General features: G+C 42.9%; 2 protein-coding genes across 10 annotated transcripts; both read left to right on the top strand.

Moving 5' to 3' along the window:
* Window positions 1-16,878: 16,878 nt before the first annotated feature.
* On the top strand, window positions 16,879-59,878 carry LOC115144838 (sodium- and chloride-dependent GABA transporter 2-like). The gene is made up of 15 exons (XM_029685934.2): window positions 16,879-16,993; window positions 23,973-24,173; window positions 25,546-25,680; window positions 26,365-26,505; window positions 26,970-27,054; window positions 27,379-27,511; window positions 28,378-28,512; window positions 45,460-45,563; window positions 53,318-53,442; window positions 54,883-54,995; window positions 55,673-55,810; window positions 56,345-56,447; window positions 56,747-56,847; window positions 57,114-57,284; window positions 57,451-59,878. Exons 1-15 carry the CDS (start codon window positions 16,987-16,989, stop codon window positions 57,613-57,615), a joined length of 1,857 nt encoding a protein of 618 aa, XP_029541794.1. The 5' UTR covers window positions 16,879-16,986; the 3' UTR covers window positions 57,616-59,878.
* Window positions 59,879-62,411: 2,533 nt separating this feature from the next.
* LOC115144835 (protein MON2 homolog) lies at window positions 62,412-120,318 on the top strand. 9 transcript variants are annotated; one of them, XM_065003039.1, is made up of 36 exons: window positions 62,415-62,886; window positions 76,533-76,596; window positions 76,825-76,952; window positions 81,739-81,870; window positions 82,155-82,284; window positions 82,837-82,934; window positions 83,618-83,743; window positions 83,980-84,174; window positions 84,420-84,544; window positions 84,866-85,005; window positions 85,231-85,390; window positions 87,941-88,131; window positions 88,444-88,525; window positions 92,510-92,688; window positions 93,103-93,189; window positions 93,913-94,025; window positions 96,044-96,148; window positions 96,578-96,658; window positions 96,858-97,022; window positions 97,166-97,267; window positions 100,066-100,176; window positions 100,624-100,799; window positions 101,263-101,425; window positions 102,035-102,328; window positions 102,589-102,787; window positions 103,006-103,655; window positions 104,202-104,345; window positions 105,486-105,503; window positions 106,296-106,424; window positions 107,301-107,491; window positions 107,716-107,776; window positions 107,880-108,003; window positions 108,421-108,628; window positions 110,094-110,129; window positions 111,989-112,071; window positions 112,962-119,564. In XM_065003039.1, the coding sequence occupies exons 1-36, from the start codon at window positions 62,779-62,781 to the stop codon at window positions 112,976-112,978; spliced, it is 5,115 nt and encodes a 1,704-aa protein (XP_064859111.1). In that variant the 5' UTR covers window positions 62,415-62,778; the 3' UTR covers window positions 112,979-119,564. The 9 variants fall into 9 exon arrangements, 8 of the variants coding, with proteins under 8 accessions (XP_064859111.1, XP_029541785.1, XP_064859110.1 ...); XM_029685925.2 differs by lacking the exon at window positions 112,962-119,564 and adding an exon at window positions 119,571-120,318 and having other exon boundaries at window positions 62,416-62,886; XM_065003038.1 differs by lacking the exons at window positions 93,103-93,189; window positions 112,962-119,564 and adding an exon at window positions 119,571-120,318 and having other exon boundaries at window positions 62,416-62,886.
* Window positions 120,319-125,580: the final 5,262 nt, after the last annotated feature.

The following is a 125,580-nucleotide window of genomic DNA, read 5'->3' as shown; positions in this document are numbered from 1 at the left end:
TGTGAGGCTAGCTAGAGTGTCTTCATATGTGTCACTCAGCACAGATCATATGAATATATATATATATATATATATATATATATATATATATATATATATATATTTTACAAACAAAATTCCACTATGACATTGTGGGGTATTGTGTGTTGATCAGTGAAACAAAACCTAAATGTAATCGATTTTTAATTCAGGCTGTAACATAACAAAATGTGTAAAAAGTAAAGGGGTGTGAATACTTTCTGAAGGCACCGTACATCAGCCAACATAGTCAAACTGCAGAGGTGCAGATGTGTATATGATCTGTGCTAGCACCAGCAGCACAAGCCTCCTTCTATGCGTCAACAAAACTAAGGAGATGATTGTGGACTTCAGGAAACAGCAGAGGGAACACCCCCCTATCCACATCGATGGAACAGTAGTGGAGAGGGTAGCAAGTTTTAAGTTCCTCGGCATACACATCACAGACAAACTGAATTGGTCCACTCACACAGACAGCATCGTGAAGAAGGCGCAGCAGCGCCTCTTCAACCTCAGGAGGCTGAAGAAATTCGGCTTGTCACCAAAAGCACTCACAAACTTCTACAGATGCACAATCGAGAGCATCCTGGCGGGCTGTATCACCGCCTGGTACGGCAACTGCTCCGCCCTCAACCGTAAGGCTCTCCAGAGGGTAGTGAGGTCTGCACAACGCATCACCGGGGGCAAACTACCTGCCCTCCAGGACACCTACACCACCCGATGTTACAGGAAGGCCATAAAGATCATCAAGGACATCAACCACCCGAGCCACTGCCTGTTCATCCCGCTATCATCCAGAAGGCGAGGTCAGTACAGGTGCATCAAAGCTGGGACCGAGAGACTGAAAAACAGCTTCTATCTCAAGGCCATCAGACTGTTAAACAGCCACCACTAACATTGAGTGGCTGCTGCCAACACACTGACACTGACACTGACTCAACTCCAGCCACCATAATGGGAATTGATGGGTAATGATGTAAATATATCACTAGCCACTTTAAACAATGCTACCTTATATAATGTTACTTACCCTACATTATTCATCGCATATGCATACGTATATACTGTACTCTATATCATCGACTGCATCCTTATGTAATACATGTATCACTAGCCACTTTAACTATGCCACTTTGTTTACATACTCATCTCATATGTATATACTGTACTCAATACCATCTACTGTATCTTGCCTATGCTGCTCTGTACCATCACTCATTCATATATCCTTATGTGCATATTCTTTATCCCCTTACACTGTGTATAAGACAGTAGTTTTGGAATTGTTAGTTAGATTACTTGTTGGTTATTACTGCATTGTCGGAACTAGAAGCACAAGCATTTCGCTACACTCGCATTAACATCTGCTAACCATGTGTATGTGACAAATACAATTTGATTTGATTTGATGCTTATGTACAAATTATGTGAGTTTGGAAAAGCTGACAGCATGCATCTTAGAAATAGTTTTCACGTACAATCTTTATATGTCTGAATTTAGAATCAAATAGGCTTCCCAAAAATAACATAATCGCTGTGGTGGAATGGTTATTTTGATTGGCGATTTTGTGCATTTATCAAATTCCCATCAGGTAACCTCATTTCAGATGTGTCATGTAAACAAGAGTATTAGGTAAATTGTTCTTCTTGCAAAGCATGAGCAGTGGTGTTGAACTCATTTTGCCCCGGCGGGTCCATTTGGTCTTCAACAAGGTCCATGGGGCCGCACTGAAAATTTGTTATACCTGTATTTCCTCAACATCAATTTTTTTTTTTTTTACTCAAACCACCCGCAGGCCTGATTGGACCATATGTTTGACATGCCAACTATTATATTAATCTGACTATTCACAATAATCATATTGTTCCTATTGGTCAGTCAACGGGATCGGCTCATAACACCAGCCACGTTACACGATAAAGGCTCCAAATGTCTGACACTACCAGAACTTTATCAGAGCCTTCAGAGCATGTAGTGGTACTTTATCGGCAGACCTAGACCCTGTCACACTGAATGAACCAAGACATCCGACAATCGTTTCCGACAATGTGGCCATTTTTCCTGAAACTGCAAAATCGTGGCATAAGGCGGCTAAAATCGTACAGTATGTGCAGGCCTTTAGTTGAATAACCAAAAGTGTACTATGTCATCATTCACCCTACTTTGTGGGTTTTCTAGTCCGTTTTGCTCAGAGAGCAGAGCACTGAGTGACACAGAGAGCAGAGCACTAGGCGGGTCATTTTGCTCTGAGTGACACAGAGGGCAGAGCACTAGGCAGGTTCTTTTGCACTGAGTGACGCAGAGCACTAGGCGGGTCATTTTGCTCTGAGTGACACAGAGAGCAGAGCACTAAGCGGGTCCTTTTGCTTTGAGTGACACAGAGGGCAGAGCACTAGGCAAGTCCTTTTGCACTGAGTGACACAGAGAGCAGAGCACTAGGCGGGTCATTTTGCTCTGAGTGACACAGAGAGCAGAGTACTAGACGGGTCCTTTTGCACTGAGTGACACATAGGGCAGAGCACTAGGCGGGTCATTTTGCTCTGAGTGACACAGAGAGCAGAGTACTAGACGGGTCCTTTTGCTCTGAGTGACACAGAGAGCAGAGCACTAGGCGGGTCATTTTGCTCTGAGTGACACAGAGAGCAGAGTACTAGGCGGGCCCTTTTGCACTGAGTGACACATAGGGCAGAGCACTAGGCAGGTCCTTTTGCACTGAGTGACATAGAGAGCAGAGCACTAGGCGGGTCATTTTGCTCTGAGTGACACAGAGAGCAGAGTACTAGACGGGTCCTTTTGCACTGAGTGACACAGAGAGCAGAGCACTAGGCGGGTCATTTTGCTCTGAGTGACAGAGAGCAGAGCACTAGGCGGGTCATTTTGCTCTGAGTGACAGAGAGCAGAGCACTAGGCGGGTCATTTTGCACTGAGTGACACTTAGAGCAGAGCACTAGGCGGGTCATTTTGCTCTGAATGACACAAGAGAGCAGAGCACTAGGCGGGTCATTTTGCACTGAGTGACACAGAGAGCAGAGCACTAGGCGGGTCATTTTGCTCTGAGTGACACAGAGGGCAGAGCACTAGGCAGGTTCTTTTGCACTGAGTGACGCAGAGCACTAGGCGGGTCATTTTGCTCTGAGTGACACAGAGAGCAGAGCACTAAGCGGGTCCTTTTGCTTTGAGTGACACAGAGGGCAGAGCACTAGGCAAGTCCTTTTGCACTGAGTGACACAGAGAGCAGAGCACTAGGCGGGTCATTTTGCTCTGAGTGACACAGAGAGCAGAGTACTAGACGGGTCCTTTTGCACTGAGTGACACATAGGGCAGAGCACTAGGCGGGTCATTTTGCTCTGAGTGACACAGAGAGCAGAGTACTAGACGGGTCCTTTTGCTCTGAGTGACACAGAGAGCAGAGCACTAGGCGGGTCATTTTGCTCTGAGTGACACAGAGAGCAGAGTACTAGGCGGGCCCTTTTGCACTGAGTGACACATAGGGCAGAGCACTAGGCAGGTCCTTTTGCACTGAGTGACATAGAGAGCAGACCACTAGGCGGGTCATTTTGCTCTGAGTGACACAGAGAGCAGAGTACTAGACGGGTCCTTTTGCACTGAGTGACACAGAGAGCAGAGCACTAGGCGGGTCATTTTGCTCTGAGTGACAGAGAGCAGAGCACTAGGCGGGTCATTTTGCTCTGAGTGACAGAGAGCAGAGCACTAGGCGGGTCATTTTGCACTGAGTGACACTTAGAGCAGAGCACTAGGCGGGTCATTTTGCTCTGAATGACACAAGAGAGCAGAGCACTAGGCGGGTCATTTTGCACTGAGTGACAGAGAGCAGAGCACTAGGCGGGTCATTTTGCTCTGAGTGACACAGAGAGCAGAGTACTAGACGGGTCCTTTTGCACTGAGTGACACATAGGGCAGAGCACTAGGCGGGTCATTTTGCTCTGAGTGACACAGAGAGCAGAGTACTAGACGGGTCCTTTTGCTCTGAGTGACACAGAGAGCAGAGCACTAGGCGGGTCATTTTGCTCTGAGTGACACAGAGAGCAGAGTACTAGGCGGGCCCTTTTGCACTGAGTGACACATAGGGCAGAGCACTAGGCAGGTCCTTTTGCACTGAGTGACACAGAGAGCAGAGCACTAGGCGGGTCATTTTGCTCTGAGTGACACAGAGAGCAGAGTACTAGACGGGTCCTTTTGCACTGAGTGACACAGAGAGCAGAGCACTAGGCGGGTCATTTTGCACTGAGTGACACTTAGAGCAGAGCACTAGGCGGGTCATTTTGCTCTGAATGACACAAGAGAGCAGAGCACTAGGCGGGTCATTTTGCTCTGAGTGACACAGAGAGCAGAGCACTAGGCAGGTCCTTTTGCTCTGAGTGACACAGAGAGCAGAGCACTAGGCGGGTCATTTTGCTCTGAGTGACAGAGAGCAGAGCACTAGGCGGGTCATTTTGCTCTGAGTGACAGAGAGCAGAGCACTAGGCGGGTCATTTTGCACTGAGTGACAGAGAGCAGAGCACTAGGCGGGTCATTTTGCACTGAGTGACACTTAGAGCGGAGCACTAGGCGGGTCATTTTGCTCTGAGTGACACAAGAGAGCAGAGCACTAGGCGGGTAATTTTGCTCTGAGTGATACAGAGAGCAGAGCACTAGGCGGGTCGTTTTGCTCTGAGTGACAGAGAGCAGAGCACTAGGCGGGTCATTTTGCACTGAGTGACACTTAGAGCAGAGCACTAGGCGGGTCATTTTGCTCTGAGTGACACAGAGAGCAGAGCACTAGGCAAGTCCTTTTGCACTGAGTGACACAGACAGCAGAGAACTAGGCAGGTCATTTTGCATTCTGGATTAAAGGTAATCTCAGTAGATAATACATCAGCCATTACGTTTCCTAGATAGGTAAGCCCCAGCCTCACCTCTCCCATAGTCCAGAGACCAGGGATGGGCAACTTTGATAGGGGTGGGGGTGTAAAGGGACATTTGAATGGTATGTGTCCACATAACTGAGTAAGTAAGTGACTAACCTTGTGAAACTGTCCTATTATAATCTCCTGTTCTTGGGAGTATCATCATGTGTTGCAAACCTTTTATAGATAAAAGGAGAACTGAGAGTCCCACCCAAGAAATACAACTCATCATGAGTGGCCGCAGTAGCTTGCAGGTCTGCGTACCCACATCCATACCTACACATGCAGTCAGAGCCAGCCCTAGCCTTTTGGTGGGGCCTTTTGGTGCCCCCCACCCCCACACACACACACATTTTAGCAGCCCCTAAGTTTTATAGATAATTTCCTGCAATTCTACACATTTTGCCATAGGGTGGAGATAAATATTTGCAGTTTTTAATACGATATCTGAGTGAAGGTGACACATTTATTCTATTACAAACACTTTAATGCATACTTTTAAATTATATTATGTGAGCTAAACATAAAAATATATGAAATATTTATTTTTTATTACTAAAGTTTACTGTCCCCACTACAACAACAAAAATAATGCAATACATGTACAGTCGTGGCCAAAAGTTTTGAGAATGACGCAAATATTAATTTACACAAAGTTTGCTGATTTGGTGTCTTTAGATATTTTTGTCAGATGTTACTATGGAATACTGAAGTATAATTACAAGCATTTCATAAGCGTCAAATGCTTTTATTGACAATTACATGAAGTTGATGCAAAGAGTCCATTTTTGCTGCGTTGACCCTTCTTTTTCAAGACCTCTGCAATCCGCCCTGGCATGCTGTCAATCAACTTCTGGGCCACATCCTGACTGATGGCAGCCCATTCTTGCATAATCAATGCTTGGAGTTTGTCAGAATTTGTGGGTTTTTGGTTGTCCAACTGCCTCTTGAGGATTGACCACAAGTTCTCAATGGGATTAAGGTCTGGGGAGTTCCCTGGCCATGGACCTAAAATATCGATGTGTTGTTCCCATAGCCACTTAGTTATCACTTTTGCCTTATGGCAAGATGCTCCATCATGCTGGAAAAGGCATTGTTCGTCACCAAACTGGTCCTTGATGGTTGGGAGAAGTTACTCTCGGAGGATGTGTTGGTACCATTCTTTATTCATGGCTGTGTTCTTAGGCAAAATTGTGAGTGAGCCCACTCTCTTGGCTGAGAAGCAACCCCACACATGAATGGTCTCAGGATGCTTTACTGTTGCCATGACACAGGACTGATGGTAGCGCTCACCTGGTCTTCTCCGGACAAGCTTTTTTCCGGATGCCCCAAACAATCGGAAAGGGGATTCATCAGAGAAAATGTCTTTACCCCAGTCCTCAGCAGTCCAATCCCTGTACCTTTTGCAGAAAATCAGTCTGTCCCTGATGTTTTTCCTGGAGAGAAGTGGCTTCTTTGCTGCCCTTCTTCCAAAAGTCTTCACCTCACTGTGCGTGTGCCCTGAAGCCTTCTTCACAACAATTGAACCGCTCTCCTTGAAGTTCTTGATGATCCGATAAATGGTTGATTTAGGTGCAATATTACTGGCAGCAATATCCTTGCCTGCAAAGCTCTTTTTGTGCAAAGCAATGATGACGGCACGTGTTTCCTTGCAGGTAACCATGTTTGACAGAGGAAGAACAATGATTCCAAGCACCACCCTTCTTTTGAAGCTTCCAGTCTGTTATTCAAACTCAATCAGCATGACAGAGTGATCTCCAGCCTTGTCCTCGTCAACACTCACACCTGTGTTAACGAGGGAATCACTGACATGATGTCAGCTGGTCCTTTTGTGGCAGGGCTGAAATGCAGTGGAAATGTTTTTGGGGGATTCAGTTCATTTGCATGGCAAAGAGGGACTTTGCAATTATTTGCAATTCATCTGATCACTCTTCATAACATCTTGGAGTATATGCAAATTGCCATCATACAAACTGAGGCAGCAGACTTTGTGTAAATTAATATTTGTGTCATTCTCAAAACTTTTGGCCACGACTGTAATTTATGTCTTGAAATATTTGATTGAAATACTGTAGAATTCCATTCATTCCTTTGGCGGTCTGCTGTGTGCCAATATGGCCGACCGGTGGCTTCAAAGCCTTTCATTGGCCAAAACATAGCATCAGCAATCCATCATTGGTCCAGACAGACAGACACAGAGATGAACCTAATGCTGTGATTTTTTCTCAGTGATGGGAACCAGATTCCCCTCTTGCGGCTAGGGACTTATGGAGATCCACGGACGGTAAGAGAAACCTATTTTTTTTAAAGAGCACCAAGAGCATGATTTGATTTGACTTACTTTATTATTATAGTGTCTTGCATGTTTAGGATGCGCATGCTCACTGTGCATGGGAGAAAACTATTTGACAAAGAGAAACTCCAGCATGAATACTTTGCACATCATTAATGATGAACTATTACTAGTTATAAACAGAGAAGGCCCTAGATAATGTCCCTGGATTCAACATATAAATCAACTTGATCATTGTTTTTTCCTTGTAAATTCAGTATGTTAACTATGTTTTTTGACAGTCGCCCAGAGGCACAGAGTTAAACTGTGTGAAGGATACAATAGATATGGGATACAGGCACTGATGAGGCTTTGATGTATTTCAACGAGCACAAAGTAGGTCAAGCCATGAGAGAAATTTGCAGATGGAACCATCAAAAGAGAAGACATATTTGTCTATGTAAAGGTGACGTTCTTTTAACGCTGGTTGATTTAAACACTTCAATGTCACTTAAAACGTTCTATTGCAGAACAATAGTATACTTTAAGGATCCATTTCCCTGGCACAGATACCTAGTCCTTGACTAAGAATTAGAAGCATGTTCAATGGCGATTCATAATTGAAAGTCCTTTTTAGTCCAGGAATAAGTGTATTCTTTGTCCGGTAAACTTGTCCTAAATGTATTTCAAATATATCAGATGATATTCCTTTGTATTTGTCTGTATTTTGGGGACCTTTCTATTGGTTCTATTGCAGCAGGTAAGCTCAATCAAGCACAGCTAAAGTATTTGAAATATTTAAAAATAGTATTTGAACCTAGGTCTGGTTGGTCATATTGAACTACTACCTACAGAGCATTCGGAAAGTATTCAGACCCCTTCCCTTTTTCCACATTTTGTTATGTTACAGCCCTATTCTAAAATACAATAAAATCCTCATCAATCTACACACATTACCCCATAACAACAAAGTGAAAACAGGTTTTTTAGAAATTGAAAAACTGAAATACCTTATTTACAAAACTATTCAGACCCTTTGCTATGAGACTCGAAATTGAGTTTCCATTGATCATCCTTGAGATGTTTCTACAACTTCTACATTCAATTGATTTGAAATGATTTGGAAAGGCACACACCTGTCTATATAAGGTCCCACAGTTGACAGTGCATGTCAGAGCAAAAACCAAGCTGAGGTCGAAGGAATTGTCCGTAGAGCTCAGAGACAGGATTGTGTCGAGGCACAGATCTGGGGATTTTATTTGCAGCATTGATGGTCCCCAAGAACACAGTGCCCGACATCCTTCTTAAATGGAAGAAGTTTGGAACCACCACGACTCTTATTAGAGCTGGCCGCCATGCCAAACTGTGTCATGTCTAGAGGAATCCTGGCACCATCCCTACGGTGAAGCAGGATGGTGGCAACGTCATGTTGTTGGGATGTTTTGCAGCGGCAGGAACAGCGAGACTAGTCAAGATCTAGGGAAAGATGAACGGAGCAAAATAAAGTGAAATCCTTGATGAAAACTGGGGCAAAGGTTCACCTTCCAACAGGACCACAACCCTAAGCACACAGCCAAGACAACCCAGGAGTGGCTTCGGGACAAGTCTCTGAATGTCCTTGAGTGGCCCTGCCAGAGCCCGGACTTGACCCTGTTCTAACATCTCTGGAGAGACCTGAAAATAGCTGTGCAGCGATGCTCCCAATCCAACCTGACAGAGCTTGAGAGGATCTGCAGAGAAGAATGGGAGAAACTCCCTAAATACAGGTGTACCAAGCTTGTAGCGTCATACCCAAACCTCGAGGCTGAATACCTATGCAAATGTAATATTTTATAATTTTTTTAAATATACATTTGCTAACATTTCTAAAAACCTGTTTTTGCTTTGTCATTATGGGTTATTGGGTGTAGATTGATGAGGGGAAAAAACTCTTAAGCCAAAACAGTAGGTGTGTTGTTGTTTTTTCCCACAGGTGGAGTGACCATCCTGAATACCCATTTCACAATGAATATTTAGCCTGCCAATAGAATTCCATGTATTCCTTTACTCCTATTATATTTTTCATATGATTTTGTATTTATTACATTTATTTGTCAGGGACAATGTACAACAAAACATACATTTCAGAGTCTGGGAAGTGATGCGTTGCACCAGAATTAGATGACAGCCAAGTTATATCTGCTGTCCCTGAACACTGAACATTGTTTTTGTGGAACCATACTTTAGTAGTCTATATTTCTTTGAGTTAAAGTGGCAATCTGTGCAAAAGTAATTTATTATTTTTTATATTTTGTTCAAATTTCTATTTAATATTATCTATAATTGAAATTAGATTCTGATTCCATCTCTTTAGTTTGTGTTGGAAAGGGAAAATTTAACCATAGAAATAAGAATGAACGCTATCATAATGGGTGGACTGGCGGACATTGCGAGTGTACCCATAGGAAGTAAAAGCAGGAAGTAAAAGTAGGCAGAGTACCCATCAATCTGTGCTGTGATTTGTTGAAACAACTCAAATAACATTGCAAAAAAATACATTCCATTGCATAAGCCACATCAGTTGGCATCATTTGAATGTACATTCTACATTACCATGGAAATTATGCATAACAATACTAGAAAGCCATTGTGAGTGTACCCATGAGTTTACCAGTCAAATTGCCAGGGTTAGAGGTTCCAAGCCTGTTCTATTCATTCTTATTTCTATGGGTTAACTCTGAATAGAAAAAAAAGATCCAATCAGGATTTTTCTTTGGTGGTCTATGGGGGAAAAAAATCTAGCTAGCTAAGTCAGTAATTGGCTAGGCCCTCATAATTTAGACAGAAGGCATCTGACATTCAACTGTATTAGTGCAGAATTTTGGAGTGATAGGGAAATCAACCAATCACATTTTGACTTGGGGTGATGGGTGAGACTGTTTTTTGAATATTTTTGCAGCTCTCTTGCTGTTAGCTATCTCTTTGAAGAAAATATTTGTGAAACATTGTTGCATTTAAACTTTAGATCACCAGTTCCTTTGTGTGCTGAAAGTGATAAAATATGTTTGCAATTGGAAGTAATAGTTGAAAGGACAGCGACTGTAATTGGCATATTGTTAAAAGCAACCCATTCATAAGCCAGTTGGCACCAATCATTACAAAAACACAACCATTAAGCATTTCCAATTGGAATTAAGGTAGCAGGTTAGGAGACAGTTGGGAAAAGGGTTATGGTTAACGACAATGCTCTCCTAACCTGCTACAAAATTCACTTTGTATCGAAGTGGCGTGAAAAGAGGGTGTCCCAGTTGTTTAGGCGGTTATTGTTGCTTGTTGCATTATTCCGTGACTGGTACGTGAGTGACAGACAGCCCGATGACTGCCTCAGGCATTCATTCTTATTTCTATGGGCGTTTGCCTAAGGCCTGTTTTGATTCATTCATGATGTCGTCAAAAAGCATTGCTACTTCTGCATTAGTGCTAGATATTATTTTGTGCGCATTAAGTGATGATGCTTCTGTTATTTTTCTTGATTTTAGATTTTGAAGTTTGACATTTTGTAAGATTTTTTCATCATCATGGATGGTCAGCTCTTGCATACATAGCACTGCATATGAATTTGAGAGGGGTTACATTTCTCTGGCCCCTTCACTCAGCTGTTTACCAAAAACAGTGGAGGGGTGTCTGCTTTGTTATTGTTTGAACTGCAGATTTGGGCTTTAATAGAGTCATTTTGACAGTAACAAAAGGCCACCAGGGGGCTCTATTTGACAATGAATGAAAACCTATGACTAGAAATGCTGATTATCCCATCACTCTGTACTTTGCCACTAAAAACTGGGCCTTAGTTGTATTTAACACATTTAGCAAATAATTACAATAATCAGAGACTGCAGAAGTATCCCTAGTTTTAGTTATAAGAATAGTCTTAGGTATAATACTAGTCTTAGGTATAATACTAGTTTTAGGTATAATACTAGTCTTAGGTATAATACTAGTTTTAGGTATAATACTAGTCTTAGGTATAATACTAGTCTTAGGTATAATACTAGTCTTAGGTATAACACTAGTCTTAGGTATAATACTAGTCTTAGGTATAATACTAGTCTTAGGTATAACACTAGTCTTAGGTATAATACTAGTTTTAGGTATAATACTAGTCTTAGGTATAATACTAGTCTTAGGTATAATACTAGTCTTAGGTATAATACTAGTCTTAGGTATAACACTAGTCTTAGGTATAATACTAGTTTTAGGTATAATACTAGTCTTAGGTATAATACTAGTCTTAGGTATAACACTAGTCTTAGGTATAATACTAGTTTTAGGTATAATACTAGTCTTAGGTATAATACTAATCTTAGGTATAATACTAGTCTTAGGTATAATACTAGTCTTAGGTATAACACTAGTCTTAGGTATAATACTAGTCTTAGGTATAACACTAGTCTTAGGTATAATACTAGTTTTAGTTATAAGAATAGTCTTAGGTATAACACTAGTCTTAGGTATAATACTAGTTTTAGGTATAATACTAGTCTTAGGTATAATACTAGTCTTAGGTATAATACTAGTTTTAGGTATAATACTAGTTTTAGGTATAATACTAGTCTTAGGTATAATACTAGTCTTAGGTATAATACTAGTCTTAGGTATAATACTAGTCTTAGGTATAATACTAGTTTTAGGTATAATACTAGTCTTAGGTATAATACTAGTCTTGGGTATAATACTAGTCTTAGGTATAATACTAGTCTTAGGTATAATACTAGTCTTAGGTATAATACTAGTTTTAGGTATAATACTAGTCTTAGGTATAATACTAGTCTTAGGTATAATACTAGTCTTAGGTATAATACTAGTTTTAGGTATAATACTAGTCTTAGGTATAACACTAGTCTTAGGTATAATACTAGTCTTAGGTATAACACTAGTCTTAGGTATAATACTAGTCTTAGGTATAACACTAGTCTTAGTTATAACACTATTCTTAAGTATAACACTAGTCTCATGTCTAGTTTGAGAAACAGACGCCTCACAAGTCCTCAACTGGCAGCTTCATTAAATAGTACCCGCAAGACACCAGTCTCAACGTCAACAGTGAAGCGGTCGACTCTGGGATGCTGACCTTCTAGGCAGAGTTCCTCTGTCCAGTGTCTGTGCTCTTTTACCCATCTTCATTTTTAATTTTTACTGGCCACTCTGAACTATAGCTTTTTCTTTGCAACTCTGCCTAGAAGGCCAGCATCCTGGAGTCGCCTTTTCACTGTGGATGTTGAGACTGGTGTTTTGCGGGTACTATTTCATGAAGCTGCCAGTTTAGGACTTGAGAGGCGTCTGTTACTCAAACTGGACACTCTAATGTACTTGTTCTCTTGCTCAGTTGTGCACCGGGGCCTCCCACTCCTATTCTGGTTAGAGCCAGTTTGCGTTGTACAAGATCCTCAGTTTCTTGGCAATTTCTCGCATGGAATAACCTTAATTTCGCAGAACAAGAATAGACTGACGAGTTTCAGAAGAAAGGTCTTTGTTTCTGGCCATTTTGAGCCTGTAATCGAACCCACAAATGCTGTTGCTCCAAATACTCAACTGGTCTAAAGAAGTTTTATTGTTTCTTTAATCAGCACAACAGTTTTCAGCTGTGCTAACATAATTGCAAAAGGGTTTTCTAATGATCAATTAGCCTTTTAAAATGATAAACTTGGATTAGCTAACACAACGTGCCATTGGAACACAGGAGTGATGGTTGCTGATATTGGGCCTCTGTACGCCTATGTACGCACATATTCCTTTAAAAATCTGCTGGTTTTTAATGTTATTTTAATGGATAAAAAATGTGCTTTTCTTTCCAAAACAAGGACATTTCTAAGTGACTCCAAACTTTTGAACAGCAGTGTATGTCTGTATTGATAGTTCTTCTGTTATGTCTATTGTTATAATAGTCTGTTATGTCTATTGTTATGATAGTCTGCTATGTCTATTGTCATAATAGTCTGTTATGTCTATTGTCATAATAGTCTGTTATGTCTATTGTTATAATAGTCTGTTATGTCTATTGTTATACTAGTCTGTTATGTCTATTGTTATAATAGTCTGTTATGTCTGTTGTTATAATAGTCTGTTATGTCTGTTGTTATGATAGTCTGTTATGTCTATTGTTATAATAGTCTGTTATGTCTATTGTTATGATAGTCTGTTATGTCTATTGTTATGATAGTCTGCTATGTCTATTGTCATAATAGTCTGTTATGTCTGTTGTTATAATAGTCTGTTATGTCTATTGTTATACTAGTCTGTTATGTCTATTGTTATGATAGTCTGTTCTGTCTGTTGTTATAATAGTCTGTTATGTCTATTGTTATGATAGTCTGTTATGTCTATTGTTATGATAGTCTGTTCTGTCTGTTGTTATAATAGTCTGTTATGTCTATTGTTATGATAGTCTGTTATGTCTGTTGTTATGATAGTCTGTTAAGTCTGATTTTTGTTGTAGGTGAGATGAGGTGAATGTCAGGTCTTTCTCACTTGATTGGTCAAAGGGATTTGGGCCGGATCCAATCAAATCTACCATAGCAATGTTTACGCAGTGTCTTTGTGTACAAAACAGCTGCCACCCACACCACGCACACTTTATTCTAAACACTGGAAGTACCTGTGAGAGGACTACTGCCTAGCCTCGCAAGCCGCCTGATCTCCCGAGCTTATACAACCCAAAACCACTTGGTTTCACAACAGAAAAATACATGTTTAATGACCATAACCACTCGTCTGAGTGCTGGTCTGCTTCTGCTCTCTTGCCAACTTCTTATGGAATTGTCATGCTAAACATGTAACAATGAGTGACAAGGAGTTGGCAAGAAAGCAGAAAGAGACTGGCACTCAGGGCAGGCTACATAACCACTAGCTTAACTGTTACCAATCAATGTGTAACTGACACTCTGACTAAGCTATAGATCCCTCAAACTCAACTCTTGACCTCAAAGCCAGTTCCTCTGCATTCTTTCATTGTTCCCCTCTAATTAGGGACTGATTTAGACTGGGTGCAATTAACTATCACGTAGAACAGAGAACCAGCAGGCTGCAGACCTTGCCGGGCAGGGTTTCCCAAACTAGGGATGTGGGGTCGCCTGGTTTGAAAATGGGGTTGTGAGAGAAAATGTGCGCTTCGTTCATAGAACTGGGGTTAGGTCAGTAACCTCCGGTAGCCGCTAGACATGGTTGTTATAAACAGAGCGCAGTTTCTGTTTTCTTCCTTCAAATGTGGATATTTTCAATGGTTAAAGCTAAAAAATATTATGACCCGATCACTGAAAGATAAGACTCTCAGGAACACGTGTATACGTACTGTTTCCCTCTACTATGCCAACAAACCGTTGGAACCTATTGGGCAAGACCAGGCACTAAATCAGACTGGGGGGAAAAGATTAGCAAAGATTCACTATATATGCATAATCATGACCTCTTGGTGCAACAAACTAGTTAAATTAAGATAAAGCAGGGCTCTATGGGAATCTTTCTGAGCAAACCTTCCAACTGTGTCTCACAGTCAGACTACAGATCAGGCCTAAACTGCCTTCCTTCACGACAGGAGACCTGGAGCCGCATGCTTAAACCTCCTAATGAACAGCATGGTTGTTATGAACAGGACAGGCTGATTGTAACAAGGAAAGACAGGGCAGCGTCTTCAGCCTGGCGGACAGACACAGAGTCCCAAATAGCACCCTATTCCCTATATAGTGCCAAATAGCACCCTATTCCCTAGTACCAAATAGCACCCTATTCTCTATGTAGTGCACTACTTTTGACCGGAGCCCTGTGGGCCCTCGTCAAAAGTAGTGCACTGCATAGGGAATACGGTGTAATTTTGAGACTCTGATCAGCAACCTGTGGCAGTACAGTGAAGAACAGCAGGAAACTAACTAAAATGGGGGAGGATGAAGGGAAATACAATTCATTGTTGTTGGACCGTTTTTTACTCTTTATGTTGTTTTAGACCGGTGGAAATCATCAAGTGTGGAAATTATTTTGGACAAGGTCTTGGGCCATTTTTTAAAGAATGGAATGTGTGGGCAATTAATGAAGCTTTCCTCGTAAACAGGACTGAACTATAATGACCTGAAGCAGTTGTTTTTCCTTTGATTTTGCAAATCTAGGCCTGCCACTGTCTTGAGTCCCTTTATCATGTGTAAGTCGACCTTCAAAACATATTATACGACCTGATCATGTGCACTTGAGGAAGTGGATGGATTATGTTGATATCATGGTCATTCTATATTTGATAGATCTGGGCATACCTATGGTTTGAAGGCGGGTAAGCGTAGGACATGAAACCACCTTGTCCAACCGACAATGCTCTCAATTGTACCTGTAGATGTATCCTGTTTCGATTATTAGGTCCTTGTCATGGTGACACAGCATACCGTTTAATGATAAGAGGAACGATCCAATGTCAAGCTACTACAAGGAGCATGTTTCAGGATAACTCTGCCAAAGGTTACAATTACTGATGAAACGCCATCTCATCCGGCAGAAAAATGTGGTGTTTGGGTAACACAATTTCATTGACAACAGTATCGGTTATGTTAGTTAAAGGTCAATGCTGTCTTCTGTAAAGCTCTATAGGGCTGTCTACTGGTCATTATCTCCACTGAGGATCTGTTGCAAATCATTTACAATGCACAGGACCTCTATGCCTACAGTATGAACTAGATGCAGTTTGGTGGTGGAAGGGTTGAGCTACCCCCCCCCCCATACAATGTAAAGCACTGGGAGTAGATTATAAATGTAGTCAAATCTATTATGCAGATAGGTCATTGGTTGATTTCACATGGGGTTAATTCCTGGAAAGCTAGATAGTTATCTGGCAAAGCCAAGCTGTATCTCTAATTTACGGTCGCTCCAAGACCCTGAATACAACTGCAGGTTGAGGGAAAGCAAACTTCTGTCCTTGACTAGAATACTAATGCAATTTGAAAAAGAAAATGGAGGGAGGGAGAAACAAAATGCCCTCACCCCAAAAGAACCTGCAAGGCAGAAAATGCCAGAACACGTCAACCCCAGAAAAGGCCTCTGGATTGTTAAGGCCCACAACCTTCAAACAAATGCCCTGAACTGGGCCACTCTAGCCCCATGCGGTGGGAAAATGTTGTGAATGGGGTGCTGGGCCTGTGAGGAAGGGATCCGGTCTATTTTCCGGGGGATGAATCGGGGATGTGTTTGGGAGCAGGGGCTTCACTAAGCAGGAGTGATGTTTTAATTATAATCAGTCAGTGCAGACAGCTTAGAAATCTCACTTGACTGGAGGAATATATGATGGGGTTGGATGGGGCTCTTTGGGGTGCGACGGTGTGTGTGTGTGTGTGCCTGCATGCATGCCTGTGTGTGTCAGTCTGTAATGTACTTAGGGAGATCTATAAGGCTGAACACAATATTGAACCCAGTCCCACCTCCCCCTCCCACTATAGACCGAGAGAGAGACCCTGGGAGAATGTGTGTTTCCAAGGTTATGCAATCGACCCACCATACAGAGAAGGCACAGACCTCTAGTGTGCTGCATTGAGTGTGTGTGTGTGTGTGTGTGTGGGGTGGAAGAGGGGGGGATGTGTGTGGGGGTTTCTGAATGGAACTAGAGGAAGGGGGGCTAGAAGAGGGTGCAGAGAAAAGTTGAGGAGAAGCTCATTGAAGGCTGAACTAAAGTTTGGAGTTACAGAGATCCCCGCCCCTCCATGCACATTATATAGTGCAACCTGGACACCAACAGGCCAATATCTGGCTAACCATTCAAACCATAAGGCTGTCTTTACATCACTATGAAAGGTGAGTACGCACTGGGTGAAAGAAATATGCTTACTTTTCCATACATCTGTACTGGTGAAATCATCATACACAATTACAGTGGCATATGTCCTGCTTCATTTTAGGTTGGCATGAGTTTGCACTCTTCTAAAAATAACTTTTTGTTGAATGGTTACGTTTGATGAATATTCAGTGAGTATTGTTGAATCCTAGATGTTGGCTCTGCGCCATGCTTGGTTTGTCTTTATGAAGATATCCCATCTGGCCTGATGATGCTTCCTTATTGAGACATTTGGGGACCCATTATTTGGCACTTTTTTGATTGTGTAATAATGAAAACGGTCACTGAGGTTAGGAATAGTCTAGATGTTGATCTATTGAGAGGAGCTAATGTCCATGGATCTTATCCAGTCTTTATGACATGCAAGTCATGGATATACTTTAAGAAGGTTGACAAGTCATGGATATACTTTAAGAAGGTAAGGTTGACAAGTCGTCTGTTGTTGACAACCTTTGGTGATGAGGTCCATAATCACTCTGTTGACAGGTTGCTTAACAAACGTGTGCAGATTCAGTTGGATCGATACAAATGCATTGAACATCTAAACCAATTTAAATGCAATGTGTTACTGTATCATTAGAAACAATACCAACTGCCCTGGTTAACCTTGGCTAATGAATAACATAAGAATCATGCATGACTTGCCTTGCCCTTTTGTCTTTAGAGTTAAATGTATAGTGGGTTGGGTTATGTTCCATTTGTTTATGCACCCTACATAAGGAGCTGTTATGTCACCCTACATAAGGAGCTGTTATGTCACCCTACATAAGGAGATATTATGTCACCCTACATAAGGATCTGTTATGATACCCTCTATAAGGAGCTGTTATGTCACCGTACATAAGGAGCTGCTATAGCACCCTACATAAGGAGCTGTTATGTTACCCTTTATACACCCTTTATATAGTATGACACCAGCTTTTAGATGATTTGTTATGGATCCATGCCATGCTTGTGTAGGCGTTTGTGCTATATAAAACATTTATAAGTTATAGTTAGTTTGAAGTGGGACCATCCCCTCAACTCCATTATGCAATTACAAAATAATTACTAAACTACTGTAGTATGTAAGTCCATGTTAATGCAATATTGTTGCTAGAGTTACTGAATCAATTCTAAACATGAATACAGTGAGATCATCCATATGTAATGTGTTACCATGATAGATGCAGCCAGAGCCACAGGAGAAGTCCTTCCTACTTCATGTTGGCTATACTTAGCTGATGCAGGTGTCTGGATAATGGGACCGGTCTACAATATGATTGTTTTTTCTGTCAGACGGACAAAGTGAGGGGCATACAAATAGATTGAGTACAGTAATACTTTTTAATATACATTTCTTAAAACATTCAGCTTTTTTTGTTCTGTTAAACGTGGCCCTACAGTAGCAACCCAGAAGATCTGATCCTGTGGTGGAAATCAATGTCATTGTTTACATTTTCACTGGGAGTTTTCACTCAGTTGTGTCCTTAACTCATCCAGGACCTTGTGCCTTGTACATTCTGACCACAATCAGTATGATGGGTTTTCACTCAGTTGTGTCCTTAACTCATCCAGGACCTTGTGCCTTGTACATTCTGACCACAATCAGTATGATGGGTTTTCACCCAGTTGTGTCCTTAACTCATCCAGGACCTTGTGCCTTGTACATTCTGACCACAATCAGTATGATGGGTTTTCACCCAGTGTCCTTAACTCATCCAGGACCTTGTGCCTTGTACATTCTGACCACAATCAGTATGATGGGTTTTCACCCAGTTGTGTCCTTAACTCATCCAGGACCTTGTGCCTTGTACATTCTGACCACAATCAGTATGATGGGTTTTCACCCAGATCCACGTGTTGACTTGACTTATCTCAGACAAACAAAGAGACTCAGATGTTGGAGAATGTAAACATGCACGTACAGTATCACACTCAGTCTTAAAATGTAAACATCATTTCAGACAGATGTGTTGAATCATTTGATCAGAGATGTTCATTTATCAAACATTTTTATCATTTCGTAACGTGTTTGGTAATGGGTTGCATAATTCAAATCCAATACACCTGCCAGGCAATCTGAAAGTGCTTCATTCTTCTAGTATGTTGCAATATGTCAGGTAACTGTGATCATGCTTTGCATTTTCCACTGTACTGACGTTGACAGTTAACGTATGCATTAACCTGATGTTTGGAGACCTTACAGTGTCATCTGTCAGCGTGTCTAGAACTGATTGACTGAGTATGATTATGTTAGGACATCTCTTAATGAAGATGCACAGAGGCAATGCTATGACTGCATTAAAAACACTGTGTGTACAACACATTGGGAACAGTCCGTGTAGATGAAGGGGAGGTGGCAGATCAAAGAAGGATTTTTAAGCCTTGAGAATATTGAGACATGGATTGTGTATGTGTGCCATTCAGAGGGTGAATGGGCAAGACAAAAGATTTAAGTAGTCAATCAGTTCTAGACACGCTGACAGATGACACTGTAAGGTCTCCAAGACAGCGTAGGTGAAAAAGATCTGAGGGCCACCATCAATCCACACCTGCAGTAGGAACAGCACATGATTGAACAGACATGAACACACACGCATTCAAACCCACACATAGATTCTCACACATAGGAACACAACATGAACACAAACATATACGTGCACAGTCAAATAATAACCCCTGGGTTTTCTGGGAAAAGAGTAGAAATATCCCCTGACTATCCGTACATTTTTAAAACAAGAAAATTCTGCCATCTGGTTTGCTTAATATAAGGAATTTGAAAGTATTTATACTTTTACTTTTGATGCTTAAGTATACTTTATCAATTGAATTTACTTTTGACACTGAAATTGGTTTAAAACCAAATACTTTGAAACTTTTGCTCAAGTAGTATTTTACTGGGGGACATTCACTTTTACTTGAGTCATTTTCTATTAAGATATCTTTACTTTTACTCAAGTATGACAACTGGGTACTTTTTCCACCACTGGTAGTCAGAAATAGTGATATCCAGTATTCAGACAGAAAGAGTGATATCCAGTAGTCAGACAGAAAGAGTGATATCCATTAGGCTGACAGAAAGAGTGATATCTAGTAGGCTGACAGAAAGAGTGATATCCAGTAGGCTGACAGAAAGAGTGATATCCAGTGGGCTGACAGAGAGATTAATATCCAGAAGGCTGACAGAAAGAGTGATATCCAGTAGGCTGACAGAAAGAGTGATACCCAGTAGGCTGACAGAGTGATATACAGTAGGCTGACAGAGAGAGTGATATCCAGTAGGCTGACAGAGAGAGTGATACCCAATAGGCTGACAGAAAGAGTGATATCCAGTAGGCTGACAGAAAGAGTGATATCCAGTAGGCTGACAGAGAGAGTGATACCCAGTAGGCTGACAGAAAGAGTGATATCCAGTAAGCTGACAGAAAGAGTGATATCCAGTAGGCTGACAGAAAGTGTGATATCCAGTAGGCTGACAGAGAGAGTGATACCCAGTAGGCTGACAGAAAGAGTGATATCCAGTAGGCTGACAGAAAGAGTGATATCCAGTAGAATGACAGAGAGAGTGAAATCCAGTAGGCTGACAGAAAGAGTGATATCCAGTAGGCTGACAGAAAGAGTGATACCCATAGGCTGACAGAAAGAGTGATATCCAGTAGGCTGACAGAAAGAGTGATACCCATAGGCTGACAGAAAGAGTGATATCCAGTAGGCTGACAGAAAGAGTGATACCCAGTAGGCTGACAGAAAGAGTGATATCCAGTAGGCCGACAGAAAGAGTGATACCCAGTAGGCTGACAGAAAGAGTGATATCCAGTAGGCTGACAGAAAGAGTGATATCCAGTGGGCTGACAGAGAGATTAATATCCAGAAGGCTGACAGAAAGAGTGATATCCAGTAGGCTGACAGAAAGAGTGATATCCAGTGGGCTGACAGAGAGATTAATATCCAGAAGGCTGACAGAAAGAGTGATATCCAGTAGGCTGACAGAGTGATATACAGTAGGCTGACAGAGAGATTAATATCCAGAAGGCTGACAGAAAGAGTGATATCCAGTAGGCTGACAGAGAGAGTGATACCCAGTAGGCTGACAGAAAGAGTGATATCCAGTAGGCTGACAAAAAGAGTGATATCCAGTAGGCTGACAGAAAGAGTGATATCCAGTAGGCTGACAGAAAGAGTGATATCCAGTAGAATGACAGAGAGAGTGAAATCCAGTAGGCTGACAGAAAGAGTGATATCCAGTAGGCTGACAGAAAGAGTGATACCCATAGGCTGACAGAAAGAGTGATATCCAGTAGGCTGACAGAAAGAGTGATATCCAGTAGGCCGACAGAAAGAGTGATACCCAGTAGGCTGACAGAAAGAGTGATATCCAGTAGGCTGACAGAAAGAGTGATATCCAGTGGGCTGACAGAGAGATTGATATCCAGAAGGCTGACAGAAAGAGTGATATCCAGTAGGCTGACAGAAAGAGTGATATCCAGTAGAATGACAGAGAGAGTGAAATCCAGTAGGCTGACAGAAAGAGTGATATCCAGTAGGCTGACAGAAAGAGTGATACCCATAGGCTGACAGAAAGAGTGCAGTAGGCTGACAGAAAGAGTGATATCCAGTAGGGCAGAAAGAGTGACCCAGTAGGCTGACAGAAAGAGTGATATCCAGTAGGCTGACAGAAAGAGTGATATCCAGTGGGCTGACAGAGAGATTGATATCCAGAAGGCTGACAGAAAGAGTGATATCCAGTAGGCTGACAGAAAGAGTGATATCCAGTAGAATGACAGAGAGAGTGAAATCCAGTAGGCTGACAGAAAGAGTGATATCCAGTAGGCTACCCACTGTAGTCAGTCAGTGAGTCTGTTGAAGTGCAGTCTTTTATGAGAGAGGTGAATGCTGGCCCAGTGACTTGGCTTGAGACTTTATGAGAGAGGTGAATGCTGGCCCAGTGGCTTTGCGTGAGGCTTTATGAGAGAGGGGAATGCTTGGCTTGAGGCTTGGCGTGCTCAGTTCTCCTCAGTCTTGACCTTCATTTCAGACAGCCCCCTAGCTTCTGTATAAACACCTATCTGCAAAGCAGCTGTCCTGTTACTAGAAATGAGGCAAATATTTATTCTCAGCTAGTAAAAAAAATAATTGGGGCCTGCGCCCCTGGACTGGAGTCTGGAGAGGTCTCAGTGTGGAGGAATTTGGCTTGTGGGTCACGCTGCTCCCGTGGCCCATACTGAGCCTGTGAAAAACCAAGGTAAAGTGTGATCAGGCTCCCTGGCAGCCTGGAGATCTCCTCTCTATGCTATCCCAGCAGCACAAAGAAGCCCCTTGCCAATAAGAGGCTCCAGTCCTTTATGATGCCAAGCCTTCATTCCCACCAAATACCTTCTGAAAACAAGGGGCTCTATTTTTACCGCTGGCCACAATTTGGCCCAGGCTCAGAAGATGTTGGCTCATCTCTCCCCTCCATCCCATCCACCCTGCCCTGCTCTGCCAGTGATAGGCTGAGCTAAGAGCACATTCCCAAAGCTTATGGCACAGCTGGGTTGCCATCTCTCCTATTGTTGCAGACCTAAATTCAACTCTCTCTGCCGAGAAAACAGCCATCTTATTAGACCCAGGAGAGCCAGGTCAGAATGGCCCTGGTGTTTTGGGTTAAGGGGGGGAGGACTCTTGGAACAGTCCTCTCCTGCAGGCCGAACATTAATTTGTTTTGTTTGATCTGTGACGGGAGGGGCTACTGGACTAACCAAGTTGAGAGAGGGAGACAGGGGGGTCAGAGAGAGATAGAATGAGGGAGAGAGAGAGCGAGAGGGAAGAAGAGAGAAAGGGAGAGAGGGAGTGAAAGAGAAAGAAACAGAGAGGGAGAGGGAGGGGAGGGTGATGAGAGGCCTTGTTAATGAGATATGACAGCAGTGAGCACGGTCAGTGAGCTGTCTGTTTCCTCTTTCAGCATCACTGGACCTAAACACCGTCCGGCCATGAGTTGTGAAGCTCAAAGAAGCCGTCACGTAAGACCCAATTTTCAGTGACTGGACCCCTTCTAGACAGGGAGGGACAGAGTGTACAAAACATTAAGAACACCTTCCTAATATTGAGTTGCACAGGGATGCTGGCCCATGTTGACTCCAATGCTTCCCACAGTTGTGTCAAGTTGGCTGCATGTTCTTTGGATGTTGGACCATTCTTGATACAAACAAGAAACTGTTGAGTGTGAAAAACCCAACAGCGTTGCAGTTCTTGACACACTCAAACCATTGCACCTTGCACCTACTTCCATATCCCGTTCAGACACCTACATCTTTTGTCTTGCCCATTAACCCTCTGAATGGCACACATACACAATCCATGTCTCAATATTCTGTCTCAAGGCTTAAAAATGATTCTTTAACCTGTCTCCTCCCCTTCATCTACACTGATTGAAGTGGATTTAACAAGTGACATCAATAAGGGATCATAGCTTTCACCTGGATTCACCTGGTCAGTCAATGTCATTGAAAGAGCAGGTGTTATTAATGTTTTGTCAATGTTTGACTCTTTCTTGCTTGCGGTAAATTGTGTGTGAGAACTACAGAATGTCTTGAAATTCTTCCTTCTCTCACACCTCTTGCTGCTTGACCTTTGTTCCAAACACTCAAAGGGGATGTATGCACAACTGAAGGGCCCCTATAACCCCCATCTCCTTGAGGCTTGCACTCCTCCCATTGTTCATTTCCAGGAGATAGTCCCTAGGGAGACTTAAGGACTGTAAAGCTGTGTTTGCTTTAAGATGAGCCAGTTGATCTGGGAGTGGTGTGATAAAGGTATACAGATACTACAGGAGAAACCCCTTCCCTGCTCTATACCACTACACAGTAAATACAAGACTGTAGGCTGTGGGGTTAGCCTATATAATTATGTAAGGTAGTGTTACTCTCCCTCCTAGTGTCTCACCTCTCCTCCACTCACTCTAATGTGTTGCTTCTTCAGGCGACATGGAGAGCCTGCCCAAGATGGACCCCTCCAACGACCACAGTCGGCCCCTGGACATTGTGCCACAGAGCGATGAGAAGATGAAGGAAAGGGGTCAGTGGGGAAACAAGGTGGAGTTTGTCCTGTCTGTCGCCGGGGAGATCATAGGACTGGGAAATGTGTGGCGTTTCCCTTACCTGTGCTACAAGAACGGAGGCGGTAGGTGTTAACCTTTTACTGCATTGGGCTAAATCTAGGTCACTCAAGAGGGTTTCTTGGTAGTCTTAAACACATATATTTTGAAACAAAAGTATATACACCTCACACACATGGCTATGGGCTAAAAGAAAAGAAGACACCTGTACCATGTCAGATATAGAGTTGAAATGTATTCGATGTTGAGTTTGCATCCCAATATTACACTTTATATACATCACAGAAGACTGAAATATAACAAAACCGTTTCACATAGTAAGACCAGATTTTTGGCCTTTTTTTTAAATATATATTTTTTAATAATGTAATTATGAAAAATATTAATATCATTCCACCCATGAGGCCACTAGGTCATTTGAGTGCAGGGAAGGGATACCATCACAGTGCTCAATGACAGCATGTCACATCCTTTTGTTCATATCGGTTCATAATTGTCCTTCAGTACTATTGATCAGGACAGCTGTGACTGATGTCACATCCATATCATTAAAGAAATGTAAGTTTACCCACTATATTACCTTTAACTGACCCAAAGCCTGTTGTTATGAACTTAAATGGCACTGGAGCCTTTGAGTAGATTGTGTTTTAATGCTAGAAACAGTTATGAAGGGCTTCTGTGCCGCCTGCCAAGCCCAGACACATAAAACATATCAATCATGCAGTACAGTAGCAAACAACACACTCCTGTTTGGAATGTATTATATCCCACAATATTATGCAGGTACCAATTAAAACCAGCTTTTCAGAATGACAGGGCTGATGTCTTTTAAAGGTAGTTCTGGGTTTCTTAAACTTCATTGTTTTTATATCTGTAGAACTTTAGGGTGAAGATGATGTATCATAAAATGTAAAATGTATCATTTTATCAGAAAACAATAATTTATGTATTATGTCTAACCCCCATTTCTCATATCTTGGTAAAATGTTATCGTAATAGCATTGTAACAGCAAGCTCGCCATTGTCCAAATGATTTACATTATTATACAAATGACAGTAGTTTGATCAACATTGCCAAATCATTTGGAAAATAAATAAACTTAATACACACAGTTCACAAAGTTTACTCCTCATTCTTCTGGAGAAGGTTCTCCAAATGGGGGCCTTCCGTTCACCATTAATTGTAACGGAAGTTGTGCTGCAAGATCTGTGGATATCCTACCTGGCAAAGGAAACGTGGGAAGCTGACTTTAAAACTGGCCAAATCAAGGCATAGCATTTTAGAGTACCTTTAGGACATCCAACCTTCAAATGTTGCCTCAAAAAGCATCATCCTTGTTGATTGCATATGTCATCTGACCTCATATCAAAATGGTGTTCTAGTGCTCGAGTCGACACCTTGATAACTTCTCTCCTCTCCCCTTCTCCTCCCAACAGGTGCTTTCTTCATCCCCTACCTGATCTTCCTCTTCACGTGTGGGATCCCAGTATTCTTCCTGGAGACAGCTCTAGGACAGTACACCAGCGAAGGAGGTGTCACCTGTTGGAGGAAGATCACTCCACTGTTTGAAGGTGATCCTCCACTAATGTCTACGGTCTATGAAGCAATGCCTTTCTTCACGGATTTGCTCATTTGGATGTTCCTGCGAAACTACTGGCTTTTTGGCTATATTACAGTTACAAAACATTTTGTCAGAACTATATTTAGTTTAATGTGCACTGCATTTGAATGTGTTTCAAGGACAGGATTAAAGGGAAAAATCCGCTCAAAAAAAATCACGTTGCTTCTTGAAAGGGCAAAACATTTTGGGACTATATCAACAGTGGACTAATTATAGAAAATACAAAATATAGTTTTTGGGTGGATTTTACCTCTATCTACAGCCATGTCTACTACTTGTCGGCATAACGGAATTGAATAAGAGAGACATTTTGAGAACTTTTTGTTTAGTGCGTGTGTGTTTGTGCATGCTTGTCTGCCAGTATGTAGTAGGAGGGGGTTGATGTAACGGTTGGCATGCCTCTGACACTGGCACACTTCCAAGTATCCAACGCTTTCATCATTCAATTGGCCCCTAATAAGGACAATATAACTGTAGACATTCACACAGGAGCGAGAGAGGCTACCGGATGGGAAATGGTGGAGTCGGCAATGTGAATGAAGACATGGTTTTCATGCGTGTTGTTGTATTCAACATTGAAAGGCATTGTCATTGCCAACCACAATACTCCACTTGTCCTTGGTCCCCGCTGCAGGAGTGGGCTATGCCACACAAGTCATCGTGGCTCTGTTGAACTTCTATTACATCATCGTCCTGGCCTGGGCCATCTTCTACCTGTCCTACTCCTTCACCTGGGACCTGCCCTGGGCCTCCTGCAACAACACATGGAACACAGGTCAGAGATCCACCATAGGCTCAGTGGACATTTTCCTTATTCAATCTTGTCCAAGCTCTTCCTCAAGGGCAGAAGGAATATGATTGGTTGGAGGAAATGGCTCCATGGAAATGTTGCTGGTTCAAATGTTACCCAACCCCTAACCCTAACCAATTGAGATTACTTTAACTGAACCAATCGTATTTATTGCCTAAACATTCACATTGTTTCTGCCCTCGAGACACGATCGAATGAGGAAAACTCCAGTATGCCACCATATACAGAGAGAGGTTGAGCAGAAACATACAGGACTACACTCAATTATGAATCAAATGTATTTATAAAGGCCTTTTTACATCAGCAGTTGGTGGTGTCCTGTGTAAGTCTTACCTAACGTTAGAATATGGTTGGGTTCCCAAGAGAAACCATATAGCTGGTGTCCTCACTGAGCTTGTGCAAACTTGTTGTGCATTTCTGTTCTCAAGATTCTTGCATGGAGTTCCAGAGGAGGAATGACTCGTTCAACCAGCCACGTCTGAACGCCACGTCTCCTGTCATTGAGTTCTGGGAGTAAGTACTAAGAGTCTATTGTTTCTCCATCTCCTTAAGGAGCCTGGGTGGCCTACTGTTTATTCCTCAGCCAACTGGCCGTTGTCTTGCCAACTGGTGTTGCGCTGCTGAATACAAAAACACGATGGCTTGAAGATAGTCTTCTTTATGGGTGATTTTAAGGGCTGTGGTGTCCTTACAGATACCTCCATAATGTACATGTTTGCTCTGTAATTTCAGAGCTTACTAATCATGTTTGGTCTGTAAATAGCAATCACATACAGTATGTATGCACTTATAGTTATCTCACGTTATCTGTTCCCTTGTGTGTTTGGGATTTTGTAGGCGAAGGGTTCTGCGTATCTCCTCTGGCATAGACAATATAGGATCTCTCAACTGGGACCTGGTTCTGTGTCTGGCCATAGCCTGGATACTGGTTTACTTCTGTATCTGGAAGGGAGTCAAGTCCACTGGCAAGGTACTCTACATTCTGTCTCTGTGAGCCTCCCTAATACAGTTCCTGACCAGGAAGAACCTCTGAGCCCTATCCTGATTGATTGAGTGATTTTATTTGGCAGTTTAAGAAATACAATGATTTATTTCTATTGTGGTCCCTTAAAGTGCATGGTGCAATAAATTATATAGAAACAGACATGAAAATGGTTCTACCGTTCAGTCATCAGAAAGCTTTTGACAGACGTTTAAAAATAGGTTTTGGTCGGTATAGCTTTAAGTTGTTGTGGTAGTTTATTCCACTTAACAGCACCGGTATATAGAAAGGTACCGGAAAGGCTCTTACATTTGAAAAAGTCAATAGCATAGTCTCTGGCAATGAATAGGACCAAGAGTTGCTCCTGGTCTGATCACTTGTTCAGGACATATTCTAAGTATTTATACGCATTTCTCAACGTTGCTTAACACCTTTGGACAGCCAAGTACTCTAGGTATGTGGTCCTGTTGAAGTCTGGCAGATAACGTGATACAGAGCTGAGATGACTACACTCTTAGAAAAAAGGGTTCCAAAATAGTTATTTGGCTGTCCCCATAGGAGAACCCTTTTTGGTTCCAGGTAGAACCCTTTCTACAGAGGGTTCTACCTGGAACCAAAAAGGGTTCTCCCTATGTTGACAGCAGAAAAACCCTTTTACGTTCTAGATAGCTCTTTTTTTTAGAGTGTGTGGTAGAGACCCTTCAATGACTCTTTTGCTTCTTATTATGAATAGACAGCTGCTTAACCCACTGTGTTGTACATTGCTATCTGTGATTCTTGGTGCTGTACTGTTTTGCACTGTGCATACCGTAGCCGTGTGTATGTACAGTACAACCCTAACCCTGTTCCCTCAGGTGGTGTATTTTACAGCTACCTTCCCCTACATCATGCTGTGTATCCTGCTCATCAGAGGGGTCACCCTACCGGGAGCCTTCATAGGAATCCAATTCTACCTCTACCCAGACCTGAGCCGCCTGTCCGACCCACAGGTACGCACACACAAACACACACACACACACATCCCGACCATCACATCTGTGGGAAGTGGAAAAGCCCCACAGTGTGTGTGGACAGTGGTTGACACGATGACCCTATAGACTGACTGACCCAGCACTCCTCTGACCTCTGCCTGTCAGAAATAGAACACCTCACAGTCACACCTCTTGTGTATTCCCCAAGGTTACTATAGTTACTGTAGAACTGTGTTACATATAACTTGGACGATAAATGATTCACTTCGTTAGTTGAGCGAGTAATACTAATATGAAAGTGATTATTATACTTTGATTAGGAGGAGTGGTGCTTTGGGAGTGATGTAGGATTGTCCTCCAACCCCTTGGGAGCTAGCGCAATATTACCAAGAATGTTATAGAGCTGGATCATTAACAAATAAAACCTTGTCTGGTCAAGAGAGCAGAACATGGCATGGGAAAAACCAGGAGGATGTTGTCTTTCAAACTAATGCCGTGCCAGAGAATGACCGAATCTGTAAAGTTGCCAGTCCCTAGAAATATTTGACGAGTGAGAGGATCTGGAGAGAAGAATACAGGTGTGCCAAGCTTGTAGTGCCATACCCAAGGAGAATTGAGGCCATAATCGATGCCAAAGGTGCTTCAACAAAGTACTGAGTAAAGAGTCTGAATACTTAAAAATAAATAAATAGGCAAAACATTCTAAAAACCGGTTTTTGCCTTGTCATTATGGGGTATTGTGTGTAGAATGATGAGGGGGAAAAACGATTTCATCCATTTTAGAATAAGGCTGTAACATAACAAAATGTGAAAAAAGTCAAGGGGTCTGAATACTTTACAAATGCACTGTATACACTACCGGTCAAATGTTTTAGAACACCTACTCATTCAAGGGTTTCTTGATTTTTGCTATTTTCTACATTGTCAAATAATAGTGAAGACATCAAAACTATGAAATAACACATATGGAATCATGTAGTAACCTATCAAGGCACAAGCCGAGACCCAGCTGCATACACAGGAGGCAGATGGTTGGAGTCCTACACGGAACCCAAACCGGCTGCGCGTGTGCGCCATCGTGCATACATTTATTTTGCCCCCGCACACCAAACGCGATCAGACATGCAGATCACGACACGCCAAGAGTGTGCAAAGCTGTCATCAAGGCAAAGGGTGGCTATTTGAAGAATCTCAAATATAAAATATCTTTTGATTTGTTTAACACTTTTTTGGTTTCTACATGATTACATGAGTTATTTCATAGTTTTGATTTCTTCACTATTACTCTGCAATGTAAAATATTAAAAAATGTAAATATCAAAACAAACTCTGAACCAATGACATTAATTTGGGGACAGGTCGAAAAGCATTAAACATGTATGGCAATTTAGCTAGTTAGCTTGCATTTGCTAGCTTACGTTAATTTGTCCTATTTAGCTAGCTTGCTGTTGCCCACATCAAACTACACAAAACACCCTTAATGACAAACCAAAAACTTGTTTTTAGAAATGTTTGCTAATATATTAAAGATTAAAAATAGAAATATCACAATTACATGTAGTACCAGTCAAAGGTTTGGATACATCTACTCATTCCAGGTTTTTTCTTTATTTTTTACTATTTTCTACATTGTAGAATAATAGTGAATACATCAAAACTATGAAATAACACATATGGAATCATGAGGTAACCAAAAAAGTGTTAAAGAAATCAAAATATATTTTATATTTGAAATTCTTAAAAAATATATATATATTTTATTTTATTTAACCTTCATGTAACTAGGCAAGTCAGTTAAGAACAAATTATTATTCACAGTGACAGCCTACCAAAAGGTAAAAGGCCTCCTGCGGGGACGGGGGCCTGAGACTAAAAAAAATTAATGAATACAATGTAAATATAAATATAGGACAAAACACATCACAATAAGAGAGACAACACAACACTACATAAAGAGAGACCTAAGACAACAACATAGCAAGGCAGCAACACATGACAACATAGCAAGGGAGCAACACATGACAACACAGCATGGTCAAGAAGGTAGAGACAACAATACATCACAAAAAGTAGTCTTGATGACAGCTTTGCACACTTGGCATTCTCTCAAATCAAATCAAATGTTATTTGTCACATACACATGGTTAGCAGATGTTAATGCGAGTGTAGCGAAATGCTTGTGCTTCTAGTTCCAACAATGCAGTAATATCCAACGAGGAATCTAACCTAACAATTCCACAACAACTACCTTATACACACAAGTGTAAAGGAATTAATAAGAATATGTACATTAAAAAAATATATGAATGGTATAGACGGCATAGGCAAGATGTATAGAGTACCGTATATACATATGAGATGAGTAATGTAGGGTATGCAAACATATAAAAGATGCATTGTTTAAAGTGGCTAGTGATACATTACATCAAGATGGCAAGATGCAGTAGATGGTATAGAGTACAGTATATCCATATGAGATGAGTAATGTAGGGTATGTAAACATTATATGAAGTGGCATTGTTTAAAGTGGCTAGTGATACATTTATTACATAAATGTATCCATTATTAAAGTGGCTGGAGTTGAGTCAGTATGATTTCAGCAGCCACTCAATGTTAGTGATGGCTGTTTAACAGTCTGATGGCCTTGAGATAGAAGCTGTTTTTCAGTCTCTCGGTCCCTGCTTTGATGCACCTGTACTGACCTCGCCTTCTGGATGATAGCAGGGTGAACAGGCAGTGGTTCGGGTGGTTGTTGTCCTTGATGATCTTTTTGGCCTTCCTGTGACATCAGGTGTTGTAGGTGTCCTGGAGGTCAGGTAATTTGCCCGCGGTGATGTATTGTGCAGACCCCACTGCCCTCTGGAGAGCCTTATGGTTATGGGCGGAGCAGTTGCCATACCAGGCGGTGATACAGCCCGGCCGGATGCTCTCGATTGTGCATCTGTAAAAGTTATTGAGTGTTTTTGGTGACAAGCCGAATTTCTTCAGCCTCCTGAGGTTGAAGAGGCTCTGCTGCGCCTTCTTCACCACGCTGTCTGTGTGGTTGGACCATTTCAGTTTGTCCATGATGTGTACGCCAAGGAACTTAACTTTCTACCCTCTCCACTACTGTCCCATCGATGTGGATAGGGGGAGGGGGGGTGCTCCCTCTGCTCTTTCCCGAAGTCCACGATCATCTCCTTTGTTTTGTTGACGTTGAGTGTGAGGTTATTTTCCTGACACCTCCTCCCTGTAGGCCGTCTCGTTGTTGTTGGTAATCAAGCCTACCACTGTAGTGTCGTCTGCAAACTTGATGATTGTGTTGGAGGCGTGCATGGCCATGCAGTCGTGGGCGAACAGGGAGTACAGGAGAGGGCTGAGAACGCACCCTTGTGGGGCCTCAGTGTTGAGGATCAGCGGGGTGGAGATGTTGTTACCTACCCTCACCACCTGGGGGTGGCCCGTCAGGAAGTCCAGGACTCAGTTGTACAGGGCGGGGTCGAGACCCAGGGTCTCGAGCTTGATGACGAGTTTGGAGGGTACTATGGTGTTAAATGCTGAGCTGTAGTCGATGAACAGCATTCTCATAGGTATTCCTCTTGTCCAGATGGATTAGAGCAGTGTGCATTGTCTGTGGACCTATTGGGGCAGTAAGCAAATTGGAGTGGGTCTAGGTTGTCAGGTAGGGTGGAGGTGATATGGTCCTTGACTAGTCTCTCAAAGCACTTCATGATGATGGAAGTGAGTGCTAGTCATTTAGCTCAGTTACCTTGTGAAGCATGTGGGGACATCAGAGTGGGATAAGGATTGATTGAACATGTCCGTAAACACACCAGCCAGATGGTCTGCGCATGCTCTGAGGACGCGGCTGGGGATGCCGTCTGGGCCTGGAACCTTGTGAGGGTTGACACGTTTAAATGTTTTGCTCACGTCGGCTGCAGTGAAGGAAAGCCTGCAGGTTATGGTAGCGGGCCATGTCAATGGCACTGTATTGTCCTCAAAGCGAGCAAATAAGTTGTTTAGTCTGTCTGGGGGCAAGACATCTTGGTCCGCGATGGGGCTGGTTTTCCTTTTGTAGTCCGTGATGGACTGTAGACCCTGCCACATACATCTCGTGTCTGAGCCGTTGAATTTCCATTCTACTTTGTCTCTATACTGACGTTTGATTGCCTTGCGGAGGGAATATCTACACTGTTTGTATTCGGTCATGTTTCTGGTCACCTTGCCCTGATTAAAAGCAGTGGTTCGCGCTTTCAGTTTTGCGCAAACGCTGCCATCAATCCAAGGTTTCTGGTTTGAGAATGTTTTAATAGATGCTGTGGGGCCGACATCGCCGATGCACTTTCTAATAAACTCGCTCACCGACTCAGCGTATTCGTCAATGTTGTTGTTAGACGCAATGCGGAACATATCCCAATCCACGTGATCGAAGCAATCTTGAAGAGTGGAATCTGATTGGTTGGGCCAGCGTTGAACAGACCTGAGCGCAATCATCTTGGTAGCTCAACCATCTTCATGAGGTAGTCACCTGGAATGCATTTCATTTAACAGGAGTGCCTTGTTAAAAGTTCATTTGTAGAATTCCTTTCCTTCTTAATGCATTTGAGCCAATAAGTTGTGTTGTGACAAGGTAGGGGTGGTATACAGAAGATGGCCCTATTTGGTAAAAGACCAAGTTCATATTATGGTAAGAACAGCTCAAATAAGCAAAGAGAAACGACAGTCCATCATTACTTTAAGACATGAAGGTCAGTCAATGCGGAACATTTCAAGAACTTTGAAAGTTTCTTCAAGTGTAGTTGCAAAAACCATCAAAAACCTCTCTTGAGGCCCGCCACAGGAAAGGAAGACCCAGAGTTACCTCTGGTGCAGAGGATAAGATAATTAGACCAACCAGACTCAGACATTTTTGCCCAAATAAATTTAATCACAGAGTTCAAGTAACAGACACATCTCAACATCAACTGTTCAGAGGAGACTGTGTGAATCATGCTTTCATGGTGGAATTGCTGCAAAGAAACCACTACTAAAGGACACCAATAAGAAGAGACTTGCTTGGGCCAAAAAACAGGAGCAATGGACATTAGACTGGTGGAAATCTGTCCTTTGGTTTGATGAGTCCAAATTTGAGATTATTGGTTCCGTCGTGGTTCCGTCGTGTCTTTGTGAGACGCAGAGTAGATGAACGGATGATCTCCGCATGTGTGGTTCCCACCGTGAATTATGGAGGAGGAGGTGTGATGGTGACATTATCTGTGATTTATTTAGAATTCAAGGCAAACTTAACCAGCATGGCTACCACAGCATTCTGCAGCGATACTCCATCCCATCTGGTTTGCGCTTAGTGTGACTATAATTTGTTTTTCAACAGGACAATGACCCAACGCACATCCAGGCTGTGTAAGGGCTGTTTGACCTAGAAGGAGAATGATGGAGTGCTGTATCAGATGACCTGGCCTCCACAATCACCCGACCTCATCCCAATTGAGATGGTTAGGGATGAGTTGGACCGCAGAGTGAAGGAAAAGCAGCCAACAAGTGTTCAGCATATGTTGGAACTCCTTCAAGACCGTTGGAAAAGCATTCCAGGTGAAGCTGATTGAGAGAACCTGAAGAGTGTGCAAAGCTGTCATCAAGGCAAAAGGTGGCTACTTTGAAGAATCTCAAATATGAAATATATTTTGATTTGTTAAACACTTTTTTGGTTATTACAGGATTACATATGATGTGTTATTTAATAGTTTTTATGTCTTCACTATTATTCTACAATGGTAGAAAATGGTAAAAATAAGAAAAACCCTTGAATGAGTTGGTGTGTCCAAACTTTTGACTGGTACTGTAAGTATTTGGACGCTTTACTCAGTACTTTGTTGAAGGACCTTAGGCAGCGATTACAGCCTCGAGTCGTCTTGGTTATGACGCTACAAGCTTGGCACACCTGTATTTGGCGGGTTTCTCCAATTCTTCTCTGCAGATCCTCTCAAGCTCTATCAGGTTTGAATGGGAGCGTTGCTGCACAGCTATTTTCAGGTCTTTCCAGTGATGTTAGATCTGGTTCAAGTCCGGGCTCTGGCTGGCCCACTCAAGGACATTCAGAGACTTGTCCCGAAGCCACTCCTACATAGAAACATCTCGAGAATGATCAATGGAAACAGGATGCACTTGAGCTCAATTTCGACTCTCATGGCAAAGAGTCTGCATACTTATTTAAATGAGGTATTTTTGTTTTTGATTTTTAATACATTTGCAAAAACATTTTTTTCGCTTTGTCATTATGGGGTATTGTGTGTAGATTGATGATGATTTTTAAATTTTTTTACTATATTTTAGAATACAGCTGTAATGTAACAAAATGCGGAACAAGTCAAGGGTTCTGAATATTTTCCGAAGGAATGTGTAGTATTTTCATCATATTAATTAGTCCATTTGAATGTTTTGGTACACCCACTGGAGAGCTCTTCTTTGTCTACACCCATTCAGCATCGTTCACACCCTCTTAAGCTATATCCCCGCCTGTAAACTCAGAGCGCTGTCAGATTGTCTGTTCATAAATTGAGAGCGTTTCACTCTTGGAGCGTTCAGAGCGCACACTGAATGCCCTGGCCAAGGAGTAGGGTTGTTCCGAGCGTTATGTCCTAACAACAGCAGTCAAGCATCCAAGCTAACTGGTTAACGTTAGCTAGCTTGTTAGCTACTTCCAGACACAAATGAGAGAACAGCTCACTCTGACCATTTTACTCACCCTAGCAGAGCTGGTTAGCCTGTTTTTATCTTATCCAGAGTGTTGGTGACTGTAACTGTGCTGCTGGCAACAATTTAATTACGATTTTTTTTTGCCGCCGTTTACAGACACCAGCCATATTCAATGGGTGTTGAGTGTTCATACATTCATGCGTTATTCTGCGCTCTGGCACACTCATACGAGAGTGCTCTGAAATCAGAGTAGATAGCCAGAGCGAATTTACCAGCTACGTCTATCAATAGTTGTTGCATTGACATCATGAACATCCTCTTGAAATGGTTACTTGCATAGTGGAGTCTTCTGTTAAAACATGTAGCTAGCTAGCTAAACAGTGAACCATAATCCCAACTCACGACGTTATTACCCTGCATGAATCTGCAGGTAGCTAACCAACCAGGTTCAATGTTAGCTAACTAACATTAAGCTATAACTAGCAATACAAATGGCTCTGAGATGCGAAAAATATTACTACACAGAGAATACAAGTAACGTTAGCCAGCGAGCCAGCTAGCCAATGTTAGCTAGCTAGCGAACAGTACACTTGAAATGAAAACAACTTTCTGACAAAATTAGAAACATGTAATATCTGAAAATGTAGCTATCTTAACTGTATAAATGGTTGGACGCTTCTCCCTTAGTTTAAATATGTAATCTGGAGACAGGTGTTTTTCGCTACCATACTCTAATTCCACTGATTTCAAAACTCGATCTCTCGGTATGTCCAGCCCACTCATTATCTCAGCCAATCAAGGCTAGTGGGAAGGTTTTCTGTGGCTAAATGAACTAGGCACGTAATTTAACAATTTTATTCGTATTTACAGATGACATACAAGTTTGTTATTAAGGCACATGAAGGTTCAAATGTTCAAGAAGGCATTTCTGCCAAAAAAACACATTTTGATTTTAAAAGAAAGTTTACCTTCAAATGAATCTCCTGTGAAGTAGTAACGCGCGACATACGCCTAGTTTCCTGAAACGAGTCACATTTGAAATTGATTTCAAGAATCAAATCAAAGTATATTTTATGTGTTACATGCACCGAATACAACAGGTCTCGACTTTACAGTGAAATGCTTACTTACAAGCCCTTAAACAACAATGCAGTTTTAAGAAAAATAAGTGTTAAGAAAGCATTTACTAAAATAAACTGAACTAAGAAATAAAAAAATAAAAAATAAAAAAATGAAAAATAAATTATTAAAGAGCAACAATAAAATAACAACAAATTAACACTACATATTGTCCCAACCAGGTAATTTGCCTACTCATGTTAGCCAAGAAGAGGAGTTCTTATTTCTTTAAAAAAAGGACTCGATCTGGCTGGGTGTGGATTTACAATCAGAGATGTACAATTCTTTATAGAAACTGAAGAATCTTTGGTTGATTCATTTGGGTTCTGATAGTAATTCACCTGATTCAGATTCAATAGCTTGTTAGCCAGTATGTTAGCCAGTACCCATGACTGGGTCGATTACCATGGAAGTAATGGTTGAGTCTAACTCGATGGATTGCAAATGATATTCTCTGTCTTATCAATAGATTTAGTTCTGTCTTGACTTTCAAGTGAGTAGTCACTACATGATCTCAAAAAAGTGTTTGTTGAGAACGTTCTAACGTTGTTAACAACTTTTCCTATTCTGATATCTTCTTTAATTGTGATTTGTTCAGCCCAGATGCAAATGCAGTTGCTTTGTTTTTAATAAAACATTTAATGGCGTCACATAAAATCTGAGGATCGTCGAATGAATTTTTGTTAATCATTATGAATTCATTCAATTCCATTTCAAATTCTTCACAGAAAATATGATTTTGTAGTAAGTGACATTAAAGCACCATCTTGTGGCTCTTTTGGGATATTCTGATGTATGTATCTGGCCGTAATAAGCATGATGATCAGACAGGCTCATATGTTGAATTTCCATTTTCTTGATTAATTTAAATAGAGGAGTAGATAAGAGTACGAAATCGATTCTGGAGAATGTTTTGTGCCGGTTTGAATAGAAAGTGTACTCTTTTGCTTTAGGGCTATGAGCTCACCAAGCATCAATGAGGTTGTAAATAGAGAGTACATGTTGGAGAACCTTGGTTTCCTGTAGATTGAAGTTGGTCTTATTAGATTTGTCCCGCATGTCTAGAATGACATTCATGTCCTTTCCAATAACCAGCAGGATTTCAGTTAATTCCAACAACATGCTGTTCAGAGAATCATACAACTTAGGATCATATGAATTTGGAGCATACACATTAATAAAGGCCATTTTCTTTCCATTATGGATACATTTAAAACCTCTTAGGGATCCCTTACGGCTAGAATCCCGTTACCGGGATCGATTTGACAACATCCGGTAAATTGCAAAACACTTAGAAAGAATACGAATACGTCTTCATTTTTCAAAAAACAAAACATCGAACAATTTCGAAAGACTGTTGACATCTAATGGAAGCCATAGGAACTGCAATCTGGGTCCTAATAATGAGGCTTTCCCATAGAAAAGCATTGGAAAATCCAATGACCTCAACAACAACAAAAAATTCCTGGATGGATTGTCCTCTGGGTTTCGCCTGCCAAATCTGTTCTGTTATACGTACAGACATTATTTTAACAGTTTTAAAAACGTTGGTGTGTTTTCTATCCAATACTACCATGCATATGCATATCCTAGCTTCTGGGCCTGAGTAACAGGAAGTTTACTTTGGGCACCTCAGTCATCCAAACATGCCTTTACCAAGGACTGTGATTTTGAGTTTCTTATGTATCATTATGATTACACCTGTAGTTTTGTTTGGGGCTGATGAAAAAGCAGCCAGTTTGCAGAAATGGTTCTCTATTCCATGTGCGTCATTTTGTGTGTTTCTTGGAGCATTTCTACATGGTTTCTTGCTAGAATATTATGACAGATGGAATGTTTGACAGGAATAATTAGGCCTTTCAAATTTCACGAGAGAATAGTTAGTGTTGCCATTGTTTTTATAAAACGTAATTGTTATCTTTAGTGTTGATAAGCCCATGGATGTAAAATAAAAAATCCACCCATTGGTCTCTCCCCACCCAGAAGACGCTCTCTATAAAGCATTCCCCTTCCCCCCTACTCCCTAGCCTCCCCGGTTCCCCTCGCCCTGCACTATAATTACATGGTTGTAGTATAACGGCTAGTGGCAGCCTTACATATGAAATTCCTTAAGCAGCATATTTTTGGTATTAAGGTATTCATAAAAATAATAATAATTAAACTAAATAAGTAACCAATTCAGACCTTTTACAATTAAGTTACCAGACTTGAAGAGTAAGGGTGGGTAATGAAGAAAAAAATATGAAAATTATAACAAGAAGAAACTATGTGAGATATGCAATTCTAATGCATAAACAGTCAAAAATAGGATAGCTGTAGTATCCATATATTGTCCATTGTTCATTAATTTGCATGGTGTCATCACTGTGTACATGTCCTGGACCATAGGCAATATAATGACAACAAGTTCAATGCTCAGCAATAATAGTATTATTGTTCCTTATACCCAAACATGAGAGGTCTCCTCATCATTGTCTTATGCTGAGGGCAGCATACAATTGTAACCATAGGCTAGGAAGCATGATTGTGCATGGATATCATACCAGAGTAAAGAGCCAGTCATGGGGTTCCATCTGTTGGCTTGTCCCCTTGTGTGTTGGGTTTGATGTGCTTCTCCAAGAAGTCTTCGAGCTTCCTTGGCAGTGGAAAACATGTGTTGCTTGGTGGATGAAGCCGCATCTCAGGTTTAGCTGGCGTAGCTGGGATCTCACCTCGTTGTAGGTCTTCTGCTGTTTTAACAGTTCAGCACTCAGGTCTGGGTAGATGCTGATTCCGCTGCAAGACGAACAATTCGCTGTTTGACTTCAAAGCTGTGGATCCAACAATCATACAATGAGTCGTTGTGGAGTTGACCCGTGCAATGTGCAATGTTAATCAGCAGCATGGGACCCAGCAGCTCCTGTCCGAGCAGTTCATAGAAAATATTAATCATAAAGGAAGTTGGGTTGCCTGCTTCCATGCTAGTTTCAAGTCCTGTGATTTTCAAATTATTATGTTTCTCTTTTAGGAGTTTGATTTTCCCTTTTAACTTACTGTTTCCAGGTCATGGATAAAGATGGTGCCGAAGAACACTTATTGTGTACATAATGTTGTTGCTACTGTATCTTATGACCGAAAATAACTTCTAGACTTCAGAAAAGCGATTACTCACCGCGGACTGGAAGAAACTTTTTCCTTTAACAAGTCTGACGAGAAGGATATCCTGCTTTCACTGGAACAGGCCTAGATCCACGCGTGAAGAAAAGACGCCGGAAAAGGGGACGCAGATCGGGGATCTCCTCAATGTGCAATCGTTAGAAAATAAAATTGATGACCTACTATTACGATTATCCTACCAACAGGACATTAAAAACTGTAACATCTCATGTTTGGCCGAGACGTGGCTGAACGAAGAAATGGACAATATAGAGCTGGCGGGATTTTCCATTCACCGGCAGAACAGAGACGCTACCTCTGGTAAGACGAGGGGTGGGGTTGTGTGTCTTTTTGTCAATAACAGCTGGTGCACGATGTCTAATAGAGGTATTGCTCGCCTGAGGTAGTGTACCTTATGATAAACTGTCGACCACACTATCTACCAAGAGAGTTCTCATCTGTATTATTCGTAGCCGTCTATTTACCACCACAAAGTGAAGCTGGCACTAACACCGCTCTCACCCAACTCTATAAGGCCATAAGCAAAGAAGAAAATGCTCACCCAGAAGCGGCGCTCCTAGTGTCCGGGGACTTTAATGCTGGCGAACTTAAATCAGTTTTACCACATTTTTACCAGCATGTCACATGTGCAACCAGGGGAAAAACAATCCTAGACCACCTTTACTCCACACACAGAGATACATACAAAGCTCTCCCCGCTCTCCATTTGGCAAATCTGACAACAATTCTATCCTCCTGATTCCTGCCAAAAACTAAAGCAGGAAGTACCAGTGTCTTGCTCAATATGTAAGTGGTCAGATGGCGCGGATGCTAAACTAAAGGACTGTTTTGCTAGCACAGACTGGAATATGTTCCGGGATTCATCCAATGGCATTGAGAAATACTTCACCTCAGTCATCGGCTTCATCAATAAGTGCATCGATGACGTGGTCCCCACAGTGACTGTACGTAGGTACATATTCCAACCAGAAGCCATGGATTACAGGCAACATCCCTATCGAGCTAAAGGCTAGAACTGCCGCTTTCAAGGAGCGGGAGACTAATCCGAACGCTTATAAGAAATCCCACTATGCCCTCAGACAAACCATAAAACAAGCAAAGCGTCAATGCAGGATTACGATTGAATCCCACTACACCGGCTCTGATGCTCGTCGGATGTGGCAGGGCTTGAAACTATTACGGACTACAAAGGGAAACCTAGACGCGAACTGCCCAGTGACGCAAGCCTACCAGACAAGCTAAATGCCTTTTATGCTCGTTTCGAGGCAAGCAACACTGAAGTATGCATGAGAGCACCAGCTGTTCTGGATGACTGTGTGATAACGCTCTCGGTAGCCGATGTGAACAAAACCTTTAAACACCTTTAAACAGGTCAACATTTACAAAGCTGCTGTGCCAGACGGATTATCAGGACATGTATTCAAAGCATGCGCGGACCAACTGTCAAGTCTCTTCACTGACATTTTCAACCTCTCCCTGACCGAGTCTGTAATACCTACATGTTTCAAGCAGACCACCATAGTCCCTGTGCCCAAGGAAGCGAAGGTAACCTGTCTAAATGATTAGCAACCCGCGGCACTCACATCAGTGGCCATGAAGTGCTTTGAAAGGCTGGTCATGGCTCACAGCATCCTCCCGGACACCCTAGATCCACTCCAATTCGCATACCGCCCCAACAGATCCACAGATGACGCAATCTCAATCGCACTCCACACCGCCCTTTCTCACCTGGACAAAAGGAACACCTATGTGAGAATACTGTTCATCGACTACAGATCAGCATTCAACACCATCGTGCCCATGAAGCTCATCACTAAGCTAAGGACTCTGGGACTAAAGACCTCCCTCTGCAACCGGATTCTGGACTTCCTGACGGGCCGCCCCCAGGTAGCAAGAGTAGGCAACAACACGTTTGCCATGCTGATCCTTAACACTGGGGCCCCTCAGGGGTGTGTACTTAATCCCTGCCTGTATTGCCTGTTCACCCACGACTGTGTGGCCAAACATGACTCCAACACCATCACTAAGTTTGCTGACAACACAACAGTGGTAGGCCTGATCACCGACAAAGATGAGACGACCTATAGGGAGGAGGTCAGAGAACTGGCAGTGTGGTGCCAGGACAACATCCTCTCTCTCAATGTGAGTAAGACAAAGGAGCTGATTGTGGACTACAGGCAAAGGCGTGCCGAACAGGTCCCCATTAACATCGACAGGGCTGTAGTGGAGCGGGTCGAGAGTTTGAAGTTCATTGGTGTCCACATCACCAACGAACTATCATGGTCCAAACATACAGTACCAAGACAGTCGTGAAGAGGGCACGACAAAACCTTTTCCTCCTCAGAAGACTGAAAAGAATTGGCATGGCCCCCAGATCTTCAAAAGGTTTTACAGCTGCACCATTGAGAGCATCCTGACCGGTTGCATCACCACCTGGTATGGCAACAGCTCGGCATCTGACCATAATGTACTACAGAGGGTAGTACAAACGGCTCAGTACATCACTGGGGCCAAGCTTCCTGCCATCCAGGACCTATATAATAGGTGGTGTCAGAGGAAAGTCCATAAAATTGTCAGACTCCAGTCACTGAAGTTATAGACTGTTTTCTCTGCTACCACACGACAAGCAGTACCGGAGTGCAAAGTCTAGGACCAAAAGGCTCCTCAACAGCTTTTACCCCCAAGCCATTAGACTGCTGAACAATTCATAAAAATCGCCACTGGACAATTTACATCCCCCCCTTGTACACTGCTGCTACTTGCTGTTTGTTTGTTACCTATGCATTGTCAATCAACAGAAATCTCATAAATCAAATTCCTCAAACACACAAGTATTAGGCACCATTTTAAAGATACAATTCTCGTTAATCCAGCCATAGTGTCTAATTTCAAAAATGCTTTACAGCGAAAGCTCCACAAACGATTATGTTAGGTCACCACCAACTCACAGAAAAACCCAGCCATTTTTCCAGCCAAAGAGAAGAGTCACAACAAGCACAAATAGAGAGAAAATTAATCACTAACCTTTGATGATCTTCATCAGATGACACTCATAGGACTTCATGTTACACAATACATGTATGTTTTGTTCGGTAAAGTTCATATTTATATCCAAAAATCTTATTTTACATTGGCGTGTTGTGTTCAGTAGTTCCAAAACATGCAGTGATATTGCAGAGAGCCACATGAATTCACAGAAATACATAAGTGTTATGCATGGGACTTTAGATACACTTCTCCTTAATGCAACCGCTGTGTCAGATTTTTTAAAAACTTTACGGAAAAAGCATAATCTGAGAACGGTGCTCGGAGCCCAAACCAGGCAAAATAAATATCTGCCATGTTGCGCAGTCAACATTAGTCATAAATAGCATTATAAATATTCACTTACCTTTGATGATCTTCATCAGAATGCACTACCAGGAATTGCTGTTCCACAATAAATGCTTGTTTTGTTCGATAATGTCCATAATTTATGTCCATTTATGTCCAAATAGCTTCTTTTGTTAGGGCGGTTTGGTAAACAAATCCAAAAGCGCGTTCAGATCCAGTCGGACGATAAGTTCAAAAAGTTATATTACAGGTCGAAGAAACTTGTCAAACTAAGTATAGGATCAATCTTTAGGATGTTTTTATCATAAAGGTTCAATAATGCTCCAACCGGAGAATTCCATTGTCTGTAGAAAAGCAATGGAACGTGAGATACCGCTCATGTGAAAATGCGCGTGACTGAGAACGAGGCTGCTGGCAGACCCCTTAGTCAAACAGCTCCCATCCGGCCCCCCTTCACATAAGAAGCCTGAAACAACGTTCTAAAGACGGTTGACATCTAGTGGAAGCCTTCGGAAGTGCAACATAACCCATATCCCACTGTGAATTCGATAGGGGCTGAGTTCAAAAACTACAAACCTCAGATTTCCCAGTTCCTGTTTTTTTTTCTCAGGTTTTTGCCTGCCATATGAGTTCTGTTCTACTTACAGACATCATTTAAACAGTGTTTTCTATCCAACGCTGTCAATTATATGCATATTCTAGCATCTTTTCCTGACACAATATCCCATTTAAAACGGGAACGTTTTTTTTTTTCAAAAAATGAAAATACTGTCCCCTAACACCAAGAGGATTTAAAGACCTAGTAATATTTTACATCAATAGCAGTCAATATATAATCGTCACCTTATTTCAGTCTCAACCAAAAGTTTACAACTTTCAGATATCTTCACGAACCCTGGCTAACAAGTTGAATCAGCAATACAAAATTGGATTTAATTATTTCTTTACTAAATACCTAACTAATCACACAGAATTACATATGCACAGAATGAATCATACCTTGATTACAAATTATATCATGAAGGAAAACGTCCCTAGCGGAGGGAACAGATATGACAGCTGGTTACACAAAGAAAAGGGGCTGGGTTTGAGTGAAAGAGCGGGAAGACCGAGGAACAAAGGGAGAAGCGATGTCTCTATCGTAAATACAGTATCTTATGCATTCTAAATTACCGCCCATTTGGAAAAGGAAAATGCAATAAATATTTACTCTGAGCTGCGCTTCGGTAGGTTGGTGGTAGATGGAAGGCCGTGTTGCCCAACCGAGTCCTTTGAAGAATGTCTCTGGTGGTCAATTGAATACGTTGTAGTAACGTCGTTGTGTGGTAGATGGGATACTCTGTCTGTTCTTTCCTAGCCCACGTTTTCAGCTGCGGTTGCTAACTCAACGGCTAGGAGGTATCACGTCTGTTGTGAATAAGAGTTCAAAGTTCATACCATTCGCAACCAAAGCTTAGTTCTGTAGTTGACATGTTAGTCCTTTTAACGTATGGACCATCGTCCTCACATCCTCGGAACAGGAGGTTACATTTTCGTCAAGGCTTTATATAGAGGAGCGTACTATACTACCTCAGCCTAAACATCAGCACCACAGGTAACTTCCACAAAGCTGTGAACGATCTGAGAGACTAGACAAGAAGAGCCTTCTATGCCATTAAAAATAAACATAAAATTTGACATCCCAATTAAGATCTGTCTAAAAATACTTGAAGCAGTTATAGATCTATTGCCCTTTATGGACAGTGAGGTCTGGGGTCCACTCACAAAGCAAGAATTCTGTATGCAAAAACGTCCTCTGTGTACAATGTAAAAAAACAAATAATGCATGCAGAGCAGAATTAGGACGATACCCGCTAATGATCAAAATCCAGAAAAGACAACCACTTAAAAGGAAGCAATTCCCCAAACTTCCATAACAAAGCCATCACCTACAGAGTGATGAGCCTAGAGAAAAGGTTCCTAAGAAAGCTGGTCCTGGGGCTCTGTTAGCAGAGAGAGCGCAGAGAGGAGAGGGAGAGGGTGTGATTTATTAGAGTACACCAGAAAACAAAATGAGTGCCCTCTTCAATCCACTGACAAGCTACTCCAAGAAGCCTGTACCATGAGAACATCTGCCTTAGTGGCTATGGCCCATAGGCCCTGGTCAAAAGTAGTACACTACATAGGCAATAGTGTGCAACCAGAAGTCTTTCTGGCTGCCAGGCAGCCAACTGAAACGTGCCCCCATTGCTTCAGGACCACTTTGCCGAATGGAACAAAGAGCACCCTCATTTAAATTGGAACTGTGTTGTGCTGGTCGTTCAGATTCTGTGATGGAAAATTACCACACTTGGCGTTGAGGAGCCATTGAGATGGAGAACCAGCGTGCCAGTGACATTGTCAGGGTGGAGAGGGTGGGCTTAGGACTGAAAAGGGGGTATGAGGTCTATAGACAGAGATTACTGGGGGTTGTATGGTGGGTGGTGATGACATAATAAGTGACGAGAAATGGGGTGACCGTGTTTACCACAGAGTGAGGAGCATGTAGGTAATTATTTGGTCATAAAATGTCTCACCAGTATGGGTTTATAGCTGTCTTTCTATAATGTGTTTCATAGAAGTAAATGTATCAGCCAGGAACAATGCCATGGTTTCTCCCAGCAAATGAAAAGGCTGGTTGGTTTGGTTTCTTCCTGTTCTTTCTAGGTATGGATGGATGCAGGGACTCAGATCTTCTTCTCGTATGCCATCTGTCTGGGGTGTCTGACTGCCCTGGGGAGCTACAACAAGTACAACAATAACTGCTACAGGTCAGGGCTCACCTCAGAAGACACACTTACACCTCTACCTCCCAGTCTACTCTGCTCTACTGTACTCTGCTCTACTTTACTGTACTCTGCTCTACTCTTCTGTACTGTGCTATACTGTACTCTGCTCTACTTTACTGTACTCTGCTCTACTCTTCTGTACTGTTCTATACTGTACTGTACTCTGCTCTACTTTACTGTACTCTGCTCTACTCTACTGTACTGTTCTATACTGTACTGTACTCAGCTCTACTTTACTGTACTCTGCTCTACTCTACTGTACTGTGCTATACTGTACTCTGCTCTACTCTACTTTACTGTACTCTGCTCTACTCTACTTTACTGTACTCTGCTCTACTCTACTGTTCTGTACTGTACTCTGCTCTGCTGTACTGTTCTATACTGTACTCTGCTCTACTCTACTGTACTGTTCTATACTGTACTGTACTCTGCTCTACTTTACTGTACTCTGCTCTACTCTACTGTACTGTTCTATACTGTACTGTACTCAGCTCTACTTTACTGTACTCTGCTCTACTCTACTGTACTGTGCTATACTGTACTCTGCTCTACTTTACTGTACTCTGCTCTACTCTACTTTACTGTACTCTGCTCTACTCTACTGTTCTGTACTGTACTCTGCTCTACTGTACTGTTCTATACTGTACTCTGCTCTACTCTACTGTACTGTTCTATACTGTACTGTACTCTGCTCTACTTTACTGTACTCTGCTCTACTCTACTGTACTGTTCTATACTGTACTGTACTCAGCTCTACTTTACTGTACTCTGCTCTACTCTCTACTGTACTGTGCTATACTGTACTCTGCTCTACTCTACTTTACTGTGCTCTGCTCTACTCTACTTTACTGTACTCTGCTCTACTCTACTGTTCTGTACTGTACTCTGCTCTACTGTACTGTTCTATACTGTACTCTGCTCTACTCTACTGTACTGTTCTATACTGTACTGTACTCTGCTCTACTTTACTGTACTCTGCTCTACTCTTCTGTACTGTGCTATACTGTACTCTGCTCTACTTTACTGTACTCTGCTCTACTCTTCTGTACTGTTCTATACTGTACTGTACTCTGCTCTACTTTACTGTACTCTGCTCTAGTCTACTGTACTGTTCTATACTGTACTGTACTCAGCTCTACTTTACTGTACTCTGCTCTACTCTACTGTACTGTGCTATATTGTACTCTGCTCTACTCTACTTTACTGTACTCTGCTCTACTCTACTTTACTGTACTCTGCTCTACTCTACTGTTCTGTACTGTACTCTGCTCTACTGTACTGTTCTATACTGTACTCTGCTCTACTCTACTGTACTGTTCTATACTGTACTGTACTCTGCTCTACTTTACTGTACTCTGCTCTACTCTACTGTACTGTTCTATACTGTACTCTGCTCTACTCTACTGTACTGTTCTATACTGTACTGTACTCTGCTCTACTTTACTGTACTCTGCTCTACTCTACTGTACTGTGCTATACTGTACTGTACTCTGCTCTACTTTACTGTACTCTGCTCTACTCTACTGTACTGTTCTATACTGTACTGTACTCTGCTCTACTTTACTGTACTCTGCTCTACTCTACTGTACTGTGCTATACTGTACTGTACTCTGCTCTACTTTACTGTACTCTGCTCTACTCTACTGTACTGTTCTATACTGTACTGTACTCAGCTCTACTTTACTGTACTCTGCTCTACTCTACTGTACTGTGCTATACTGTACTCTGCTCTACTCTACTTTACTGTACTCTGCTCTACTCTACTGTTCTGTACTGTACTCTGCTCTACTGTACTGTTCTATACTGTACTCTGCTCTACTCTACTGTACTGTTCTATACTGTACTGTACTCTGCTCTACTTTACTGTACTCTGCTCTACTCTACTGTACTGTTCTATACTGTACTGTACTCTGCTCTACTTTACTGTACTCTGCTCTACTCTACTCTACTGTTCTATACTGTACTCTGCTCTACTGTACTGTTCTATACTGTACTCTGCTCTACTCTACTGTACTGTTCTATACTGTACTGTACTCTGCTCTACTTTACTGTACTCTGCTCTACTCTACTGTACTGTGCTTTACTGTACTGTACTCTGCTCTACTTTACTGTACTCTGCTCTACTCTACTGTACTGTTCTATACTGTACTGTACTCTGCTCTACTTTACTGTACTCTGCTCTACTCTACTTTACTGTACTCTGCTCTACTCTACTGTTCTGTACTGTACTCTGCTCTACTGTACTGTTCTATACTGTACTCTGCTCTACTGTACTGTTCTATACTGTACTCTGCTCTACTCTACTGTACTGTTCTATACTGTACTGTACTCTGCTCTACTTTACTGTACTCTGCTCTACTCTACTGTACTGTTCTATACTGTACTGTACTCTGCTCTACTTTACTGTACTCTGCTCTACTCTACTGTACTGTTCTATACTGTACTGTACTCAGCTCTACTTTACTGTACTCTGCTCTACTCTACTGTACTGTTCTATACTGTACTGTACTCTGCTCTACTTTACTGTACTCTGCTCTACTCTACTCTACTGTTCTATACTGTACTCTGCTCTACTGTACTGTTCTATACTGTACTCTGCTCTACTCTACTGTACTGTTCTATACTGTACTGTACTCTGCTCTACTTTACTGTACTCTGCTCTACTCTACTGTACTGTGCTATACTGTACTGTACTCTGCTCTACTTTACTGTACTCTGCTCTACTCTACTGTACTGTTCTATACTGTACTGTACTCTGCTCTACTTTACTGTACTCTGCTCTACTCTACTGTACTGTGCTATACTGTACTGTACTCTGCTCTACTTTACTGTACTCTGCTCTACTCTACTGTACTGTTCTATACTGTACTGTACTCTGCTCTACTTTACTGTACTCTGCTCTACTCTACTGTACTGTTCTATACTGTACTGTACTCTGCTCTACTTTACTGTACTCTGCTCTACTCTTCTGTACTGTGCTATACTGTACTGTACTCTGCTCTACTTTACTGTACTCTGCTCTACTCTACTGTACTGTTCTATACTGTACTGTACTCTGCTCTACTTTACTGTACTCTGCTCTACTCTACTGTACTGTGCTATACTGTACTGTACTCTGCTCTACTTTACTGTACTCTGCTCTACTCTACTGTACTGTTCTATACTGTACTGTACTCAGCTCTACTTTACTGTACTCTGCTCTACTCTACTGTACTGTGCTATACTGTACTCTGCTCTACTTTACTGTACTCTGCTCTACTCTACTTTACTGTACTCTGCTCTACTCTACTGTTCTGTACTGTACTCTGCTCTACTGTACTGTTCTATACTGTACTCTGCTCTACTCTACTCTACTGTTCTATACTGTACTGTACTCTGCTCTACTTTACTGTACTCTGCTCTACTCTACTGTACTGTTCTATACTGTACTGTACTCAGCTCTACTTTACTGTACTCTGCTCTACTCTACTGTACTGTGCTATACTGTACTCTGCTCTACTCTACTTTACTGTGCTCTGCTCTACTCTACTTTACTGTACTCTGCTCTACTCTACTGTTCTGTACTGTACTCTGCTCTACTGTACTGTTCTATACTGTACTCTGCTCTACTCTACTGTACTGTTCTATACTGTACTGTACTCTGCTCTACTTTACTGTACTCTGCTCTACTCTTCTGTACTGTGCTATACTGTACTCTGCTCTACTTTACTGTACTCTGCTCTACTCTTCTGTACTGTTCTATACTGTACTGTACTCTGCTCTACTTTACTGTACTCTGCTCTAGTCTACTGTACTGTTCTATACTGTACTGTACTCAGCTCTACTTTACTGTACTCTGCTCTACTCTACTGTACTGTGCTATATTGTACTCTGCTCTACTCTACTTTACTGTACTCTGCTCTACTCTACTTTACTGTACTCTGCTCTACTCTACTGTTCTGTACTGTACTCTGCTCTACTGTACTGTTCTATACTGTACTCTGCTCTACTCTACTGTACTGTGCTATATTGTACTCTGCTCTACTCTACTTTACTGTACTCTGCTCTACTCTACTTTACTGTACTCTGCTCTACTCTACTGTTCTGTACTGTACTCTGCTCTACTGTACTGTTCTATACTGTACTCTGCTCTACTCTACTCTACTGTTCTATACTGTACTGTACTCTGCTCTACTTTACTGTACTCTGCTCTACTCTACTGTACTGTTCTATACTGTACTCTGCTCTACTCTACTGTACTGTTCTATACTGTACTGTACTCTGCTCTACTTTACTGTACTCTGCTCTACTCTACTGTACTGTGCTATACTGTACTGTACTCTGCTCTACTTTACTGTACTCTGCTCTACTCTACTGTACTGTTCTATACTGTACTGTACTCTGCTCTACTTTACTGTACTCTGCTCTACTCTACTGTACTGTTCTATACTGTACTGTACTCTGCTCTACTTTACTGTACTCTGCTCTACTCTACTGTACTGTTCTATACTGTACTGTACTCAGCTCTACTTTACTGTACTCTGCTCTACTCTACTGTACTGTGCTATACTGTACTCTGCTCTACTCTACTTTACTGTACTCTGCTCTACTCTACTGTTCTGTACTGTACTCTGCTCTACTGTACTGTTCTATACTGTACTCTGCTCTACTCTCTACTCTACTGTACTGTTCTATACTGTACTGTACTCTGCTCTACTTTACTGTACTCTGCTCTACTCTACTGTACTGTTCTATACTGTACTGTACTCTGCTCTACTTTACTGTACTCTGCTCTACTCTACTCTAGTGTTCTATACTGTACTCTGCTCTACTGTACTGTTCTATACTGTACTCTGCTCTACTCTACTGTACTGTTCTATACTGTACTGTACTCTGCTCTACTTTACTGTACTCTGCTCTACTCTACTGTACTGTGCTATATTGTACTGTACTCTGCTCTACTTTACTGTACTCTGCTCTACTCTACTGTACTGTTCTATACTGTACTGTACTCTGCTCTACTTTACTGTACTCTGCTCTACTCTACTGTACTGTTCTATACTGTACTGTACTCTGCTCTACTTTACTGTACTCTGCTCTACTCTACTGTACTGTGCTATACTGTACTGTACTCTGCTCTACTTTACTGTACTCTGCTCTACTCTACTGTACTGTTCTATACTGTACTGTACTCTGCTCTACTTTACTGTACTCTGCTCTACTCTACTGTACTGTTCTATACTGTACTGTACTCTGCTCTACTTTACTGTACTCTGCTCTACTCTTCTGTACTGTGCTATACTGTACTGTACTCTGCTCTACTTTACTGTACTCTGCTCTACTCTACTGTACTGTTCTATACTGTACTGTACTCTGCTCTACTTTACTGTACTCTGCTCTACTCTACTGTACTGTGCTATACTGTACTGTACTCTGCTCTACTTTACTGTACTCTGCTCTACTCTACTGTACTGTTCTATACTGTACTGTACTCAGCTCTACTTTACTGTACTCTGCTCTACTCTACTGTACTGTGCTATACTGTACTCTGCTCTACTTTACTGTACTCTGCTCTACTCTACTTTACTGTACTCTGCTCTACTCTACTGTTCTGTACTGTACTCTGCTCTACTGTACTGTTCTATACTGTACTCTGCTCTACTCTACTGTACTGTTCTATACTGTACTGTACTCTGCTCTACTTTACTGTACTCTGCTCTACTCTACTGTACTGTTCTATACTGTACTGTACTCAGCTCTACTTTACTGTACTCTGCTCTACTCTACTGTACTGTGCTATACTGTACTCTGCTCTACTCTACTTTACTGTACTCTGCTCTACTCTACTGTTCTGTACTGTACTCTGCTCTACTGTACTGTTCTATACTGTACTCTGCTCTACTCTACTGTACTGTTCTATACTGTACTGTACTCTGCTCTACTTTACTGTACTCTGCTCTACTCTACTGTACTGTGCTATACTGTACTGTACTCTGCTCTACTTTACTGTACTCTGCTCTACTCTACTGTACTGTTCTATACTGTACTGTACTCTGCTCTACTTTACTGTACTCTGCTCTACTCTACTGTACTGTTCTATACTGTACTGTACTCTGCTCTACTTTACTGTACTCTGCTCTACTCTTCTGTACTGTGCTATACTGTACTGTACTCTGCTCTACTTTACTGTACTCTGCTCTACTCTACTGTACTGTTCTATACTGTACTGTACTCTGCTCTACTTTACTGTACTCTGCTCTACTCTACTGTACTGTGCTATACTGTACTGTACTCTGCTCTACTTTACTGTACTCTGCTCTACTCTACTGTACTGTTCTATACTGTACTGTACTCTGCTCTACTTTACTGTACTCTGCTCTACTCTACTGTACTGTTCTATACTGTACTGTACTCTGCTCTACTTTACTGTACTCTGCTCTACTCTTCTGTACTGTGCTATACTGTACTGTACTCTGCTCTACTTTACTGTACTCTGCTCTACTCTACTGTACTGTTCTATACTGTACTGTACTCTGCTCTACTTTACTGTACTCTGCTCTACTCTACTGTACTGTTCTATACTGTACTGTACTCTGTTCTACTGTACTCTGCTCTACTCTTCTGTACTGTGCTATACTGTACTCTGCTCTACTCTACTTTATTCTACACCCCACCTCCTACCTCACCTAATTAGATAAGACTGAGATTATTGAAACAATAAGCAGAAGTGTCTCTGATAAGATTAAACAGAGAAGTGATATGTTCTGTTTTATACCCTAATGACCTAACCGTCAGTTCTGTTTTACACCCTAATGACCTAACCATCAGTTCTGTTTTACACCCTAATGACCTAACCGTCAGTTCTGTTTTACACCCTAATGACCTAACCGTCAGTTCTGTTTTACACCCTAATGACCTAACCGTCAGTTCTGTTTTACACCCTAATGACCTAACCATCAGTTCTGTTTTACACCCTAATGACCTAACCGTCAGTTCTGTTTTACACCCTAATGACCTAACCGTCAGTTCTGTTTTACACCCTAATGACCTAACCGTCAGTTCTGTTTTACACCCTAATGACCTAACCATCAGTTCTGTTTTACACCCTAATGACCTAACCGTCAGTTCTGTTTTACACCCTAATGACCTAACCATCAGTTCTGTTTTACACCCTAATGACCTAACCGTCAGTTCTGTTTTACACCCTAATGACCTAACCGTCAGTTCTGTTTTACACCCTAATGACCTAACCGTCAGTTCTGTTTTATACCCTAATGACCTAACCATCAGTTCTGTTTTATACCCTAATGACCTAACTGTCAGTTCTGTTTTATACCCTAATGACCTAACCATCAGTTCTGTTTTATACCCTATAATGACCTAACCATCAGTTCTGTTTTATACCCTAATGACCTAACCATCAGTTCTGTTTTATACCCTATAATGACCTAACCATCCGTTCTGTTTCATACCCTATAATGACCTAACCATCAGTTCTGTTTTATACCCTATAATGACCTAACCGTCAGTTCTGTTTTATACCCTATAATGACCTAACCGTCAGTTCTGTTTTATACCCTATAATGACCTAACCATCAGTTCTGTATATTGATCTGTATTCTGACAGTATCTGATTCTACTTTGAAGCTGTAAAGTTTTAGTGATTCTGCTTTGACGTTTTCAAGGGGTTAGTGTGTGGTACAGTATCTGTTGTTATGGTCTATGTCTTCCTGACGACTGCCTCTCTGGGTTTACAGAGATTGCTTGTCGTTATGCTTCCTGAACAGTGGGACCAGTTTCGTGGCTGGCTTTGCCATCTTCTCCATCCTGGGCTTCATGTCTTATGAGCAAAATGTGCCCATCTCAGAGGTGGCAGAATCAGGTTAGTAGTCCTTGTAAAAGAGCGTTACACACAAACCATTCTAGACAGTCAATTTCTACATCATCGTTGGGAAAGAATGTATGGTTTTCCACAATTGAAAAAAGTGTACGTGCTTGTGCTGTCAGATGGAATCATCTGTTGAATTTCAACAATACAACTAACTATGTCAAAGTAGAATTGCTACCCCAAGTAAGCGGCTATTGACTGTAAATTCCCCACACTGTTCAAAAGAAAACCCCTTTACTGTACTGTATTGGTGCTTAATGGTGTTTAAGAGAAAAACCCTTTACTGTGCTGCATTGGTGCATATTGGTGCGTAATGGTGTTAATGGTGTTTAATGGTGCTTAATGGTGTGTAATGGTGCTTAAAACCTCTTCAGGATTGGACCTATTTTTTTTAACACAATAGATCTGGAAAAAGATAATACAAAGAAAAAAACAACCGTTCTTTTGTATTTTTTAGTACCATTATCTTTGAAATACAATCGAAAGGCCATCATGGATTTTTCCAGCCCAGCTGCAATTTAGATTTGGGCAACTAGATGGCAGCAGTGTATGTGCAACGTTTTAGAGTGATCCAATGAACCATTGCATTTCTGTTGAGAATGTTGTATCAAGACTACCCAAATGTGCCTAATATTCAAAACTGTGCACTCTCCTCAAACAATAGCATGGTATTCCTTCACTGTAATAGCTACTGTAAATTTGACAGTGCAGTTAGATTAACAAGAATTTAAGCTTTCTGTCAATATCAGATATGTCTATGTCCTGGGAGATTTTCTTGTTACTTACAACCTCATGCTAATCGCATTAGCCTACGTTAGCTCAACATCCCACAACATAAGCACAACCCTGGTGCTTAATTTTTTACATTTTACTAGGCAAGTCAGATAAGAACAAATTATTATTTTCAACGACAGCCTAGGAATAGTGGGTTAACTGCCTTGTTCAGGGGCAGAACAACAGATTTTTACCTTGTCAGCTCGGGGATTCGATCTTGCAACCTTCCAGTTGCTAGTTCAACACTAACCACTACGCTACCTGCCTCCCCGCTCTTGCTCTCTCTATAATGGTGTGTAATGGTGTGTAATGGTGCTTAGTGGTGCTTAATGGTGCTTAATAGTGCGTAATGGTACTTAATGGTGCGTAATGGTGCTTAATGGTGAGTAATGGTGAGTAATGGTGCCTAATGGTCCTTAAGATGGCGGCGCAGAGTAGGGTGCACGTCTAGCCAGTTCCTGCTCGCCTTGAACTTGATGATTAGACATGTTAATATTTAGAAGTCAACTTTCAAGGTTCAGAGATTACCTAATAGTTTAGAATACAGTCGGGTAGAGGTTGTTGTTGCAATATGGATTCAAAGTCCTGCTCGTGGAATGACAAGTCTGTAATGACCTGTTAGGACTCCTCTATGACCTGTTATAACCCTCTGTGCCCCAGGTCCTGGTCTAGCCTTCATAGCGTACCCCCGTGCTGTGTCTATGATGCCCTTCTCTCCTCTCTGGGCCTGTTTCTTCTTCATCATGATCGTCTTTCTGGGGCTGGACAGCCAGGTGAGACTAGAACAGCTCTGTCTCCTCTCTGTCTCCTCTCTGTCTCCTCTCGGTCTGTCTGTCTGTCTGTCTGTCTGTCTGTCTGTCTGTCTGTCTGTCTGTCTGTCTGTCTGTCTGTCTGTCTGTCTGTCTGTCTGTCTGTCTGTCTGTCTGTCTGTCTGTCTGTCTGTCTGTCTGTCTTTCTCCTCTCTCACTGCCTGCCTGCCTGCCTGCCTGCCTGCGCCTGCCTGCCTGCCTGCCTGCCTGCCTGCCTGCCTGCCTGCCTCTCTCTCTCTCTCTCTCTCTCTCTCTCTCTCTCTCTCTCTCTCTCTCTGCCTTGGTCTGTCTTTCTCCTCACTCGCTGTCTGGAGAAGTGGTTGTGAGTCTGTCTGTCTGTCTGTCTCGCTCTCTGTCTCTCTCTCTCTCCCTGCCTCGGTCTGTCTGTCTCTCCACTCTCTGTCTCCTCTCACTCATAATCTGTGTTACTCAGTTAGTAGAGCATGGCGCTTGTTATGCCAGGGTTGTGAGTTTGCTTCCCACAGGGGACCAGTATGAAACTACTGTAAGTTGCTCTGGATAAGAGCACACACACACACACACACACACAATGCGTTCAAACTCTGCCCCTAACAATGTCCACAATGGTGTTTTTCTTTATCAGTAACAAAGCATCACCTCTGTTCTCTCCCCTCCTGCAGTTTGTGTGTGTGGAGAGTCTGGTGACGGCCATGGTGGATATGTACCCTAAAACTTTCCGTCGTAAGAACCGCAGAGAGCTCTTCATTCTGGCGGTTGCCATCTTCTCCTTCCTCATGGGTCTCATCATGCTGACCGAGGTATGCCACTGTCCACAGTGCCCCCTAGCACCCCAATTGGTCAAGGGTAGCTGATAAAATGGCTGACCCTGGCTCTGACCCCAACTCTCCGCTCTGACCCCAATTACCTATGATCATGTCTCAGAACTGCACAGTGGCAGGAACTTTCACCTGTCTTCATGTGCAAAAATGAAATCCCAAAGGCTTTCATTAAGGGCTTTGAGTGTCTGGTCACATGTATTGAAAGTTACTACACTTGCTAAAAAAAGAGCCATTCGACCATAAGATACTGACATCAGGAATACAATTAGCTCCTTTTGGGGAACATTCAGTCTGTGTATGAAGTATAGCCTCTCTAATGTATGCTCTATAACGTATATTGTTACATACATCGTAGACCATATACAAAGGCTAAACTTCATAATCAGAATGAATGTTCCCCAAAAAGAGCTTTATGTTTTCTTGCATCTGCATGTTGCTCTACGTGTGGACTTGATAAAACAGAGAGAGAGTCCCTAGCTGCCCTGCCGTAACGTAACACATGTTTCTCTCCAGGGAGGCATGTACGTCTTCCAACTCTTTGACTACTATGCTGCCAGTGGGATGTGCCTGCTCTTTGTGGCTGTCTTTGAGACAGTTTGCATTGCTTGGATTTATGGTGAGTGTTTAGCCAAGTTACGCGGGTATGTGTTGAGGGGGGCATTAGCATGACAAATGGGGTATTTTAATTGACGACATAAGCACTGTTCATCCATCCTCTGGGCTCCAGCAGTAGTCTTCTCTCCGTAGAAGTGAAAGGGCATCTGGGAGTGGAACAACTAACTGAATGTGATATTATTGGACCATTTTGAACACTTTTTTGATGAGAATTAGTACTATTTTGAGCAACCAGTTAGATGCCTTACACATTCCCACAGTACTCATTTGTATCTGTCCCTTGCCTCACTGTTCCTGTAGGTGCTGACCGTTTCTATGACAACATTGAGGACATGATTGGCTACCGCCCTGGGCCTATTATCAAATACTGCTGGATGTTCTTCACTCCTGCTACCTGCTTAGTGAGTCTTTTAGTTTTGAACTAAAACCCTGTTCTGTCTTTTGGCTGAGGATTGACCTCTGGTGGTTACTATTGAAAAAACATCTACCATTGCACAGCAAGGCTCATCAAATTTACTAAGATTTTTTAGAAAGTGGTAAGATCTCAAATGAAAGCAAGTCACTATTGTTATTTTTAAATAAATGCAAAAAAACATTGAATAAACCTAGGAAGTAGCAAACAGTGACTGTCAAGAAGACAGAGCTGATGGACTATTTACCTCCGCAGGGTACTTTTGCCTTCTCCCTGATCAAGTACACCCCTCTGAAGTACAACAATGAGTATGTGTACCCCTGGTGGGGCTATGGCCTGGGCTGGCTCCTGGCCCTGTCCTCCATGCTCTGTGTCCCCCTCTGGGTGGTCATCAAAATGTGTTCTGTGGAAGGTACCCTGAAGGAGGTAAGTCCCACACACCACCCACTGTTTTCACTCTGTACCCCCACCAACTTTTTTCTCTGTTTGCTATTCTCAATTTTTTGGGCTTAAGCTACTGTAACTTAGAAATATATACAAACCAATACAACAAACCAATCTTGTCTTGTCTATTTCCTCTGTTGTTCTGTAGCGCTTTATAATCCTGACCACACCGTCCACTGACTTACCCAAAACCAAGAAGGAACAAGAGAAGCTGCTGGCCATCTTTGCTGCTGATGGGGACAGCCTCCGTCAGAGACACCCTCCCACCAAGGAAGGCTACTTCCCCGTCAACGAGAAGGAGTCCAACTGCTAGAGCTGGGAACGTGTACCCAGGCCTTGTGAGGTCCCATGTCCCTCCCCTCGACATGGCATCTGCCTTGGGCCCGTCCCAAACCTCTCCTCAACGATACCTCATAACTGCACAACTGCGGCTAAATGAGCACAGATGCAGAGAAACTGGTGCTGCTGTGCCCTGGCTCTTTCTCTCCTACATGGTCTCTCAGAGACAATATAGACTACTGTTTCAGGTGCTGTTGTTAAATTGTGTATGTACTGATGTTCACACACTCAATGCTACTGGCTCTTCCATCTACACTTCCATCCATGGGACAGTTGCTCGTCACTTCTGCCTCACACTGTTGCCTGAACAACCAGGAACTCTAGCTGGGTTGTGCTGATTTAGTTCGCCAATGACGAAGTGTAGCAGACATTGAAATGGTGTGATTCAGTGATTTGTTATATGTCCATTGTGGTTGAGACTTGAGAATGTTTGTCTGATGATCACATCTGCTTTCTAAAGATGTTTTTTGTTTTCCTTTTTTCCATGGACATCTCTGATGTTCAGCTCGGCACATGTTGTACGAATACTACTTCAAGTTGTTTTTCAGTTAGTTCTAGCTTCTGTCGGAATGAAATGTTTCCTTCCAAGCACAGTCGTAGAGTTTCAGTTGAATACAGTCCAGTTACATTGTGATGTTTATTTCAGGACTTAGTTGAAAGGACTGCCTCATACAGCACATCGTAACAATGCTTTACAACATAATCCCTCCGTCTGTCCTCCCTCTACCACGTTCTCATGGAGGGTTGCTCCTGATTTCTATTCAGCTGTGAGAGACACTGTGATGAGGTATTATTTTAGCGCATTATGTTGAACCTGCTACAGTCATATCAGTTGATATAGTAAATACATCAATCTAATCCATATGTTAGTTAATTTACCCCGGGATGCTAAACCTTCGCTGACAACATTTTTAGACGACAAATAAAGGAAAAAATAAAGGAATGCGATAACCGCATGCCAACTAAAAGGACCATGTCATTGTGGTTACAATAAGCAATGCAGAGTTGAACAAGAATTCAATGTATACTTTTTTTGCCTCCGAATACTATGATTTTAGATTAATATATTGGCAAGTGCCAATATGTTACACACAACCTATACAGTTTAATTTCCAGATTTATGTCAGAAGAATTGCATCAAAAATACATCTGAAGCGCAAGTGTCTGTCTCTATTATAGTAACCTAACATAGCAGGAGTAAAATAAACCTGTAGAAAACAGACTGAATAGGCTTTGCTAGCCTAAGGTTGTTGTTTGAGTTTAGGATTAAGTCAGACATACTGTAAATGTAAAAAAAAAAAAAAAAAAAAAGCTTACTTGGACATATAATCATTGCGTATTAGCATTTGAATCATACCCACTGGGCACAGACGTCAGTTCAACGTCTAGTTTTGATTTACATTTTGTTGAGTTGTCAACTAACGTGAATTCAACATGAAATCAACAACAATTTTCAACATTTCAAAGGATTTAGGTTCAAAGTTGGGTGACAAAAAGACAAAATGCCCCTACGTTGATAATTTTTTGCAAATCCAATAAATTCTCCTCATTGATTTAACATCACATACATTTTGGGGATTGAAATGATGTGGAAACAATGTTGATTCAACTATTTGTTTTGCCCAGTGGGTAGTCCTATGTTAGGTTTTTTAAGTACTTTGAATTGTAAAACCAGGATATTTGCATTGCTCTCATCCTTGGCTTGATTTAAAAAAAACTGTATACAATCGTATATATATATATATATATTTCTAAACTGTATACCAAGTCCAAAATGTGATAAAGCACATGACAAACATAGTTTAAAAACTAGTGAAAGTATGGATTGTGTTAAATATATTTTTGTTGTACAGAATTTTGGCATTTGAAATCATTGTACAGTACACTACAGTATACCATCATAGCGAGCAGCTTAGAGGTGAGAAGCTGGAGAGAAAGAGTTTTCCGGTAATACTGAACTTGAGTTTCATTCCTTTTACCTTGGAAATATGAAATGTCTCGGAAAGTCTGTTATTTGCTTATATTGTGGCCTATTCATTAATTAATTATATCATCATCTACTTTGCCATATCATACAATAACAACTTTGAAAAGTATAAGCTCTTACACTTCCAGTATGTGTTCGTCAGTATTGCCAATGACATGTCCAGTGAAGTGCAAAGCTCAATACCGTTCACATGTATCATTACAACTGACATTGTAAAATAAAAACATTTATATTAAAAGTTTTAAAACATTATGCGTCATACTTTCATTCTTTTCCACCAATATTTTTGAAGACTGTTCCATGAGAGAAAGAGAGAGAGAGAGAGAGAGAGAGAGAGAGAGAGAGAGAGAGAGAGACTGTATGTATCCTGATGGCCAGCAGATGGAAGCAGAGTATTATCATCAAAGACATGAGTTATTTCAAGCCATGTGTGTGCTGTAGGCCTTTAATTTTTCCTCTAAAGAAATCTTAAAACATGTTTACTATTGAGCACTGCCAAAATAAAGGAAACACCAACATAAAGTGTCTTAATGGGGCGTTGGGCCACCACGAACTGCCAGAACAGCTTCAATGTGCCTTGGCATAGATTCTACAAGTTTCTACAAGCTCTATTGGAGGGATGCAACGTCATTCTTCCATGAGAAATACTCCATAATTTGGTGTTTGGTTGATGATTGTCAAAGCACTGTCTCAGGTGCCGCTCCAGAATCTTCTATAAGTGTTCAATGGGGTTGAGATCTGGTGAGAGAGAGAGAGAGAGAGAGAGAGAGAGAGAGAGAGAGAGAGAGAGAGAGAGAGAGAGATAACGCCTTTACATTGAATTGAGAGAGAGACCAACCCCCTTTCAACCCTATGCTCCTTTGAGACCCCTCTTTCAACATCACTGAGTTCTCTTCTTCTAACCATGGTACCCACAATAATGAGCAACTGGGCATTTTTATACATGACACTAAGCAAATCAAATCAAATCACATTTTATTTGTCACATACACATGGTTAGCAGATGTTAATGCGAGTGTAGCGAAATGCTTGTGCTTCTAGTTCCGTCCATGCAGTAATATCTAACAAGTAATATAACCTAACAATTTCACAACAACTACCTTATACACACAAGTGTAAAGGAATTAATAAGAATATGTACATAAAAATATTTGAATGAGCGATGGCCGAACAGCATTGGCAAGATGCAGTAGATGGTATAAGATACAGTATATACATATGAGATGAGTAATGTAGGTTATGTAAACATTATATAAAGTGGCATTGTTTAAATGGCTAGTGATACATTTATTACATAAATTTTTCCCTTATTAAAGTGGCTAGAGATGAGTCAGTATGTTGGCAGCAGCCACTCAATGTTAGTGATGGCTGTTTAACAGTCTGATGGCCTTGAGATAGAAGCTGTTTTCCAGTCTCTCGGTCCCCGCTTTGATGCACCTTTACTGACCTCGCCTTCTGGATGATAGCGGGGTGAACAGGTAGTATCATCCAGAAGGCAAGGTCAGTTTGTTGTCCTTGATGATAGTTATGGCCTTCCTGTGACATCGGGTGGTGTAGGTGTCCTGGAGGGCAGGTAATTTGCCCCTGGTGATGCGTTGTGCAGACCTCACTACCCTCTGGAGAGCCTTACGGTTGTGGGCGGAGCAGTTGCCGTACCAGGCAGTGATACAACACAACAGGATGCTCTTGATTGTGCATCTGTAAAAGTTTGTGAGTGTTTATGGTGACAAGCCAAATTTCTTCAGCCTCCTAAGGTTGAAGAGGCGCTGCTGTGCCTTCTTCACCACGCTGTCTGTGTGGGTGGACCATTTCAGTTTGTCTGTGATGTATACGCAGAGGAACTTAAAACTCTCCATCTTCTCCACTACTGTCCCGTCGATGTGGATAGGGGGCTGCTCCTTCTGCTGTTTCCCGAAGTCCACGATCATCTCCTTTGTTTTGTTGACATTGAGTGTGAGGTTATTTTCCTGACACCACACTCCGAGGGCCCTCACCTCCTCCCTGTAGGCCGTCTCATCGTTGTTGATAATCAAGCCTACCACTGTAGTGTTGTCTGCAAACTTGATGATTGAGTTGGAGGTGTGCATGGCCACGCAGTCATGGGTGAACAGGGAGTACAGGAGGGGGCTGAGAACGCACCCATGTGGGGCACCAGTGTTGAGGATCAGCGGGGTGGAGATGTTGTTACCTATCCTCACCACGAGGGGCGGCCCGTCAGGAAGTCCAGGACCCAGGTCTCGAGCTTAATGACGAGTTTGGAGGGTACTATGGTGTTAAATGCTGAGCTGTAGTCAATGAACAGCATTCTTACATAGGTTTTCCTCTTGTCCAGATGGGTGAAGGCAGTGTGCAGTGTGATTGCAATTGCGTCGTCTGTGGCATGATGAGGTGTTAATTATGTAATTAACTCAGGAACCACACCTGTGTGGAAGCACCTGCTTTCAATATACTTTGTATTTTTCATTGATCCCTCATTTATTTTGGCAGTTACCTGTACATTGCCTTACAAAATACTACATTCATTTGTTTGTATTACTCCACTAGAGGACGCTGGAATTATTCTGCTGGAATCCGGTCATGTTTACCTTAGTGCAAGTGACGTGTCAATGGGATGGTCTCAAAAGTCATGCTCACATCCTTGCTACTCCTCTGCTACTCAAAAGCCATTGGATGAGAAAGCCAGAGGTCCCGCCCCTCTGACCTTCTTCTCCAATGGGTTTTGAGAAGTAGAAGATGAGCGAGGAGAGAGGCGCAAGGAGAATACAATTGAGATTTTCCCAATGTCTACCAAAGCATTGTGGGATTGAAACGGTGCTTGCAATGGTGACTGCTGGAGCCGTAAGAACTACGGGTGAAACTGAGAAATATTAACCATATAAATGTCACTAGAATTGTGCTAGTGATAATAATCTATGACACCACCGTCTAGGCGTTTTTGTTGTGGACAAGTTTATGCCCGTGTCATCTCTTCCATTCTGTATGGGCAAAGTAGAAAACTGGAATATTGACTTGTGTCAGTGGACGCTTGCTGAGGTCCATACCGTTTTTCGTTTTCAAAGGAGCTGAATAAGTAGGCCGGGAACCAGTATCTTACGATTGCATTCATTATTATTTCAAGATTTGATATTTGGGTCGAATACATAATCCAAAATGTCGACTAGTAGCCCCGAAGCGGTGAAGAAATTACTCGAGAACATGCAGACGGATCTGCGGTCCCTGTCAATGGAATGCAAGAAGAAATTCCCCCCAGTCAAAGAGGTAGTTATGGCTGTCTGACGTTATAGCTAGCAATTCCTCTCTTGCTTTCGCTCAGTTTCATTCACTCTACTGTATGTTATGTGATGTTTTGCCACCTCACCACTACATTTCAATGCAACTACTGATGTTGTGATGCGAGCGCTCGCGACATGTATCAGAAATAGGAAGTCTATATCGATCCTTGTGACGTTTCAATCTGACGTCACTTAATTGAAGTAGACATTTAAAACTGGCTGGGTTAGGTAAGGGTTATTGTTAAGGTTTACCATCAGAAATAATAGGGTGATACCCAGTTGTGAAGGCTGCATGGATGCTAGCCAGCAGATCCGTCCCACTTGCATACATCTGCACTAGGGTCAGACAGCATTCCTGTGTATATGAAGACATCCACCGAGGCGGCACAAGCTATGGCTTGGAAAATGTACCTCAATCCAGGGATGGGAAATGCGTTGTACTCCGAATCGTCCCATTATTCCAACTGTTACATCAAGAAGATTAAAAGACTACTAGTTTTCTGGAAAACTGGCTTTTTCATCCTCATACTAGGTAACAGCAGCCATTTTGGAATGGCAGTGTCAGCCAATCAGCTTCTTTGTTGTTCAACCATACATGCATTCCATAACAGCTGCTGTTCCTACTGCTAGCTAGCATGAGGATGAAAACAGCAGTTTACTTAAACTAGCACTTGTTCAATCTTCTCGGTTTAACACTTCATTTGGGATATTGGACAAATTTGAGTACAACGCATTTCTCATCCCTGGATTGAGGTACGTTTTCTGAGCCATATCTCGCACCGGCTTCGCAGTGTCTTCATATACACAGGAATGCTGTAAGACCCTAGTGCAGCTGTAAGCAAGCGGGTTGGATCTGCTGGCTACATGGATTGGTTGCCAAAGATTTTTATAACTAAGACAAAGATTTTGGGATGCTTTTCCAAGGTCTAGGTGTAAACAGTAGCCAGTTGTCAAATACTCACTTTACATTCTATGATGGGATATCCATTGTTTTGTGTGCATGTCAGAATCAGCTTTTTCACAATTTTGAGCTTCAATTATTTTCAAAATGAAGATTGTTAGTGTTGCCACTGCATTGGTCAGAAATGCTACATCCCAAGTGTTGTGATTAATGGCAGAATGTTTATTTTCCGGGTTAATCTGCTGACAATTTGTGAACTCTGTGCGGTTCGCTTAATTTTTCGTGCAGTGTGAACATCCAAAGGAACTCAGACCCCTCAAAGGAGCCCCCGAAGCTAACCGAACTGAGATCATCTCAAGAGGGGGGTCTAAGTTCGGTTTGCTTGGTTTGAATTGCCTGGTCTGGTTCACTTTCTTTTAGGGGAATGTGAACACAAAGCTCCCCCAGGTTGGCATATCATTATTCCCACACCACACACACTAGACTACTGCAACACAATTGCCCCTGCCATAACCCAGCACATTGGTGCCATGAAAGAGAGATGTTGGCACGTTTTTTTTATCCACGAACCTGGACATCAACATCTCTCTTTCATGGCACATTCTACCAATGTGCTGATATACACACACACACACACAAGTATGTCGACACCCTTCAAATTAGTGGATTTGGCTGTTTCAGCCACACCCATTGCTGACAGATGTATAAAATTGAGCACACAGCCATGCAATCTCCATAGACAAACATTGGCAGTAGAATTGCCTTACTGAAGAAATCAGTGACTTTCAATGTCGCACCCTCATAGGATGCCACCTTTCCAACAAGTCAGTTTGTCTAATTTCTGCCCTGCTAGAGCTGCCCCAGTCAACTGTAAGTGCTGTTATTGTGAAGTGGAAACATCTAGGAGCAACAACAGCTCAGCCACGAAGTGGTAAGCCACACAACCTCACAGAACTTGACCGCAGAGTGCTGTGGCGCGTAAAAATTGTCCGCCCTCGGTTGCAACACTCACTGCCAAGTTCCCAACTGCCTCTGGTTTCAATGGCTGAGCATCGACACACAAGCCTAAGAACACCATGCACAATGCCAAGAGTCGGCTGGAGTTGTGTAAACCGCCATTGGACTCTGGAGCAGTGGAAACAAGTTCTCTGGAGTGAGGAATCATGCTTCACCATCTGGCAGTCCGACAGACAAATCTGGGTTTGGAGGATGCCAGGAGAACGTTACCTGCCTGACTGCATTGTGCTAACTGTAAAGTTTGGTGGAGGAGGAATAATGGTCTGGGGCTGTTTTTCATGGTTCCAATGAAGGGAAATCTTAACGCTGCAGCATACAGTGACATTCTAGACAATTCTGTGCTTCTAACTTTGTGGCAACAGTTAGGGTAAGGCCCTTTCCTCTTTCAGCATGACACTGCCCCTGTGCACAAAGCGAGGTCCATACAGAAATGTTTTTTTGTGATCAGTGTGGAAGAACTTGACTGGCCTGCACAGAGCCCTGACCTCAACCCCACTGAACACCTTTGGGATGAATTGGAACGCCGACTGCGAGCCAGGCCTAATCGGTCAACATCAATGCCCGATCTCACTAATGCTCGTGGCTGAATGGAAGCAAGTCCCCGCAGCATTGTTCCAACATATAGTGGAACACCCAGAAGTGGAGGAGCAAAGGGGGAACCAACTCCATATTAATGTCCATGATTTTAGAATGGGATGTTCGACGAGCATACCTTTTGTAGTATGTGTTTTTAGCCTACTGACACAATGTTCAGATTATTTGTTTGCAATATGTGATCTTTAAGCTAAGAGAGGTTCATAAGCTGTTTATTGTTTGTGGGGTTTGAATAGTGTGAGGACACACCATATGTGGTTGGAATTGCAACTAAGGGTACAAAATCAATGCTAGTTCTTAGGCAGTAGCTTACATTGGGTGTACAATTTTCAGTTACAGCATTATTTAATCTGCAGTATCCCTCTGCTATTTATTTTGTTAATATTATCTTCTGATTATAATTATTAGGTCATATTTGAACTACATGCAATGTATTAGCTTCCAAAATGTGAGTAGGTATATTTAGCTGTCCGATACGTTCTGATCAAAAGTCTTGCCCTGCACTTTGTAAAAACCAAGAGTATTTGAGGTAATGTGGGGAAAATATCCTGGTTCCTTTTTCTAAAGAGCAATGTGAATGCAAAGAGGACTCGGACCTGAAAATAGGTGAAGTGAACTGGCAAATGAGTCGAGTCCTTATTCAAAAGTAAGGTTAGTGTGAATAGAAAAAGGACCGAGATTGGTTCTTTTAAGAGGACTATATGTGAAAACAACTATGATGCCTGGTCTACTTCATCTAGCTAAATATTTTCCATATGGGATGAAATATTCGCCTTTCAAACTGAGAATACTGCTATCTAGCATTCCTCTCTGTACTAGCTAGAGAGTAGCTGCTCCAATTTCCAGATCTCACAAACTGTCCAAGGTTAAGCTGATGCAGTTTTTCAGTAGAAATTGGAATTATGCTCTTTTTTTTGATTGCATCTAGCTTACATGCTGAGTACTGACTGTCTCCATTTTACCACAGGTGCTTGGATTACACTTTGCATTCATTGCATCAATTGGCTTAGCATGAGAACAATACTGTGGAGGAGGTTATATTCGTGCTTTGTGTTTTACAGTACAAATTCCTGAAGCATTGCTACAAGCATTTACCTAGTCCTCTGGTAAGCCAAATGTAGACACTTGTTTACACGATGTCACTTTGCCTAAACACACCAGACCTGTTTTGTTACTTACCTATTTGCTTGATTATGTGACTCGTTTCAGGAAACTAGGTGTATGTCGCCCTTCACTGTCTCACAGGAGAGCCATTTGAGTGTAATGTTTTTTTTTTTTTATCAAAATGCGTTTTTTGGCAGAAATGCCTTCTGGAACATGTGGACTTTCATGTGCCTTATTAACAACAAACGTGTATGCCATCTGTAAATACAAATAAAATTGGTATATTACAAGCCTAGTTGGTTTAGCCATGAAAAAAGTCAGCAACCTTCCCACTAGCCATGATTGGCTGAAATAATGAGTGGGCTGGACATACTGAGAGATGAGTTCGGATTGGTCTGCCATGTAGCACGCTTCTGTCTATAACATGAGCTCGTCAGTCTGTGTAGGTAATCCTTTCTAACGCAGATTTTTTGAAAGATATCACGTAGTAGATCGGCATAAGTGTTAATATCCACTTTCTGGAAGACCGGACTTTGAAATCAGTGGAATTAGAGTATGACAGCTAAGGCGTTTGATTGCAAATATACAGATGGAGTAGAAAAGAGAACACACAGAAAGCTGTTGTAATCCGGAGACAGGTGTTTTTACATCTTCAAAATAAGAGCTACCATGGCATCTATGACAGAGGGAGTAGCGTGCGTCCATCCATGTATATGGGTAAGATAGTCTAGCTAGCTACATTTTCAGATATTATACGTTTCTAATTTTGTCAGAAAGTCCTTTTTAATTTCAAGTTAAAGTGTACTGTTAGCTAGCTAGCTAACATTATCTGGCTGGCTTGCTAGCTACGTTACATGTATGATCTGTGTAGTAATATTATTTGTATCCCAGAGCCATTTGTAGGCTAGCTAACATTGAACCTGGTTGGTTGGTTACCTGCAGATTCATGCAGGGTAGTAATGTTATCAGTTGGGATTATGGTTTATTCTTTTGCTAGCTAGCTACATGTCTAAACTAACCAGCTCTGCTAGGGTGAGTAAAATGGCCAGTGAGCTGTTCTCTCATTTGTCTCTGGAAGTAGCTAGCCAACGTTAGCCAGTTAGCTTAGGTGCTTGTTGTTAGGTCAGAACGCTCTGATTAACCCTACTCCTCGGCCGGAGCGTCCAGTGTGCGCTCTGAACGCACTGAATTTACAAATGGAAAATCTGACAATGCTCTTAGTTTACAAATGCCCAGAGCACACTCTGGCGCTCCAGATTACAATTACAAACACACCCATAGTATAACCAGCTTTTAGTCTTGAAATCTTTGGTTGTTTAGTACATGGCCTCACATGTGAATCCTTAAAGAGATGGGTGGGGCTAAAGCTTAAGAGGGTGTGAATGATGCTGAATGCGTGTAGACAAAAGAGCTCTCCAGTAAGTGTACCAAATATACAACTTGATTGGAGTCCACCTGTGGTAAATCCAATTTATTGGACATAATTTGGAAAGACACAACTCTCTATATAAGGTCCCACAGTTGACAGTACATGCCAGAGCAAAAACCAAGCCATGAGGTTGAAGGAATTGTCCGTAGAGCTCCAAGACAGGACTGAGCAATCAGGGGAGAAGGGCCTTGGTCAGGGAGGTGACCAAGAACCCAATGTTCATTCTGACAGACCTCAAAAGTTCCTCTGTGGAGATGGGAGAAACTCCCAGAAGGACAACCATTTCTGCAGCACTCAATCGATCAGGCCTTTATGGTAGAGTGGCCTGACCAAGCCATTCCTCAGTAAAAGGCACATGGCAGCCCACTTGGAGTTTGCCAAAAGGCACTTAAAGGACTCTCAGACCATGAGAAACAAGATTCTCTGGTCTGATGAAACCAAGATGGCCTGAATGCCAAGTGTCTTGTCTGGAGTAAACCTTGCACCATCCCTACGGCGAAGCATGTGGGTGGCAGTATCATGCTGTGGGGATGTTTTTCAGCAGCAGGGACTGGGAGATTAGTCGGGATCAAGGGAAAGATGAACGGAGCAAAGTACAGAGATCCTTGATGAAAACCTGCTCTAGAGCGCTCAGACTCTGACTGGGGTGAAGGTTCACCTTCCAACAGGACAACGACCCTAACCACACAGCCAAGACAATGCAGGAGTGACTTTAGGACAAGTCTCAATGTCCTTGAGTGGCCCAGCCAGAGCCTGGACTTGAACCCGATCAAACATCTCTGAGAGACCTGAAAAAAGCTGTGCAGCAACGCTCCCCAGCCAACCTGACAGAGCTTGAGAGGATCCGCACAGAAGAATGGGAGAAACTCCCCAAATACAGGTGTGACAAGCTTGTAGCGTCATACCCAAGAAGACTCAAGGCTGTAATCGCTGCTGAAGGTGCTTCAACAAAGTACTGAGTAAAGGGTCTGAACACTTATGTAAATGGAATATTTGTTTTTAAATTGTAATACGTTTGTAAACATTTCTAAAAACCTGTTTTTGCTTGGTCATTATGGTGTATTGTTTGTCGATTTGATGAGGGGGAAAAACTATTTCATCCATTTTAGGATAAGGCTGTAACGTAACAAAATGTTATGTCAAGGGGTATGAATACTTTCCAAATGCACTGTATGTTTTAGTGCAATGCACAAAATGCCTGTATCGCAAGAATCAAGTATATATCTATTTATATTTTTTTAATGAGTTGGTCTTTTTGGTCTCATCTCCTTTGCTCCCGTTGTGCTGTGTGCACTCTGCACCTTCCTACCCCCTCAACACCAGGGCTGTAACGTAACAAAATGTGGAAAAAGTCAAGGGGTCTGAATACTTTCCGAATGCACTGTACATTCAAGTTAATCAAATTAATTTGATTTATTGCCCAGCCATAGATGCAGGGTGGTATACTGCAGTAGGCCTAGCTGTCAGAGAAATTATGCTGTCTCAGTCAGTCTCCACATTTGAGATGACTGCTCCTTTATGCTGAGCCTGTGCCCTTTCGGCTTCCAGTCCAGAGTCAGCAGGCAGGCAAGTATAACTCTGGCTGGCTTTGTTTGTTTCTCCTCAGATGTAGTCACACAGAAAGACTCAGCTCTGGGGACGATACCTCCACAGCAGGGATGGGCAACTGCCACAGCCTTTTGTAGACCCGCGGACCAAATTAAAAACATTTAATTAAAAAATGTAAGATGGGGGTGGGGCTCAGTGGGGGTCGCAACATACTGATGAGAGTTAGAATACACAAGCTGCCATTTTGAAATTTGGTTGTGCATCAGCAGTCACTCAATTAGCCAATGTCAGCAACAAATATTATAAGTTAGTCTAGCAGCCAGCTATCTAAGCATGGTCGAATTACTGACCGAAGTGGGGCCCATTGATCATCAGTTATCACATTAAAAACGGCAAACACATTTTCCTCCACCCTATGGCAAAATATGTAGACTTTAAGGCAGGGCAATATGACATCTATCATATCACAGAGAAATCTTATGTGCCTATTTAAGATTTCTCTGTTTTTCGTACGATGTACCCAATGACTAATGAAAACTTGCTATGTCCTCATTGTGATTTTACAGACGTGTTTTATACGTCTTATTTATACACTTTTGTAATATTTATGAAATGCATATTGATATATTTGGCAGCACTTATTTGTTTTCCCATTGCCCTCAACCCCATTCGATGTGTGGAACGGATGTGGGTGGGGCCAGGCCTACATAAGGGAACGGATGTGGGTGGGGCCAGGCCTACATAAGGGAACGGATGTGGGTGGGGCCAGGCCTACATAAGGGTGCAAATGTCAAAAAATTCACAAAAACTCTGACGAAGGCCGTGAGGCCGATACATAAGCTTATTAAATATCAGTGATACTATCAGGAGCATCTTCATCTAAGTCACAACAATAGACAAACACAGTCTGCTTAAACTAATAACACACAAATGATTGTATTTTTCTTGTCTATATTGAATACATCATTTGGTGTCGGTTGTAAAAAGTATGTGAACCCCGAGGCTAATGACTTCTCCAAAAGATAACTGGAGTTGGGAGTCAGTAACCTGGAGTCCAATCAATGAGATGAGATTGGAGATGTTGGTTAGAGCTGCCCTGCCCTATTTAAAAAAAAAAATGTTTTTTTAAAACATTCAAAATTTGAGTTTGCTATTCACAAGAAGCATTGCCTGATGTGAACCATGCCTCATACAAAAGAGATATCAGAAGACCTAAGATTAAGAATGGTTGACTTGCATAAAACTGGAAAGGGTTACAAAAGTATCTCTAAAAGCGCTTTATGTTCATCAGTCCACAGTAAGACAAATTGTCTATAAATTGAGAAAGTTCAGCACTGTTACTACTCTCCCTAGGAGTGGCTGTCCTGCAAAGATGACTGCAAAAGCACAACACAGAATGCTCAATGAGGTTTAGAAGAATCCTAGAGGGTCAGCTAAAAACAGAAATCTCTGGAATATGCTAACATCTCTGTTGACGAGTCTACAATAAGTAAAATGCTAAATGAGAATGGTATTCATGGGAGGACACCACGGAAGAAGCCACTGCTGTCCAAAAAAACATTGCTGCATGTCTGAAGTTTACAAAAGTGCACCTGGGTGTTCCACAGCACTACTGGCAAAATATTCTGTGGACAGATGAAACTACAGTTGAGTTGTTTGGAAGGAACACACAATCCTATGTGAGGGGAAAAAAAGGCACAGCACAACAAATCAAAACCTCATCCCAACTGTAAAGTATGGTGGAGGGAGCATCATGGTTTGGGGCTGCTTTGCTGCCTCAGGGCCTGGACAGCTTGCTATCTTCGACGTAAAAATGAATTCACAAGTTTATCAAGACATTTTGCAGAAGCATGTTAGGCTATCTGTCCGCCAATTGAATCTCAACAGAATTTGGGTGACGCAACATGACAACGACCCAAAACACAGAAGTAAATCAACAACAGAATGTCTTCAACAGAAGAAAATACGCCTTCTGGAGTGGCCCAGTCAGAGTCCTGCCATCGACCTGATTGAGATGCTGTGGCTTGAGCTCGAGAGCAGTTCGAACACCAGACATCCCAAGAATATTGCTGAACTGAAACCGTTTTGTAAAGAAGAATGGTCCAAAATTCCTCCTGACCGTTGTGCAGGTCTGATCCGCAACTACAGAAAATGTTTGGTTGAGGTTACTGCTGCCAAAGGAGGGTCAACCAGTTATTAAATCCAAGGGTTCACATACTTTTCCCACCCTGCACTGTGAATGTTTACACAGTGTGTTCAATAAAAACATATTGTTTGTGTGTTTAGTTTAAGCAGACTGTGTTTGTCTATTGTTGTGACCTAGATGAAGGTCAGATCAAATTGTATGACCAATTTATGCAGAATTCCAGGTAATTCCAATAGGTTCACCTACTTTTTCTTGCCACTGTAGGGCTGCCACATCTAGATCTTATTTTTAACCAAATGCTGCAATTGCGATTTGACTTGACTTGGAAGTCAGTTAATTTTAAATAAATAAATAAAACCCTAATATATGGATTTTGCATGACTGTGAATACAGATATGCATATGTTGGTCACAGATGCCTTAAAGGGGTGTGAATCAGAAAACCAGTCAGTATCTGGTGTGACCATTTGCCTTATGCAGCGCACGGCCCCATGTGCATTATCATGCTGAAATATGAGGTAGATGAAGGGTACGACAATGGGCCTCATGGATGGAGGCAGGTATGCAGAGCCACTGAGGCACTTCACTTGACTTTTTTTTCTTCTTGTGGCCCCCGTAGAATCTGGCTATACTAAGCCTGTCCTTTGCTGGGCTTTCTAAGTGGTCTTTTTACATTTTGATCAACATCTCTGAATTATCTTACTATGGGAAATGAGAATGTCAGTTGTGCCCTTGAGTCTTTTTAAAAATCATTTCACTCAGATAGCCAGGTACGAGACACCTCCTTGACCAGTCTTGCACACCCCTCTCCCATTCATTTACTTATTTTACTGCAGTGCAGCTGTTTTCTCTCAGGTTTGTCTGGGTTAAGAAGGGCTGAGAAGAATCCTGTAGATTTTTCTACATCACAGCTTCACACTCTAGACCTTTCCTTCTATTGAGTGACAGCCAGCTAAATCAGTGGGAGCTTCTCTGTTGTGCTATGATTGCAGGTCTCTCTGTTGAGGAGTTACAGTGCTGTATTTGTCGACTGTCTGAAACGTGGCTCCTCCTTCATACCCCGTCTGTAAGGCTGACTTTGCCACACAGGTGTCATACAGTCTGAAGAAATAACAAGCTGAAAAGCAGAAACTTAAGTAGAACTGACAGAAGGTGAGACTAAGGTTTGGATGAATTGAATAAGCCCCTTCAATGTAGGCTATGCAGCAGCCCGAATCAATGCGAAAAGCTGCAGTGTGAGTTGCTTCCTCGACATCTTCTGAGACAGCCTATAAGCGGCTGGGCAAATGATGCTGGGCTTTAGGAGAAGTAGTGAGTTTGCATTCAGGCTGGTGCCCAACTTCATGAATAATTCTCCCCTAGGATAAAACAAAAAGTGAAGCTAGGCCTATGAGTGTGACCTGGTCCTTCCACTATTTGTCTTCATGCTGCTGTAGTGTGGATGAACCTTCGCATTCAGTGGCTTCATATGCCCTCCACAGTGCGGTTCGCAGAAATAGTTCTAAACTGCCAGCTTGTAATTTTGACTCCTACTGATTCAGACTGAAGCTTCTCAGTTCTATTGTAAAGGGGAAGAAAGTCATGCAGTGTCAGGCATTTTTGGGCTCAGTTAGCATTTTACTGGATAAGAGTGTGGGTGGGGAGGGTGGACTTGGTACAGAAAGACTACTGACTGAGCTAGCATGAATAGACTGGAGGGGTTTCATACAGTGGCTGGTCTGTCTGATGACCTAAATGACTCATAGCAGATCCATTCCACTCTCATCACAAACAAGAAGAACGAGGAAATGAAGCCAGTTATTTCAAATGTGAAAGTGTGAGGATGCACAACAAGAATCCAATAAGCATCAATAGGCTAGGCTAAATGTTGCCCTCTCCTATTGGTAAATCCTCTCCATTGACCATTTAAAGGTTTTCCAAAGGCCATAAGCCTACTAATTGCACATGTGGGGACAGTGTTTCAGTGGTTTTCCATGTGCATGTCATCAGGTCTAAACACTCAGCCTTGACAGTGCAGTGTTATCCATGTTCAGGTTGGTAAGAACAGAAGGACACATGGTTTCACTCAAGGTTGAACATAGGAAATTCCAGCAATCTGCTTCTGATTCAAGGCTCTCGGACATGCTTTATTGTCTTATGTGACCAATTGATGCCAGTGATTGTGTTTGTAGGAAGTGGAGTGCAATGATCTTGTTGGCATTCCTTTACTTAAGGTTTCTGTAGGCAGGTCAGCATTTACCTGGATTCTAAAATCCACTTGATTCTACAGCAATATGAACAAAATAATTGTATTTAATAACAAGGCAAGTTCAGTATTGCCGTCATGATCATCAGCAGAATTAGGCTTATCCTTGTTGATAGTATTATAGCCTGGGCTTTATGGATATCTTCAACATTGTAATGAATCTGTTTCCTTAAAGACCATGGACCATCCCTTATGGTGTCATCTTTAATCATCATCACCACGATCATCTTCCTTCCATAATAGGCTCCCATTCACATTGCATACTGGGTCCATTCACTGTGCCGCCTCTGAGCCCTGCTAGTGCTAGGCCCACCTAACCACAATGGCTGCGGTATGAGGAGGGTTGGAGAAGGACCTTTTTTTAAGGCTATTTATAACACATTTAGTGCAGCGTTGCCTTTTGCGCAACAGCACTGTGGCGAAATTCATTTGGAATGAATGCCAGTTGTGTGTCAATCGTATACAGCCAAACAAGGAACATCAAGGGTGCTAGAATGGAATATATCGGTCTAGTAGCCTTGTATATGTTCACTTCTAGAGAGTGTGCTTATGGTCAACCTGTTATGTGTGACACGAACCCAAGTGCCGAGAAACACTACCTTCATTAGCCAAGGGGCATTTCCATGGTAAGAGTCATGTTGTCACTTTAAAATGTATGTCAAACAAAAACCAATGATTGCAAAGTTAAGCAATCCATACAACTCTATGCACAAGGACTACTTTTTTAACAGTTTACTTGAACAGTGCAGATGCAACATTTTGTTACAGAATGACAGTTTGTGCTGTCATTCTGTTACCAAACTTTGCATCCACGCTGTTCTAAATGTGTTTTTGTAACATTTTCTGTGGAAATTGTTAAAAGTAGTTTGATTTGTTTAACTTTGCAGTCATTGGTTTCTGTTTGATGTACATTTTTAAAGTGAAAATTGTGAGTCTCAGCATCACTCTGTTATTGTGGATTTGTCCCAAGATAACAAGAGTAACTTCATGATGAGAAAGCCTCCGCACCAAAGTTGCGGCCTATCAACGACACCTAGAATAAGAACCTAAACGGCCCTTTCCCCCAACAGACTTTGTCTGTGGAAGCCTAACCTTGTTTGTGCTAGAGATGTTCTCAACAACAACAACAATGTATGTCACCCTGCCTGCCTCCCATTTTGAATAAGAGCAACAGCCAAAAAGAAAGGAGGACCAAGGCACTCATCATATCATTAAAATGCCTTTATTTGTATGGCATGTTCAATGGAAACAAATATGAATAACTGTGTTTTGGCTGCATGACCTTTGTCAGGGAATACATGAGCCAAAGTTAATTAGTTGTCTTCACTGTTCTTCGTAGCGTCTAGGGCTATATTGATATCTTCGTCTCTACACCAGCAGGATCGGAATGATTATTAGAACAAGTTCTGTGTGATTTTAATGCCCTGTTATCCCTCCACACTGAGGACAAAGGAGAGGAGGGAGACTTGCATTTCTCTAGATTATCTTTAAGTCGCTGTGTGGGGTTACGATAGGGCCTGTAGTTCTACACAGTTTGGCCCAGTCCACACTGCAGTTTTAAGGCCCTGTTGCCGGGTAACCAAGAGGTTCAAGAGGTCGCATACTGTCCAATTGACTCCCACCTCTGTGTGGCCTTGTGGCAGGTCAAATGAAATATGAAGTGATATGACTGTATACCAGGTCAAACACAGCAGCATAGCACAGCAGGTCTGGCTAGAACAACAATAACAGGAAGTGTTTCTCACCCAGGCTGTCTTCCTACGTGATTTTACATCATATGAAGAGGGTTTGACTGGTGGTTGTTATTCATATCAAATGAATTACCTGCTGGAGTGTTGCACACTTCTTAAGCTAGACCCTTTGTGGTCAGATCTTAACTGAAAAAGACCCTGCTAAGTTATATGTGTTTCAGTATCGAGGAGAGGCAGTGACTAGAACAGGTTAACTGAAAGAAACCCTGCTAAGTTGTCTTGTGCTCACACCAATCCAATATTTCTTCACTTTAGCTTGGAACAATAATTGTGGGACAGGAATTGCCAGGAAACAATTTGACACTGAAAGTATGTTTATGTAAGCTATAGGGAACGAAGTGGAGGGTGCTCAACCAACTGGAGTCGAAGTACAACCCAAAAAGGTTAATCATCATTGAAAAGACGCGACGCTCGCTCACCATTTTAAATATTCATTGTTTTATTCAAGCAAGGTTAAAAGTTGTTCTGATAAAGGCCATTGAGGGCTGAAATGTTCATCTTTTAACCTTGCTTAAATAAAAACAATGAACGAGCGTCGCACCTTCTCTATGTAGGTTATAGTCCCAGTCTGTATCACAGTGCACAGTCAGAGCTGCAGCTGCTGTAGAGCGATAGAGACCTCTGTAGACTGCTGAAAGCACAGCATGATCTCACTGTCAGGCAACAGAGCTCCACACAAGAGAAATCACGATGGCTCCCAGTGTCTCCTCTCCGGCAACTCAAGGTTAACTGATTAGTGTGTCTGGCCATGAGGATCATTAATAAGGACTAGGAGACGTCTACCTCAGTTATAACAGTGCATATAGAGGTGGTAACGTATCGTCAGCTGTCTTATCATAAGGAATGTATAGGTACAGTAAATGTAAACTTAATGTGTCTCTGTTCTGTGCTTTTCTAGGCTGCTGAGTCTGGGATAGTCAAGATCAAGACCATCGCCGCGAGGAATTCAGACATCTTGGCAAGTGAGTGATTGAGGGAGGGAGGGGACACTCCTATGCCTTGTGTGTGTTTGTTTGTGAGCGATGTTTTGGCTGAGCCAATATCCAATCACATACAGAACAGTGATTATACCTCATTAAAACAAGCAAAGGAAAGGAGGATGCATTCTAACAGAGTAGTCCTATTGTAGATGTTTGTTTTAGAACAACCGTCTGTGTTAACTGCATGCCCATGTATCGTCTCCTCCTTAGCTCTGAAGGAGAACAGCTCGGAGGTAGTACAGCCGTTCCTGATGGGCTGTGGCACCAAGGAGCCCAAGATCACCCAGCTGTGTCTGGCTGCTATCCAGAGACTCATGTCCCACGAGGTGGTTTCTGAGGTGAGGAACACAGGACCACTAACAAAAGACTGATATGCTTTCATTCTAAGAAAATTGGTCTGGATGTAAGGCATACATTTGAAGTCAGGGCAGGGGGAGAACGTTATGATGATCCTGTCTGGGCTTCTACTACTTTACATTCAGTAGTGCCAGTATCTCTCACTTTAGGCCTCACATTGCAGTGCAAAGCCTCATCTCTGTAAAACTGCTTGCTGCACCTCAATATGGAGCCCAGGCTATTGTGACTGGCCCTTTAACCACTACACCTCAACATGGAACCCAGGCTATTGTGACTGGCCCTTTAACCGCTACATCTCAACATGGAGCCCAGGCTATTTTGACTGGCCCTTTAACCGCTACATCTCAACATGGAACCCAGGCTATTGTGACTGGCCCTTTAACCACTACATCTCAACATGGAACCCAGGCTATTGTGACTGGCCCTTTTAACCGCTACATCTCAACATGGAACCCAGGCTATTGTGACTGGCCCTTTAACCGCTACATCTCAACATGGAACCCAGGCTATTGTGACTGGCCCTTTAACCGCTACACCTCAACATGGAACCCAGGCTATTGTGACTGGCCCTTTAACCGCTACATCTCAACATGGAGTCCAGGCTATTGTGACTGGCCCTTTAACCGCTACATCTCAACATGGACCCCAGGTTATTGTGACTGGCCCTTTAACCGCTACACCTCAACATGGAACCCAGGCTATTGTGACTGGCCCTTTAACCGCTACACCTCAACATGGAGCCCAGGCTATTGTGACTGGCCCTTTAACCGCTACACCTCAACATGGACCCCAGGCTATTGTGACTGGCCCTTTAACCGCTACACCTCAACATGGACCCCAGGCTATTGTGACTGGCCCTTTAACCGCTACACCTCAACATGGAGCCCAGGCTATTGTGACTGGCCCTTTAACCGCTACACCTCAACATGGAGCCCAGGCTATTGTGACTGGCCCTTTAACCGCTACATCTCAACATGGAGCCCAGGCTATTGTGACTGGCCCTTTAACCGCTACACCTCAACATGGAACCCAGGCTATTCTGACTGGCCTTCCCTGACCATGGCTTGATCTGCCTGGTGTTAGCAGGGACACCTTGACTGATCACTGACCACCTAGCCAGCCACTCCTACTGTGTGAATAAGAACACCCTGGCTAATTCACTCCCTGCCTGACTGAATGTGTACACCCTGCCTTCCTGATTGGCTGACTGACTGTACAGCCTGACTGGCTGGCTGGTTGTGTTTACATGATATCAGCAGACTCCCTGCTTGTAGCCTTTCAACGGAGGCTTTCTGCCACGCTCCAGCGCCTCCCCTCTATCTCTGTCTGTCTGTAAGCCCAGGGCTTGACTACTGGGACAGGGATGGGGAAGAGGAACCAAGCTACCACGATATTGATTTAAATGTGTTGTTTTATGTGAGTGAAAAGTGTCGGTTTTGCCGTCTGAAGGACAGGTTCTTTCTTCAAACTAAACTTCCCCCAGTTTCACTTGGTTTTGTACGAGTTCTGCAGAGTTGTTCTGACCTCAGGAAGTGACGCGAGGACAATGGCTCAATCCCAATAGCCCTCCCCCTCGTTTTCTAGTGTCCCTCTGTGGGTGAGTGACACTCAAACGGAGCAACTAGAGGAAGTGAGAGATGAATAACTCTAGGGAATGGGACGTCACTCGCGTACATCAGAAGCCGCCGAAGGATAGCCTACCACACAATTCAATGACGTCGAGCCTTGTTTTCACTGTTCTGGAGGCGGTAATAGCTTTCCTTATATTTCTCATGCAACAAATACGTACAGTACTTACCGAATGATAACAGCCAAATAACAATGTGCCCACAATGTACCAATCCTCTGGTTGTGATTCAATGTGGAGTAGTACTGAAGTCAGGACTTTCATTCCATAATAGCAGTTTGACATGTAACAGTCACATTTCCCTTCAGTCAGTCATTTTCTGCATTTTCTTGGGGATTAATGATTAACCAGTGGAAGAATTGTAAAAAAGTTTAATCTACTGTTCTGAACTAATATTTAGTTAGAGGTGGATATCTAGCTGCACAACATTTTTAACAAACCGATCTCATGGAACTATATTTAACTACTGTACATTTTCGTTATAGTCCTTCAAATACTTGTATGAATTAAAACACAGAAATGGATAATCACCCTACAGTTTTCTTAATCTGAGCCGAAAGGTCCTTTCAGAATCACCCACGTTTGGTAGCCTATGCTGTGAATGCTCTTTCTGTCCATGGGCATGGTTGTTCATGTAGTGGTTACAATGTATCTCTGATCAAACACTCTCATAAAAGGTGGTAAAGACACAGGAGCAAATGAGTTTGGTACAGGGATGGACAGAATTTTGACATGCAAATCTGATTGGATACAGCGGTTTGATTATTGAAATATCAGCCTCAATTTTACATGTTGCTCTTTTATTTTTGAGGGCTAATCTGGGACATTTTACAGCGACAGCTGTAGTCAGGGGCAGGCCACTAAAATTGGCCACTTATTTTATCCTCCACTACACAATAAGCAAGAAAATACCCCATAATGTCAAAGTGGAATTATGTTTTATACAATTTTTTGTTAATTAAATAGGAAATGTCTTGAGTCAATAAGTATTCAACCCAGGCTTGCATTATGGCAAGCCTAAATAAGGTCAGTAGTAAAAATATGCTTAACAAGTCACATAATAAGTTGCCTGTACTCACTCAGTGTGTGATAATAGTGTATAACATGATTTTGGAATGACTCCTCTCTAACCCACATACAATTACCTGTAAGGTCCCTCAGTTGAGCAGTGCATTTCAAACACAGATTCAACCACAAAGACCATGAATGTTTTTCAATTCCTCACGAAGAATGTAATCTATTGGTAGAAAAAATAGAGCAGACTTTGAATATCCCTTTGAGCATGGTTAAGTTATTTACACTTTGAATGGTGTATCAATACACCCAGTCACTACAAAAATACAGGCGTCCTTCCTAACTCAGTTGCTGGAGAGGAAGGAAACCTGCTCAGGGATTTCACCATGAGGCTAATGATGACTTTAAAGCAGTTACAGAGTTTAATGGCTGTGATAGGAGAGAACTGAGGATGGATCAACAACATTGTAGTTACTCCACAATACTAACCTTATTGACAGAGTGAAAATAAGGAAGCCTGTACATAATAAAAATATGCATCCTGTTTGCAATAAGCTACTTAAGTAAAACTGCTCAAATTTGGCAAAGAAATGTACTTTGCCCCAAATATAGTGTTTTATATTCCAGACAAACACAACACAACACATCACTGAGTTCCACTCTTCATATTTTCAAGCATGGGGATGGCTGCGTCATGTTATGGGTATGCTTGTCATCGGCAAAGAAGTGGATGCAAAGAAGTGGAATTAAACTAAGCACAGCCAAAATCCTAGAGGAAATCCAGGTTGTCTGCTTTCCAACACTGGGAGACAAATTCACCTTTCAGCAGGACCGTATCCTAAAACACAAGACCAAATATACACTGGAATTGCTTATTAATATGACATTGGTATTGTGTGTAGATGGGAGAAGTAAAAAATATATATTTTAAGATAACAGCTGTAACAAAACATTTTTATTTTTTAACCTTTGTTCTAAACGGACTTGCCTAGTTAAATAAATTCTTATTTACAATGACGGCCTAGGAACAGTGGGTTAACTGCCTTGTTCAGGGGGAGAACGCAGATTTTTGTCAGCTCAGGGATTGTATCTAGCTCTGTTACTGGCCCAACACTCTAACCACTAGGCTACCTGCCGCCCCAACAAAATGTGCAGTAAGTCCAGGGGTATGAACACTTTCTGGTGGCACTGTAGCTTCAATCTCTAACATTACTACAATAAAGAGCAATGGCAAGTGATTGACATCTTTTTTTATGAACAGCAAGGCAAGCTTTCACAATTGTACCTAACATTTGCAGTAAATGCTTTAGCTTTTTTGTTTGTAAATTACCTTAATGACAAATAAATATGCATAGGCCATTTCTCTACATTAACTAACATATTCCTCTTAACTGTACATTTTTTTAGCATGAAGTTGTAAGAAATGATATTTGCTTCCGTCCTAGTATTTTTGTCAGCCATCTTTCCTGAAGCAACTTTCTAGCCTTGGGTCGCAGAGCTTCATGGGAGTTTTGAGTACCACTCGTTCGCAAGTTAGCAACTCGATTCGCTTCATTTGGTGTTTAGAGGGCTGAATAGAGGGCTGAAAAGGCACTATGCCTCGCTCAAGGTTGTATTGGGATGCACATTCCTCAATAGTTAACACAGCCACAAGTCTAACCAATAAATCGTGCCTATTTCTACAATTTATCTTAAAATCAGATTTTAAACCAAACCTTAACCTTAAATTTAGACAATCTTTATGATCTAGCCAAATTTGGACTTTGTGGCTGTGTATCTAGGAAACTGGACCCCACTCCGACTTGATGCGATTCGAGGGATCGTTGTTAACGAAGGGGGAGGGTTAAGGGGGTGGTGTCGGTATTAAGACAATGTCACTGGAGTGCCACAGTGGCTGGGTTTGGCTGAAAGAATGCCAATGTGACTCCCTGACCCTGATGTGGTGTTGGCTGGTCCGGTCGGCCGCTGCCGTGTGTCTATCTGTGTGTACATGTCTGTGTCTATGACCTCTAGAGCTCCTCTCACTTCCTCTGGTTCTGTCACATTCCAGTAAATTGTGACTGTCGCTGCCTCCTGGGTGTACAAGTAGGCTACATGTCTAACCATGTGTTGTGTGTGTTCATCAGGCTGCAGCAGGGAACATCATTAACATGCTGTGGCAGTTGATGGAGAACGGGCTGGAGGAACTGAAGCTGCTGCAGACTGTGTTAGTGCTGCTCACCACCAACACAGTGGTACATGACCAAGTCCTGTCCAAGGTACCGTACACTCAGCACACACATTGCAGACACTTTTATATATTCAAGGTACAGTCAGATAGTACATGCTGTGTCCCAAACACGTCTCATATTGCCTAGGGAGTTGGTTTCCACGTACATGTTAATCCAGATGTGTGCCTTAGTAAATCTGACTACGTTCCAATGTTCATACTAGCATACCACTTAGAATGTATTACCCAGTACATGGCTTGATTCTTGGTGGGAGGCTATGTTAGGCTGGCTATTGTAACAGAGCCTGTGTCTCCTCGCCGCCTCCCTCCCAGGCTATCGTGCTGTGTTTCCGCCTGCACTTCACCAAGGACAACATCACCAACAACACAGCCGCCGCCACCGTCAGACAAGTCGTCACCGTGGTATTCGAGAGGATGGTCGCGGAGGACGAGCGCTTCAAAGGTCTGAGCAGAGTGCTCATGGGAAATGGAGTTCCCGGACTCTACTGTTTTCTTTTTGCCATTGATTCAGAGTTGAGTCATTGTTAGATCCACAAAGGGAAGTGCGCAAGTGTACACTTTAGATGAAGGTGGAGGTTGCAGCCACAGAACTTTACATCAGTATTCTAGAATCCCACTTCCTCTCTCCAACCCTCCTCTTTCCCTCTAACTTTGACCATGCCACAGAGGAAGGGAAGGGAATTTGTTTCTCCTTAGATTGCCTAAAGCTGCTTATCCCATGACTTCAGTGAATATAACATGACTTGTTGAGGTTTTGGTTTGGCCCCTTTAGTTTTCACACTGCTGTCTTTCCACTCTACGTCTTAGTTTAGTATAACTGGGATTGGAAATCACAATTTAATTGCGTGACTTTTCCCTCCTGAGGTAGGTTTTGGACCGGTCTTTTCTGAGAGTGTTTGTGTCATTGTTTGATGAGAGATTAATCCCTCCAGGCTTGTAGCCACAGCTGTTTCTAAAGTTGTCTCTCCCTCCCTCCCTCTCTCCTCTCCTCCAGACATCGTGGACCAGCCTCCTCCAGTCCAGGGTAACACTAACCGGAGATCTGTTAGCACCCTGAGGCCCAGTGCTAAAGACGCCTACATGCTGTTCCAGGTACGTCCACCAGGTGGAGACAGTCCTCCATACCTCTCACTGTACCCAACATTTACCCTCTCTCCTATCAGAAGAGGAGGTGTAGCTAGGGTAGAGTAAAAGTGGTATGGGAGGGAACGAGGGCCAGGGAGGGAACGAGGGCCAGGGAGGGAACGAGGGCCAGGGAGGGGAACGAGAGGGCCAGGGCAAGGGGGGAACGAGGGCCAGGGGGGGGGAACGAGGGCCAGGGCAAGGGGGGGGCCAAGGCAAGGGGGGGGGGACGAGGTGGGGAAGGGGGGAACGGGGGAGGGGAGAACACGGGGAAGGGGTAGGGGGGAACGGGGAAGGGGTTGGGCTAGAGGTGGAAGGGTGAGGGTAGGGGGGAACGAGGATAGGGGAAGGGGGAAGGGGGAACAGAGGGAAACACGGGAATGAGGGTTGGGGAAGGGGGAACGAGGGGTAGGGGGGGGGAGCGAGGGTAGGGGAAGGGGGAACGAGGAGGGGGGGGAACGAGGAGAAGGGGGAGGGAGGGGAAGCGAGGGGTAGAAAAGGGTAAGGTAGGGATCAGTTTTGTGGAATGAAACAGCCATGCTGTCATAAGATATGTGCAGCCCATACTTCCAGACTGTATCACAGAGGCAATGCTAGTAGCTGTCTCCAGCTGTCCTATGTCTACATCCCCATTTCCGTGTGTGTCCCTCCAGGACCTATGTCAGCTAGTAAATGCTGATGCCCCCTACTGGCTGGTAGGGATGACAGAGATGACACGGACGTTTGGTCTGGAGCTCCTGGAGTCGGTCCTCAATGACTTCCCTAGGGTCTTCCTGCAGGTGAATACACAGTACAGTACAGTATTATACTTTACAATGAAATACAACTTAATACAATATGATGCAGTAAAGTATGGTACAATGCAATACAACACAATCAAGTATTATCTGCATTGAAATAGAATACAATACAACATCTCATCTCACTGTAGGTGTCTTGTATTTGGACTGTGATCCCCAACTCTGTGGGGGATTGCCCTCTAACCATTGCCCTCTAACCTCTGACCCCTGTGTAGCACCAGGAGTTCAGCTTCCTGCTGAAGGAGCGTGTGTGTCCGCTGATCATCAAGCTGTTCTCCCCCAACATCAAGTTCCGTCAAGGCAACAGCAGCGCCGCCTCCCCAGCCCCTGTAGAAAAACCCTACTTCCCCATCTGCATGAGGCTGCTCAGAGTGGTATCTGTGCTCATCAAACACTTCTACAGCCTACTGGTGAGAGTCAGTTACAGCTATCTACTACCAAGTACTGTGTTCTCTGTACTTACATCATCAAACACAACTACAGTCTAGTGGTGAGCGCCAAAGCAGGAACTATAGTTAGGGTCAAGTCCATTTGAAATTAGGAAGTAAGTTGAAATTTCAATTTTCCACAAATCCTGTTGTCTTATTTTAGAGCCAGAAGTGTGTGGATAGTTAGCTTGGGGAGCTGAGGTGTGTGTTTGTCTGTGTTGCTGTAGGTGACAGAGTGTGAGATCTTCCTGTCTCTGCTGGTGAAGTTCCTGGATGGAGAGAAGCCTCAGTGGCTTAGAGCTGTGGCCGTGGAGTCAGTCCACAGGCTGTGTGTACAGCCACACCTGCTACGGTGAGTAGGAGGAGTGCACACACTGACTTTACCCTACACACACACCTTCATCACTAAACTTACCACATAACTTCAACATATCGCCGTTGATAATGGCTGACCCTGGCCATGACCCCCACTCTCCAAGGGTGTCTCAGGGGGAGTTGGGATTAGCATAAAAACCTTTCCAGTTCACACATTCATATAATACATGCTTGTGCATGTGTGTAAAAGGACAAATATAATCACCCACTAAATAATTATTATTATTATTAGATTCTATGTTCTACCCAACCCCCCATCCACTTTTCTAAGTCCCTTCATCTCCCCCTGTTCACCCAGGTCTTTCTGCTTGTCCTATGACATGAAGCAGCACTCCACCAAGGTGTTCAGGGACATCGTCAATGCTCTGGGCTCCTTCATCCAGTCCCTCTTTATTGTCCTCAACACAGGAAATCCTGCTGCTACCAACACTTCCACCGGTCAGTAGTGTTGACCTTTCGTGTTATAGCTTTTGACATATAATGTAGTGGAACTTATGGTGAGGTAAAGGAAGGAGTCTAGGATCGGAGTGGTCAACTCAGGAGGGTGCAGGAGAGTGTGGTCTGCAGGGTGCAGGCTTTTGTTCCAACACTAACAGCCCATTCTTTTTCCTCCTCTCTCTCCCTATCTCTGTGTCTCCCTAATCTCTCTGTCCCCCTTCCTAGGTGGGTCAGGGGCCCAGGGGGCTGCCCAGGGGGCTGCCCAGGGGGGTCCAGGCGCAGGAGGTCAGGGTGGGAGTCTAACCACACAGGCTGCCTTTGAGTACCGCGGTACCTGGATCCCCCTCATGACCGTCAGTGTTCAGGGCAGCGCCAAGGCTACCTAGTCAGTAGTAATATACACACACACTTACACTAGATATCTAGCTATTGCTGTCTAGATAGAAATCACCAATCCAATTATTACACACAATAACCATGTTTCCATCCACAGTTTTTATGCAAGTAAAGTCCATATAAAAGAAAAACAAGACAGTTGTGATGGAAAAAGGAAGTTTCGGTACAATTTCATAAACACCAACAGATCATTTATTCGTTCGACCTGGTGGGATCTTATTTGTGTCAGTAAAATTAATTATATGCGAAATGGTGATGGAAACAATTATTGATATAATAACCATCATATCAAAGTAAACTTGGAGTCACGCGATGATATGGTGTGTGGTCTTCCCACTCCAACCAGACTACGACTCAGGAAACCATACATTTTATTAGGCTACAGATGACATAAGTTATGATGAACTTCACAGGGTTGTGAAAGTGCACGGTGATGAGCTTGATGCTCTTTTCCAATAAATATCAAGGGTCCTATTCTTGTGATATGATGATCAATGCTTGACTGCCTTTGACAGATATTCTTGTTCCATAATAATGTCATGTAAACGAACCTAGCTGCACTGTATCTGAACCTAGCTGCACTGTATCTGAACCTAGCTGCACTGTATCTGAACTTAGCTGCACTGTATCTGAACTTAGCTGCACTGTATCTGAACCTAGCTGCACTGTATCTGAACCTAGCTGCACTGTATCTGAACCTAGCTGCACTGTATCTGAACCTAGCTGCACTGTATCTGAACCTAACTGCACTGTATCTGAACCTAGCTGCACTGTATCTGAACTTAGCTGCACTGTATCTGAACCTAGCTGCACTGTATCTGAACCTAGCTGCACTGTATCTGAACCTAGCTGCACTGTATCTGAACCTAGCTGCACTGTATCTGAACCTAGCTGCACTGTATCTGAACCTAGCTGCACTGTATCTGAACCTAGCTGCACTGTATCTGCACGTTGTTGGCTAGAGAGCATGTGCCAAGACCAGAGTGGACACATTCGCTATTTTTAACTATTGTATAGCTGAAAATGCGAGGGTGGGAGTAGCATCTGTTGGCTGTAATTATGAGGAGATGAAACAATGCTGCTGTTTTTATGTTATAGACGCTGGTTTGTTGATGCAGGAGAAAGAGTTGTTAGAGTTGTCAGTCAACATCTACCTCAACATTGTGTTTCTGTAATGGACAAATGGTCAGGGACAGCTGATCCTGCAGGTGTTTAATACAGGAACAAAAGGTCAGGGGCAGCTGATCCTGCAGGTGTTTAATACAGGAACAAAAGGTCAGGGACAGCTGATCCTGCAGGTGTTTAATACAGGAACAAATGGTCAGGGACAGCTGATCCTGCAGGTGTTTAATACAGGAACAAAAGGTCAGGGACAGCTGATCCTGCAGGTGTTTAATACAGGAACAAATGGTCAGGGACAGCTGATCCTGCAGGTGTTTAATACAGGTGTTTAAACAGGAAAAAGGTCAGGGACAGCTGATCCTGCAGGTGTTTAATACAGGAACAAATGGTCAGGGACAGCTGATCCTGCAGGTGTTTAATACAGGAACAAAAGGTCAGGGACAGCTGATCCTGCAGGTGTTTAATACAGGAACAGGAAAAAGGTCAGGGACAGCTGATCCTGCAGGTGTTTAACAGCTACAGGAACAAATGGTCAGGGACAGCTGATCCTGCAGGTGTTTAATACAGGAACAAAAGGTCAGGGACAGCTGATCCTGCAGGTGTTTAATACAGGAACAAATGGTCAGGGACAGCTGATCCTGCAGGTGTTTAATACAGGAACAAAAGGTCAGGGACAGCTGATCCTGCAGGTGTTTAATACAGGAACAAAAGGTCAGGGACAGCTGATCCTGCAGGTGTTTAATACAGGAACAAATGGTCAGGGACAGCTGATCCTGCAGGTGTTTAATACAGGAACAAAAGGTCAGGGACAGCTGATCCTGCAGGTGTTTAATACAGGAACAGGGAAAAGGTCAAAAGGGACAGCTGATCCTGCAGGTGTTTAATACAGGAACAAATGGTCAGGGACAGCTGATCCTGCAGGTGTTTAATACAGGAACAAAAGGTCAGGGACAGCTGATCCTGCAGGTGTTTAATACAGGAACAAAAGGTCAGGGACAGCTGATCCTGCAGGTGTTTAATACAGGAACAAATGGTCAGGGACAGCTGATCCTGCAGGTGCTAATGGATCCTGCAGGGTTTAATACAGGAACAAACAGGTCAGGGACAGGAACAAAATGGTCAGGATCCTGCAGGTGTTTAATACAGGAACAAAAGGTCAGGGACAGCTGATCCTGCAGGTGTTTAATACAGGAACAAATGGTCAGGGACAGCTGATCCTGCAGGGGTTTAATATAAGCAGCAGTCCAGTTAAAAATAGTTTGTTAGTAGGAGCTTAACAAGAGTGATTGCACGCAGCTCCTTTTGATGTAATATACGCACATTCATGCGCCTCAGCAGGGTAGAGAAGTGGTTCTCAGCAACTGCACACACACTAACACACACTGATTCACATCATTACTCTCTCTTCCTCCGCCAGTCTGGAGATGTTGGACAAGGTGGAGCCCCCGTCTATCCCAGAGGGTTATGCTATGTCTGTGGCCTTCAGCGCCCTGCTGGACCTGGTCCGAGGCATCACTTCCATGATAGAGAGAGCGTTGGCCAAGGAGGAGGAGGAGGCGGCTGTATGCAGGGAGGCCAACCCAGACCAGAACACCCAGCTTGAGCCTGGTGAATAGAGGGGAGGGGGATGAGGGTCAGGGGTTAGGACTGGGGGGGCTTCTCTGGGCCTACAGAAAGTGCTGAATCTTAGCTTGACATTCTGTAGGTGTGCAAATCTTGAACTTTGAAGCACTTTTCTGACCTCTAGTGGCCAATCCAGTACCTACACTTCCTGAGGGAGTTTATCAATGTAGGCTTACCACGGTGATGCACTCTTTTGTCATCCCTATGCAAAAGCTTATGTAGCATTTTTAAATATAGATATCTGTACAAAAGTATATTGCTTTTCCACTCTGTTGCTAACTAGTGTTTCTCTGTCAGGGGCCCATCTGGTATGGGAGGAGATGGTCAGTGCATGTTGGTGTGGTCTACTGGCTGCGCTCTCTCTCCTGCTGGATGCCAGGTAAACAACCCTTCTTATAGATCACCTCAAAGTAAATGTGTTTAGTATACCCTCAAATGTATTTAGTATACCCTCAAATGTATTTAGTATCCCCTCAAAATAAAGGTATTTAGTATCCCCTCAAAATAAAGGTATTTAGTATCCCCTCAAAATAAAGGTATTATTAGTATCCCCTCAAAATAAAGGTATTTAGGATCCCCTCAAATGTATTTAGGATCCCCTCAAATGTATTTAGGATCCCCTCAAATGTATTTAGGATCCCCTCAAATGTATTTAGGATCCCCTCAAATGTATTTAGGATCCCCTCAAATGTATTTAGGATCCTCTCAAATGTATTTAGTATCCTCTCAAATGTATTTAGTATCCCCTCAAATGTATTTAGTATCCCCTCAAATGTATTTAGGATCCCCTCAAATGTATTTAGTATCCCCTCAAATGTATTTAGTATCCCTCAAATGTATTTAGTATCCCCTCAAAATAAAGGCATTTATTATCCTCTCAAATGTATTTAGTATCCCCTCAAATGTATTTAGTATCCCCTCAAAATAAAGGTATTTAGTATCCCCTTAAAGGTATTTAGTATCCCCTGAAATGTATTTAGTATCCCCTGAAATGTATTTAGTATCCCCTCAAATGTATTTAGTATCCCCTCAAAATAAAGGTATTATTAGTATCCCCTCAAAATAAAGGTATTATTAGCATCCCCTCAAATGTATTTAGTATCCCCTCAAATGTATTTAGTATCCCCTCAAATGTATTTAGTATCCCCTCAAATGTATTTAGTATCCCCTCAAATGTATTTAGTATCCCCTCAAATGTATTTAGTATCCTCTCAAATGTATTTAGTATCCCCTCAAAATAAAGTTATTTAGGATCCCCTCAAATGTATTTAGGATCCCCTCAAATGTATTTAGTATCCTCTCAAATGTATTTAGTATCCCCTCAAATGTATTTAGTATCCCCTCAAAATAAATGTATTACTATCCCCTCAAAATAAATGTATTAGTATCCTCTCAAATGTATTTAGTATCCCCTCAAAATAAAGGTATTTAGTATCCCCTCAAAATAAAGGTATTTAGTATCCCCTCAAAATAAAGGTATTTAGTATCCCCTCAAAATAAAGGTATTATTAGGATCCCCTCAAATGTATTTAGTATCCCCTCAAAATAAAGGCATTTAGTATCCCCTCAAAATAAAGGTATTTAGTATCCCCTCAAAATAAAGGTATTTAGTATCCCCTCAAAATAAAGGTATTTAGTATCCCCTCAAAATAAAGGTATTTAGTATCCCTCAAAATAAAGTATTATTAGGATCCCTCAAATGTATTTAGTATCCCCTCAAAATAAAGGTATTTAGTATCCCCTCAAAATAAAGGTATTTAGTATCCTCAAAATAAAGGTATTTTATCCCCTCAAAATAAAGGTATTTAGTATCCCCTCAAAATAAAGGTATTTAGTATCCCCTCAAATGTATTTAGTATCCCCTCAAATGTATTTAGTATCCCCTCAAAATAAAGGTATTTAGTATCCCCTCAAAATAAAGGTATTTAGTATCCCCTCAAATGTATTTAGTATCCCCTCAAAATAAAGGTATTTAGTATCCCCTCAAAATAAAGGTATTTAGTATCCCCTCAAAATAAAGGTATTTAGTATCCCCTCAAAATAAAGGTATTTAGTATCCCCGCAAATGTATTTAGTATCCCCTCAAAATAAAGGCATTTAGTATCCTCTCAAAATAAAGGCATTTAGTATCCTCTCAAATGTATTTAGTATCCCCTCAAATGTATTTAGTATCCCCTCAAAATAAAGGTATTTAGTATCCCCTCAAATGTATTTAGTATCCCCTCAAATGTATTTAGTATCCCCTCAAAATAAAGGTATTATTAGCATCCCCTCAAATGTATTTAGTATCCCCTCAAATGTATTTAGTATCCCCTCAAATGTATTTAGTATCCCCTCAAATGTATTTAGTATCCCCTCAAATGTATTTAGTATCCCCTCAAATGTATTTTAGTATCCCTCAAAAAATAAATGTATTAGTATCCCTCAAAATTTATATCCCTCAAATGTATTTAGTATCCCCTCTCAAATGTATTTAGTATCAAAATAAAGGTATTTAGTATCCCCTCAAAATAAAGGTATTTAGTATCCCCTCAAAATAAAGGTATTTAGTATCCCCTCAAAATAAAGGTATTTAGTATCCCCTCAAAATAAAGGTATTTAGTATCCCCTCAAAATAAAGGTATTATTAGGATCCCCTCAAATGTATTTAGTATCCCCTCAAAATAAAGGTATTTAGTATCCCCTCAAATGTATTTAGTATCCTCTCAGAATAAATGTATTTAGTATCCTCTCAAATGTATTTAGTATCCCCTCAAATGTATTTAGTATCCCCTCAAAATAAAGGTATTTAGTATCCCCTCAAAATAAAGGTATTTAGTATCCCCTCAAAATAAAGGTATTTAGTATCCCCTCAAATGTAGTTAGTATCCCCTCAAAATAAAGGTATTTAGTATCCCCTCAAAATAAAGGTATTTAGTATCCCCTCAAAATAAAGGTATTTAGTATCCCCTCAAAATAAAGGTATTTAGTATCCCCTCAAAATAAAGGTATTTAGTATCCCCTCAAAATAAAGGTATTTAGTATCCCCTCAAATGTAGTTAGTATCCCCTCAAATGTATTTAGTATCCCCTCAAATGTATTTAGTATCCCCTCAAAATAAAGGTATTTAGTATCCCCTCAAAATAAAGGTATTTAGTATCCCCTCAAATGTAGTTAGTATCCCAAATGTATTATTAGTATCCCTCAAATGTATTTAGTATCCTCTCAAATAAAGGTATTTAGTATCCCCTCAAAATAAAGGTATTTAGTATCCCCTCAAATGTAGTTAGTATCCCCTCAAATGTATTTAGTATCCCCTCAAAATAAAGGTATTTAGTATCCCCTCAAAATAAAGGTACTTAGTATCCCCTCAAAATAAAGGTACTTAGTATCCCCTCAAAATAAAGGTACTTAGTATCCCCTCAAATGTATTTAGTATCCCCTCAAATGTATTTAGTATCCCCTCAAATGTATTTAGTATCCCCTCAAATGTATTTAGTATCCTCTCAAATGTATTTAGTATCCTCTCAAATGTATTTAGTATCCTCTCAAATGTATTTAGTATCCTCTCAAATCTATTTAGTATCCCCTCAAAATAAAGGTATTTAGTATCCTCTCAAATGTATTTAGTATCCCCTCAAAATAAAGGTATTTAGTATCCTCTCAAATGTATTTAGTATCCTCTCAAATGTATTTAGTATCCTCTCAAATGTATTTAGTATCCTCTCAAATGTATTTAGTATCCCCTCAAAATAAAGGTATTTAGTATCCCCTCAAATGTATTTAGTATCCCCTCAAATGTATTTAGTATCCCTCAAATGTATTTAGTATCTCTCAAATGTATTTAGTATCCCCTCAAAATAAAGTATTTTGTATCCCCTCAAAATAAAGGTATTTTGTATCCTCTCAAAATAAAGGTATTTAGTATCCCTCAAATGTATTTAGTATCCTCATCAAATGTATTTAGTATCCCCTCAAAATAAAGGTATTATTAGGATCCCCTCAAAATAAAGGTATTTAGTATCCCCTCAAATGTATTTAGTATCCCATCAAATGTATTTAGTATCCCCTCAAAATAAAGGTATTTAGTATCCCCACAAATGTATTTAGTATCCCCCTCAAAATAAAGGTATTTAGTATCCCCTCAAAGTAACTTGATAGTTTGACAGGGGAAACTCAAGGTCAGTGTTAAGTTCAGGAGCAACACAAGTAGTTGAAACTACTGCGCCCAGCAACGAAGGTCCCTAGACCATAAGTTGCTGTGTAAGGAGTCTGCAGATGAAACGGTTTTATGAACGTTTTTTTAACGCGTCAAAAAGTGAAGACGTTGCGGCAGTTAGGTTTGTTCCAAACCCATAACCCCCTCTGTCTCGTCCCCCTCCAGTACAGATGAGACTGCGACAGAGAGCATCCTGAAGGCAGAGCTGACCGTGGCCGCGCTGTGTGGTCGCCTGGGCCTCGTGACGCCCCGCGACGCCTTCATCACAGCCATCTGCAAGGCCTCGCTGCCCCCACACTACGCCCTGACTGTCCTCAGCAGTAATACAGCCAACCTTAACAAGGGTCAGTCGTGGATGCTAAACCGACACTGCAAAAAAAAACATTTTTACTAAACATTTGGGAAGGTAAAACTTTTTCAGTGTAAACTTAAACCACTAAAACAAGATATCAAGTATAAAGAAAATATAATGGTGCTATATACTTTTAAATAAGATCATCTGTGAGAACTAATAATCACCAACATGAAAACTAGACAGTCGGGGAGAATCTAAAATTAAAAAAATGTGATGACATGGGACCCCCAATGATTTTGTTGTAATGTTTAAGCCCGATAGCATAAGAACAAGGCATAAGCCATGGCCAAATGTGCAGAAGTTAAGGGAATTTGCTTTAAAACTGAAAATATTCTCTCCGCTCCGTGGCAAAATGTGTAGAAGGCAAAATTAGCTTTAAAACAGCAACATTTTGTCTCTGCAGCTAAGAAGACAGCCTCTAAAACCGTGCCATTGGCCAAGGCCACTACAACGCACCCTCCAAAAATGTCTAGGGGAAACACTGGCGCGTGTACGTCAGTACCCTGCGTGTGTGGGGGTGGTGGGTGCATGCATGTGTGAGCGCGTATGTTTGTGTGCGTTCATAGCAGTCTTCCCTCATGGCTTTGCTGCATCAGCTCTGTGGTAATTATACATACGTGCCTCTGAGGAACTTGACAAGCCGGTGGTAGTTAGTTGTTTATTTGTACACTTAATGCGCTTTTCATCCCAAGTCTCTCTGTATACGTTTGTGAGAGTGTGAAGCTCTAGAGCCCTGGCTGTGTGTGATCTCCATACTAACCACTGTGATGCCCCACTTATATGTCATTAATCCTGGCTGTGCCTCAACTGTTTTCTTGTTCCCTCTAATTAGTAACACAAAGATTAATGTGTCGGGGAGGTCACAGTCTCACACACACACGCTATTTGCATATTTTCTGTGATAGATCGAGCATGCAAAATGGCTTCAGCAGGATCGATGTTTGCTAGGGAGTTAATAAATCAAGTCTCTGTAGCATGTAGCTGGCTTGTCACAGTCACTCAGTGAAGTATATACATGGAAATGACTGGCTTGTGTGTTATTATCAGGGGTGTTTGCCTGTCTGTGAGATACATCATGAAGAAGAGAAAATAACAAAGTCATCGTGGACCAAGGAGTCTAAATCTATTTTTGGACCTTCAAAAGATTTGGTCCTTGTGATCATTACTTTTGTTGTGGACTCAAATCAAATGTGTTTTCTCCTGTCCTCCTCAGCCTACTCCATCCAGGGCCAGAGTGTTCAGATCATCAGTTCCTCCAGTGAGTCTCATCAGCAGGTGGTGGCTGTGGGACAGCCTCTCTCTGTACAGCCCCAAGGCACTGTAGTGGTAAGATTACCTCTACTCAACATTACTACAACACATCTAAATGCCACTGTGGTGGTAAGATTACCTCTACACAACATTACTACAACACCACATCTAAATTCCACTGTGGTGGTAAGATTACCTCTACACAACATTACTACAACACCACATCTAAATGCCACTGTGGTGGTAAGATTACCTCTACTCAACATTACTACAACACCACATCTAAATTCCACTGTGGTGGTAAGATTACCTCTACTCAACATTACTACAACACCACATCTAAATTCCACTGTGGTGGTAAGATTACCTCTACTCAACATTACTACAACACCACATCTAAATGCCACTGTGGTGGTAAGATTACCTCTACTCAACATTACTACAACACCACATCTAAAGGCCACTGTGGTGGTAAGATTACTCAACATTACTACACCACATCTAAATTCCACTGTGGTGGTAAACATTACTACAACACCACATCTAAATGCCACTGTGGTGGTAAGATTACCTCTACTCAACATTACTACAACACCACATCTAAAGGCCACTGTGGTGGTAAGATTACCTCTACTCAACATTACTACAACACCACATCTAAATGCCACTGTGGTGGTAAGATTACCTCTACTCAACATTACTACAACACCACATCTAAAGGCCACTGTGGTGGTAAGATTACCTCTACACAACATTACTACAACACCACATCTAAATGCCACTGTGGTGGTAAGATTACCTCTACTCAACATTACTACAACACCACATCTAAATGCCACTGTGGTGGTAAGATTACCTCTACACAACATTACTACAACACCACATCTAAAGGACACTGTGGTGGTAAGATACTTTTGTGTATTTAGTGTTTGTGGACACACCTTCAAATGAGTGGATTCGCATATTTCAGCCACTCACATCGCTGACGGGTGTATCAAATTGAGCACACAGTCATGCAATCTCCATAGACAAACATTGGCAGTAGAATGGCATCACTGAAGAGCTCAGTGACTTTCAACATGGCACCGTCATAGGATACCATCTTTCCAACAAGTCAGTTCGTCAAATTTCTGCCCTGCTAGAGCTGCCCCGGTCAACTGTAAGTACTGTTATTGTGAAGTGGAAACGTCTAGGAGAAACAACGGCTCAGCCGCGAAGTGGTAGGCCACACAATCTCACAAAACGGGACCGCAGAGTGCTGAAGCGCGTGAAAATCGTCTGTCCTCAGTTCGAACTCACTACTGAGTTTGAAACTGCCTCTGGAAGCAACGGCTGGGACACGAACTGTTTGCCGGGAACGTCATGAAATGCGTTTCCATGGCCGAATAGCCTCACACAAGGCTAAGATCACCATGCACAATGCCAAGCGTCGGCTGGAGTGGTGTAAAGCTTGCTGCCATTGGACTCTGGAGCAGTGGAAACGCGTTCTCTGGAGTGATGAATCACGCTTCACCATCTGGCAGTCTGATAGATGAATCTGGGTTTGGAGGATGCCAGGAGAACGCTACATGCCCCAATGCATAGTGCCATCTGTAAAGTTTGGTGGAGGAGGATTAATGGTCTGGGGCTGTTTATCATGGTTCGGACTAGGCCTTAGTTCAAGTGAAGGGAAATCTTAACGTTACAGCATACATTGACATTCCCTGACCTCAACCCTATTGAACACCTTTGGGATAAATTGGAACGCTGACTGCGAGTCAGGCCTAAACTCCGAACATCAGTGCCCGACCTCATTAATGCTCTTGTGGCTGAATGGAAGCAAGTCCCTGCTGCAATGCTCCAACATCTATTGGATAGCCTTCCCAGAAGTGGAGGCTGTTATAGCAGCAAAGGAGGTACCAACTCCATTTTAATGCCCACAATTTTGGACTGAGATGTTCTATAAGCAGGTGTCCAAATACCTTTTGTCATGTAGTGTACCTCTACAGAACATTTACTACAACACCACAACTAGAGGGCACCGTATGAGCAAATGTTAGACGTTCACACATCTAAACAGTAGTGTTGCATAACTCCATCTCTCCATCTATCAGCTGACAGCTAAGAATATCCAGTGTATGCGGACCTTGTTGAACCTGGCCCACTGCCATGGGGTGGTGCTGGGAACCTCCTGGCAGCTGGTGCTGGCCACGCTGCAGGTACACTTCCACCATACTGTATCCACCACACACCAGAGGAGGCTGGTGGGCGAAGCTGTAGGAGGATGGGCTCATTGTAATGGCTAGAATGGAATAAATGGAACAGTCAAACTTGGTTTCCCTGTTTGATACCGTTCCATTTATTCAATTTCAGCCATTACAATGAGCCTGTCCTCCTCCTATAGCTCCCCCCAACAGCCTCCTCTGCCACACACACACACACTGGTACAGTTTTACACCGTATTATAACCAAGCTGGGATTTTTTATTGTTGATATTGACAAGCCTAAATATTTAAATTCATAAAAACATTTTTTGTTGTTCTGATTTATATAGTGGAAGTAGTCTGAGTGAATCACTCTGACTTTTCTCACCACCCACTCCACTCTTCCTGTTCTGTCTATCTCCCACCTTCCCTCTCCTCTCCCAGCACCTGGTGTGGATCCTAGGTCTGAAGCCTGGGGTTGGAGGTGCTCTGAAGCCTGGTCGTGCAGTAGAGGGGCCAAGCACGGTAATACAAGACCACAAATCGATCGCCCTGCCTTACACAGTCACACTATAATTAGTTAAATTCTCTGCATCAATTAGCAACAGCCTCCGTAGGGTTTCATTGGCTATTCAGCCTTCAAAGCTAGACACCACACTAAGGTACGTAGCTCTGCTGGATCCTAACAGACAAACCTGACTCCTCTGATGTCTGTTGGTTACAGGTGCTGACCACGGCTGTGATGACGGACCTGCCTGTCATCTCCAACATCCTGTCTAGGCTCTTTGAGAGCTCCCAGTACTTAGACGACGTGTCACTGCATCACCTGATCAACGCACTGTGCTCCCTCTCTCTGGAGGCTGTGGAGATGGCCTATGGAACTAACAAGGTAACTACTATACGTGCATGTAGCCAGAGCAACAACGTATGACATCCCCATCTTCTGTATGTGCCGCCTTGTGTTACTAAATGTGTAATGCTTATATCCACCGAACCAGTCACTCGTATGTTCTGTTCTCGTCCTGTATCCAGGAGCCGTCTCTGTTTGCTGTTGCCAAGCTGCTGGAGACCGGCCTGGTCAACATGGACCGTATAGAGATCCTGTGGAGGCCCCTCACTGGACATCTACTGGAGGTAAGTCTTCCATTCACTATTATAGACCACCTGTAGACCTTTATATACCATCATAATGGAAGAGGTGGGTAGTGAAGTCCAGGGTTCAAATAATATTTTTTTATAATTTCAAATCTGTACTTGATTGAGCTTGCTTGCTTTAAATGGACCAGTAGAATAATCCCAATATGGAACTACCAATCTCACATTCCAGGCAGGCCCAAGCTAACTTTGAAAGTATTTGAAATATTTCAAATAGTATTTGAACCCAGGTCAATTGCAGTGGTATTTTGGGAAAACTTCAATAGATACTTCTCGAGCCCTTTAATTTCGTGGTAATGGTAGTAACTCCCCCGTTTGTAATTCCTTGAGTGGCATCTGTCCTCTGTGTAGTAAAAGTAATACACCTGTTGTGTGTGTGTGTGTGTGTGTGTGTGGTCTGTCTGAAACGAACCGTTCTCTTTTCTCTATCTCCCTCTCTTTTGCAACCCATGTCTGTTTTGCAGAAGGTAAGCTCGGAAACTTCTCCTCCCAATCATTTGCTTTCACTCTCATTCCCTGTGCCTCTGCCTGGTAATCAATGTGTTGGAGCTGAGAGTATGCAATGTGTTGGAGCTGAGAGTATGCAATGTGTTGGAGCTGAGAGTATGCAATGTGTTGGAGCTGAGAGTATGCAATGTGCAGCTTGCAACACATTTATGTTTCCTTCGCTGTTATGTTTGATCTAAATTTCCTCGCTTGAGTTGCATTTCTGGAACTTTGTTTTTGTTTGTATGCATACTATACAGCAGTTGTCGCCAACCTTTTCTGAGGACAGATCACGTTCTGGGTCAAAAAGCAGACCGAGATCTATTGCTTCGATTATACTTCCCTTTTTCACACTTTTTTCAAACATAATCCTATCCAACATTAACCAATTGTAAACAGTTCTGTAGCAGGCTATAAGCCCAATACATTATCACTGCATATTGGCTATGCTTGAATTGTCCTGCCATTGTTGTTCTTCTCAGACTATTTAGAAATTATATTTAAAAATTGTAGGTATATGATCACACTGTAATAGATCATTTGTTGTATTTCTTGAGGCACCGCTGAGTGAGCATAACTGATGACCTGCTTCTGATGGTCAGTCTGAGGTGAGGGAGGGGAGCAGCTGTGAGGCTGCCTGTCACCTGACTCACCATCTTCCAGCTGATGGCATCACTGCATGAATAGTCCTCGATATTAAAAAAGACACAAGCCGCAAATAATAGCAATAAAAGTTTATCCAATCATGCATTTTATGGCCTATAAAAGTGTTGAACAAAGTGCTGACAGGGCTGAATAACAACTTAAACAGGAACTTACTCATAAAAACTGCTCTTTGCTGTATTCATTCAGTCTCTCTCGTCATGGTTTTGAAATCTCACATTATCAACTTTGCTGTGTGTTACGGTCTATGGCTCCAGGAAACTGTGCAGACACAGTGATATGAGCTATCTGATTGGCCAGCAGTAGGCCTATAGGTGTACTAGATTTGCTCTCTGGGCCTGCTGGGTAGACTGAGTTCTACCTTCAGGCTCGTGAAATCGTTCAAAATGGGAACACGTTGCCTTCCCCAGGACACTAGGGCTACTGAATCAAGTGCACCTACCGTCAACAGCGCGAAACAATAAATAATAGGAACTCGAGGCTTTATCATTGGGTTTTGTACAGAAATGTTTGGTGATTGATTAGGAATGCCTTGGAGATGGACCGGTTGGTGACCACTGCTATACAGACATCTGAATATATACATCAGCTGTAATGATATGCCAGCCTTTCTAGACAAGTCACATACTTGTTTCATGTTGGGCAACGTGTAGATAACAGACACTTGTGGGGTGTAAAGGATAGTGCTAATATGGCGTCTTAATCACTGTTGGTGTAGCTGTCAGGGGATTGGTGTAATGAGCAACAATGCAACTCGTTGAAAGCCAGCTGATCTCGACACAGCGTTCATGATTATCTGTCTGTCAAATGGAAGGACATTATTTCATTCATCACAGGCATAGTGTTTTAACCACCGGGTGGACATACTGTTCGAACAGCCCTGACCCAGATCCCTTTCGCTCTCTCTCTACCCCCCTTCCTCTTTCTCCCTCTCCATGCTCATGTACCGTGTGATCTCCCTCTCCGTGCTTGTGTACCGTGTGATCTCCCTCTCCGTGCTCGTGTACCGTGTGATCTCCCTCTCCGTGCTCGTGTACCGTGTGATCTCCCTCTCCGTGCTCGTGTACCGTGTGATCTCCCTCTCCGTGCTCGTGTACCGTGTGATCTCCCTCTCCGTGCTCGTGTACCGTGTGATCTCCTCTCCGTGCTCGTGTACCGTGTGATCTCCCTCTCCGTGCTCGTGTACCGTGTGATCTCTCCTCTCCGTGCTCGTGTACCGTGTGATCTCCCTCTCCGTGCTCGTGTACCGTGTGATCTCCCTCTCCGTGCTCGTGTACCGTGTGATCTCCCTCTCCGTGCTCGTGTACCGTGTGATCTCCCTCTCCGCGCTCGTGTACCGTGTGATCTCCCTCTCCGCGCTCGTGTACCGTGTGATCTCCCTCTCCGTGCTCGTGTACCGTGTGATCTCCCTCTCCGTGCTTGTGTGATGTCTGATCTCCCTCTCCGTGCTTGTGTGATGTCTGATCTTCCTCTCTGTGCTTGTGTGATGTCTGATCTTCCTCTCTGTGCTTGTGTGATGTCTGATCTCCATGCTTGTGTGATGTCTGATCTCCATGCTTGTGTGATGTCTGATCTCCCTCTCCATGCTTGTGTGTGTGTGTGTGCCTACCCTCTGTTCCCTGCTGCAGGTCTGCCAGCACCCCAATGCCAGAATGAGAGAGTGGGGGGCTGAGGCTGTGACCTCCCTAATCAAAGCTGGCCTGGCCTACAAACACAACCCCCCTCTGGCACAGAACCAGGTACTACTACTACCCCATCTCTCTCATCTTCACCCAGTAACCCAAACACAGGGGATGCTTGAACATTTCCTGTCTAGAAGTTGGAAGACTGTTACAATGCAATGGAAGGTGATAATAGCTAGATGACTAGCTATTAGTTCGCTTCACCATGCCAACCCACCCACACATAGTTGGCATGTTTAGATCTTAAGGCCACTCCCTGCCCTCTTTCTTCCTCTCTGTCCCCATCTCTCTCTCTCTCACGCTCTGTCAATTCCATTTTAATTTATTGGCATGGGAAACATGTTTACATTGCCAACGCAAGTGAAATAGATAATAAACAGGTGTGAAATAAACAGTAAACATTACAGAGTTTCAAAGGAATGGAGACATTTAAATAAACGTAAATATGGATTGTATTTACAATGGTGTTTGTTCTTCACTGGTTGCCCTCTGTCCCTCCGTCAGAGGCTGCAGCTCCTGTTGTTGAACCCGCTGAAGGAGCTGTCCAACGTGCTCCATGCAGACATCCGTCAGAAGCAGCTGGAGAGCGTGCTGCAGATCCTCCAGAGCCAAGGGGACAGTCTGGGGCCCGGCTGGCCCTTAGTGCTGGGCGTAATAGGGGCCATCCGCAACGACCAGGGGTGAGAAAGCGAGGGAGGGATGAAAGTATAGATGGGAAGAGGGATAACGTTGAAGCGGTGCAGAGATGATGTGCTTCTTTACTATTTTCGCAGTAGTAACACTTAGAGGTAATGTTACTTTTTGGGTGACCCGACCAAATGTGAGTTATAGATCTGTCATTTTCATTGAAAGCAAGTCTAAGAAGCTGTAGATCGGTTCTATATGTGCAATTGCTATGTTTCCCGTTCTTAAGTTTTGTTTGAGCGTCTTTTAATTTTTGTTTTGTACGTCTTCAAACAGCTGAAAATAACAATTTGTGTTCTTAAGAAGATATTTCACAGTGGTTTAGATTGTACAATGATTCTCTGCACTATGCATTGCTTGTTTTGTCACATAAAATGAAATGAGGCAAACTATTTTATTTATTTTAGCGTAGTGCACCTTTAATTGATCTCGCCTGCTGTATTTCCTCCTGTACCCCAGAGAGTCATTGATCCGAACAGCCTTCCAGTGCCTGCAGTTGGTGGTGACTGACTTCCTCCCCACCATGCCTTGCGCGTGCCTCCAGATCGTAGTGGACGTAGCTGGCAGCTTCGGCCTCCAGAACCAGGAGCTCAACATCAGCCTCACCTCCATAGGACTCCTGGTGAGACTGAACACACCATGACTAATGCTAACCCTAACTCAACATCAGCCTCACCTCCATAGGACTCCTGGTGAGACTGAACACACAATGACTAATGCCAACCCTAACTCAACATTAGCCTCACCTCCATAGGACTCCTGGTGAGACTGAACACACCATGACTAATGCTAACCCTAACTCAACATTAGCCTCACCTCCATAGGACTCCTGGTGAGACTGAACACACCATGACTAATGCTAACCCTAACTCAACATTAGCCTCACCTCCATTGGACTCCTGGTGAGACGGAACACACAATGACTAACGCTAACCCTAACTCAACATTAGCCTCACCTCCATTGGACTCCTGGTGAGACTGAACACACCATGACTAACGCTAATCCTAACTCAACATCAGCCTCACCTCCATAGGACTCCTGGTACGACCGCAGTATGTGGCATATATTGTTGTATATCCTATATAGTATTGAGTTTGTTGATACTGTTATAATTGCTGTTGCGTTCCCCCAAGGTATTACTTTTCTAGTATTTCAACAATGATTTTTGAAAGTGACTGTCTGCTAGTGATTTCAGTCAACCTCTCTCCCTCCCCCTGTTTTCCCCCACAGTGGAACATCTCTGACTACTTCTTCCAGAGGGGCGAGGCCATCACCCAGGAACTAGAGAGGGAGGAGGCCGCGCTGCAGAAGCAGGCTCAGGAAAAGGGTGAGCCCTTGAACAGGCCCTTCCACCCGGCCCCTCCCTTCGACTGCCTGTGGCTGTGTCTGTACGCCAAGCTGGGCCAGCTGTGTGTGGACCCCCGGCCCGCCGTCAGGAAGAGCGCCGGTCAGACCATGTTCTCCACCATCGCTGCCCACGGCACCCTGCTGCAGCAGCCCACCTGGCACATCGTGGTCTGGAAGGTACCGTCTAGTCACTAACAGTAATCACATGAATGATGCATGGCTGTAGACTCTTATGGCAGACTGGAAGCTAATCCATCATTCAGTCACTGGCCGTCGTCTATCAACGAAACATGCGGTCAAATAGGATTGTACGTTTGGGATCTGTCAATTTGAACCTGATCATACGTGATTAAGTCCTGCTGCTAATACTTGAAACCACCCAGTATGATTTTAACAACCTTATTGGTCATCTGCCCTCTGGCGGTCCATAAAACCAGGTTCTGTTCCACCTGCTGGACTGTGTGAGGAAGTCTTCCACTACTGCCGATAAGGAAAAGATTGAGTCGGGGGGCGGGAACATCCTCATCCACCACTCACGGGACACAGCTGAGAAACAGTGGGCGGAGACCTGGGTGCTGACGCTGGCAGGGGTGGCTCGTATCTTCAACACCAGGAGATACCTGCTGCAGCAGCTAGGTGTGTGTGTGTCTGTCTGTGTGTGGTCATGTGTTTTTATTTCAAGCTTTTTTCATTCATCTCTTATGTCTATACTCAATGACAGGAGGAGGAAGATTAGTGATTTATGGACAGTGCTCCTCCTCATTGCCCTGTCCCCACGCATATGCAAAATACTAATTTAATGAATAGGCCCCAATATTTTCCTCTTCTTACCTGGTTCTGTGTCCACTCCACAGGTGACTACTTCAAGGCGTGGGAGGTTCTGTTGGACCACATCCAGTCTGCTGCCCTCAGTAAGAACAGTGAGGTCTCCCTGGCCGCGCTCAAGTCCTTCCAGGAGATCCTCCAGATCACCACACCCGTCAAGGACTCCGCCATGCCCACCGACGCTCTGGCTGCCATGGGTGTTCCCCCCGTCCTCATCGACCCCCTCAGCGCCCCGGGCCCCGGCAGACCCCTGCTGCGCTCCGACTCGATGCTGGAGAGGCTGACGAGCTACAACGGCGCCGAACTCCAGGCCCCTCCCCCAGGGGAGGAATCGGCACTGGAGGATGCGGCGCTGTGGTGGTCGGCGTGGAACACCTGGTACCGGACGGGCACAGACAGCACGAGGCCCCCTAGTGGCAGGACGGGGACAGACAGACCCTCCTTCGTCCCCAGCCAGCCCTTCCTGACAGCGTTAGTCCAGATCTTCCCTGCCCTCTACCAGCACATAAAGACTGGCTTCAGCATGGAGGACCTGAGGAAACTGGGGGTGATCCTCCATGGGGCCGTGTCCATACCCATCAGCAGTGACGCCTCGCCCTTCATCCTACCCTCTTACACCGAGGCTGTCCTCACCAGCCTGCAGGAGGCTGTGCTCACCGCGCTCGATGTGCTGCAGAAGGTGGGTGGGCCGCAGCACAAAAATGTTAACATTTTTAAAACCAATCCACACACACACTTAAATGCTCTCAAAGTTCCCTTTTTATTACATGGACACGGTTGCTATTCCTTTGTTGGCCTCTGTTATGGAAACTAGCACATTGATTTAAAGGGTCATTGTTCCTTTTCTCCTGACCTACTAATGGACAGTATGTGACTGTGTAGCATAACCTTGTTTAGCCTGATGGTAGTTAGTAGTTAGTGAGGTTCCCTGGTTCTAGTGAGATCAGTAAGTGAGTGAGATCCCTGGTTCTAGTGAGGTCAGTAGTGAGTGAGGTTCCCTGGTTCTAGTGAGGTCAGTAGTGAGTAAGAATCCCTGGTTCTAGTGAGGTCAGTAGTGAGTGAGGTTCCCTGGTTCTAGTGAGATCAGTAAGGGAGTGAGATCCCTGGTTCTAGTGAGGTCAGTAGTGAGTAAGAATCCCTGGTTCTAGTGAGGTCAGTAGTGAGTGAGGTTCCCTGGTTCTAGTGAGGTCAGTAGTGAGTGAGGTTACTGTCTCTCTGTCTGCAGGCCATCTGTGTGGGCCCAGAGAACCTGCAGGTCATGTACCCAGCCATCTTTGAACAGCTGCTCCTCTTCGTCGAGTTCTCCTGCAAACCCCCCCAGTACGGCAAGATGGAAACCAAACATGTGGCCAACGCTAAATACAACCAGGTAAAGAATCACAATCTCTCTCTCTCTGCCGTTGTCTTTCTGACGCTTTGTGTGCAAGTCTGTCTCTCTCCTCGATACCTCAGATATTTTCCATTGATGGAACGTTGAAACATTTTCTATCCCAGTCATCCGTTTCTTTCCAGGCTTTCTGAAAATGGTAGTCTCGTGACATTAATTAAGCCCCTCCCCTTTCCTTTGGCTGGTCCTCATTTGCCCCACCCCCATTGTTCTAATCAAAAGACACACAGCTAGGTCTTTTAAACCGCATCAGCAGCCATAAACTATCTCTCTTCTTTCTCTCTCTCATTCCCACCAGCCCCTCAGGCTGGGAGCATGCTAGCCCCTCAGGCTGGCAGCATGCTAGCCCCCCAGGCTGGCAGCACGCTAGCCCCCAGGCTGGCAGCACGCTAGCCCCCAGGCTGGCAGCACGCTAGCCCCCCAGGCTGGCAGCACGCTAGCCCCTCAGGCTGGCAGCACGCTAGCCCCCCCAGGCTGGCAGCACGCTAGCCCCCCAGGCTGGCAGCACGCTAGCCCCAGGTGACCCTTTTCCGGCTTTCGGCAGGTATCAGACCAAGTTCATAATTCTTCCCTTTTGAAGGACAAGTGAGATTCACTTAACTCTTACAACCCTTTTTCTTTAAGTAGGCTATTGGATGATACCTGCTTTGTTCACACTGAGTTTGTAACAGAAGGGAATCTTTAAAACAAAGCTAGGATCTCATCTCAGTGTTATCCTCACTTGTTCGTAATCTCACACTTACATAAAAAAAGCCTGTCAAACAGTCTGGTCTTTGATGAAATCATCTGGTGTAGCAGCTGCTGATGCAGTATGTTGTATTGATGAGTGGTTTTGATTTCATGGTGGTGGCTGAATCGGCTATGCTAATTAATGCTATCGCTACTCTCACCAGTAAAAGCTCCAAGTCTGTCTGTGACTTGATCTGTCAGTCATTCATACTGTCAGTCAGTTTTGTTGTTCAATCAAACCATTAAGAAACATGATTGCCACTGTCAGTCAATTGGTCAGTGGCGACAAGTTGGTATAATAACACCAGGCACCAGCAAACAAGTTAACTCCAACCTTCTTCTCGTTGTTCTGTTTTTGTCGTACTATCCATCTACTCACTGGATCAACTTTAGATCCAGCTGTTTACACCGGTGAGTTCCACCTCCCCTTTCAGCCTCCTTTAGTACTGTACTCAGCTGTGTTACTGTTCAATGGTCCCATCACTACTACAGTAGATGAGGCATTTCACCCACCGCATGCATGGTAAGACGTTGTCTACATCATCTCACTCCATGTTACCTACCTACCTCTATCTGTTCTGTCTGTCACTAACCAGTCCCTCCAGGATTTCGCTTGGATTTTTTGTGAAATTTGCAGGCCCAAATTCTTGATTTTGCTGCTGCAATTTGGACATTTTGCATGGCGATATGCAATGATGTTTTTGTCCGATTCGTCGCAACAATTCTGTCAGAGTTTGTTGACATGTGAGTTGATTGAACCATATTATGCGGTAAATGTCAGGTGAATTGTTGAAATTGCGAGCCCTCTTTGTGTTCTGTCGTCATGGATCAGTTCTATGTGATAATATTGCGATGGTTTGACTGTTTTATGCAGAAATAGTCGGACGATTGGTCAAATCTTCAAGGCCTCGAATCATATGCTGGGAATTGTTGATTTTGCTAAAAGAAAATGATCACGGAATCCTGAAGAGGCTGACTAACCAGTGGATATGCCGCTCTCTCTGAATCTACTACCTACCTGTCAAGTCCCATCCTCCTATCACTTATCTTACTGACTGTTTGTGTCGTGCTGTCCATATTTGCACATGTACAGTAGTTCTACTACAAGTTATATGGTTCTTTGCTCCTCTCGGTGTTTGAATGGAGGGATGTTTTCAGCTTTAGTTAACCTCTCTCTCTCTGTCTCTCTCTCTCTCTGTACAGGCAGAATGGGTTGCCTTAAACTATGTGCCCTTTGCTGAGAGGTCCCTGGAGGTGGTGGTGGACCTCTACCACAAAACAGCCTGTCACAAAGCTGTCATCGATGAGAAAGTCCTACAGAACATCATCAAGGTGCTGTCTCCAACATCACCAAGACATGTTATTTTGTTGATACGTGTTCATGTAAAAGGAGTTGCTCGGGAACTTGAACTCCTAGTGCTGGTTCTGGTTGTGAAACTACTACTCCCTAATTTAAAGATTCTAAAAATCTTTCATATCTCCCATTAGTCTATCATACTCCAGGGACTAGTGTTTCTGTCATAAACAAGCTGCTCTTTGTCCTGGGAAACAACATCTCTTTACAAAGCTGTCAGGTGTTCCTCTATTGTTTCCTGTGGGTCAATGACATACCAAGTTGCGACCTCATTAGAGTTTTTCTATGGATGGGTTCAAACCAACCCTCCTCTCCCTCTCCTGAGAACGGAGGTCATAGCCATAAAATCCTAACCTTTGGGAGGCCAGCTGTGTATGGAAAGAGGGAGCCGTTTCTGTTCCGTTGCTTATTCTTTCCCTGGTTTTGAGACTAAAATGCATAGACATCGATGGCTCAAGACATCATTGTTTAGATGTGTCTGTGATTGATGTTATACCTGCAGGTCTCTGCGTCATTAGTGAGTCACACACACAAGACCATCAGGAATAGTTTTTTTCCCTCCTGCGCTAGCAGATCGAGCACCAGGCCTCCCATTGTGTTTCCAACACCACTTCCCCTCTGTTACAGAGAATATGCTACACGTTATCTCAATCACACTACATCTAAATATGAACCTTTGTGATCTTAATTTCCCCGTTACCCTCTCTCCTTTCCCCCATAGATCCTGAGGAAATAGCCTGGAAGTCGAGCCTAGGTGTTAGCTAATCCACTAGCAGACCTGTCAACCAGGCTGGTCCATACATTGAAGACTCCCATTGTGTTCCAACCCCACTATTTCTCTCCTTCCTCCACAGACCCTGCGGATGCCCCTGGGCCTAAAGTATGGGTGTCCGTCAGAGAGCACGTGGAAGCTAGCTGTGTCATCCCTGCTCAAGGTGCTGTCCACCGGGCTGCCCGTGGCCCGTCAGCATGCCTCCTCTCGGAAGTTTGACACTATGTGGCCAGAGCTGGCCAATGCCTTCAAAGACTTCCTTTTCACCAAAAGGTAGGTACACCCTTTCTCAGACAGTTCGTAAAAAATATGTGGAGCGATTTCTACATATTGCACCTTAAAATGTCATTTATTTATGTTTTATTTTTTTTGCCGCACCTGAATGTTCCTCAGATTCTGGGAAACAGGCGTTGGTTCAGTATTGACAATGGATGGAGGACTGGGTCTTGATTAGCCATAAAGCTGAAGCTCATTGCGTTTCTGTTTCTGTTTTACAGCACACCTCCAGACAATGTGTCCATCCAGGAGTTTCAGAAGAATGAAGCCATTGACGTTGAGGTAAAAACCTGACCGACTGACCACACTTAAACCAATCTTTGAATTGTATTACTGCCTTCATACCTGCCAATCTCTGGGGTCTGTGTGTGTCCTCTCTCTGAAGGTGGTGCAGTTGATCAGCACAGAGATCTTGCCGTTTGCCATCTTCATCCCCAAAGACTTTGTTGGCCAGATTATGGCCATGCTTAATAAAGGATCCATTCACTCACAGTCCTCCTCATTCACAGGTAAGGAAAGAACACCAACTCTTATTCCAGTCCCTTTTGCTTTTCCCCTAACGATATGTTAACATAGTCCATACACTTCTGTTGGTCACAATGTATAATTTCAACATTTTGGATTTTCCTTTTATTAAAGAATCTATAGTATATAATGTTCGTTAAGGGCTTGTAAGTCAGCATTTCACGGTAAGGTCTACACCTGTTGTATTTGGAGCATGTGACAAATCAAATTTGATTTGATCAAAAACACAGAAAAAAACGATTTTCTAGCATAACCTCTGAAACTAAATGTTTTGTACGTTTCTCATTCTAGTTATTTAGTAGATGCTCTTATATCACAGTGACTTACAACAAGTGCATTCAAATAGGTATGACAACCACATATCACAATCTTTGCAAATACAACCATATTTCCCTCCACAGAGGCAGAGGTAGACGTGCGGATGCGGGAGGAGTTCTCCAAAGTGTGTTTTGAGACGCTGCTCCAGTTCTCTTTCAGTAACAAGGTGTCCACGCCCCAGGAGGGCTACATCTCCCGCATGGCCCTCTCCGTGCTCCTCAAGAGGTCCCAAGACGTGTTGAGGCGCTACGTGGACGATGAGAGGCTGAGTGGACGCTGCCCACTGCCCAGGTGAGTCCACTTACATCACTAAAATGATTTCTAGAACAGGGATGGTGAGACCACGACCCCTGTAGTAGACGCACCAAAACGCAGCATATTTAGTGCTTTTATGCACCTTTTTACACAATTTGCATTCAACTTTAGCAAGAGAGTGCTTACACTGGTAAGTACTTCAGCTGAGAACTGGCATCAGTTTCTCCATCCATATTCCTCTAGTCTCATCATTTTTCTTCCCCTAGTCTCTCTCGTCCTTTCTCTTTCCCCCTTTCTCTTTCGTTCTCTTGGTATTCAGACCCCTTGACTTTTTCCACATTATGTTAGGTTACAGCCCTGATTCTAAAATTGATTAAATATTTGTTTTTCCCTCGTCAAAGCAAAAACTGTTTTTTTTTTAGAAATGTTTGCTAATTTATTAAATATGCATTTTTTTTAAATCACATTTACATAAGTATTCCAACCCTTTATTTAGTATTTTGTTGAAGCACCTTTGGCAGCAATTACAGCCTTGGGTCTTCTTGGGTATGATGCTACAAGCTTGGCACACCTGTATTTGGGGATTTTCTCCCATTCTTCTCTGCAGATTATCTCAAGCTCTGTCAGGTTGGATGGGGAGCGTTGCTGCACAGCTATTTTCAGGTCTCTCCAGAGATGTTCAATTGGGTTCAAGTCCGGCCTCTTGCCGGGATCACGCAAGGACATTCAGAGACTTGTCCCAAAGCCACTCCTGCATTGTCTTGGCTGTGTGGTTAGGGTCGTTGTCCTATTGGAAGGTGAACTTTTACCCCAGTCTGAGGTCCTGAGCGCTCTGGAGCAGGTTTATATCAAGGATCTCTCTGTACTTTGCTCTGTTGATCTTTGCCTCGATCCTGACTAGTCTTTCAGTCCCTGCTGCTGAAAAACATTCCCACAGCATGATGCTGCCACCACCATGCTTCACTGTAGGGATGATGCTAGGTTCCCTCTAGACATGATGCTTGGAATTCAGGCCAAAGAGTTTAATCTTTGTTTTCTCAGATCATGTAATCTTGTTTCTCATGGTTTGAGAGTCTTTAGGTGCCTTTTGGCAATCTCCAAGCGGGCTGTCATGTGCCTTTTATTGAGAGATAAAAGAGATGGTTGTCCTTCTGGAAGGTTCTCCCATCTCCACAGAGGAACTCTAGATCTCTGTCAGAGTGACCATCGGGTTCTTGGTCACTTCCCTGACCGAGGTACATGGTATTTCTTTTTTTGTTTTTAATACATTTGCAAAAATTTGACGAGGTATTGTGGAATTTTAAAAAATTCTACATGTTTTAGCCATTTTAGAATAAGGTTGTAACGCAGAAAAATGTGGAAAACATCAAGGGCTCTGAATACGTTCCAAAGGCACTGTATGGGGTAGATTCCCTGGTAGGTGTACTGTCATCCTAGAATGTGTTCTGTGTTTGTTTACCATGGTGGCATAGTGTAACAGTCTTTTCACTGTCTTCCATAGTGGACAGAGGATGAAGCTTGATTGCCAACTTCTCAGGTTAACAGCATAATTACATTTGCAACCTTCAGATACACACCTTTTTTCAAACTGCTTCTGTTCCTTTTCTATGTGTTTTTTCTCTATTACCTGAGCGAATTCCACACGGACTGATACAAATTATATACAGTGAGTATACAAAACATTAGGAATACCTGCTCTTTCCATGACAGACTGACCAGGTGAATGCTATGATCCTTTATTGATGTCAATCCACTTCAGTCAGTGTAATTGAAGGGGAGGATACAGGTTACATTTGTAATACTTGAGACATGGATTGTGTATGTGTGCCATTCAGAGGGTGAATGGGCAAGACAAAATATTTACAGTGGGGCAAAAAAGTATTTAGTCAGCCACCAATTGTGCAAGTTCTCCCACTTAAAAAGATGAGAGGCCTGTAATTTTCATCATAGGTACACTTCAACTATGACAGACAAATTGAGGGGGAAAAATCCAGAAAATCACATTGTAGGATTTTTAATGAATTTATTTGCAAATTATGGTGGAAAATAAATTTTTGTTATTGACCAAATACTTATCTCAATACTTTGTTATATACCCTTTGTTGGCAATGACAGAGGTCAAACGTTTTCTGTAAGTCTTTCACAAGGTTTTCACACACTGTTGCTGGTATTTTGGCCCATTCCTCCATACAGATATCCTCTAGAGCAGTGATGTTTTGGGGCTGTTGCTGGGCAACACGGACTTTCAACTTCCTCCAAAGATTTTCTATGGGGTTGAGATGTGGAGACTGGCTAGGCCACTCCAGGACCTTGAAATGCTTCTTATGAAGCCACTCCTTCATTGCCCGGGCCGTGTGTTTGGGATCATTGTCATGCTGAAAGACCCAGCCACGTTTCATCTTCAATGCCCTTGCTGATGGAAGGAGGTTTTCACTCAAAATCTCATGATACATGGCCCCATTCATTCTTTCCTTTACACTGATCAATCGTCCTGGTCCCTTTGCAGAAAAACAGCCCCAAAGCATGATGTTTCCACCCCCATGCTTCACAGTAGGTATGGTGTTCTTTGGATGCAACTCAGCATTCTTTGTCCTCCAAACACGACGAGTTGAGTTTTTACCAAAAAGTTCTATTTTGGTTTCATCTGACCATATGACATTCTCCCAATCTTCTTTTGGATCATCCAAATGCTCTCTAGCAAACTTCAGACGGGCCTGGACATGTACTGGCTTAAGCAGGGGGACACGTCTGGCACTGCAGGATTTGAGTCCCTGGCTGCTTACCTATTGCAGATTCATTCTTCCCTGTCTGTCATAGTTGAAGTGTACCTATGATGAAAATTACAGGCCTCTCTCATCTTTTTAAGTGGGAGAACTTGCACAATTGGTGGCTGGCTAAATACTTTTTTGCCCCACTGTAAGTGTCTTTGAAGGGTGTATGATAGTAGGTGCCAGGCGCATCGGTTTGTGTCAAGAACTGCAACACTGCCTGGTTTTCCGCGCTCAACCGTTTCCTGTGTGTATCAAGAATGGTCCACCACCCTAAGGACATCCAGCCAACTTGACACAAGTGTGGGAAACGTTGGAGTCAACATGGGCCAGCATCCCTGTGGAACGCTTTTGACACCTTGTAGAGTCCATTCCCCGATGAATTGAGGCTGTTCTGAGGGCAAAAGTGGGGGGGTATAACTCAATATTAGGAAGGTATTCGGTATACTCAGTGTATATATTCATGCCTCCAGCTGCAAAAAGGGGTTTTCATAAAAAAAATGTTTTACCTATGATTTGTTTGTGAAGATTTGAAGGTTGGTACTCATTGTATGTCCCCTTGTTTGGTTCTTTTTTTATGCACTACATGAATATGTAAGTATAATTATTCCATTCCTTTTATTTTTAGGCAACAAGTGACGGAAATCATCTTTGTCTTAAAAGCTATCAGCACTTTGATGGACTCACTTAAAAAGACCCAGCCAGAAAATGGTGAGTAGAAATCAACTACTTAGGAAACACACTGACACTTTCTTTACTATATCGAGCTCCGTTTCCATCCAATAGGCGTCAGATTTTCATGCAAATATTCCAAAATCTGCATAAATACATATGCGCATTTTCCCCCAACTTGTTCATATCAAATGCTTTGTAAACAACAGGTGTAGACTAACAGTGACATGCTTACTTACGGTGGGCCCTTCTCAACAATGCAGGGAGAAAGAAAATATGGAAATAGAAAAATAAAACACGTAATAATAAATCCACAATGATGAACTATAAATTGGCTACCAGTACCAAGTCGATGTACAATGTGACTGAGGTAGATATGCACATAACTAGGAATAAAGTGACTAGGCAACATGAAAGATAATAAACAGTAGTAGCAGCGTATGTGAAGAGTAAAAAAAAGTTAGTGAAAAAATGGTAACTATTAGGTTAACTATTTAACTAAATACTACTTTTTGAGGATCTGAGGGCCAGATAGTTTGTCTCCTGAGGGTAAAGAGGTGTTATCGTGCCCTCTTTACAATTGTGTGGGTGGGTATAGACAATGCTAGATCCTTAAGCCTCCAATAGCTTCCAACACTACTCAACAAACTGGATGCAAAGTCTATCACAGTGCCATCCGTTTTGTCACCAAAGCCCCATACACTACCCACCATTGCGACCTGTACGCTCTCGTTGGTTGGCCCTCGCTTCATACTCGTCGCCAAACCCACTGGCTACAGGTTATCTACAAGTCTCTGCTAGGTAAAGCCCCGCCTTATCTCAGCTCACTGGTTACCATAGCAGCACCCACTCGTAGCACGCGCTACAGCAGGTATATCTCACTGGTCACCCCCAAAGCCAATTCCTCCTTCGGTTGTCTTTCCTTCCAGTTCTCTGCTGCCAATGACTGGAACGAACTGCAAAAATCTCTGAAGCTGGAGACTCGTATCTCCCTCACTAGCTTTAAGCACCAGCTGTCAGAGCAGCTCACAGATCACTGCACCTGTACATAGCCCATCTGTAAACATCCCATCTATCTACCTACCTCATCCTCATACTGTATGTATTTATTTATCTTGCTCCTTTGCACCCCAGTATCTCTACTTGCACATTCATCTTCTGCACATCTACCATTCCAGTGTTTAATTTGCTATATTGTAATTACTTCGCCACCAAGGCCTATTTATTGCCTTAACTCCCTTATCTTACCTCATTCCACTCACTGTATAGAGACTTTGCTTTCTTTGTTCTACTGTATTATTGACTGTATGTTTTTGTTTATTCCATGTGTAACTCTGTGTTGTATTGTGTCGAATTGCTATTATCTTGGCCAGGTCGCAGTTGCAAATGATAACTTGTTCTCAACTAGCCTACCTGGTTAAATTAAGGTGAAATAAAATAATAATAAGCCGTCAGCATGCTTCAGTTCGGCTGGCGCCTAGCCAAACTTGGCTAACCGAACCGAATTAGTGTGTTTGCATGCTTCCTTAAAAGACCTTCGGTTGAAAAACAAGACAAAAGCGGCAATAGTGCTGTTTGTCTATTTTGAGACCCCATAGTCAGAATTAATCTAAGATAGCTCAAGAAATCTGTCATTACAACTACCTATATAAGATGTTTGGTGCAGTATTTTTCAATTAAAACATTTGCATGAAAATGAGTCGTCTCTCTTTGAATGACATCAAAGACTGATCAACAGTATGGATTCTTCACTAATCATCGACGATGGGGCGTAGACTTCGGCTTCGAACTCCGGCTTGTTTCCAGAAAAAATGTGTCCTCGAACAGCCGAAAAACCCCTCACCGAAGTGCAAAACGAATGAAAAAAACATCACAAAATGTCATCATAATATACAGTGCATTTGGAAAGAAATCAGACCCCTTCCCTATTTCCACATTTTGTTACGTTACAGCCTTATTCTAAAATTGATTAAATACATGTTTTTCCTCATCAATCAACACACAATACCCCATAATGACAAAGCGGAACATTTTTGCCAATGTATAAATAAAGTAAATATATCTTTACATAAGTATTAAGACCCTTTGCTATGAGACTCAGAAATTTTGCTCAGGTGCATTCTGTTTCCATTGATCATCCTTGAGATATTTCTACAACTTGATTGGAGTCCACCTGTGGTAAATTCAATTGATTGGACATGATTTGGAAAGGCACACACCAGTCTTTATAAGCTCCCACAGTTGACAGTGCATGTCAGGGCAAAAACCAAGCCATGAGGTCAAAGGAATTGTCCGTAGAGCTCCAAGACAGGATTGTGTCAAGACACAGATCTGGGGAAGGGTACCAAGACATGTCTGCAGCTTTGAAGGTCCCCAAGAACACAGTGGCCTCCATCATTCTTCAATGGGAGAAGTTTGGAACCACCAAGACTCTTCCTAGAGCTGGCAGCCTGGCCAAATTGAGCAATCGGGGGGGATAAGGGAGGTGACCAAGAACCCAATGGTTACTCTGACAGAGCTCTAGAGTTCCTCTGTGGAGATGGGAGAACCTTCCAGAAAGACAACCATCTCTGCAGCACCACCAAAAAGGCACTCTTCTGTAAAAAGGAACATGACAGCCCGCTTGGAGTTTGCCAAAAGGCACGTAAAGGACTCTCAAACCATGAGAAACAAGATTCTCTGGTCTGATGAAACCAAGATTGAACTCTTTGGCCTGAATGCCAAGCTTCACATCTGGAGGAAATCTGGCACCATCCCTACGGTGAAGCATGGTGGTGGCAGCATCATGCTGTGGGAATGTTTTTCAGCAGCAGGGACTGGGAGACTAGTCAAGATCGAGGGAAAGATTAACGGAGCAAAGTACAGAGAGATCCTTGATGAAAACCTGTTCCAGAGAGCTCAGGACCTCCGACTGGGGCCAAGGTTCACCTTCCAATAGGACAATGACCCTAAGCACACAGCCAAGCCGATGCAGGAGTGGCTTCGGGACAAGTCTCTGAATGTCCTTGAGTGGCCCAGCCAGAGCCCGGACTTGAACCAGATCTGAGAGACCTGAAATAGCTGTGTAGCTGTAAGGATGTAACGTAACAAAATATTGAAAAAGTGAAGGAGTCTAAATACTTTCTGAATGCACTGTATGCATGAACTCTACCGAACTGTTTTTGCTGGGAAGTATGCGGACACCTTTAGTGATTTGTACACAGAGAAACTTGAAGCTATTGGCCCGTTCCACTACAGCCCGTCGATGTGAATGGGTGCGTGCTCAGCCCTCCGTTTCCCGTAGCCCGCGATCAGATCCTTTTTCTTGTTGAGGGAGAGGTTGTTGTCCTGACCTCCTTCCTCCCTGTAGGCTCATCGTTGCCAGTGATCAGGCCTAACATTTGTTGTGTCGTCAGCAACTTAATGATGGTGTTGAAGTCGTGCACAGCCACGCAGTCATGAGTGAACAGGGAGTACAGGGGGTGACTAAGCACGCACCCCTGCGGGCCCCCAGTTGCAGTGGGAGGTGGTCAGTCTAGGTTCGTGATGAGCTTGAAGGGCACTATGGTCTTGAAGACTGAGCTGTAGTCGATGAACTGCATTGTCACATAGGTGTTCCTCTTGTCCATTTGGGAGAAAACAGTGAGGAGTGCAATAGAGATTTGTCATCTGTGGAACTATTGGAGTGGGTCCAGGGTTTCTGGTATGATTGTGTTGATGTAAGCCATAACCAGCCTTTCAAAGCATTTCATGGCTACAGATGTGAGTGCTATGGGGCGGTAGTCATTTAGCCAGGTTTTTGCCGTTCTTGGGCACAGGGACTATGGTGGTCTGATTGAAACATGTAGGTATTAGACTGGTTCAGAGAGAGGTTGGAAATGTCAGTGAAGAAACATTCCAGCTGGTCAGCTGAGTACTCATCCTGGTAATCCGGCTGGGTTTCCCTTTGTAATCCTTGATAGTTTGCAAGCCCTACCACATCCGACAAGCGCTGGTGTAGTAGGATTCGATCTTAGCCCTGTGTTGACGCTTTGCCTGTTTGATGGCTCGTCGGAGGACGTAGCAGGATTTCTTATAAGTGTCTGGATTAGTGTCCCGCTCCTTTTGTGTCAGCTCTCGCCTGCAGCTCAGTGCAGATGTTACCAATAATCCATGGCTTCTGGTTGGTATATGTACCTACGGTCACTGTGGGGACGACGTCGTCAATGCACTTATTAATGAATCCAGTGACTGATGTGGTAAACTCCTCATGCCTTCGGATGAATCCAGGAACATATTCCAGTCGTTGCTCGCGAAACAGTACTGTAGTTTAGCATTCGCTTCATCGGACCACTTCTGTACTGGGCACATGTTAGCTTTGTATGCGTTTCTGTGTGTGGAGTAAAGGTGTTTTGGAGTAAAAGATGTCACATGTGCCTCTAGTTGCGCAGGTGACAGGCTGGTAGAAATTAGGTAAAATGGATTTCAGTTTCCCTCATTAAAACCCCCGGCCAATAGGAGCGCCACCTCTGGATCAGCATTTTCTTGTTTGCTTATGGCCCTATACAGCACGTTGACTGCGGTCTTAGTGCCAGTATCGGTTTGTGGTAGTAAATAGACAGCTACAAAATAGTAAATGCACTGCTCAAAAAAATAAAGGGAACACTAAAATAAAACATCCTAGATCTGAATGAATGAAATATTCTTAGTAAATACTTTTTTCTTTACATAGTTGAATGTGCTGACAACAAAATCACACAAAAATTATCAATAGAAATCAAATTTATCAACCCATGTAGGTCTGGATTTGGAGTCACACTCAAAATTATATTGGAAAATCACACTACAGGCTGATCCAACTTTGATGTAATGTCCTTAAAACAGGTCAAAATGAGCCTCAGTAGTGTGTGTGGCCTCCACATGCCTGTATGACCTCCCTACAACGCCTGGGCATGCTCCTGATGAGGTGGCGGATGGTCTCCTGAGGGATCTCCTCCCAGACCTGGACTAAAGCATCCGCCAACTCCTGGACAGTCTGTGGTGCAACGTGGCGTTGGTGGGTGGAGCGAGACATGATGTCCCAGATGTGTTCAATTGGATTCAGGTCTGGGGAACAGGCGGGCCAGTCCATAGCATCAATGCCTTCCTCTTGCAGGGACTGCTGACACACTCCAGCCACATGAGGTCTAGCATTGTCTTGCATTTGGAGGAACCCAGGGCCAACCGCACCAGCATATGGTCTCACAAGGGGTCTGAGGATCTCATCTCGGTACCTAATGGCAGTCAGGCTACCTCTGGCGAGCACATGGAGGTGCGGCCCCCAAAGAAATGCCACCCCACACCATGAACTGACCCACCGCCAAACTGGTCATGCTGGAGGATGTTGCAGGCAGCAGAACGTTCTCCACGGCATCTCCAGACTCTGTCACATGTGCTCAGTGTGAACCTGCTTTCATCTGTGAAGAGCACAGGGCGCCAGTGGCAAATTTGCCAATCTTGGTGTTCTCTGTCAAATGCCAAACGTCCTGCACGGTGTTGGGCTGTAAGCACAACCCCCACCTGTGGACATCAGGCCCTCATACCACCCTCATGGAGTCTGTTTCTGACCGTTTGAGCAGACACATGCACATTTGTGGCCTGCTGGAGGTCATTTTGCAGGGCTCTGGCAGTGCTCCTCCTTGCACAAAGGCGGAGGTAGCGGTCCTGCTGCTGGGTTGTTGCCCTCCTACGGCCTCCTCCACGTCTCCTGATGTACTGGCCTGTCTCCTGGTAGCGCCTCCATGCTCTGGACACTACGCTGACAGACACAGCAAACCTTCTTGCCACAGCTCGCATTGATGTGCCATCCTGGATGAGCTACACTACCTGAGCCAGTTGTGTGGGTTGTAGACTCATGCTACCACTAGAGTGAAAGCACCGCCAGCATTCAAAAGTGACCAAAACATCAGCCAGGAAGCATAGGAACTGAGAAGTGGTCTGTGGTCACCACCTGCATAACCACTCCTTTATTGGGGGTGTCTTGCTAATTGCCTATAATTTCCACCTGTTGTCTATTCCATTTGCACAACAGCATGTGAAATGTATTGTCAATCAGTGTTGCTACCTAAGTGGACAGTTTGATTTCACAGAAGTGTGATTGACTTAGAGTTACATTGTGTTGTTTAAGTGTTCCCTTTATTTTTTTGAGCAGTGTAGTATGGTCTACAGTTTATCATGAGTCTGAAGACTTCCTTAATATTAGATATTGCGCACTAGCTGCTGTTAAGACACCCCTGCCCTTGAGCTTACTCGACGCTGCCGTTCTGTCTTGCTGATGCATATAAAGCCCAGCTAGATGTGGTTGAACAAGGACAATATACAACTCTACAGTTCTTATGTTGCTGATCAAATTCTGTGCATTTAATGCACATAAAAACACTTTTGCGGTTAAATTCCCATGTACCGAATAAAGAATACAAGTTAAATGGGTTTCCATCACATTTTCAACTCTACTGATGGTTTTGTAAAAATGAAATTGTTATTTAGGGAATGTGCCCACTCTGGTCTTGGCACATGTACACTTGCCAACAGCTGGCAGATACAGTGTGGGTAGGTTTGCCTACATGATGAGATTATTATGGACAAAAGAGGGAGATTATTTTTATTTTTTAAACAGTAGCCAAGCATCGATCATCATGTCACCAGAATAAGACCCTCAATATTTATTGGAAGGAGCATCAAGCTCATCGTGCACTTTTACCACCCGTTGAAGTTCATCATACCTTATTTAATCTATAGCCTAATAAATTGCATACTTTCCTGAGTCGTAGTCGGACGACCACACGAGATGTCATTGCGTGACTTCCAAGTTTACTTTCGATATGATGGTTATTATATAAATATTTGCAGATAAAGATGATTCCACCACCATTTTTTCACATTCATTTTAGACACATAAAGATCCCGCCTTGTCTAGCGTATTTAGCTTTGTCGACATTTGGAAAGTTTGCCTGTCGTGAAATGTTTTATCCGAAATGTACTTTAATCACATAATAAGGTTGGATGGAAACCTGGTTTCAATCATTATTAATTTGTGTCACAGTACAATGGGGAATGTTTGCAAATGCAATTTATATCTGATTTGTGTGTACCCTGTTAGGTCAATTTACAATGTTTGATTTTTGGAATCAGAGGCAAAAGTAAGGCATTCAAAGTGCCCTTGAGGTTGTTTATAACCTCATTTATCCAGACAAAAAGTCATTTATATTTCCCTCTGGCTTTCCATAAAAATAATGATTTATTTAATTGCTTTCTCTCTCACATCTGTCTCTGTGGCTCTCTCCTTTTCCCCTCCTCTCCCTTCCTTCTCCCTCTGCGTCTTCTTCCCTTTCCTCTTCTCCTCTGCCATCCTCTCCATTCCACTCCTCCCGTCTTCTCCTCTGCCCTCCTCTTCTCTCCTTCTCTTCTCACTCCTCTGCCCACCTTCCTCTCCTCTGCCCTCCTTCCTCTCCTATCCCCACATTGCATCGCTTCTGCCTTTTCTCTTTCCCCACCTCATTCCATGCCGTGTGTGTGTGTGTGTGTGTGTGTGTGTCCTACAGTGGATGGGACCACGTGGGCCCAGGTCATTGCACTGTATCCTACCCTGGTGGAGTGCATCACCTGCTCCTCCTCTGAGGTCAGCTCAGCGCTGAAGGAGGCCATGGGGCCCTTCAAAGACTTTATGCAGCCCCCTGTCTCCAGAGTACAAAACGGAGAGTCCTGACTGTTCCAACCCCTTTTTATAATGAAGGAATTCATAATGAATGTGTCCTCCTGAGACCCAAACACACACTTCTTCACACAAGTTGATGGAAGGATAGACGGACGGACTCATTTACTTCATATGAGCCCATCTAACAGACAGTAACCAGTGGCAACTGAGCTCCCCCGGCAACTGCTCGGTCCACAACGACAACTCTGACTTGCTACACACGACATCATCATTGTATGCTTCTAATACACGCTGGTTGATACCACCTCTCATTCTGACTGGCTGGACTTGTGTATTAACTGCTACAGTAAAACAATTGCAGTGTTTTCGTCTGTTTTATTTTGATTTCTTGAATAGAGTCGATGTACAGTGTGTGGTTAGTGTTGATATAATTAAGAAAAAACTAAAAGTACTGGGGCTATATGGACCTTTAAAAAGATTGAGAGGGGGAAAGATGATTACCTTTTGTGAAGTTTTTAACATCTAGGATTTTATTCCAAATCTTACTGTAACATTCCATGTCATATTTTAGCTGACCTGAGAAGGGTACTTGTCTGTATAAAATAAATGGGAGAGTTCTACAAACAATTAAATTATTTCTGTGTGTGCCTCGGTGATGTCCTGTCCTTAACCCTGTAATTGACTTGTATGTTGCTCTGTATCATTTTCTTAAGCATCTGAGATTGTGGCAGAGCTTGCTGACTTGAGTGTAGAAAATACATTTCCCACAATCCTAAACGACTAACCTCCTCCTGAATAATTTTTAGGGAAATGATGTATCAGAGGAATTCTGATGAATGAGTGTCATGGCCATAGAATGAGGACTTAGAATACTAGAAGGTCAGGGAGATGGTCAACCATGGTTTGCCAGTGATGTGATAAGATATTGTGTAAAATAATTAATATGAAAAATATATCTGCACTGTATGTTTGTTAGCTAGCTAGTCAGACAGTTTGAGGAATAATTCCATAATTAGAAATATCAACTGCAAATATGCCTACATTCCATTCAAACTATGCTGTCAATCTACAGCCATACACTGTCTCAAATCAGTTGTATAAGTCCTATCACCAAGTTGTAAATGCAACAAGTCCTGATATTGTATCATATAACACTCAACGCTTTCCAAGAAAGACCATAAAATGTTACGTTTTTTGTTGTTTACCATATTTTAGAATATATTTTTACAGAAAATGTGTATACAACCTGTATAAACTGTATTTATAGTTATATGACAATATTTTAGGTTGAAATTTCTGATATTACTTTTATTTTTCTGCATAAGTAAATCAGGATTGTGCCTCTACTGCCTTCATTCCAATGAGACTGGTTTGGATTTCTCCCTAACCAATATGGCTGCCATTTTCAGTCCTTTCTGGAACTTTGAGGGTTTATGACAATCCCCTCTAGTAATTTAATAGTATAATGCTATGTATAAAACTGCACATTTTCTCTGTTCCCCGAACCAAAAACAATAAGATATCCCTTCTGGAATGTATCCATATTATCGTGCAACGCAATAATTATATTTGGTTGCGACCATGTACCTTCTTCACGGTAACAGTCGAGCAAGGCTTGTGAAGTCTTCCATTCTTGCGACAAACTGGATCTTGAGGTTAGGTCATATGAGGGAAACGACCGCAGGTTGTCTGGTGCACAGGGGAAAGGGGAGGAGTAGACTGGGGGAGGTCTTGGGCGGGGTTTCCCCTCATATTTCAACTCTGCCCATGATACGACCGTCTGCTCACTGCTCAGGAGATCAGATGAACATAACCAGCCCCAAGCGCCTGGAACCGTACGTAATCAGGTCGGAATTATAGAAGAAAAATGTATTCGTTATAATTGGCAGTTGTGATTTCTGCTATTTCAGTGTGTTTCTATCGGCATTTGACCATGTACTGGCTGAGGTAGTAGTTTGTGCTGTTGGTTGGGTTATGACATTTCCCGCTATGGAGATGACTGCGCAAGCTACTGCCTTGCCAATGCTGGTATTCGACTTCAAGCCGAGGATTTTCCTGTTTATTTGCTTTAAAAGGTAAATCTAAATATATGATGTTAATGTTATAACAGCTACGTTGTTACAATGGAGCTGTGAAAGTAGTCTAGCCGCTGTATTGTTACAACATTCCTTCCGTTTTGTCTTGTCTATGAAGGTTCCAGAAGTGGCAGCAGTTATGGTTTTTAACTCAAATAAAATGCTATTCAAGGGGGGAAAGCTGCCTGTGTGTAATTTTGAGCATTTCACATTTCATCGATTTTTTTATTTTTATTTTTATTTGGTTGCATTTTTTAAATGTGATATTATCTAGACTGCCATGAATGCATTTCCTGCAAAAATAGATACTCATTTTCAATAAAGGTTGATTGTACACCAGGGATAAAAATGTGAAGCAAAGAAGTATTTTTATATATACAGCTATTTGGTAAATTGCTGCGTCTCTCTTCAATCTGGAAAGCATGTATGATGGGTGATGGATAGTGCTGTTGCTATGAAGAAAGAGCGAGTTGTGACGTGGCTCCTCTACTGCCCACTGGTAAAACTGGCCTGCTACAGTCTACAGACAGTCAGGCTAGGTATATGGCTAACCATGACGTCCTTTGTTGATGTTTAGCATACGATAAGTCACTGGTGAGTGGTAGCTATACTCCAACACGTGACACCTTATTGTACGTAAACGTCTAAAGGCAGTTGGCCAATTTTAGCCAAGGCACGTTGATAGAAAAATGTGCAGCGTTATACAGTGTTGTTCCTTTGGCACAACTGACTGACCTCGTAGTCTGATGACTCAATGAAATCATCATCAGATGTGCCACAGACAGGCACAGTATGTAAACTACTGTACGGAGAAGTTACACATGATCCAGCTTCCTAATGCTGCTCAGCACAAGGCTTTACCATGTGTCTCTAAACTGAGTTGTGACTGTCTGGCTGGCTGCAGTTTACTGATATGGGTCATGCATTGTGAGTTACCCTTTTAAACCCTAACTGAGATAGCTAGCTGCTGGCCAACTGTACACAGTATCACCTGCCCTGTGCTGTGCTGAGTCCTGAATCAGTATGGCAGCCGAGTCTCGTGGTGGATGGAGACTGGCCTGGGTAATGCGTCCCTGAAACTGCAGGAGTTCAGAGCTGCCAGTCTCAGCCGAGACCGTGGCTGTGTGAAATGGCACCCTATTCCCTATATAGTGCACTACTTTTGACCAAAGCCCAATGGGTCATGGTCAAAAGTAGTGCACTATATAGGGAATAGGGTGCCAGACAGACTGTTTTGCTCTGTGAAGCTGCTGTGCTGACTGAAGATTGGATCCTACTACACTTGACCTTCCTACACTGACAAGCTGCAATATTTACCTGGGCAGGTTTATGTTAACAACTTGGGGCAATTTTTTTTTTTCACACCAGCACCTTTTTAGTATTGGGGCTTTGGAAGAGTAGTGTGTGGAGAATACAGTATTCTGCAGGGCCATGACTGGCTGCCTCCCTTTGCCCATTTCTGTCCCTTCATGATCCCCAGATGATGTCGTCCCCTTCAGAGGTAACAACAACTATATTGAACACTCATTTACTTGTCTTGACTTAAGTAACCCTTAGTTTCCATCTCTTTTGCATACACTGACTGAGCTGGCTGCACCATTCCCATCAGTACTGATATAACATGGAAGAAGCGTTGTGAGGGCAGACTTTCCCCTTGTCCTGAGTGTGTCTCACAGATGATACAGTGAGTGAAGGAGCAGTCAGAGAGAGGCCGTGCGGATAGCTGTATGGTAATGTGGGAGTTATGGAGGATAGCCTCTCTAGCTTGGCCTATCCAGACCCAGTCATCCATCTTGTGTGTAGGTTCCCATTTGAGTCGGCTGCAGATAAATCAGCTTCAGGCCGTTCAGGCCCCAAGGCAGTAAATTAGAGCCACTTCCCGGTGGAAAATCAGCCTGCTCCCTCCGATGATTATCGTCACAGCTGCATCCTGGAACGGATCCGGCTGCCGCAGCCTCCACTGCCGCACCTTCCTCTGTCGGACCGGACAGGACCATCTGCCTCTGGGTGTGAACTACACACCCCACATGCCTTTACATTGCACAACACTGTAACACTAGTCAATGGGAAGTAACACCAGTCAACGAAAAATGTTTCCTAAGACAAGTCCATATGGACTGTTCCTCTCAAAGCACCAAAATAACAAGGGTTACACATAGACAAAAGGAAAAGCCGTGGCGGCAATCCAAGAAATATGTGAAGTCTATCATTTTTTCAACTTTTTTGTAAGCTGTAGTTCCTTTCTGGCCTTGTAGCTGATTCTGCAGGTCGAGGCAGTGGTTTCATGCCTTCACCAGAGTATAGTGCTACATCAACACTGGTACTGTAACTCATGTCATTTGCAGTGCATCATTACCACTTACAGGGTGAGAAGGAGGATGCTGGTTTTCCCAGCTGCTAATGCCTCAGCTAGGTCGTGAACCTGTAGTGTGTAGCGTTGACTTACAGCACAAACCCAAGTGGACGTAATGATATAGTGCATCTCTCCTGAACAAAAATATAAACGCAAGATGGAACGCGTTATCCCATGTTTCGTGAGCTGAAGTAAAAGATCTCAGACATTTTCCATACGCACAAAGAGCTTATTTCACTCAAATGTGCATAAATTTGTTAACATCCCTGTGAGTGAGCATTTGATCCTTTGTCAAGATAATTTATCCATCTGATAGGTGTGGCATATCAAGAAGCTGATTAAACAGCATGGTCATTACACAGATGCACCTTGTGCTGGGGACCATAAAAGGCCACTCTAAAATATACAGTTTTGTCACACAACACAATTCCAGAGATGTCTCAAGTTTTGAGGGAGCGTGCAATTGGCATGCTGACTGCAGGAATGTCCACCAGAGCTGTTGCCAGATATTTAAGGTTCATTTCGCTACCATAAGCTGCCTTCAACTTCATTTTAGAGAATTTGGCAGTACATCCCACCAGCCTCACAACCGCAGACCACATGTAATCACGCCAGCCCAAGACCTCCACATCCAGCTTCTTCACCTGCAGGATCGTTTGAGGGGGGTTCTGAGGAGTATTTCTGTCTGTAATACATGCTTTTTGTGGGGAAAAATGTATTCTGATTGGCTGGGTCTGGCTCCCAAGTGGATGCGCCTCTGTGCATTCATGTGAAATCCATAGATTATTAGGGCCTAATGAATTTATTTCAATTGACTGGTTTCCTTATATGAACAGTAATGCAGCAAAATCTTTGAAATTGTTGCATGTTGCATTTTTGTTCAGTATAATAACTCAGTGAAACGACAAGGAACTGTAAACACAGTCTATCTACTCTTACTAAATGATTCTGCTCATAGCTCACATGCCTTACATGTGAAACATTTGGTCCTTTACACCAACTCTGCTCCTATTTCCCTTTAGCTTTCCTCTCAATATCTACCCAGTTTCCCTATACAGTCATTGATCCAGTTATTGGTGGTAAAGGTGCTTACTTTGTGTACCTCTACCTCATCGCATTCACAGTGGCAGGCAGGGATGATGAGTATGGACCCTTGTCTTGCCCAGTCAGCTAACTACTACCGTGGTTACTTCTGTCCTCTGCTTCGGTGCCATGTGATGACCTTGGAAAAAACAACCCACCCACATACAGGGCTGACTAACTGTCATCGCTGCCTTACAATCTGGATCACACACATACGCGTGGGGAGAGTAGGAGTGGACTGCCAGATCAATGCTGGCCTGACTATGGGTATTGGTGGGAATTTGTGGAGTAAGGGTTGTATGGACCAGATGGCTCTCAGACTCCTGCAGAGGGCCTGGGAGTGTCAGACACAGCACTTTGAGATCCACTACAGATTGCGTGTGTTT

The sequence above is a fragment of the Oncorhynchus nerka genome, linkage group LG17 (genome assembly GCF_034236695.1).
Source record: "Oncorhynchus nerka isolate Pitt River linkage group LG17, Oner_Uvic_2.0, whole genome shotgun sequence".
Lineage (NCBI taxonomy): Eukaryota > Metazoa > Chordata > Actinopteri > Salmoniformes > Salmonidae > Oncorhynchus > Oncorhynchus nerka.
The sequence above is the reverse complement of the archived record's forward strand: the minus strand, read 5'-3'. Positions and strand labels throughout refer to the sequence as shown.

Bases quoted from the DNA above. Each gene is read 5' to 3' on its own strand.
- LOC115144838 (XM_029685934.2), top strand. The intron at 25,681-26,364 runs GTGATCCTCCAC...TCCCCGCTGCAG, and splicing joins GATCACTCCACTGTTTGAAG to GAGTGGGCTATGCCACACAA. The intron at 56,448-56,746 runs GTGAGTGTTTAG...CTGTTCCTGTAG, and splicing joins TTGCATTGCTTGGATTTATG to GTGCTGACCGTTTCTATGAC.
- LOC115144835 (XM_029685925.2), top strand. From the start codon at position 62,779: ATGTCGACTAGTAGCCCCGAAGCGGTGAAGAAATTACTCGAGAACATG. The intron at 62,887-76,532 runs GTAGTTATGGCT...GTGCTTTTCTAG, and splicing joins AATTCCCCCCAGTCAAAGAG to GCTGCTGAGTCTGGGATAGT. The intron at 82,935-83,617 runs GTACGTCCACCA...GTGTCCCTCCAG, and splicing joins ACGCCTACATGCTGTTCCAG to GACCTATGTCAGCTAGTAAA.